At 40.6% G+C, this 122,551-nt stretch overlaps 10 protein-coding genes across 19 annotated transcripts; 4 read left to right on the top strand and 6 right to left on the bottom strand.

Moving 5' to 3' along the window:
* Window positions 1–4,082: 4,082 nt before the first annotated feature.
* LOC124052031 (apelin receptor B-like) lies at window positions 4,083–6,149 on the bottom strand. The gene has a single exon (XM_046375899.1). The coding sequence runs from the start codon at window positions 6,060–6,062 to the stop codon at window positions 4,989–4,991; it is 1,074 nt and encodes a 357-aa protein (XP_046231855.1). The 5' UTR covers window positions 6,063–6,149; the 3' UTR covers window positions 4,083–4,988.
* A 10,157-nt stretch (window positions 6,150–16,306) lies between these two features.
* Window positions 16,307–23,620, bottom strand: tbc1d10ab (TBC1 domain family, member 10Ab). Its single transcript, XM_046375594.1, has 9 exons — window positions 22,898–23,620; window positions 21,727–21,826; window positions 21,424–21,531; window positions 21,140–21,246; window positions 20,916–21,030; window positions 20,636–20,701; window positions 19,910–20,099; window positions 19,241–19,395; window positions 16,307–19,029 (listed from the first exon to the last, which is right to left on the bottom strand). The coding sequence occupies exons 1-9, from the start codon at window positions 23,077–23,079 to the stop codon at window positions 18,622–18,624; spliced, it is 1,431 nt and encodes a 476-aa protein (XP_046231550.1). The 5' UTR covers window positions 23,080–23,620; the 3' UTR covers window positions 16,307–18,621.
* A 567-nt stretch (window positions 23,621–24,187) lies between these two features.
* Window positions 24,188–33,027, bottom strand: LOC124051666 (protein phosphatase PTC7 homolog). Its single transcript, XM_046375254.1, has 6 exons — window positions 32,476–33,027; window positions 29,914–30,093; window positions 28,704–28,902; window positions 27,240–27,363; window positions 26,992–27,121; window positions 24,188–26,675 (listed from the first exon to the last, which is right to left on the bottom strand). The coding sequence occupies exons 1-6, from the start codon at window positions 32,675–32,677 to the stop codon at window positions 26,617–26,619; spliced, it is 894 nt and encodes a 297-aa protein (XP_046231210.1). The 5' UTR covers window positions 32,678–33,027; the 3' UTR covers window positions 24,188–26,616.
* Window positions 33,028–33,339: 312 nt separating this feature from the next.
* Window positions 33,340–37,904, top strand: LOC124051664 (prisilkin-39-like). Of its 2 annotated transcripts, XM_046375251.1 has the most exons (3): window positions 33,341–33,615; window positions 34,074–34,528; window positions 34,622–37,904. In XM_046375251.1, exons 1-3 carry the CDS (start codon window positions 33,608–33,610, stop codon window positions 35,515–35,517), a joined length of 1,359 nt encoding a protein of 452 aa, XP_046231207.1. In that variant the 5' UTR covers window positions 33,341–33,607; the 3' UTR covers window positions 35,518–37,904. The 2 variants fall into 2 exon arrangements, with proteins under 2 accessions (XP_046231206.1, XP_046231207.1); XM_046375250.1 differs by having other exon boundaries at window positions 33,340–33,615; window positions 34,074–37,904.
* Window positions 37,905–41,426: 3,522 nt separating this feature from the next.
* On the bottom strand, window positions 41,427–54,398 carry LOC124051667 (calsenilin-like). Of its 3 annotated transcripts, XM_046375255.1 has the most exons (10): window positions 53,762–54,398; window positions 49,995–50,169; window positions 46,253–46,255; window positions 45,155–45,279; window positions 43,790–43,859; window positions 43,487–43,557; window positions 43,247–43,354; window positions 43,040–43,144; window positions 42,879–42,941; window positions 41,427–42,795 (listed from the first exon to the last, which is right to left on the bottom strand). In XM_046375255.1, exons 1-10 carry the CDS (start codon window positions 53,765–53,767, stop codon window positions 42,748–42,750), a joined length of 774 nt encoding a protein of 257 aa, XP_046231211.1. In that variant the 5' UTR covers window positions 53,768–54,398; the 3' UTR covers window positions 41,427–42,747. The 3 variants fall into 3 exon arrangements, with proteins under 3 accessions (XP_046231211.1, XP_046231212.1, XP_046231213.1); XM_046375256.1 differs by lacking the exon at window positions 46,253–46,255; XM_046375257.1 differs by lacking the exons at window positions 46,253–46,255; window positions 49,995–50,169; window positions 53,762–54,398 and adding an exon at window positions 46,557–47,136.
* A 4,762-nt stretch (window positions 54,399–59,160) lies between these two features.
* Window positions 59,161–63,416, top strand: trim69 (tripartite motif containing 69). The gene is made up of 6 exons (XM_046375249.1): window positions 59,161–60,069; window positions 60,542–60,637; window positions 60,953–61,186; window positions 61,819–61,841; window positions 61,929–62,044; window positions 62,147–63,416. The coding sequence occupies exons 1-6, from the start codon at window positions 59,428–59,430 to the stop codon at window positions 62,689–62,691; spliced, it is 1,656 nt and encodes a 551-aa protein (XP_046231205.1). The 5' UTR covers window positions 59,161–59,427; the 3' UTR covers window positions 62,692–63,416.
* Window positions 63,417–63,558: 142 nt separating this feature from the next.
* On the bottom strand, window positions 63,559–78,416 carry LOC124051661 (bone morphogenetic protein 1-like). Of its 4 annotated transcripts, none has more exons than XM_046375242.1 (21): window positions 78,216–78,416; window positions 77,226–77,380; window positions 73,371–73,481; window positions 73,127–73,276; window positions 72,875–72,992; window positions 71,585–71,763; window positions 71,375–71,480; window positions 70,162–70,286; window positions 69,822–69,937; window positions 69,127–69,229; window positions 68,886–69,002; window positions 68,602–68,747; window positions 68,201–68,396; window positions 67,989–68,114; window positions 67,099–67,262; window positions 66,796–66,976; window positions 65,870–65,995; window positions 65,353–65,480; window positions 65,041–65,254; window positions 64,599–64,849; window positions 63,559–64,498 (listed from the first exon to the last, which is right to left on the bottom strand). In XM_046375242.1, the coding sequence occupies exons 2-21, from the start codon at window positions 77,359–77,361 to the stop codon at window positions 64,364–64,366; spliced, it is 2,928 nt and encodes a 975-aa protein (XP_046231198.1). In that variant the 5' UTR covers window positions 77,362–77,380; window positions 78,216–78,416; the 3' UTR covers window positions 63,559–64,363. The 4 variants fall into 4 exon arrangements, with proteins under 4 accessions (XP_046231198.1, XP_046231199.1, XP_046231201.1 ...); XM_046375243.1 differs by having other exon boundaries at window positions 67,099–67,259; XM_046375245.1 differs by lacking the exon at window positions 78,216–78,416 and adding an exon at window positions 76,444–76,513 and having other exon boundaries at window positions 77,226–77,362.
* LOC124051662 (anthrax toxin receptor 1-like) lies at window positions 77,518–90,263 on the top strand. 2 transcript variants are annotated; one of them, XM_046375248.1, is made up of 18 exons: window positions 77,518–77,639; window positions 81,551–81,622; window positions 81,716–81,787; window positions 81,937–82,018; window positions 82,141–82,174; window positions 82,452–82,531; window positions 82,751–82,819; window positions 82,923–83,003; window positions 83,102–83,162; window positions 83,379–83,477; window positions 84,663–84,732; window positions 84,954–85,032; window positions 85,419–85,514; window positions 85,628–85,669; window positions 85,785–85,877; window positions 87,561–87,719; window positions 88,556–88,636; window positions 89,386–90,263. In XM_046375248.1, exons 3-18 carry the CDS (start codon window positions 81,729–81,731, stop codon window positions 89,761–89,763), a joined length of 1,563 nt encoding a protein of 520 aa, XP_046231204.1. In that variant the 5' UTR covers window positions 77,518–77,639; window positions 81,551–81,622; window positions 81,716–81,728; the 3' UTR covers window positions 89,764–90,263. The 2 variants fall into 2 exon arrangements, with proteins under 2 accessions (XP_046231204.1, XP_046231203.1); XM_046375247.1 differs by lacking the exon at window positions 77,518–77,639 and adding an exon at window positions 78,945–79,758.
* A 4,033-nt stretch (window positions 90,264–94,296) lies between these two features.
* Window positions 94,297–113,553, bottom strand: LOC124051660 (AP2-associated protein kinase 1-like). Of its 3 annotated transcripts, none has more exons than XM_046375239.1 (21): window positions 113,086–113,553; window positions 112,484–112,674; window positions 111,117–111,235; window positions 109,602–109,710; window positions 109,245–109,387; window positions 108,558–108,679; window positions 108,206–108,287; window positions 107,734–107,866; window positions 107,502–107,605; window positions 107,058–107,140; window positions 106,740–106,900; window positions 106,191–106,288; window positions 105,697–106,062; window positions 105,137–105,282; window positions 104,847–105,037; window positions 104,679–104,768; window positions 103,296–103,391; window positions 103,060–103,167; window positions 102,575–102,745; window positions 101,677–101,784; window positions 94,297–96,334 (listed from the first exon to the last, which is right to left on the bottom strand). In XM_046375239.1, the coding sequence occupies exons 2-21, from the start codon at window positions 112,641–112,643 to the stop codon at window positions 95,622–95,624; spliced, it is 3,303 nt and encodes a 1,100-aa protein (XP_046231195.1). In that variant the 5' UTR covers window positions 112,644–112,674; window positions 113,086–113,553; the 3' UTR covers window positions 94,297–95,621. The 3 variants fall into 3 exon arrangements, with proteins under 3 accessions (XP_046231195.1, XP_046231196.1, XP_046231197.1); XM_046375240.1 differs by having other exon boundaries at window positions 113,421–113,550; XM_046375241.1 differs by lacking the exon at window positions 94,297–96,334 and adding an exon at window positions 98,938–101,312 and having other exon boundaries at window positions 112,484–113,553.
* A 936-nt stretch (window positions 113,554–114,489) lies between these two features.
* Window positions 114,490–122,112, top strand: anxa4 (annexin A4). Its single transcript, XM_046375252.1, has 13 exons — window positions 114,490–114,641; window positions 115,977–116,026; window positions 116,606–116,693; window positions 117,445–117,539; window positions 118,412–118,525; window positions 118,800–118,890; window positions 119,831–119,910; window positions 120,269–120,325; window positions 120,420–120,513; window positions 120,780–120,875; window positions 121,197–121,255; window positions 121,382–121,504; window positions 121,852–122,112. The coding sequence occupies exons 2-13, from the start codon at window positions 116,018–116,020 to the stop codon at window positions 121,906–121,908; spliced, it is 963 nt and encodes a 320-aa protein (XP_046231208.1). The 5' UTR covers window positions 114,490–114,641; window positions 115,977–116,017; the 3' UTR covers window positions 121,909–122,112.
* Window positions 122,113–122,551: the final 439 nt, after the last annotated feature.

Here is a 122,551-nt window from a genome sequence, read left to right as displayed (position 1 = left end):
AGTAATTCTGAAGCCCTCTGAGAAACTGCATAGGGAGTGTAGGGAACCATGTAGTTCCCTACACTTACTACTATTTCTATTTCATAACATGTAAACCTTTTATGACTACCTTTTATGAGACGATGCAATTGTTACAGCTGCTATGACTGAAAATGTCTTTTAACATGGATGAAAGCTTAAAAAAAAAGCTTTTGAAAGAATTTTGAATAGCATCACTTAAATTAATGGGATGTTATGGGTTTGACAGTGTGTATGAATGCAGACTGTTATAGAGAACTTGACTGACTGCAGTAGCTGAGGACAATGGGCAAAATGTTTGCATGATTAACACAAGTGTTCAAAGTCTGCTCAACCTTAAAATATCACTTCGGTCACTTTGATTAAGGCTACAATTTGTCACTGCAGTGATTACTTAAATTAATTAAAACCGTAGCCCACAGCCTCTCTGGGTTTTGTTCTTGCTCAGTTTCCTGCTTTCTTTACCTGCAATGTTTAAATCAGTGCAGCTGAGCCTCTGAACTGGCTTGGTGCTGCTGCAGATGACAGGGCATCCATTTAGAGCAGAGGGAGGGAAGGATGCACAATGGCGATGATAGAAGAGGGAATGAAGGGACACTTTGTGTAAAAAGGTTGATCTTCTCTGAGACTAACATAACCGAAGATCCGGAGTCACCCAGAGCTTGGGTACTTCCGCTCTTTTTTGCTATCGGAAACGACGTGTCTCTACTAACGATGAACGCCTTTGAAATGTCTGACATCTCAGGAGAGAAGGAGTGAGAGCAGAGACTGAGGAAGAAAGGGACATTTGATGTGTCACCTAAGGTGGATGAGTCACATGTTTGCCACTATCTTTGTTTAATGTCATTTTTTTCATAGCTCTTCTTTGTCACAAACTTTCATAGATGTTCCCTCACATATCCAATGTGGAAGAGTGTCTCAAGCAAGCACCTCCAAGACCTCAGGTGGAGCATGCATCTCTACAGAGGACCCTAAAAGCAGATAGATGTCTCTGAAAGACAGGATATCCCCGGTCAGGAACACCTACATTGCCCACCCTTTGCCTTTCCTGCCTGGCGTGCTGACTCCTATCCTGTCTGTGAGGTCTGTCATCCCCATGGGACGCTGCAAGGAGGACTTCTGCAGGACCAGGCTGCAGGAAGCTGAGGGTCCTCCAAGACGTTCCAGGGGTCAGCATCTCATCCTACAACGCTATGGACAGATGTGGGTCAAGGTCCGGTCTGCTGGCTGTTCTGCTCAGCCTCCATTGTTAGGACGGAGGAGAAATGTGTGCACACTTCCTCTGTCTATTTTCTGCACGACCTGGTTTATTAGGATCTGATTTACGACAGCAGGACATGAGTGCAACACACAGTAGTTCTGGCTGCAAGCCTGATTTAAAAAAACACAAAGGCGCAGGCTATTTGTTGCCCATTGATATGACAATGAATGAGTTAGGGTGGGCACCTCCATAGAAACTCAGTCTTTTTACCTTTGCCTTTAGTTTCTATTGATATACATTGCATACACTGAAGGTTTTGGGTTTGACTTTTTCAGTCTCTGTTGTGTTGTTTTTGTAGATCACCTCCAAAACCAGAATGGATTTCTGGTTTCATACCTCTCTGTCTCGAGTTAAATGTATGTTTCTAGATAATTTAACCTCAGTTACACTGGCAAAGAAAGTATTCAGATCCTTTACTCAAGTAAAAATACCACAAAATGAAAATACTCTTTTCATGAGCTCAGAGCCCTGTTTACAGCTTTGTGATTTTCCAACAGTTTGTTTATCTCAGGAGGTATTTCAATCTGAAAAGTGACTCAAGCTGCCAGGCAAATGTGGAGTAAAAGAAATTTTTATTTTGGAAAAATCTGCAAAGACCAACAAATGTCAAATATGGGTAGTCATTTGCACAATTCTGCAATACTGCTGTAAATATTGTTGCCATCTGGTCCCTGTTCACTAGTTTTATCTTTTATTCTGGTTGTTTTTATATTTATAGCATTAGTATTTAGGTTATTGGGCTTATACAGGGACCAGGGAAACTAATTTCGTTCTACCTCATGTTTCTACATATGTGAAATGACAATAAAGCTCCTTGAATCCTTAAAAAACATCAATATTTCAGAATATGAAAATACTAAAAGCAATTTTGTGTCTTCTGCAGCAACAATATCCTTATTTATTTGGCAACAGATCCTTGTATTTTCATTTGGACTATTTTTCAGGCAGAAAATACTTCTCATGACAACTGTTGACTGAGCCTTTAACTGGTTTCTGGAGAAATAATGAGGACTTTCAGTGTATTATATAAACATTTAGATCAAAGTAAAGCAGATTAATGTTGTTAGAAGTGATTAAAAATGACAAGTTGTAACAGGTGCTGAATGAGAGTCTATTAGTGGTATGAGTTAGTTATCGGCTTTTATTTTATGAAGCTTTTGGTTTTTGTTTTCAGACAACACAGATGCAAAGACACGACTACTGCTGCTCCCTTACAGATGTGGCAATTAACAACACAATATTGTTTCAGTCACACTCTTAGCACAGACAATGTTATTTTTTAAGCATTTGGATGAAGGAAAGGTTAAATGACAGCTCATGTTTGTGAATATTTTATTTAGAAAGCTTTTCTAGATGTTTGTCATTTCTCAGAGAAGGTTAAAGAAGACTGCTTATACCCTCAGGACTGCCCACGGCAAGCCTGGTCACAGCACAGACACACTTCATTTTCACACTCTGTTATTACAGAGGAATGAAAACATTTGTGTAATCATTTCTGAACACTCATCTTAGACAAACACTCAGACTACAGAGGATCAAAGGGCACGAATCCCCTTTTCTCTCACAACACTTTGTGTCTAGCTAAGTTCATGCCGTGAAATCTTCGTAACACGATCGCGTTCGCTTCATAAAATTTGAAAACCCATGAAAATAATCTATCGGGATAATCTTTCACACGTTCACGGGTTTTGACTTTGATGCTGACAGGTGGAGGATAACGTGACAAGTCATCTTGTAAAAAATAGCCGCTGCATGGAATTTAAAAATGTTCTGTATGCTGTTTCACCAATAAAACAAGCTGTCGTGCAGACTCTCCAGTGTGTGAATCGTGCCATAGTGTGCCATTAATTTCCTATTGGACCTCTGTCCTGGTTTTAGTTGTAGAATGCAACTGGTTTTCAGGAAATTCCCTTTTCGACTGTAAATTTAATAGATTAAATTCAGAGATGTATTTAACACAAAGAATTTGTTTGCATGTACGGAGTGAATGTTGCTACAGCTGTTGGATTTCTTACTTAGGTTTCAGGTCTGACATTAAAAGACACAAATGACTTTTTGCTGAGCAGTTCAGCTTGTCACATTTACCTAAAAGCCACACTTCAGGGAACTGTAATTGTAGGTGATTTAGACTAAGCCATTCTCCATCACAGGTCTTACACAGGGACAAATAGTCGACTCCCACTACAAATCGGTAACCAAGGATTAGTCCAATCCCTCCCTGTCTCCTTCTGTTGCTGCTTATAGCCTGAAAAAAGCTCATTACAGTCAAAATGGTTTATCACTGAATTTCAATTTGAAGCTCAATGACCTGTTGTGGTGTTTGTTAAAAACAGTACATTCAAATATCATATTAATATGTGTATAATTGTGTGTGTGACGAATAAAACTTATCTTATCACATAGGTAAGTGTGGCTCTTTTAGATGTATTTTGGGATATGCTTGTACTGAAAAAAAGAATCCTGAAGTCATTGTAATTAACCCTCAGAAGACTTTAACATCTCTGTAACAAAGCCAAATGTCCTGTGGTTGATCCAATTTGCAAAGTTTTGTAGTCACTGATTGTTTGTGCGAGCGAATTGTAAGAGGAGAAGAAACAAACATGCTCGAAGAAGGAAACAGAAGTCGAACGTGCATTTCCTGCAGACATATGCTTTGATTTCAGCCCTGCAAAACACAATGGGAGGGAGATCGCCTCCCCTCAGCAATGCACCAACAGGAAGAAGCACATTCACTGGATGGGAGAAAATACATTCCAGCAAGATTTAAGTTATTGCAAGTAACAGAGTGAGACCACAGAGAATATTTGTGTTTTTTTCAAAGCACCTTTTTTTTTATTACAAATCATAAAACACTCATCCAAAACAATGTGTATGCACAAAATGTTTAAATTCACTGTCATTCTGACACTCAACAAACATGCACAAACTCATTCCCTTCTCTTTCACACACACACACACCCCAACAGACTGTCAGAGCAGTCACCTTTTAATTGGGCCCTCCACTAGCCTGAAAACATTTGTCAGCTGCCATCTGTCTGTCTGTCTGCAACCCCCCCACCCCCGCACACACACACACACTATCTTCATCTCTCCTTACAACACTCTTATCAGACTCCAACACCTCTTACTGACTGGCACACCCTTGCTACACACACACACACACACACATATATGCAAACACATGTAACACTGCAGGCTGTGATCTAGATACTACAGACTGAGCTGGAGTGCAGAGTGTCTGGTAGAAATCACACCTCAAGTGCTTACAAATGAAAACAAGAACAGCAGGGGCAAATGCATGAGGAATAAACTTCACCAGGGGACTTGAGGACAGAGTTCAAAGCTCAGTATTTTGCATTAAGTTCACCAAGAGAAATGTGTGAGCACATCGTCCTATTAAAATACATTCCACTTTATTTCCCCTCAAAATAAGTCTGGTTCATGTTTGGTCCTTTGTATCGAGTAGTTCAGTTTTGCTTCCCTGCACCTGGTATTGAGGCTGGAGCTTGAGTGTGGTCAGACCCCCAAACCATGAGCCCGACTGTTGTTTTCAGTCGTCCGCAGAGTCAGAGAGGAGCAAAGGTGGCAATCTGGAACAGACTGCAGTCGATCTGTCAGAAAGCACCCAGCACTGTAAAGTTTTGATTTACCTGCCTTATTCTGCATTGTTCACCTTTTCCCCAGCATGCATCTGGGCCCTTGGCTCTCGTCACACCTTTGTGGCCAGAGACTGAGCCTCTGTCTTCTGAGAGGACAGGGAGCTGACAGGACTCGCATGCAAAGACTTCTTCAGGTTGAGTAGGCACAGACATTGGGATCTGAAGCGCAGGTCGAAGAAGGCGTAAAGAAAGGGGTTGAGGCAGCTGTTGACGTAGGCCAGGCAGGTGGCGTATGGGTGAGCCAGCAGCAGGAAGCGCAGGAAGGCACAGGTGTCAGGAAACAGATCCAGGTAGGAGAGGGCGTCAGCACTCTTCACGACATGGAAGGGCATCCAGCAGGCGGCAAACACCACCACCAGTGTGGTGATGATCTTCAGCAGCCTCCTCTTACGCTGGTCCTCTTTGCGCAGCGTGTTGAAATGGCGGGTTACGGTGCAGCCGATGAAGCCGTAGCACACCATCATCGCCAGGAAGGGTAGGAGAAAGCCCAGAGCTGAGGAGGAAATGCTGAGACCGGCAATCCACAGGTTCTCTTGCTTCTTGTTGGTCACCACCAGGCTGAAGTCCATGGCACAGGATGTGCGGTTGCTGGTCGGATCATATTTGGTGGTGCGGAAGATCAAAGTTGGGGCAGCCAGCAGACCAGACAGCAGCCATATGGCTGTCAGGGAGGCTTGTGTGTGGCCACGGGTCCGCAGCTGGGTGCTAGACATGGAATGGACAATGGCCAGGTAGCGGTCGAAGCTCATGCAGGTAAGGCAGAAGACGCTGGCATACATGTTGAGCAGGACTACATAGCTGCTGATCTTGCACAAGGCCACTCCGAAGGGCCAGTGGTAGCCCATGGCTGTGTAAACAGCCCACAGAGGCAGAGTGACCACGAAAGTGAGGTCAGCTAGCGCCAAGTTGCCAATGTAGACATCAGTAGCTCGCCGCTTACCCTGGGCTCTCCACACTGTGAAGATGACAACCCCATTTCCAGAGAGGCCGAGGATGAAAATAAGCATGTACAGCACTGGGATGACAGAGTATGACGGTGTCCACTCAGAATAGTCACACATGGAGGAGTTTTCTGTCTCTTCGTAGTCATAGTACTCATATGGACCAGTTGGTTCAATCTCCATTTTCTCTCTTTTCTTCTTACCCTTCTTTGTGAAGAAAAAGACAGCTCCGAGTTCAGTGCAGATAGTTCCACAACAGTTGTCAGCACACTGAAGTCTGTTGCTACATGTGAAACTTGCCCACCTTATATACACTCCACACCCCTCAGATTTGTACCCTCCCACGACAGCCCCTCCTCCCCTCCTCACTGCCCCTCTCCTCTCTGCTCTGGTGAACATGCTCTTTCACTGCAAGCACACCCGCCTTTCTCAGCATTCATTTGGTTTGTACTTCACTACATTATACAAAGTGGAGTCACTTTAAATACATGTAACATGGGTTGAATTTCTGGATCTTTATTTTTCAGGATATTAATTCTTCTTCGCTTTTTACACACAAACATAAGCTACAGGGGCAAAATGAAACTGTCCAAACTAGAAATTGTTCTTAACCAATCATCTTTTTTCTTATTTATCACAGATGATTGCAGCATTTTTTTCACTTACGGGAATAAAAGTTGATTAGACATGTTCGGGTGCTTGGTTTGCTCGAGTCAAGTCTGGGCATGACAAGTTTCATGAAGTACTTAATTTTAATATCAATTGAGGGTCCTTCTGGCACTGGAGCACCTTGCTGAAATGTGAATAGGCTGCACTATTTACATTTCTCTGTGTGTGTTTTCATGCCTGTACATGCTCAAACAAGTGGAACCACAAACTAAAAACAAAATAAAGATTAGTTTAGCTTTACTGAATTGCAGGCTATGCAAACAAAACTTTGACTTTAGACCTTCAGGTGAAATATACAATAACACCTTTAAAAAAAACATGTGTATTAGCCTTTAGTTACAGCACTAAATTTCCACTCCATTTTATTTTTAAAAACAAACTGATAAGATACCTAAGATATATGAGAAATAATATTAATATAATAATACTACATTCAGATTAAACAGTTATTTTTTTGCTTTAGTTTAGTTTAGTTTATTTGGGAAAAAAAGCTTTAAAGCTACATGAGGATGAAGCAAAATGGGGAAATTTTGAGAGGTTACACAAGCAACACTCTTCCTCTGTCTTCCTCTTCTTCAGTGTCTCTCGGGTGTATTTGTTGGCCCAGGTGGGACAGCTCAGTCCTCAGGCTGCTCCGTCTCTCAGCAGAGCGGCAGCCGTGGCGCCAGGGCACCGACCTTTAGACACAACTACTGTATCACTCAACAATGCTTTCCTCCACTGATCCCTTCCTCTAACCCTCCATCTCTGCCTCCTCCACTCTCCTCCTGTTTCTTCCCCACTCATCTCCGCCTTCCTCCCAATAACAAGATGAGGACTGATTCCCGTCTCCTCTGCTTTTACCGTCATTTACTCTCAGAGAGCTGTTTGTTGTTGCCAAATTTATGTGATGCAGACTTGTGGTATTTGATAATCAAACTGCTGTGACTGTGTTTGTGTCTCCCTCTGAACTCCGTCGCTCAGCTTGATTGGGCGTCCAGCTCTTTGTCCGTCCGGCAGAACAGGAAAGCAGCAGAGTGAAGTGAATCAAAGCAAGCTTCCTATCTGTGCTCAGGCGGGACTGAGGTCAGTTTATAGATGCGTTTGCCAACAGGCATGTGAGTATACAGCTAAATAAAACATCAGGCCTTGATGACTGCATCAGTCCACCCACTCACTTTTCCCAAAATCCCCTTCACGAAGCAGTTTTACAAAGACAGGATAAAAAGACAAAAAAACACAAGAACTGAAGTCTGCTGCACATAAAGCTTTTAGTGAATCTTGTATGATGCATTTCTTGAGTCTTTGCAACAACAAGCCCAATTATTCCTATTTATAACCAACAGGAGTGACAAGTTCCAAGTGGATTGACTTGCAGAGCACCCATGCCTTCACTCGGCATACCAGAGACCCTGTTTCCAGCATTCAGCTCATGTGTTCTCCCTTAATTGCCCACCTGTGTCTCAAATCGATTGTTGTTATTGTTGTTCTGTCCTCTCCTGTGTGGGCTTGTGCTGTAAACCACACACCATGAAGACACCAACACATTCCTACTGTTTTGTGCTCTTATTTAACCACACCAAGGCCTTCGTTCATCCCTCATCCTTTCCCTTCATTTGACTGTCATCCATCAGCAACGAGATGGTAACAGACAGCATATCCGGGGGGATATGGAAAAGGATGAGTACTCGCTTCTCAAAAACATACACAAAGGTAGAGAGACTCACAAACACACACACTACCGTGTCAGTCTGTCTGCAAAGTGTCTCTTTGATCTTTTATCATGACCTTGCATGTTTATGGGCCTGTTTTGGGTGATACTTGGAGCACCAAAACAGCGTGAGGTGTGTGTTCTCGTTGTTTAGGTGTGCGTGAGGAGTTGGTGGGGGTCCAACAGTTGTTTGATGTGTGTGTTAAGCTGTCACAGACCACATGCACGAGGGCCCCCCTTGTGCTGAGACAGCTGGTTCCTTCAGGCTTTACTTGTGAACACCTCTGAGAGTCAGACCCAAGTTCTTCTGAAAATTCATGATATCACACGTCCGACCCCATAGCAGCTTGACAGGCCTGATGATAAACAGGCCCTCAGGAAAATACTGAGTCATCAACGGCAGTTAGATTGCCAATCACATCAACAGTCTGATATGCACTTTTAATTATCTGAATGTTGTCAAAGCTAACACTTGCAGCACGGCTGGATAGCTTGAACATTTGGGTGTCGTTACTGTCTGCTCCACTTGGCTGGTGTCCCTTTACTCTTTTCAAGCAAAGACTGTGAGGTGATTGACACCAGCTTGTTAGACACAAAGGCTACCACGATGCAAGAGGTTTACGTCTTTTCTTATTGTTCCAGCTAAGACTAAAGCGGCTTCAGCTAGTGTCTGACAGATGGATGAAACAGTTCTGAACTAGTATGTGAGGTCTCTAACCATAACTGTTTTCTTTACTCCATTTGGCAGATGGGTGATTTCATGATGAGTTTTGGCAAAAGCTAAGCCTGCTCCAACATTTTTCAGACTTACTGGATTAAGTTGAGTTGTCTGGGTTTACAGATTCACATTATATTTGATGAATGGTGCAGCATAATGGGGACATGTAAACTAATTTGATTTCCAGTAACTGAAACTTCTCAGACAAAACTGGGCCAAACAGTCCTCACCCAAGAAACACAGCCAAGTCTAGCTGCCATATACTGCGCCGGTCAGATCTGTCTCCTATTTGGTCCCCTGATGCCAAAGCACAGAAGTGAGCTGTGGCTCAAATTATTTTCACATACAAATTCCACAGAATCAGGTTCAGACACTGTAAGTCCAGCATGATTGCAGTAAGGAGTTCTGAATCTCAAAATGTAGAATCTGTCATTAATCACTTTATCTTCTTGTTTGTCCACTAGGTTCCCCCTATTCAAGGTCCTGATATACACCATTTAGAGTTCTGGGGGAAAAAGTCCTACGTGTTACTCAGTCAACCTTCTGATGAACTTTTTCCGATGGGCCCTTCAAAGGGTCAGGGAGCAGCTAGCGTGCAATCTCATTTTATCTATGTGATAACAGTACACTGTCTTGCCCCGACCAGCACACACGCATGGAGTTCACAAGATGTTTTCGTGACCTTACAGTCCTGATGACCTCACTGCACTGCAGACATCCAGAGCAGCAGTATAGCTATTCTGAGCTTCTTCTGAACAGCTAACCCACACATGCATTTCCAATTTGTTTGTACGCCAGTCAACCGGGGGACTCTGTTGATATTAATCTTCCTGCTTCCAACATGTTGTTGACCTGTCAGCCAATAGCAGCTGAACAGAAATATTTATCAAATACAAATGTGAGGACAGGAGAGGGAAATCCCAGTTTTCTCAAAAAAATGTAGCCTTTAAATAGCAGACGCTGGTGCTCAAGGTCACCAGTGAAAACATAACTGTTGGAGAAAGGCGAGGCCCCCCCTCGTCTTTTATGCAGGAGAGATGAGAGGAATTTAAACACTGAGGTAACACTGCTGCTGCCTGTCACGTCAATGGTTTTCCCTCAGTTGCTAAATGTTAGCCTGCTAACACAATTAACAAAGTTGATGAAAGTAGAAAACAATATACGTGCTAAACATCAACATATTAGCAATGTCATTGTAAGTAAGTTGGCATGCTGATCATTTAGCTTAGACCACTGCTGTGACTAAGTACAGTTTCACACAGGTGATAGCAGGATTATAGATTCGACTGTAGATTTGGGTTTTTTTAAGTTAATATATGCACAAGGGTTTTTTGTATAGCATCATCATTGTCTTTATTCCTTTTATAATATTTGTGACATTAAAACAAAATGATAATTAGTTAGCAAACCCATAAAGTCAGTTACAAATTAATATCAAAAGTTTGGTAATGTTAGTCACGATAAGATAGACAGCTATTTATACCAGACCAAACTGGGGTGTAGCCTTGAAACTCCATAGTGTACTGAATCGAGCATTGGTGCATTTCATTGCCTATTTATCAAACAAACTTTTACTTTCAAAGGACTTTTACACTAAAACTGAAGCTGTCAGAGCTTGAGAGCAACTTTGTAGGAATTTTGCAGCCACAGTTAGCGGTAGTGTTTGCATTAAATTATAACATTTTGTCTTGTTTATGCCTCTCCTGTCTAACAACATAATCCAATAACACAACCCCACAATTACAAGAACATATTTTATGGTTAACCCACATGTTCACTGTGTCTATATAAAGCATGCCACACTCCCTGACAGAACAGCATACTTTGCTGCATACCAGGTACTGTATTTAGAGCAATATCTCATGCTCAACAAGCCACCCGGAAATGCTTGAAAATAAAAATATGTTGATGCAAACCACTTGTGAAGAACAGAGATAAGAGCCCAAAGAGCCTGTCTAAACAGCAGACAGATGCACTAAAACCTGCACCCACATTTCCCTCTTCCTGCGGGGGACATCCAGCAGACGAAACACTTTCCTCTGCTGCACTTAGACTGATATTACTCACAAAATCGTGTGAAAGCAGTGTGTCAGAGAGCAGATGGTAGTCTAAAAACTGTGTGAAATATTCTAAAAGCTCTGCAGGATTTACAAAGCTTTTAGGTCTCTTATCCTTCACATGTAACGTGAACTGTTTCATAGATGTTTCATAGATTTTTATGGCTGTCTGAACTTCACAGAGTTTTGAAACACAAGCCTCCAGTTTAGTTTCAAGGTTAAGGGATGTACACACACATATACACACACGTGCACAGAACACACTCGAAGATCCCACAAGCTCGCACACTATGTAACACCCATGACTACTCTGAATGCAATACAATAAGCTATTGTAACCTCAAACCAAAGGTCTTGACGCCCATATGCTTTTGTCATTAGTTTCAATTATAACAGGCTATGAGGTCACTTGCTGATGTGTGTTAAGACATACATCCCTTACTTTCTTTTTTTTCTCACACACACATACAATGCACACGCACATGCAAAAATAAGGTTCTGGGTATTTGTTGCAGCAACGATTCTATGAGTACTTTCCAAAACAAAAAGGCATCATCTCTTTGGGTTATTACAATTTAGATCTTTTTGTGGATTTTTCTTATTTCTGTTTCTTATGGTAACATTTTATTCAAATTTATTTGGACACTGAAAGTAAACGCAAAGTTAATGTCAGCTATAACCTCTCATTGCATGGCTGTACAGAAGATTAAAGCTGAGCCAGGGAGTTGGCTTGTGTCTGTGATGGATGTTTATCACAAATAGTGTGTAATAATTTCACCTTTTCTCTTAGATCTCAGTAATTGATGAGTACCAAGTTATTATTAACTATGGCCAAAATCATAAAAAATAAAGTCCAAGTTGTTATAATCCCATAGATAATTTATCTTTGAAACTGTTATCACAGGTTGCTTGTGCTTTTGCTTAGTATCAGTTGCCTGTCCCGGTTAAGTCTGGACCAGGTTTATCAGGGCCATAGCAGCAGTGCTCTCTCTCTCTCTCTCTCTCTCTCTCTCTCTCTCTCTTTCTCACACACACAAACACACACAAAGACACATTCACCCACCCCTCCTCCCTCCCTACGTGTATCCTCTCAAAGCCACTGGCTTCCTTAACGGGGAAAGAGGGGACTGGATGGACGGAAGAGAGGAGACAGTGGGGATGTGACACAACAATGGCAGGAAGTGACTTCAGATCAATACAGATTAGTGCAAAACACACCAACACAGAAGCGAATAAACATCCCCAGTGAAGAGATAAACATGTGATACAAACAAAGCCAAACATATGTTGCAAGATCCTAAAACCGTTTGAGAAGGCTGCTGCAAAGATAAAGTGTTACAAGACATTTTATTTCTATTTCTATTTTATTTTTTTTAATTCTTTGGGTATCTGATTTACAACTTAATTATGCTCAAATTAAACATGCACAGTGTAGATACCCTCAATTACTGTAATCATATGTTAAATCCAAACTGGTTTAACCACAAAGGATTGTTGCTGTGGTTATTTTAAAAAGTTTTGCAGCGTTGCTCTGTTTCAAGTGTGCTGATTGATAATACACCAACAATGACAACAACAACTAACAGGCCTGATGATCCACTTCAGCAACATGCTGAACAATCTGCCTGGAAGTGTACTTTTCCGTATTTCTGAATTATTTATTCCTCTCAGCTCAGACTCTTCTTTTCCTTTCGGCTGTTCCTTTCATGGGTTTCATGGGTCAATCATCTGCTTCCATCTCACCCTATCCTCTCTATCCTCTTCTCTCACACCAACTACCTTCATGTCCTGCTTCACTACATTCAGACTGATCCTCTTAGAAATGTTTAAAAACATGCCAAAACAAATCAAGGCTGTACAAGACAAATAAACACAAAAACCATGCAAACAAGAGGTCTTAAAACCCCCAAAAGAAAGCAAGTTGTTTGCAGGAAGCTAAAAGAGTCAACTGTGGGGGGAGTCATAGAGGAGAAAGGCTGCTCAGCAGTTCAGAGGTCACAACAAGGTCCCTAAAACAGAAAACCTGATAGGACTGAAGGCTGTATAATGTGTAACCAGCAGCCTGCCTGACTTCAAACATAATGAAAGCAAGTGGAAACAAGCCAGCCATAATTAGAAGATGTGATCTTTTACAACAAGAAGACCATCAATACTGGATCAGCTGCAGACAGGGAAAAATTGATTGTCCAGCACAAAGGTACAGAGACATGAAATAATAATAAAAAGTTTGAGAATATAAAAAACTAAGACCTTTGTCCAGGTCTTAAATGACCCTCTCAAAGACCTTAAACAAACACAATGCTTTGGTTGTGTATCTGAGGTTGCTATGCAGCGTGCGCTATTAATCACTCTTATGATGATTCATAAGAGATTCAGCCGGGACCCTGCTGTAAAGGAGATCAGGGGAATCCCCATCTGGAACCAAACAGATGTGCATTATCATTTCCTACTACGAATCAACCCAGTGTCAAAATACCTGATAGATAGAGCTGAGATCATTAGGGCTACGCATCCAGCTACTGTTATCCTGAGGAGATCCATAAAAATGACACACACATCCTGCCCACTGTCCACTGAATGAGCATCTGTCTGACCCCTGACACCATCCACTCCAACTCTGCTTCCTGTCCCACACGTGCAGCTCCCCTACTTGAAACTTTTCATCAAAGCTTTTCCCACAAAACATGGAAAAATCTCAGATAAGGCTCAGGCCTCTCTTCACTTCACTATACAGGGGGTGACCAAAATAAAGGGAACAAGGTGAGTTTTTCTCCTTTTTTTACCTGCGGACACATGCAGTTATTGCTTTGTATTGTATTAGACAAAAATCTGATCTCATGCATACAAACACAGACTGCAGAAACAGCTGCAATCCAATTCAGCTATTATAACGGGTGATTTTTTTTGTTTTGTGCCCCTGACCTCTACCCTTTCTAATCCCCACTGTGGGCAGAGGGCGTGATGGGGTGAAGGGGTGGGGGTGGGGTGGGGATAAGGGTCCCAGTCAGAACTTCAGTCCTTGTTACCAAAAAGCTTTGGACGAGCTTTACAGTCCCTGAAACCAGACTATAATCTCCCAGACGCTTCACGCATATGTTCTCATGAGATTATCCACCTGACTATGCTCACCCTAGCCCCCATAAACAGCTACAGTGCATAAACAGCCATCACATGAGTAGGATATCTGTTTACACACACACACACACATATAGAGAATGTACTGTACCAGTTGGATAATCAAAAATAGATGTACATAATCAACTTACTCAGAGATTCATTTTTGACTCAAATTTTTACTGATATGAGCACATGACTCACCCAGACACACACATTTTGATCCACCTTTAAAGGTGCAGAATATTTTCTAACACTGATAGTAAATTAAGTTGACCGTGTTCACTGGTGGGAAGCAAGTGAGTGTCCTTATTTAGGCACTATTAAGGCCCCAGTGTACTCCACATTGGACATGAACACTGATGTTGGATGCTACTTTGTTTACCACACAGAGTATGTACACACTGTAGGCACACTCAAAAGACAGATTAAACTTTATAAATACCACAAAGTGAATTGGCTTCACTTGTGCAGTCAGTGCATACAGTCCACAGAGAATATATATTTTTTATATATAATTCTATATTTTTATTTATTGTTTTTTTGGGAGGTTGAGGGCCTATATGTCTTAGATAAGTCTTAGATATGTGTATTAGATAGTTGTAGTGGTGAGATTGCAGGAAATGTGAAAGAGAAAGGTGTGACATAGCTCAGATTCAAATCGGGGACCTCGTGGTCCATGGTTGGCTCATGGTCGGTCAACTTTTACTGCAAAGTAACTTTACATGACTTTGTAATGTGACCCTTTGTTGAGTTGGAGGATAAAATGATTGCGAGTTGTAAAATCCTGTCTCACAGTATAATAAACTGCTGTGTAGTGTTTCTGTGACGACTTATGGATATGTACTCACACTGGACCTCCTGGATCATATTTCATCTTCTCACCAGTACTTGTAGCAACACCTCTGCAACAAACATTTTTTAAACACAGACCTATTTTCAGTGGCTTGGTAGGACCAGGAGAAATGGCCACTCCAAGTTCACCAATCATTACACCGATTACCTTAATATAATCACACCATTGTTTACAGGTTCACTGTGGTGACTAGGAGTTTTCATGATAATTCTTTTGAAGAACATAGTGTACCATAATGTTCTTGTACACAATGCTGCCCAAGCAACAAGCCATTGCTACTATAAAAGCTACAAATTCTGCTCTGCTTTTTTCTGAGAGTGTGGTTACAGGGGCATGTCTGGGTCACGTCTCCATAAAGCCAGTCTCCCATTACACCCCCCTCAAGTATACACTGAGGTTTTATCTAACGAATGTCAGTGAGCACCAGCACAAGGAGAGACTGACAGGTGGGGGGTGGGGTGGAGTGAGTTAGGATTGAGGTGGAGTTGAGGGTGCCGTTACGTAGCGAAGGGGCGGACATGCTAGCATTGTTTACAAATAGCAAAAGGCACAAAAGAGATGATGAGGGGAGCCAGAAGGATAAAAATGCTTTAATGAAAGGCATCCTCAGACAAATGACACCCGAAATCCTTCACAGAAATAGAAATAGAAAAAAAGTCACAGCGAAGGCTATGAGGCAGACTCAAGAATGTCACATGAGGAAAATGAAAAACTCTCAATCATCTCATCTGATCATTGGGTGTGAGAAATTAAAATACAGTATTTCATCTGAGTGTATTGTCAAATGACAGAAGATGAGTGGGAGTATAGAGGAAGTAAGGATTGAAAGGGAGCCATCTTGAACTTCAGTAAATTAAATTGATGTTGGGGTTTCACTGGTTTGGTAAATTAAACAGTAGATGAGAGTATTCTTGTCTGTAATGTTCTTGGACTGCAGCTGAACCTTGTCGAGGAAGAAGAAGAGGAAGAAGAAGAAGAAGGCCTGTATACATGCAGAAGACTCTATTCAGATTCCAAAGGCGAAAGGCCGCTTTGGACGGTGCTGTGGGAATTCGCCCTATTTGAGATGCAAATTCCTCAAAGAGCTGAAAGAGCCGGAGAAACAGGTGTCCAAGGAAGTGCGCTGCTGCGTGGGTGAGTGAGGGCGGGTGTGAGGGCGCTGAATGATAACACAGGGAGTATTGAAATCCTTCTTGTTCGGTCCAGTCTGTGTGGCAGCTCTCCTCTGGTCTCCTTGTCTTTGTTTAGTATTTAATGTAAGCTGAAGAAAGGGGATTTGTTGTCAGCGTAGAAAGGTAAGATGTGACAGCTCTGCAAAAGCCATGAGGTTTCAGATTTTATTGATTTAAATTTACAATTTGATATAAAACAGCTTGTAGATAAGAGAGACTGATTTCAAATCAAATCGGCACACAGATCAAAAATAAAGTATACTGACGAAAACAGCAGAATGCAGATTTACAAGCCTTAGGCTTAATAAGTTTTCTCTTTAATCCTAATAATTGCAATAGTAACTAAAAAGGAACATCTCAGTATCTATATGGAGTGTACTTCATCTTTATAAAAGGATTTAATTTCAATATTCATACAAAAAATATAGTTTTTAGATGGCTAACCACATCCTGTGTCCTTTATCCTTCATATTCATTTGAACCTCTGGATGAATCTTTGTGGCACTGTCTACATGACAATATAAAAACTCCTCATAGAAACTCAACTAATGGACTGCATTGTGGTTAAATGTGATCTGACGAATGTTCTTGCCACAGAAGAAGTTTAAAATCAAAATAGCTTCACAGGACATGACAAACAGAGTTTCGAATAAAAAATAAACCTGTAGGCAAATATTTAAAAGTAAAATCTCCACAAGGTTTGAAACACACACCCACAACCATTTCCCATTAAAAAACCTTGACCACATCTGATGGACAGTTACACACTTAACTGCTGATGGAGGAATTTCCTGAACTTGAAGTGTTAAATGTTGAATTCATTAAGAGTTTTTCAAGCAATTTCTTCACTGAAACAACACAAATAAATGAGTATCAATACATATTTTTTGGTCACTGACAAAGATTTGTGGCTCCCTCAATGTTTTAATATCTAATGTTGCTCGGATTTTCTTTCCTGACATCTACCTAAAAAGCTTTTTTCTACAAGTGCAAAAAAAAAAAAAACATATTTCATATTTCAAGTAACAAAGAGAGCTAGTGTTTTAGTTCATTTTAACTAAATAATGGAAACTAATGCCATTAGAATAGAACTGCTGACTCGAATTTTGATTTTGGATTTTTTAAGCTTATTAAAAGCAGTTTTGCTACTAAGAACATCAACAAATCATTTCCTGATTTAGGATGTTAAAAAAAGTAACTTATTGAGCATTTGGGCCTTCATTTAGATTCTATGCCACAGAGAGAAAAAAAGCTTTTTCCTGTACAGCAAAATTAGATATCTCTAAAGGACCCACAAACTTTTAAGCACAATGTAAGAAAAACAAAAGCTTTGTATTCATGTTCTTCAAAATGGCATTTACCATTTCTCACTCACAACATAAATAGAATCATAATGCTCTCCCAAATTAACAACAGTCACATACTGCATCTCAATATGATTGAACAAACTGCTTACACAACATATATCTTAAAAATACACATTAATCGCATAAATCTTTGGCTTAGTGGCACAAAAGTTCCCTGCACACTTCCTCCTTCATTTTAGACTCAAACAGCATGTGACAGTTTTTACTGCTACTGATGGTCACTGCTGAGGCTGAGAGATTATCAGAATCAGGACGCCCCCAAGTGGCCGACAACAGCACAGACAAACTCATGGATGTAGCATTAACTGTCACAAGACTGTGCAAAACAAATGCAGACACACTGATAAAATGTGAGACTGCAAATTAGTGCGAATGACTGAGTCTAGCAAAGGAGTTCAACTAAGAATATCTACGCTGGCAACATAGTGACTAATGCTGACAAAGAGGAAGACTATGAAGGCAAAGTGCTCTAGATAAGACCTCATCAATTAAAATAAAATCAGACTTCATTTACAACTAATGGAAAGAATAAAAACGCTGCCTTAAAGAGGTTACCAGCAGCATCAGCAGCTGTTAACAGCGAGTGTGAGTGTATATCCCCGAATGTCCAGTCATATGAAGCTAACAGCTCTGATCTCCCGCAGGCTAAAACTTCACAGACATGTATGCAAAGGACACATAGTCACCATCTGTTGTTGCTTCCTGGAAATTATTATTGATGTGTTCCATTAAATTTACAAGAAATTACAATATTTTTATGCACAATTTCCATGACTTTGCAACTAAGGTACAAGTGCAGTAAACCCCTGTGTAAGTGACAATCATCTAAAAGTGTTTCATAAATGTGATTAATTTTACAAATGTTCAAATTTTACAAATGTTGTTTTTAAAAATATAACTTTTTCTGCAGTGTCAAGGTTGTAAAAAGGTCAATTTTACCAAAACCTGACAGTCACACTACTACAGATGCACTATGTCATGAAAACGTCTGTCATGTCACTGACAGCTATGACATGTGAGGCTGAAATCTGACGAATGTCACTGCTAACTTAGTTGTAATTTGGAATGCTTTGTGTGTAAACCGGTGACACTTACCCCATTACAGGTAAGTGTCATGCTCTGCACTGCTCAGACTCTCTTTGGACCCTTCTTCTCTGGTCATTTGCTTGAGAAGAGGGGAGGGTTCACTGTGAGGAAGGTAAGGATTAACGATTTCCTGGGGTGGTAGGTTTGTGTTCTTCTCCTTTTCCTGTTTAGTCTTTCTATTTTTCTTTATGTACTCTGCTCTCTCCCCATCTGTCTTGAATCCCTCAGGAGAATGCACGATGATGGTGGGCCTCTGTCTAAGGTCCTGTCGGCTGGGTGGATCGGCAGCAATGATGGCCTTGGCGCCGTGCATCCTGGGAGGGGACTTGCAGTGCAAATCTCCATGAGACTCCTTCCATCGCCGCAGCTGAGAGTGGTGCTCCTTCTCAATGTCCTTCTCAGACACCTGTAACTCAACAATCTGAAATACAAGGGGAGAATGCCCATTAAATCGATGACTGGGGTGCTTGGTTGAAGTAATCCAGCATGTTACAGGTAAGTCTTCTGTCGCTGTTACCACAACCACAGGAGGACAAAATCAAAGAGGAAGCCAGCTGAGCATGCAGTAAGTGCTGGGTCAGAACAATAAACTGGATAACACACATTACAACAATGACAAAGTATAATTGCACCTGTTGTGCCAGGAAGCCTTCTTGCATATACTGTGGCTGTATAGCTCGGAGCAGCTCCATTGTTTCATAGAGACCTTGACAGGACTTCAGTTTATCTTGGGATCCCAGCATGCACTTCAGGAGTACCAGGCCCACTCGGAAGATAATCTTCACGCCTGAGAACAGCATCACAACAGACATCATGCAGCTGGAGCAGCAGTCTTCATTTTTATTTTATTTTAATTTAACATTAATTGTGATGTTGCCACATGGATTGGGTTCAACATTGTTGCAGTGTGGTGATATATTTTATATATATTTTCTTATTTCTCAATTCAAACTAAAATAGTAGTTTACTTTGGGATAAGGAAGTATTCAATATTTGCTTTGTTATTTTAAAGGTGATCACACTTTAGTGTTTTACAAGTGAAATTAAACATGATGACAAAAAGCACATGACAGGGCCTGGAGGATGATTAAATATTGCTACTGTGTATTTAAGTATTGTTTTACTGGTTAAACACTGGAGGTGTAACAGACTAAAAATTCAAACAACAAAGACAGTAGGATTCTAAAGGACCGATGTATTCACATGTAACTGTGGGACGTGCACAACAATCCTTGATTCCACTTCAAACAAAGCTGCTTTCATTCTCCAAATAATAATAGTACATCAGTGCAGCATCTCACCCTCACAAAGAAACATGTCCCAGACACGCAGCACTGAGGCCCACGGCAGAGTCCGAGAGAAGGCACACATGAACCACTCGGTCATGTACAGGATGGGTTCCAGCTTGTGCTTCTTGAGGTGAGAGTGGGCCACAGGAGACACCCGCCGCAGCAGAGCGTACAGGATCTCCCCATCCAGCTGGATGGCCTCCTGCGGAGACAATGTGGAACAGCAGTCAGTGGGAAGGGAGAGACAGAGAGAAGGAGCAGACCTTTCCCGGCGCTTAATCTGATTGTCTGATTATCTCGTCCTTGTAGCTTGGTCACCACCTCATGCCAACAAGTTGTCAGCATATCAGCGCCAAGCAAGAGACACAGTGGCCTGAAAAATCTAACACCACCACTGCAGCCACATATCACGTGTACAGATTCTGTAAACTGAAGCTGACTTACGACTTTTGCTCGGCTAGATAAATCATGAGATGCTTTCAAGAACATAAATGCTGAAGTAAAAGGTAATTAAATATGGGCCAGTTTGGTTTCTTGAAAATGTAAATACATGTAAGGATTCAGGCCCATAATATGACAGAAATGCAGTTGTCAGAAACATAGTGTCATGGCTACAACATTCTGTGTATACCGGGTTCGGATGACTGACATGATGAACCCTGTTCGTTCTCTAGCTTTCATATGATATCAAAGTCTTCTTTACAAAATGATGTGACAGGTGTCTGCCTGGACCCTTACCAGCCCTGTACTGTAGTAGCCAGGAAGGTATTTCTCACATATCTGTACAAGAACCCAGAATGCATCCTAGGGCAAAGAAAGGAAACAAAGGAAGGCATTTCAGATGAAAAAAATCATTACCATTAATATTCAAGTGAAGCACTTTGACAGAGAAATTGTACTTTACACGGCAAATCTTTCACACTCATGCATCTGAGAAGTGAGTACACAGCATAAACTATAGATTATTTAGAGACAGAAAATTCTGTGGAAAAGTTGAATTGCTATTATGTGTGTTCACCTCTGCTGGCATGTGCATCAGGAGTACAGCAGCAATGGGAGCCTGAGCCTGACAATAGCCCTCTTCAGGACGATACAGAGTATAAGCCTTCAGCACGCTGAGCAGGTCCTGCTGCCTGAACATAGGAACGCAATATAAATTATATTCAGAAACTATATTCAGCCACATTAAAACACAATAACGGACACCGTGAAGGAGGTGTGCATTTAGAAGGCATGGCTTACCCATGACCTCCTCTTGCTGCAAACATTTCATGGAAGGGAAACTGTCGATGGAGGTCCCTCTCAATAATATCTATCCATTTAGGATCTCCTGGCTGGCTGTCCAGTTCCTACAAACATAACATCATGTTGTTAGCTTTTGCAAAATTACTGCTGACATTTTTTAGCCATTTCACACCTGCCAGTTCTTTTTTTAATATTATCAGTATTATACTGCCACTACAATATAATGCAGTTAATTCTGGAACTGGAAGCTTACAAGCAGGAATCACAAATATAAGACTGACCTTGAATTTGCCCAGGTTTTGCTCCCTTTTCACTTTGCCTCCAGTGAGGTAGAGCCAGGCCCGGCCACGCAGGGATGGAGGGATCCCCTTCTGACAGCGCTCTTTCACCTGTTATTCAACAAATTTAACATTCCAATGTTGTGTAACTGATCGTCAAAGATAACATTTCAAATACCTGAACCATGCATCACAGAGAAAGGATAACATATTTTTCTGCTCAAGTTCTGAAATGAAGTCATATTGTTTGGTCTATTCCAAAACTGCTGTGGCAACAACAAGATCCTTACAATTTAAAAAGCAGACCTTCTTGTGTTTTTTGGCCATCCATTTGTCCCAGCTGTTGAGCATCTCCAGCCATTTTGCCTCACGCTGCCTCAGCACCTCAGTTGGGATTTCTTCCGCACTGTGGAGATGGGAGACAATGTTACTGATAAAATTAAACAAGTTACTTTCATGCAAATTGACAATGGCTATACTGTACTGTCATTTCCCTGTACATTTTTCCTGTACTTATGACGGGGGAATCCTGTCATCAGAGGGGGCGGGACTGTGGCTCATCTCTTCCTTGTCCACACAGGAAACCTAACCTCAGACAAAACAGTGGAACACTTGCCAACAGCAGCAAAGAACAAGGAAAACAGGAAGCTGTGGGAGAACTTTCCCCTTGTTCAGTTCCCTACAACCTCCTACAAAAAACTTGCACAAGTATCTCACTTCAGCTCAGTCCTTACGAGGAGCAGAGCTGCAATGGTATCATACACACACACACTCTCCCCTCCTGGTCTCCCAAACACACCTAGTCAACATGCCTGGTCTTCTTAGCAAAAACAATTAAAGAGCTGATTGACAATAGCCAAAGTTCTTCTTCTGTCACTTTGTGCAATTTTCAACACAAGGTTAAACATCAGCTTATGTAAAAGCAAAAGGGATATAGAACGAAAACTGGGATATTACGCAGGTTCAAATGACAAAGACTATGTCTTTAGGCCACAACAGCAAAAGCTCAATCCCCCTCACACTTAGACCAAGAAACAGTCATAGCTTTAGGTCAGAAGACCCTCAGAGACGTGGAGATGATTTGATGGTTTAAAAGGTCAAATATAAGAATGGACAAGCTCACTGAGTACCTGTGGCCTGTGACAAAGCCAAGGGGTCACAAGTAGTCCTAACTTTGCTTTTAAGGATCAGAGGCCAAGAAGGCTGGGTGCTAGTGGTCCACGTCTATCCTTAGTTTTTCTTTGTCCACATTCAATTAACAGCACGAACACTGTCCTTTCTCATGAGTGAAATGACCACGGATTTGGGCAGCTGCCTGTCTTAAATATTTATATTATTATTATTTTTTATTTAATGTGGAAGGAAAAAGTCAACAGCTCTGGGGGAGCCTGCGGAAAATCCACTGAAGAGTAAATTCAGTCGCTGTTACCATCAACAGTACTTCAGGAAAGCTTAGCGCATTAGCAGTTTCACTTACAAATTTCCGACGGACTGCTGAGCTCCTCCGGTGAATCCGTACTTGTCGACCTGTTTCTCCCCGGGGACTGTACTGCCGTTTACCTCTGGGTCGGACCCATAGGAATTGCCTTTCCCATTTTCTGTCAGCTTCTCTGTACTGCCCCGCAAATCAAGTCCATTGCCCTGCTCAGTTTTTGCCATTTAATCAACATTTACCTTAGCAAAAAAAGCGCAGCTCTGTGGTCTGTTCACATAACATAACCTTACAACCAATATTGAAAGCTTAACTTCAACACTTTAAAACTCTCCATGAAGACGCCTACTGGTTAGCTAAGCAACTGTAACAGCTAGCTACGACTGCTAAGGAGATTGCTTCCTCTCAGCTAGCTCGGAAATGCTATAAAAACCCACTTGGCGTTAAATAACGGGTTTGTTTCATGATAAACCGATTTGGTCCATTAATCGATGATGGAGTCACACACAAAAAATGCACCGGTTGATCAAAGTATTAAAGACCAGACGCAGCGAACGTTATAAACGACAAACGCCAAGTTAGTACAGTAACTGCTTGCTAACTCCGAAGCTAACATGCTAGCATCACACAACTGTCAGCTGACACACACCTATTTTAGCCCGAATCCCCTGCTGTCAGCAAGAATGTAGGTTAGCTGTCGGCTACAAGGAAGAAAGGCTGCTGCAGATTAGTAAACAAAACATCCATGGCATCCCGTGACTCTCCACTGCCATCTACTGCTGAAAGTTAAATATTAACGTACAGTATTAAACACTAGCTTTTTGTGAACTAACTTAAGTTCTTTACCTTGAGTTTTTATTGGATTTTTATGCAAAGATAACATGCAGAAGTAATCTCTCTCTAGACAGTAACTGTGACTTTACATCATGCTACTACTACTTTCAGTCACAGCTGAACTTTAAGACGTGGAGAACAGGAAAGATGAAGTTACATGAAAAGGACATTTTATCACTTTGCAGCCTCCAGTGGTAGAACTGTTCAGATCCTTGACTTAGGTTTGGTAAAAGTAATAATAGCACAGTTTAAAAATAATGTTAGCCCTGCTTTCAGAATTTTACTTTTAACTCAGGAAGAATTTCTCAACTCAAAGGTACTTTAATGCATAATATTTTGCTGATGGCATTTTTAAAATGTTAAACCGTAAGGTAAATATAGTTGTCAAATAAATGTAATAAGAGTATCTACGTTACAGCTCTGAATCACTTTATAAGCTTGAATTTTCTAAGTCTGAATGTGTCTTTTGTGAACGGTGCATGAAGAAAACACTCAACCAAATTTAGTATAAATACTAGATTCTTTATTTAAATATTGTACATATTTTAAAACATATTTACATAAATTAGACCTGCATTGTTACACTGCAGACATAGCTGTATCTTTCATACACACAAACATTGCTTGCTGAAAAGAGGACAATCATACCATACAGACTGCAGAAGCACCTTTGAGAAACGGCTTTACGGGAGAGAAAGACGGGCACACTTCATTTACATCAAACATCGGGCAACTCGACCGAGACGAGACAAGCTTGCAATGACAGGAAAGGCCTCTTGATTACAGGTCTAGCTATTTGTTAAGGCTGAAACTGTGCTCACCGTCGTACTTCAAATTCACAGCACCATAACCTTTTCACCAACCTTGCTTCTGCATCCTGTCAAAGATAGGGCCATCTCCCAAGTTCAGAACCTTTATACACCATATACAGCCAATTCTAAGGACCAGAAGAGACTACAACTTTGTGAAATTAACTTTAAATAGTGCCAGTAGCTAAGACAGAAACCATGCAGACAGTAAGACAGATAGCATTTAAATAATTGTCATTTTATGTATATGGAAGAAACACCATGTTATCGTTACAGCAGGGCCTACAGAGCAGTACCCTAATCATGTGTTTATATATGGCTTTCCTTCTTTGGTTTCATAAACCTGTCTTATACAGTCATGTATAACTTAAACCAAGAATATGGTACAGCTTTTGTTCTTTAAAAAAACAAAAAAAACAGCTGTTGGCATAGAAAAAAAAAAATATCCCTCTGATCATTTCTAAGACTTCCTCACCACCACACAAGATGCAGAGCACAAGAATTTACAGTATTGCTGTATGGTGTCACAACAAAGCATTATTACATACACAAAGAAAATGTGTCTTTGGTGCCCCTGCTTTTAAACTGTAAAGACATTGTCCAAACAACTTGGGTGAGCTGATAGATAAAGGGGACAGACTATTATGAGCAGAACAGTATCAATGTCTTCGATTAATGTCATTTTTACACACTTTCACACTTACACACACACTCTCTTTACAATCATGGTGACCATAGTCATATAAATCGTGTCAAGTTAGACATCTGAATTAAAAATGAAAGCAGCAAACAAAAGTAAAGGGAAATAAGGAACTGAGAGATTAAAAAAATAGTCACACACACCTGATTCTTGTTAAGATCACTGAATCTCTGTCATCCATCACACATAAATCATGTCAGCTGACACTTCAATCTCTTGCTTTTAAAACTAAATAATGTTAAAAAAATACATCTTTTCCTTTTAATTTCATGCCTGACCTATCATTGCAATTTTAAGCATTCCCAGATGCTAGCTTTAGCTTTGTGAGATTACAAATACAGACATTAAATACATTACACACTTTTTAATAACTTCTCCCACGTATGCCACACAAACACACACACACACTAACATCCTTTCTACCACAACAGTTATCAATCTCAGCACATATCTTCTTGCTCGTTTCAGCCAGTGGAAGTGTGGGTTTGATAAAGATTACTTCAAGATTAACATCTACACAGGAAAATATACTTATGAATGCATGTGTACACCTTCCACAAGAGTAATGAAATAGGGGTTTACTTCAACAACCAAAGCAAAGACAACCAAAAGGCCAGAACTTAGTCCTGACAACACAGAAATATTTACAACTGATCAGGATGTGCGGATCCTCAGCCAAGTGACCAAGCCTGACCAACTTTCACATGTAAACTCTAACAAATCTCATGGTTTCTTTGATCTGAGTAATTTGTGACCTCTTCCATTGTTCACACTCCTAAATCCAATGACACTGAAACCCAACTCTCACTCTCGAACAAACCAGATCTCATTCTCTACACCCATCCACATCCAGCCTCAGTCCCTCAATATACTTTGTTCAAACACGTTTACAACAAGGAACAGATTAACTACTGAAACAACAGACGGCTGGATTCAATAGTCGGCTATATAACTACGTTCTGAAGAATCCCAAACCATGGCTTACTCCTCTTATAATATAGCTTTTTTATACATGAGGGCTACTAGGTTTTAAAACCCTCAGGCAAAGCAAACTGTCCTGGACTGTCTCTTAGTCACATCACCTAAAAAGTGTTGATGCCACACAATGAGACATGGTAGACTGAAATGCATCCCTCAGCCTGTCGTACTCATCTCCTCCTGCATCATGATCAACATGACATTGTTCTAGCTGCCTGCTTCCCCTCACCCGTTCAAGTACCAAAACCAAACAGAGGAAGAAAACAAAAACACAGGTGGACGTCAGCCCCGCAGCGAGGAGTGTGCGTCATGTCGGTGGGCTTCCCCTGTCAGTCCACAGGATGCGGTGCATTATTTTTTTTGGAGGGCTGCAGGTGGAAGACTCAGGCAGACGGCAAGGAAGGACCAGCCCCAGAGAAGCACGCATGCACTCTCACACACAGTCAGTCTGTATATTCAGCCACAATGGACAGCAGCACCGTGATATCATCTGGCTTCCCTCCTGCAGGATAAGACAAAGAGTGTGACAAATTGTGCTAAGACTGATCATCAGTTTTTCATTTCCATTTATCAATAAATACAAAAATTATGTGTCCTGTAATAAATGTAAAATATCCACTTCATTTCAGTCTTTAGGGGTTGCAGCTAAAATTGGCAAGTGATAACAACGGAAGGATAAAAGAAAGGATAAAACATTTCAAAGATTTCTGCTTCAGTAAAGAAAAAGGCCATTTTGGCTTAACATCTGAATTGCATGTACTGTTTAAAGCATGGTCCTTTTAAGGGACAACACAGCATATGAAGCACAGTATACTTACCTCTCACGTTCAGTCCATTGTCACAGGCAAACTGTGCAAAAGGGGACATATAGTTGGGGTCGTAGGCAAGGTCGTGAGCTTGCTTTGCAATGCTCTGTGCAGTCTGTAGGATGCTGTCATAGTTGGTAGCCTGAAATGAGCAAAAATAAAAGGTAATAAATGTGAAAGATGCATTTTTTTCCTGTGTTTATGTTTTATAATTAGATACAGTATGTATGAAAGAATAAGCTGCAATCCAGATATGACACCTTGATTTTCTTGAGCTCCTGAAGAATCATGTAGTCTGGCATGTTGTCAAAGAGGCCGTCGCTTGCCGTCAGGATGATGTCACCGAGCTGCACGTCAAAGGAGGAGCTGTCAGCAGCTTCGGGACTAGAGGAAATGGGGGTCATGGCAAAATCAGTCACAAGTGAAACACGAGCATGCAGCGCCTGAGCGGCTGTAAACAGTTTCCAATATGGAATTAGGCAGGTCAGAAGTCACTCTGCCAAATCTTCAGGGTGGATGGAGCGTGGGTGTTTAATCTGACAGCTAACTCGGGAGTAGTCTGTCCTGTGTGTCCTTGCCAGGTCCTGTTGCTTTCTGACACCAAACTCAAGTTTATTTTATGAGGGCCTTTAACCTTATGTTCAGGCTATATTTCTATGGGTTTTATTTTAAGGTGACACACAACAGATACATAAATGTACTTAAATGTTTAGTTGTTAAATGGTTCAATCTTAAACTTTACTTCACACCAGAAAAACAGGATTAAACCAATGGAAAAAGAATTCAAAATCTGGTCCTCGAGGCTGCTCCAAGTGGATTACAGAAGGTTTATCTGTCATTATTCAGGCTTCCATTGTCAGACTCAGAATGTCACACCTATCTGAGCAGCCTGGAAAGCCTATATGCATGCTTGTGCATTCTGTGTCTTGTACTTTAAATGTTACTTCATGAGGAAACATTTTGGAATCACATTCTAGATATTTTCTAGATTTTCTAAGAGACACAAGCTTCACTGGACTGGTTGGAGCCAGAGAATCACATTGCTTTGTGCAGGGAACAACACAGAGATAATGGTGTGTATAAATTACTCTTACAAACAAGTTCATGAGAAAACAGTATCAACCCTTAACCACTTATTCAAATTCAATCTGAATACAAAATTCCCAACGTTTTTCTGATTATGTATGTACATGTGCTGATGAGGGCTGATTTATTTGGGTTTTGTGATAATAATGATGACGATGGTGGTGTGTTCATATTTAAAATAGCTGAAATGTAAACCAGAACAATTAACTATAAACAGGATATGAGATGAGTTGATTTTCCATGCGGTTGGTGATATAAGGACAGAGTATTTAAGGTAGCCGTGTCAGGAATGTGATGCCAAAGCAGGTCTTGTTTATCCTGCAAACACTGTCTAAAAGTTCTACGTTTGCTGCCCACATGAGAGGAAAAGCAATGTTTTAACAAATCCAGTCTGATTATCTCAACATTTGTTGAGAAGGGAAAATGAAAGTGAACATGTTCTGCTTTTCATCACTTATTTTGCAAAATGGCATACACACCAACTGTGGCATGTGCAGGCTGAACCAGGGAAGTAGTTCAGCAACAAAGAACATTTTAACTTTTATCTTTCTCTGACTGACTTGTGTTTTCCTGTGTAGTGTGCTGCAATGCTAAAAAGCTAAAGAATATATATTCTTTAAATCGCCTGAGCTACTGACCTGTCACTGAGTACCACCCCTTCAGCTCCTGGAGGAGCGATAGACAGCTGGAAGGGCGTGTTAAAATAGTGCTGCTGTTCGTCTGAGCGATGAACTACCTCTCCTCCACGAACCACAAGGAAGCCCGAGTCACCGAGGTTACACGTGTGTAGCCGGTGACTCCGTCGATCCAGAACCACAATACAGGCTGTGCTGCTCCCTACAAAACACAGAAGACCAAAACAATACAGTTACGATTATGTACTGTATACACAGGGTAAAATTTAACAAGAGAACAGTAGGAAAGAAACCAATGTCACTTTGAGGAGACTACCACAGTGGAAAAATCAAGCACGTCTTTTCTAATTTGTGCTTCACTTTCTGGAGAGGTGAATTTCATGCCTACATGGTGGGTGTGTAGGTAAGATTATTATGCAATTCGCAAGTGACCTTGCACCAAAAAAAAGAGGAAAAAAAAAACAAGGGTCATGTGCCATGCTTGTCCCAGTGACTGCAGCTTTAGTTACAAACAGTTCAAGTAACCTTGAGCAGTAAGGTCAAGCACAGACCTTGTCACAGCTTCCCAAAATAAAAGTAGGCCATTTGACAAACATCGTGACAAGGGGGAGGAGATTAACATTCAGTGTCAGTGGTGGCTGTGGGTGAGACATATCAAGCCTCAGAAAAAAATGTGACCTTCACATGTTTGATATGTATGCTTCTAAAAACTATTCAACTCTCTTGCAGTGTGCAGTTGCACACGAATTCTTGACCTTTTAGAACTCTGGTGCGAGGCACAACATTCACACTGAAGGTTTAGCCCCACAGGGTCACAACTTCCATGTGTCGGCATAATGAAATACAGACTGGTTAAGTTATTTAGTTACCTCACATGTATTACATCACTCAGAAGAATGCAGACGTAAGCTTTTAATCAACGATGAGAAAGAGTTAACATAAAGCAATGCATGGGGAGAAGCTGAACGTTCTGTGACCATCTGTTGTTTTTATCAAAAGGATGCACCTTTCTGAAAGGTTACTAAAAGAAATGCGACCCGATAAATTTTAGCAATACGTTATGCATCTCGCTATGGTCTGACTCATCCTGCAGCTACGTTATTTTTTCTTAGAGTATGTCTGTTCAAATATGAAGCATGACTCACTCCACCACTGACTGTCTGTGTACTGCAATATATCATCTGTATGTCGTGCTGTCTCTGTGTATACCCACCTAGCAGCGGAACTTTATTCTGCAGAAGCTCATAATAGCCAGAGGTTAGGATACCCACTGGATTACTTGGAGTGAAGCGTCCCTCCTTCACCAGTCGCTCACAGGTTCTCATTAAGGTGGCTGAGAACTGAGACGGGTCGACACCATAATCACGCCAACCACCTACACCATCGGCCACACCTGACAGACAAAAGTGGAAGACATTTTTTGTTGGTTAGCTGTTGTTATGTTACTCACTCACACATTTGATCTGCTCCAATTCAGTGTGCCACCACACCAGGTACCTTGGAGTATAATCTGTCAGCTAGCATCAGCAACCATGTAACTGTCATCTGACAAAACAAATGACAATATTAATTTCAAAGGCAAAATCCAGGGTAGCTTTCCTTTATGACAAAAAAATTTGCCCACAGAGACAGTAATCTTCACAAAAATTGTTTTACATAGGCCTGAATGCCATTCATCAATTCTGTCTTACAATGTTCCTTGACTTGTGAATTCTGTATGGGCCATGGGGCTGTGGTGATGTAAATGCCACCCTCACTGCTGAAATTTAATGATGGATTGACATACCTGCTTGCTGCAATACTGCAGCTGTCAAATACTGTGTAGATTCTACCTTCTGCCGCACCACAGGTATGTGTCAGCTTGGTGTTGGTGCAGTCACACTGACATTGATTACTAACCAAATCCTTTCAGGTTTGTATTTTAGCGCCTGATTCCATACTGCGCTTCACCATTATTGGTGGCAGTAAGAGCAGAGTGACTCTAATCCCTGTCTGAACTGTAAATGTAAACTGTAAACTGTATATAGCTGTATATTGTACTCTGTTTACTTGTAAGTTAATTTATTAACTCTACAGTTTTTGTAACTGTTTTTGCACACTTTTTTGCACTCTATTCTGTTCTTGTGCACTGCCACGACAAGTGCATTTCCCCACTGTGGGATCAATAAAGTTTATCTTATCTTAAGACTATTGTATTAACTGTGGTATTAACAAAGTGGTATTCACAATTTCACCTCAAGTACCTTATAAACGCTCACCACTGGTGGAGTGTTTCCCCAGTTGAAGATTCCCCATTGAATTATTTATCACTACTGTTTCTGGCACCTCTTGAAAGCAATGCAATTATCTGTTTCATTGTGTTAGGTTTCATTTACAGCAACCCAACTGGTCCAAGAGAACACAAATGTCAGCTGTTGTAATGAATAATACTTAAAAGCTTTTAAACTTAATGAATATCTGCTGTGATATCAAGTTATATGACCATGTAGCAGGTAACAAGAGTAAACAGTTGGCAAATTAAAATGTAATGCTGCATGATCCAACACCCAAAACTAAATCAAATACGTTTGTTGACTTTTTATATATATATTTTTGGCAAAAACCGACGCTGTAGAACAATGTGAACATTACGCTATGTTTTAACATTTCTCTAAAAAGCACTTTTAGAGAATTTCACACATTTATATCCACGTACAACACTCTGTCAATGTTTAGTAAACACTGGAGTACGTGTTTCCTCTAACTCACAGTTCACTCATTTAACACGCCCTATTTCAAAACAGAAAGAACACGATGTAACTAAAACATTAATAATGACAACAAGTATAACTTCCATGCTGCAGCTTCAATTTCAATTTCTCTTTGTACCGGCGCTGGAAGTTCCCTCAAAAACGAAATTCAAAGGACTCCTATGCTGAAATCTTCTTGCAAAATTTGAAGAAGTGTTTTGATAACCACCTCCAGTCCCATTCACTGCACGTGCACTACCGAGTTTCGTGCCACGCCACTGATGTAACACGTGAAGCCCTGAGGATATTGTGTTCAACTCAGCTGGTTATTTTTCACTTCATATCCCCACCCTAATCATTAAAACTGCACAGTACTTGAAAACTGTTAAACGCACCGTACATGTGTAGACCAAACCACGTGGTTTCTCCAGTGTTTGGCTTTATTCACCGTCCTGTTAGCAGGACAGTGAGGACAAAGCAAGTACATTCCGCTAAGCTAGCAGGCTACTGACGCTATTGACAATATGGCCGCTTCCATGCTCAACCATTCTGACCTTTGCAAGACATTGTAATATTAACTCTCAAACGTTGTCCTATGGGCTTTTTCGGTGCTGTATACCTTTAATGAAGCTAATGTATATCTTCTAATTTTGTGTGTTTAATATCTTGCATGATCGACGTGTAAATATTCAGTTGGACCTCATGTAGGTGAAAGGTTATTCGGTGTTTCACCTCAAAACTACCCACTAACAGCACATAATTGCAGTTTACGGGTAAAATTACACGTCCTGCAGCTGCACCGCATGCAGTGGTCATTTATTAGCATTTTTCCGGATTTAAGTAAACCAAAAACAGCTGACGTTAACGTAAATATTGCATGGGGAGGAAAGTTGTGGCTCTGTTTTTGAAGGGGTGGGGGCGGTTGTGTTTTCGTCCGAGGGGTCGGTGCACGTGCAGACTAGCTAACTGAAGGTCACCCGAGCACGGAGGGTGTCTAAATTGTGCCTGTAAGCCAGTTACAATCATTCCTATGCAGGAGAGCTTACCCAATACATCAGCAGTCCTGTGCCGCGCAATGAAGCAGGCATCATCTCCGTAGCACATCCCTTTCTTAAGGATCCCCTTGCGAAAATCTTTACCGAAGCCATAACTTGCGCTTATTAGACTGTAGTCCCGACTGTCCGTCTGAGAGAGTCCACCCAGGACAGCCCTGGCTACCAGTCTGCCATACGACAGTACGGATAACATCCCCTTGCAAGCAGCAACTCTGTCTTGTGTTGAGCACCCACACGCCGTCCCCCTATCTCTCTACCCGGCCCAACCGCCTGTCTGTTAGGCTTCCGCTTCGGATCAAGGTCCGGTCGTATTTTATCCGTCCATTCGATCCCGACAGGCCGGTTTCCGAGAAATATTAACGTGGCCCCAGCAGCTGCTAACTCTCATAAAACTGCACCGTCCGTCCGTACTGATTACAGTGCAGTTTATGTCTCAGGTGTGCATTTCATGACCGCAGCTCCTTCTCTGGATTCTCTTCTCGACATGTTTCCACTGTGTACCGGACAGAAAGCTGCGAGTACATACGGGTGTTTGACCGTTTACAATCTTGACGTCATGGCCAACCCATATCATCCTATGACAGAACAGCCCGCATGAGGTGCGTTTGTTCTAAGTAACTGGATGTAACTTAACGGTCGTCGTCTAAACCATCGTTAGCCCTATTTAGCTTGCCATTACTGTTATCCATTTCATTAATAATAAACTTATTTTCCAATTTTACAAGGGCCTTAGAAAGCTCAGTTCCACTGAAACTCACAGAATAAGCTATTTTCATCTCCCTGCTATATTTAAAATATAGCTCGAGCTAGGTCAAGCTAACTAGCTCTAGTTGTTATCCATAAATAAGTGGTGTAACAAGTCATAAAGTATATGCCTCTTGAAACAGTCCTGCAAATATAACATTTTAATTGCACGGGTGTTTTTTGGCTTCACGATTATCACATGGAAGTCAGCAAAGCGTTCCCGTCTCTGCCCTCCCTTCCTCTACTTGCTGTACATCAAAACGAGCGCACCCCATCTAGACGAAACCACCCTGATCTGGCGAGCCCGTAACGAAGCTGTGAGTGAGAGAGGACAACAACGCAGTATCATCAAATTACCATCGAAGACTGTTTAAGCCTCATGTCACGGTAAGGAATAATTCAGTTATTCTTAATGGACTTAATGTAGATGTTGTGGTTTCTGTTTGTTGCGTCGACGAGAGAACAAAGCCGCACATTATATAATATGAATTGGCTTTAGTCATCATGTTTAACTCAGCGAATGGGATGGATGTTGATAATGCTGCAATGATAACCACTCACTGTTTCAAGAATAAAAACACGTCTTTCATCGTTCACTCATAGTGGTTTATGGACTATCGATTTATTTATTTTTTTTTTTCAAAATTATCCTAATGATGAAAATTTTCCATTCGAAGTTTTTTTTAAAACGATCACGTAAAGGTATTATCTGCTATATAGCGTCTAGAAGAATATAAATATAAATAAATACACCACACTAAACTATACTATACTATACTATACTATACTAAGCTGTATTGTTTTATAATGATTATTTTTTAATGATTTTTACCTTTTCTCTTCAGGGCCATGATGGGGAGGTTGTGTGAGATGGCTCTTATATCCCTTCTTATTGTGTTTCTCCTGAGCACTGACTCGACATGGGCTAAAAAGGGTACTGGGAAGAAAACCTCATCCTTCAGCAACAAGGGGAGCACAAATTCCAAACCATCCAGCTCTAAGCCACAGAGTCCTAATCGCAACACCAATCCATATCCATCTGGGGGAAGTTACCCGTATCCAGGAACTGGCAACTCTAATCCAGGAGGATATCCCAGACAAAACCCAGGAGGTTATCCCAACCAGAATCCTGGTAGAGCCAGTCCTGGAGGTTATCCCAACCAGAATCCTGCAGGTGGCTATCCAGCCGCTGGGGGGTATCCTAACCAGAACCCTGCAGGTGGCTATCCAGCCGCTGGGGGGTATCCTAACCAAAACCCAGGGAGAGGGAATTATCCAAATCAGTATCCACCTGCTGGAGGCTACCCAGCAGCAGGTGGCCATCCAAACCAATATCCAGGCAGAGCTGGTACCAACCAAGGAGGATATCCTAATCAGTACCCTGGTGCAGGAGGCTACCCAGCTGGAGGAGGTCATCCACAGCAGTATCCAGCTGCTGGGGGTTACCCAGCAGGTGGCTATCCTAATCAAAGGTCCCCTTACCAGTACCCAGCAGCAGGTGGTTACCCAGTCAGAGGTGGAAGCACAGGACAAGGTTGGGGTCAGCCTGGTGCATACCCAGGGGGTTACCCTGGTGGAGCAGTTGGAGGTTACCCTAACTGGAACCCAAATAATAAGATCCTCAGTCCTGGCTATGGTGGAGGAGGCTATGGGTATGGTGGTTATGGTCATGGGATGGGAGGGTCTGCTTTTTCTCGATCTGTGCAGAGTATGGGATACAAACCCAAGTCTTCAGGTTTTGCCAAGAAAGCCATGGTCGCAGCAGGCGTTGGTGCTGTGGCTGGCATGGCCGTTGGCTATGGACTGGGGCGCTTTCCTCGACCACATTTCAGTTTTCGCAGCCCTCAAGAAGAGTACTACTACAACAACTACATGTACCATCGTTATGGCACCCAGTCCACAGATAATAAAGACTTTGGCCGTGATTATGTCTACCAGCCCCCACCACGGGCAGAGTCTTTTGAGAACTTCATGGGTCGCTGTATGAATAGCACTAACCTTCTGAAAGATCAGGGCAGCAGCTCTACCACTCCTAAAAGTCAGGATGGAGGTGATGAGGAAGATGACACTGTCAGCATTGAGGAGATTGGATACCCAGCCCTAATTGAGCAACTGAAGACCCGACGCTGTGTTGAGAAGTACATGGAATACTCTGAGCGTTTTCTGCAGGAAAGAAAAGCTGAGCAACAGTGGCAGCCTCGTAGTCGCAGCAGCCCCCTGAGTTTCGGGATGATTCAGCTTATCACCTCCTTTGTCATTCTACTGTCCAGCATGCTCCTTCTCCAGTAAGAAAAAAATAACCTAAATAGATTTCTACTTTCTTTATTATATCTGCAGTTCCACATTCTGCTAATGTATTACTATAGTACAGATGACAGCTGTATACTTGCAAGCGCTTTGGGTCATATTAAGTTTATCATTTAGCGCTGAAGAAAACTTGCAAGAGGTAACAAAATGTTATAGTAACAAATGCATCAAAATTTCAATAGGCCACACTCATTTCAAAAATTTAAAGTTAGATCAGTTTTGTGTGGTACAAGCTGCACTAAGTTGTTCTGTTAAACTTTTTTTGAGAACTATGATTTTGCACTTTTCTACTCCACATTATTAAATGCACTGAATGCATAGAAAGAGATTTGGGTTACTTATGTTTTGTTTTTGTGACAGTTTATTATGACAATAGCTCTGCTACTGTGTAAAATAGGAATGTGACTATAACAGTTTAAAATATGTACAAGAAACTAACATCACCACATAATTCATTCATCCTTATCATCTGTACTGAATTCAGCAGACTTGTTTTTCAAGTGGTTAAGTGAGCTTAATCAAAGGGAAATTTTATTTTAACCACCCCACCTTTTAACCCCAAGGAGATTTTTCAGATGCAGATGAGCTGATCACTTCTAGATACTATATGGCAGTGAAAACAAAATGAGAGATAATCCTCTCCATTCCAAAAATGATAAATGAAGTAAAGGATTAGACAATGTTGGGATAATGGAAGTACACAACTCAACATATTATATAACAAATGTCTAGTCAGTTTTAGACATTTTAATCTGAACATGCTACGTATTATATCTCTAAGTCAAACTTGTGACCTTCTAATTTGTGAACATCAATTAATCATATTGGGTAATGCTGGAGGTCCTTTGGACAGATGCTTTAATATCCCACAGTGAACAACACTTGTATGACAAAATAAGTACAGAATATTCCTACTCCTTCTCAGGTACATGATACTAACACATGTTTTGCTGTTCAACTGCCTGTACAATCCTAGGTTGCATGCAGTAGCCTTTGACAGTAAGGTTACATTAGTAAATGGTGTCATTAGTGATGCAGTCGTGTCCCTGCTTCGTCTGCAGCTGTTAAAAACAATAAGTGCATCTGTTGACAGTAGCGCCTGGTGCTTTTAGTCTGTGTACTGCTAGCTTGGTGAAGGCTGGGGTTTTCAGGGGTCCGCAATAATTCAATATTTTAATCCTAAATTCCAGTTCCAAATCTGCCTCACTTCTATTCCTCAAACGTACTGATCACACACAGTCTCTCAGTGTCATATCTGTTATTATTCACACGAGATTAACTCTCTCTCTTAAAATTGTCTGGAAGCTAAACACTGCTGTTGAGGTTAGATTTGTTCCCAAACCTTGTGCCAAACTTGTGGATTCTTGTTAATTATTTGGATTATTCAAATTTCCATTAACAGTCTAACCCCTCAGACTTTCCAGAGTGATTTGCCAGGCTTGAGCTGGTCAGTACATCTCAGCGTCTTTCCCTCATAACCTGAAGCTTCCCAGAGCACAGTGAAATAGTCACAAGTCATGTGTTGGTGGGTCTGTAAATATCTCTGTTCGGTTTTCCTGAATTCTAGCCTCTCTGGTTGTCACGGTGTATGTTTCTCCAGGAATGAAAATTTTGTTCTCCTCTACCTGTCAGCTTATGGGGTTGTTTATAGTGAAGTGTATGTGTGTATTATTTCTTTGTGTTTGTGATTCTACTTTTACTATTTCCTGCATGTTTTCTTTTATCTGGCTGTTTCAATTCCTTTGTTTTTTGTTTTGTAATTCTGCACCTTGTAACTGAGTTTTGAAATATGCTACATGAATGAAGTTTGCAGGCTTTCAGCGATGCCATTATTAAGGGTTTTTCAGTCAAGTAAATGATCAGTTTGAAGAAACACTGTTATCGCTCATTACTGTCTGTGTATTCTAACTTGTATACTCCGCAAAGTGTGTTGTTGGTAAGTTAAAAGACACGATATTTATTAAGCGATGACAAAATGTCAGGTGTAGTAGTCGCAGAGCATTTTGTACAGTGTTTCAGGATGTGACCTTAAAGTGATGAGCCTGTACTTTGTTCTTATCCAGCTGGTTTTCACATTTCTCTTTTATTCAGTTAATCTGCCATTTAATTCATTTTCATACTCCACCCAGTTTTTCCTATTCATTTCTGTCAGTTCTGGCATACACTGTAGGCTGTAGAAATATCTTTAAAGTGCACTTATGTCCCTTCAGGATTGATATTCTGTAACCGTGTCATTGAGCTCATATTGGGAATATATCTGTGAAAATCTTCTGGTTTGGACCTGCTATTGTAAACACTTTGGATTAATTTCAGATGACTAATATGGATTGTCTTGGATGTTTATGTGTTGAATAAAATAAGTAACAAAATAACAGTTTCTCTGGCTAAATGACACAATTTCACCAACATTGTCCATTGTTCTTATTCACAATGGCTTTTAAACTTATTAAATATTGAAATAATAAAAGTAAAGTATGAAATAAACCAGTATTTGTAGTTCATCTCTCAGCCACCATCTGATGGCAAGTCTTTGCTAATCTTCTGTCATGGACCACAAATTAGGATATTTTTTTTTTTCATCTTTAGATTTAGGCAAACCTAACAGCAATGGATTGTGTAGTTTGATACATTTTGCTGTCCCAGTCCACAAAGATGCAGTGATCACACAATGTATGAAAAAGGTGAATTCATTTGAAATTAATAGATTTAAGTCATTTTTTCAAGCAACATTTTGACCAGCACTTCCCTTTAATGGTTCCAGTTTCTCATGGAGAATTGGCTGCTTTTATTGTCTTACATGATATTGAAACAAATATTTTGGAGAATATTTTTTTAAAAGACAATCCAAAAAATCATCAGCAGTTTAACTGGCAATAAAATGAATCATGTAGAGCACACGTTTATATTCCCCTCATATATTCCCTCACATTGATATCAAGTTCCTAATTTATTGTGTTTTTGTAGGCCTAAAAGTAATTTAAGTGTATCGATCAGAAGTAATCCTGGAATGAGCTCATAAAATAGCCACCATGTGTCCATTTTTATTGTATAGTGTATTCACCACTTAGTTTGTTAAAGCTCCCTGATGTCCCAGAAATAAAATACCAAGGATATGACCATTTGAAAGATAAAACTTGGACAAACATATTCACCACACTTAAACAATAAAGCCCATGAGGGATAAGTTGTTCACAAACACTTTTATTTCATTTGATTTGATGACTGATATCTTTCCCACGTGATTATCAAATGTCTCTTATCCAGGCTGCTATAAGGAAAGACACCACATGTCCAAGTGTGAGAAAGGCGTTAGTCATGGGAGCAGGGGCAGCCGCGTTAACAAAGGCTCTCCAGAGAGACTGGTTGTGAAATGCTTGGCGTTCGTTGTAGTAAAGCCTCTGATCTTGCGCAGAGGAGGGTGTCTTGTGGCCATGATGACCCCCGGATCCATGCTTTGGCCTGCCGAGGAACCCTAATCCGTACCCGGTGCCCGTGCCCCCCAGCACCCCGGCTGCTGCGGCTCCAGCCCACTTCAGGCCCTGCTTGGAGAGGCCTCTGCCCTGGGAGGGAGGCGCTTTGCCATCATCACCTTTTCCTCGACCCTTGAAACCTCCACGCTTACTGTATGCATATTGCACACCTGGGCACAGAGCCGCCATAAGCAACAGCCAAATCCACAGGGAGAGAAGTTTCTGCTGGCCAGTCATTACTGCAAATCTGCACCATGTAAAAACAGGAGTTACCTATGATATGATAATGTGAAAAATGATGTTGCTCCGTCTTTTTTATTTTTGCTGGGAAGGGTTCATTTGTAAAAACTGATCTCCATTTTTATTTCCCTGAATTATATTTTTTAATCATGCACTGCACTCCAGCTTGTATCAACCAAAATGCCGTTCGTTTATAATTTTTAAGAATGGCTTTTATCTGTTTTTTTGCAAACAAACTCTATTTTCAGAGACCAAGAGAGAGGAGTCTGCAAAGTCTGTTGGCTGTCGTTCAAACTGGAATTAAAGCTTTTGATTATGCTCGCCGAACATCCAGAGTCACATGCTCACCAGCGTTAACACAACAGACATCCAGAACTATCCACATGCTCTGTCAACACTGGGATTAGCTGGATATTATGTGTGTGATGCATATTTCTCCCTTTCATGATGCATTTGTTTTTCTCACCTGTGATAAACAGCATATATCATACCATAGATTTCCAAAGTTTGTTACAAAACATTAATTATCAAAAGGTGTAGGTATGCAACTGCAGCACTACAATGCATCGTGAAAAATGTGGTGATACCATCCACTACCATCCATTACTCAATGAATGAAATAAACATGTAAAGAATATTAGTTATTATTAATATTTTTTACCTTTCTGGTCAGCCACACTTGAGAGGTCGTGATCCTGGAGCGGCAGTCCTTTGTCAAACCACAACACTTGGTACCAGTATTGTTTCCACACCGACATCCACTCAACAACAGCAGCTCCACCCCAAAACAAACCCTGCTTTGCTATTGGTTCTAGATCAATAATACAGTACAGGTTGAATGATTTTAGCTGATGGTGACATTTCACATACAGTTACTTTTCTCCCATTATTTTCCAAATGCAAAGGCTAGGCCTGTTTTCTATCACGGGTCTGCAGCAGTTCCCCCTGTTTATTCGCACTTCCTCTTAGACATTAAAAGCTTACATGTTTATGCCAATATGATTCTAATGCTCAGCAGTGGTTAGGGCATTTGTTTGTCTCCCGTATGTTAATCTGGACCTTATTTACAAACTAAACTTTAAACCCTTTAACTAGAGGGATGGTCTGTAGGAAGAGGGAGACAGTCAAAGCACAACAAGAAGAGTTAATGTCAAGATAGTGAATCATTCACGCAAGTTTAACAAAACATTATTCTTTTTTAGGATTCATTTGCACTGATTCTTTTATTTTATGCCTAATTTCATCATAATATGTAAAGTACATGTAAACTGGTTTTCAGGTCTTAAAAAATGCATGACGACCTCCTAAATCCTCAAACACCCCATAGGCCTGAGAGCAGTTACGGTCATTTTCTGAACAAAAGCATCTACTTTACAATTAAAATGCAGAAGAGAAACTATAAGAGATGTGTCAGACTTTTTAACCATGTGAAAAACACACTTTTTCTTATACATGGATGTATTCATTGAGCAGAGCAAGAGCGGAGTCAGTTACAGAACACACAGCCAGAATAAAATGTACAATCCCAGAAGTCAGAACCGGATGACTCTAACAGTTTTACCCCTTTTGTGTGACATATTAAGACTATGATGGTATGAAGTCTGGAGGTTGTATAACAAGAGAGATGATTGTTCAGAAAAGACTGGTCAAAATACAACAACATCTGGAATATTCCTTTAGGCCAAGTCAAAAGAACTGTGAAGTTTTGCTTTGTGTCATGAGAACAGAAGCTCCTCTTGAGAGCACAACTTTGGATAATTGTCAGTCTGTTCAGCATCACTCTTTCAGTGGCATAACACACTGCATTTTTCATATAACTGGATGAATATAGCAAGTTATATAGAACAATTTAACTGCTTTTATTTGAATTTTTTTTAGTTACATAACTTCAAATATAATGCAACGCATTTGGTGGAGTCATTTCCTATACAGTAAAAATTTGTATTGGTTAAGTGGACATCACATTGTATCCCAACTTTGCATGTTGTCCATTCAAACTGGTACAGGATGCAAACAAGATAAAAACTGCATGTGGACACATGACACAAAGCCACACTTGAAGGAATTTTCCACAGCCAGTTTTTCCGGAACAATCATCTCACAGAGCTCGGCCTCAGATCCTCAGGCAGGGCTCTGCTGACATTTGACTAAATGACTTCTCAGAAACTTTAAACATTTTTTTCCCCAAAAGCAGACAACAGGAGAGGATATGAATGAAAAGTTTATTGTAATTGTGGGAAGGAGAGGGCAGGGAAGTGGATATCACGGAGTGGAGGAGCGGCGCAGGTTTGCTGACAGATTGAGGCAAGACAATGACAGCAGGCACTAGCAGGTTCTAAGCACAAAGGTACACAAAGCAAATTTAGCAAATTAATGAGGAGAACACAACAAAAAGTTACTCAAGTGCAAAAAAAAAGGAAAGAGCAGTTGATAGAGCATGGCCACTAGCTGGTGCAGTCATCTGACAACAAGTGGAAGATGTACTGAATTTAAAGAAGAGTCTGATGAGCAGGTGGGAACAGGTGTGGAGAACCACCAGGTGCTGAGGATTAGGAAGCAACGCCCAACAAACACACACACACACACACACACAGTCGTGTTTCCATCATTTTCTGGTTTAACCACCGCTTAACCATAACAGTAAACTTATTTTACTTACTTATCCCAACCCTAACCTCAACCTAACCTTAAAACAAGTCTTCACATTAAAATTTAATGATTTATGTTGTGGGGACTTGGGTCCAGATGGGTCCTCACAATGTGACTGTGGACACAGACTGCTGTCCCCACAGCTCAACAGCACAACAAGTGTCATGGCCTGAGCCGTGACGCTGAATTCATCTTCAATTTGAGCATTATTTTAGGTATAAGATGATTTTTTTTTTTTCATCATTCTTGAAATGTTTTAATCTTGCTTGAACCAGTTAAGTGACTTTAATCATAGTATAAAAAATGTAAAAAAAAAAAACAAGGTACAAGGTATTCAATGGAGTTATTATGTTATGTGAAGGTATATATTTATTCCAGCAGTTTTTGGTTCGATGTTACGATGACTGGGTGTCACATTTCACTCAAAAATTAGAAACATAATTATTTTCTTTACAATATAATACAGTAACAAAGTATCCTCATTTGCCAAGTTTCAGAGTGGTCAAAGATAAAACTTTGTGTTTGTGTCCAATGTTGTTTACATCGCATGCGTTTATTGGCAATATATTGGCAAGCACTCATGCTCATCTGGTAATTTCACATTTCCTGCATGTGCAGAATTAACACTGTCATGCAACATTTCTTCTTCGAGTGATTTGGTGAACTCTGCACATTTTTCTGCATCAAACAATTTGACAGGGAAAACAAAGAGTGTTTGCCAGATTGTAGTGAAATCTAACCAATGTTTTGCTTGACCCAGTTTTTCTTCCAGGATGATTTCAGTTGTTTCAGGCCAGAAGCTTGCAATCAGAAGCACTACGCAGCATTACTGATTCACGTTCTTCTACAGAAACTAAATGACATTCTCAAAGAGCTGCATGGAAGCCATGATATTTTCATCCTGTTGAGAAAATAAAACAGATGCAAGAGAAAATTGGTCAGTCATTTGGTTAGTCACTTTAGTCAGTTTGATGATAGGTTTACCTTTTGGCAAGTTTCTATAAATTCATCAATCGTCACCACTCCATCTCTGTTCCGATCCATTTTCTGGAAAATGTCAGACACATGAAGGATCCAGTAATATACAGTATAATCAGTTTGCATTGATTAGGCTGTGTGGTTTAGTAGTTGCAGAGACAACAAACCTGGAAGAATTTCTCCACATGCTCATAGGGGGAATCATCTCGTACGCTTGGTAAGGTGTACCTGCCCATCATGTCATAAATGGAGGTCATTATTGCCATCATTTCCTGCAGGAAAACCAGAGACACACAGTACACACATCTGCAGAAAGGAGGACATTGCAACAGAGTGTATTCTCAAAAAAATGAGGATTTGTTTGTTGGATATACCTCTTTAGTAATGTAGCCATCTTTGTTGATGTCATACAGATTGAAGGCCCATCGCAGTTTCTCTGTTACAGAGCCTCTAAGCAACACAGATAATCCTATTACAAAGTCCTGTGAAAGCAACACAAAGTTTAAATTGGCTTTCTACAAACAAAAATCTTTGTACTCAAACATAAAACTAAACTCCTGCCACATGTGATGAATGACCACAGAATAAAAACATGCAGTCCCAAGTGAACTCACTTCAAACCGGATGGAGCCACTTCTGTCCATGTCAAATGCATTGAACAAGAAATGTGCATACATGGTTGCATCTGAGAACACATAAGAGCAATTGTTTAAGTGCAGTATTTATTCTACAAACTTTTCTTACATTATAATGTCTAATACATTTTTTCATGTTTTCTTCTGATCTGATGCCATTCAAATATTAATTAAAATGTTTGTTTTAATGAAGATTTACCACCTTAATTCTCATTACTCGAACATTGTGAAATTGATGTATGAAATCTAAACTAAACAATTTGCACTAGTTTCACCCTGTACCTCCTTGAGGGAAGAACTGTGAGTAAATGCTTTTGAAAGTTTCTTCATCCACAAGCCCACTGGGACATTCCTGTTGAGAGACAAAAACATTTATATCATTCAAGTCAGTGCTTATAAAGCACATTTCCTAATGTTGATCTGTCGCAGTTGAGCAGCACAATACAGTGTTGGCAAAATATCACTCATGCCTGATGAACCAATTTTCCCCTTAATAACATTTAGTTAGTTTTACTGATGTTCTGTCATTGTATCATACTGTGCAGATACATTCCCCAACTGCAGTACAGAAATGAGGCCACTAGAGGGCAAAAAGCAGGATATCCAGAAGCCTGATTATCTGCACAGGCCTTTTAAGACTTTTATTTTCTATTATATTTCACAAAGCAGCTACCACAGCGTAGTACAGTAACGAAGAGCTTGGTGGCACATATGTTCAAGCTAGTGTAACAGGTTCTTATATCTTGATTCAGTTGAAATCAAGGGACAATGTAAAGTGATACAAAGGTACTGTATGCAGACTTCATTAAAGTTTTGTTTACACTGACCATTTCTCACCACAGCTCATTATGTGCATTGTTAAGGCCTCGGAAACCGTTATACTTTAAGTTTAAAAGCCTTTAAAGCTTTGTTTACATTGTTTACATCAGCTTGCACTCTTCTTCTTCTCTTTAATGGCACTTGTTAACTTGAATTGCACATTACCATCATTAGCTGTCGATATGCATTACCTGCCTCTACAGTCCGCAAGCATACGTATCATGTCACTCATACACTTGTGCATGTGTGTCCTTCTGAAAGTTTTGGTAGCACACAAAGGTTTAACAATAGAGGTAATATATAAAACTACAGATTTTCACTTTTTCAATTGATGGGCTGACTGAGCCAAGCGTAAATCTTTAATTTCACATTGTATACTGATGCAATAAAACAAATTTTCTGCACCAAAAGCATGGATAAAATATTTACTTGAATAACAACTGCATGGCAAACATATATTTTATGACCAAAAATATGTGGACACCCCTGCTCCTGTTCTGATCTTTTTCCTTTCTTTTCTTTTTTAAAATGTAAATTACTGCATGATTTTTACCTCTTTAAGAATGTGAAATTATATAAATAAAACAATTTACTCACACACTCTCATGCACAGCTATATACATGCACAAAATATTCCATACAATGTGCTTACACCCAAACCCCACTCTGTCATCCATGACATAACTTCTATCCTGAGATAGTGGCAACATGCACAAGAGCTTTCTGCGCAGTCATGTCTAATTATGTGTCATCTCTAAAATCCAAGCTTTCAAATCAAGATGAGAATTTATTTTGATGAACAGCTAACTGTGCTGATTGTTTTCATACATTTTTGAAGCCTCTGTAAAGTGACTGAAGCTCCTTCCGGGTGAACTGTGTCTGTGCTTGGAGCTGGTCGAGGCCTTCGGGTTGGTGACGCACCATGGAGAGTTCAAGGTCACTGTCACAGCTGTCTGTCAGAGGGAAACAAAGAAAACAAGGGGGGGAGAGGGGGAGGAAGAAAGGAGGGAGAAAATAGAGGTAAGGCAAGAACTAAAGAAAAAGAAGTGAGGGGTGGGTTGGAGCTGAAAATACTAAAAAGCCAAAATAGATGGGAGGCAGAAAACTAAAAATGATTACCATCTTTACACCAACAAAACATAAATTTGAAAATAAAAATGGAGGGGTTTAAGTAGGAAAGGTAAGACAAGGAAATGGGTGGGAGATAAAAAGGGAGTACAGTATTGGATAAAAATGACGAGACAGAGGAAAAGATGTATTGCATTTGTTGATAGAGAAGCATGGGATATAATGAGTAAGAGCAACTTGAAACTTTAAGAAATAGTGACAGGAAGAAATTAGTGCAGTGAGGGGAACTAAGCAGATAATTAGCAGGCAAAAAACGAACAAATAAATAAATAAATAAGGAAAAAAGACCTTTCTAACTGAAAATTGAGATTTTATTTTTGTTCAGTCACTGGTCACATTTACAGCAAAAGTAGTACCCAAATTCCTGCTTAAAGAACTTAAAGTGCTATTTCTTTTTGCTCCATTATGAACTTTTTGGAGGTCACTATTGTCTATAGAGAGAACACAAATTTCATATTCAAGAAAATGCTTGAAAACAAATATAGGAAGCAAACAGACAGTGATTTTAGACACAGACTTTGCCTTACTATAAAATCGCAGCTGTCACTAACACTGATGCTGAAGTTTCTTTTAGGTGCACCAGTCAGCCAGTGTCCCTAGTTAATCTTCTCAGTAACATCTGTGTTTGACAAGTCTCCGTGTCCGCCATGAAGACGGGATATTACTAAAGTAGTCAAAGAGACAAAACTGACAAGTTTGGTTAAAAAAAAGATTCAAGGGGGAGAAGATTACACAAGCGGCTGGGATAAAACGAAACAAAACAACAATGTACAGAGGAACATCACCGGTGCTACTCACCATCTTTACAAGAACAAAACACAAGTGGGAAGTTGAGAAAGACCAGGAAGAGATGGAGGAGAGGTGGTGAAGAAATGAGAGGGGAAGAAGAAAGTCGCAGACTGTTAAAATATTTGACTTTTTAAGAAGAGATTTAAGATTTAATTTTACAGCTGTAGTTTGCAGCCATTTTAAGTTATTGTAACAGTCATAAAAATCAACTAACAAAAATGCTTGACAAGATTATTGTTCTAACACTATAAAGAACATTTTAACATATAAACATCACGACTGAACTTTGCCATACCTGCTCTTTATGGCTTACCTTCCAGTGACAAGGGCTCCCAAATCCCAAACTGTTTGAGCACAACAATAAACAGTCCAATGACAACAACAATGGCAATGACTTCCATGCCATCGAGTCCCATTGTTTCTTTGCATTAGATATTGCTTAAGCAGAATACTTATTGCTAATGAATCTGAATCTGAACTGCTTGTGTCATCACAAATATCATCTGCCGCCAATCATCTCCTTCATCGAGCCACTTCCTTTTTCCCAGCGTTTTTGTGCTGGGGTCAGCTATTATACTCACTTAAACGGGACCCCTGACCTAAACCACCAGTTAGAGAAAAAACAAAGCTAACAGATTGACTTCATAACATCCTCCTTTAGGTAAACAAGTTCAAAATCCATCAGGTGCGCTTGCACCAAATGATCAAATTCAGTGAGACTTAATTCCCCCAAATTATCCAGAACTATCGCCACTCGCAAACGATCCATCTCTGTTCCCACTCGCAGGCATTTTACGTCCTGTCCAGTTTGTTTGAGAATCTCTGCAACAACTCCATCAACTCAGGGGCTCCACCCCCACTCACTCTATCTCCTCTCACTCTGTCCTGAGCTCTGTGTGTGTGTAGGGGGGTTATTACTGAAGGAATTTCTTTACTAATAGTCTCTGATTGACAGTCCACGCAGCCTTTATTTGCTCAGTCATTTCAAGGATGCAAAGCTGTAAAACCAAGCATTGATCCACATTCGCTGATGGCTGGGATATGAACAGCACTTACAATAAAGGAGGCTGCCCTGCCCTGTGTGGCGCTGCTTGTGTCTACCAGGTCGTTCAGCAATATACGCAGTCAATAATTCGGGAGGATTCACTCAGAGCTGAAAAACATTGAGACCACAGTGACTGTAAAATAATTGTAGTTAAGAATAGTAAAGTTGGATTGAATTATATCTGTGCTGCAAAGGCGACCTGCACGCCTCAGAGGCCAAATCTGTAAAATGCTCCACATGGCGTACATGCAGTGCTCTGAGAGTACTCCTCGTCCACAGACAAGTCTTACTTCTTAGGGCACGAGGGAGTCTCTGTGTGATTCTGCTGTGTTGGAGGTCAAATAAGAGCAACAAAGATTATGAGTATAGTTCACAACTGATGACTCTGCACAACATAATGGACTCAGTTTGAGGGAGGAGAGGAAATCAATTGTTGAGAGCTTAAATATTGGTCTTAGAACAGGGGAAGAAAGTGAGCCAGAAATGCATTTGGATAGCCAGGGAGGGTTTATGTGAATGGACTCGTCCTTAATATCTGAGTTAATCCAGTACTGAAATAACTAATGAACTGGGGATAGTGCTGCTCCAAAAATACAAAAGAAACATATACTATGGTCGCAACACCCCTCAAGAGCTGTGTGACAAATGCCTTCATACAGTTACAAAATTTTGTGCCAAAATAGGTCAGCATATGAGACAAAATGGAAAGAAGAAGTAGTAGCATTAAGATGTTTTGTGTTTTTGAAGTGCTGCTCTCTCAGCTCACACTGTAAGTTGTTGTCCCATTCACTCATAGGAAGTGCACCTCACATTGGAAGATAATGAGGCTGCAGGGTGTAAACTGTGAGATCAGAGGTGACAGATTGTTCAATAAAATGCTGCAACTAGTTATCCTTTGAGTTTGATGTTTTTGATCTGTGGGTTATTCCTTCCTCACCAGACAGAGACACACTCAGCCATTAAAACCAACATGCAAGATGTATGAGCTCATGTGGAAACACGCCTGCCATAAAAATAATGCAGCATTATACTGTTTAATGCACTGTAAGTGCTGAGCTATCCCTGTTCTTCTATTAAATACAGACAAGAGCGAGGTGGCTTAAGCCTGCAGAGATGCAGACAGTGCATCCATCAGTCTCACCATCAGGTTTTAATGACTGCAGTGAGAGCAGCATTACAGCTCAGAGCATGAGGCCATCAATGAAAAAAATATCACGCAAGTTCTTGTCACACAATTAAACACCTTAACTTTGCTCGCACTCTCAGTATTTTTGTCTTAGTGCACTTTTTTAGGTCTTTCATTGAGTTTGGGTATTTTGTTTTTCTGGCAAGAAATGACCTCTAGAGAGGCTACAGACAATATTCTTTTTTTTATCATTACTAACACCAAGTCAGATCAATTAATTGTGCAAATTAATGTCACAGTTCTTAGATTATGAGAGGAAATTCAAATAATCCCTTTAGGGCTGAAGATGTTTAGTGAAAACAGAACAGATTTGTCTCCTGTGGGTGAGTGTCATGTTAAAACATTGGTCTACCAATGTTTAGTGTTGGGTAAACTGAAAGGCTATTATTAGCCACTGTGTTACTCTCACTTTCATAATATGTACATAATATGGTGTATTGCTTTCTTGAAGAGAAAATCCACCTTTTCTTGCATGATTTTTAAAAACAATGTTTGGAATATTTGCTTCTCTGAGAGCGTGTCTCTCTGTTAGGTTGTTCTGCATGAAGTACACCTGTACAGGAGGCAGTGCAGACAATATGTAGAGACAGTGTTATAATGTCTGCAGATCACTAGATGGCGATCAAATTGAGGAAATATGCTTGTTGAGTTGGCAGAATGCAGTTTTAATAGTTAAAGATAGGGTTCAATCCTAACGGATATATATTTAAAAGCATAATAAATAGGAGATTGAGACCATTTCTTCACTGATGTCCAAATTAGGAATGGGATATATTTAAGTTGTGTAGTGTACCTGTTTTACAGGAAAAATACTTCAGCCATCAGAGCATTTGTTTCATCAGTGTGATGTCCGAGGCACATGCCCATCTGTCTGTTGGCATAGAGAGAGAAGTCAGCGGTAACCAAGTCTGCATGATGGCAGCAGGTCATTTCCGGAAAGAGCAGAACAGAGATTTTGTCTGCTTGTCACAGCCAAATTAAGGTATCAGTAGGGAAACTGATCTAACAATTCAAAGAGATTCCACATTAATAAGGAAATCTTGTCATCTTTCTTTGACAGCTCGAACAAACATCTGCCCTGCCTGTCAAGTGACAGTTGGATGAACTTTGGCTGGCAGGCTTGCAGGGCAATGTCAATAATTTAGACAAACCAAGAAAGTGGGGGCATGTAGGTGCAGTCAGTCAGGAAGTCAATCTTAAGAGTGTGCCACTTCTTCTTTTGTGATACAACTACGATACACTGATACAACAGTGATGACATGAAGTGATTAGATTCTGAAATGAAGTGGTATTTGGTGGAAAAGTCTGTGCTATAAACACTGAATAGGGGGAAGAACATTTACAGCAAATGGGAAGATGCTTTAAAATTCATGCATTCTGGAGTGCAGGAGAACGAAGATCCGTACTCCTGCTTTGCTCTGTCCCTCTGCTTTCACACACAATCATGTATATATTTAATATACTGATGAATAGGGTGGTAGCCTGTATGTTAGCCTATGTGCCTCTTTATTTGCCTGTACCTGGCCCTTGTTGCGTGGTGCTGGCGATGATCCACTTGACAAGACAGCACTTCATCAGAGATTTACGGGAGAACCGTGGTTTCTGCCATTTGGAGCCATCTGTTTGTGCGCTCGGGTTTGGATCTTTCCCACTGGCATCAGGCAGCAGTCCGCCATCCACTGCCTTCTCGTCTGCCTGAAGAAGACAGAGAAAAACAACTGTCATCTGAAAGAGACAAGAGAAGCTCTTTGCACACACAGAAGGAGATGTCATAGTGTTATATGGTGAAATGTAGTAAGGCTCTTGTGACAGCTGGACCAGCAGCACATGTTATATTTAGACATTCAGATGGCTGGTGAGCAGATGTATGGATGAACAGATCAATACCTCAGTAATCAATATGGCAATACTCAAACGCTGCTCATTCGACATTTAAAAGTGTTGATTACAAAGATTTATCCATCTTTCTGTGGCTGCAAGGCTCTTGGCTGTGCGACTGTATAATTTAACAGAAATTGTCCTTGCCAACTAAACCACAGATGTATTTCTGTTCTGTTCGAATTGCATTATGGAACTTTGGCCTTTGCTCACATAACTTTTGGTGGCCATTTTATCCAACTGTTTGCAGTTCGTGCGGTCAGTGATTTAATGGAAAAAACTAAGAGACTGTTTTACTGGCAGCATTGGTCTGGTTCATGCAGCTGGTACTTTGGGACTTTCTTTGGATGTTAATAATATTAGCTAACATAAACTACTTCATAACACCATTGTCATAGCTAAATTATTAACCAGCAGTTGGTTTGGGAAATGAGAAAGCTTTGTATGAGATGATCTTTGTAACTGAATGCAAATGAGCACCAGCTGGCCATGGCCCACTCCCCCATCCTGTATGACAGTATTTGTGAATTCACATTTCTAATTTCGGTGTTTCTTCCTGGTTGGAGCTTTATGAACAACTCAAACAATTAATATACCCCACCACCACCACCACCTTCACTGTGTGTCCCTGTCGACCACAGGTTGTGAAAGTGGTAGCAAAAACATTCATCTCCTCCAGCCCCATTTGTGTATAAAAGCTACCTGTTTTATGGAAATTTCAAACAAGTTTTTGTTCTATTGTAATTAAGCTAAGAGGTAAGGCTGTATCTACAGATTCTAATGTCTTATCCCACGAGTCAATGCCCTGTCGTTTTCATTAAAATGACAGGATCAGGTGCCAGGTGGAGAGAGAAGAAAGACTAAAGAATGACATTAAAGAATGAAGGGGATCGATGCTCACTTGGCAAGTGTTGTCTTTGTCTAGTCTCTGTTGGCAGCAGACTTTGTTTTACTTTACTGGGACCTTGAGGACACTTTGCATTTGGCCATTTTTTTGGCAAAGTGCCTCTCCAACGTCAGTGGCCTCAAATTAGTCATTTTCTGACTCCTTTCTCCTTCTCGTTCTCCTCTGGGTTGTAACTGAGGCCTTATCTGAGATGTTGTGCTTGTTGTTGCTATCCTCCAGTGTCTGCAGAAGTTCATCTGCAATGTCAACAGCCTCGTCTGCTTTGGTCTCAGTTTTCACCCTAAGGTCCCTCTCTGTTTGCAGTTGGTGGATTTTATTGAGTGAGAGCTTCTTGATTCCTTTTTGTTGCTTGGACTGCAACTGCAAGAAACTGGTCTGAATGGTCCCAGTACCATCATCAGGTCAAAACTTTTGATTCGTAACCAAATAAAATAGTTACTTTCACATTAGCAAGATGAGCAAATCTTAACACGGTAGCATGTTGAACTAAGTACATGAACATGGTTAATATTACACCTGCTAAACATCAGCTGTAAAAACACTGTCAACGTTTCTGAATCCAGTATTTCTGAAAATTCAGATATTTCTGAATTTTAGAGGTTCCATACTTTCAGACATATTTTAACACTGCAGCATCTGTTGTTATCTTTTTATGTATTACATGGATTAAGCAGTATTAAAGAAGCTTTAAATGTGCATAGTTTTCTTGAAGAAACTTCACAGTCACTTTCACTGTTATTGTACAATATCCTGCACACTGTGACATATTCAGCTTTTCTTTAATTTATTAGATTTTTCTTCTTTGTTCCTTTTGTTGTATGAATTTTTAGAAGCTCTTCTTCTTTTATTATCTCTGCAAAGTCTTTTCCTTCCTTGTGATAACAGGTTTTATAAATAAAACAGCTTTCTTTAAGAGACTGTTGTGGATGCAACGTAAAGAGTTTGCAGAGAGAAAATAGACAGAGCTCCCATCTGGGGAGCTCCTCTGTCATCCTGGTCCCCTACTTGAATATGAAGGGACGCCAGAGCGTACAGAACATCGAGAACGTTGCTCAATAATTCACACTCCTTAAAACTGCATCAATAAAAGATCAGAGTTGGCTGCCTTGTTGAGGTGAATGATGACCATGAGTAAAACACAGACAGACTGACACTTGATGTATCATACAAAAGCCACATAAACAGCAGATACTTGTACTGTACACACAGGGATGCAGTCACACTGAATCCTGTTAAAATACTAAAAAGTGGTTCTGTACTTATATGGAGGTATACAATTTTCCGAGGTATCTTATTAAGGATAACCGAATTATATATCAGACCAATCAAACAGTATCAGTTACACTAAATATAATTTCTGTGATTAGATGATGAGAAAATGGAGAAACTAAAAGATCTGCAGAGAATGTGATTCGGGGCTTCAACATCCAAAGCGTTGCATTATTAAAAGACCTGAGGCCATGTGTGCTGAGTAGTGAGATGCTCCCTGTGATCATCACTGTGAACACTGTGGGCGACCAACCTCCACTGATCATCACATATGTTACCTTTGTGAGCACACACACACACACACACACACACACTGCAAACACAAAGACGCAAGCTTTTATCTGCCAAGTCTCTTTCCTCCAGCCCCTCTTAAAGACGTGGATATTTCATTTCTTCTGCTGGGTTTCTGCTTTGGAGCTCGCATCCTTTGGCACCTGTGATGTTCCCGACCATTTTGGCCTGAAGTTACTCAGTCAGCTCAGTCAATGAAACACAACCATTAACATATTCTGTTAGCATATTCTCTTTAAAGTTTGAAATCGCCTTTATTCAAGTACTCCCGTTTTGAAGTATCCATATTTTACACGAGTGCTTCAATTCTATGTTATTTTATGCTTCCATTCCGCAAAATTTTTACTATTTGATAGTTTTAGTTACTTCGCAGGTCCAAACATTAAAAACAAAACACCAAAAAAAAAAAAAAAAAAAATGAAATGCATTGTGATTTTTATACATGGGACCTAACTGCATGTAAAGTTATTGAAGTTGGCTCGATCAGCCAGCTACAAAAGCAAAATGATGTTACTGCGGTAACAATAATCAACGTCATAATGTAATACATCATGTACTATACTATATAACACTTTGAAAGGAGCCATTCTGTATAATCAGTCCCTTTATTTGATATATACATATATATATATATATATATATGTATGGTTTTCTAACAGCAATTCTGTTGTACTTTTACTTGTGACTGAGTATTTTTATATTAAATTACTTAATGCATATGTAAAGGATCATAGTACGTAATCATACGTGTCTCATTAAAATGTGTTTTTCTCTCTAATGTTCAGCTAAGTTGTAAGACTTGCTGCTCATCTCATAGTTACTATACACAGTCAAACAGGTAGGCAATAAGCACATATAGGAATATTATCATAATTAGTTGCTGCGTATTCTAGTATTACTCCAGTAATAACTACATTAAAGTATAATTAATGGTTATCTTACCTGCATTGCGTCTGGAGTCGAGTCGCTGTTTTCAGAAAAAATCGCTGCAATCCTCCTCCTCTTCCTCCTCTTCCTCTTCCTCCTGCGCTCCTCAGGCGACCCTTCAGTGATGTGAGGGGAGGCAAGAAAGAAAAGGACTGTTTGAAGGAGGAGCAGAGCTGCTCAGACACACTGAAATGAGGAGAAACACTGAAAACCCATAATCGTCACCCGCCACAGATGACCGAAAGGACCCGAGGAGTCCAAAGTGCGTACACTACACAAGTTCTCACTGCAACAAGTAGAGAGGACGCAAACAATTTATATAGCGAGGTGTGGACGAGGCTCCTACATCGTGACAAATATTATTACAAGTACCAGACATATTATAACCTGCAGTGATCTCAGACAGGCGCTAACAGGCTGACTCTCCGAGGAAATTAAAAAGGGTTCCCGTGTTTCATACTTTCCAAATGGATTTGCTTTCTTTTAGCTCTCGGCTGTCTGTGTGATCCTGCTCGGATATGATCAAAATAATAACAGAAGGAGTATTATATTATTAGATTTGCAGTCCTCTCCATCAGCAGGCAGGACAAGCATGCAGGCTGCTCGTGACAACTTCTCACTTCTAGTCAGCAGCAGTTTGTTTGTCACTACATCAACATGCAAAACTGTACTTTTTGTGTTCAGTACAGAGTGGAATAATACTCATAATGTACTAAGGTATTCAGATAAGATCTTTTAGTACAGTAATAGTAACGTCAGTGTTTAAAAATACCAGTATTCAAATATTTATTATGTAGTGGTCTTCCTATATGAGGGTAAATGTATGTGGCTCATGGCTTTGTCCTTGCCAAATCACAGAAAACAACAAAACACTGACCGAGCAGGCTGCCTGTAGTTTTATTATGTGCCAGCCTCAAAATGACATCATGCTGCAAATTTGACACTAGAGCTCATTTTGCACTGTGCACCTGTTTCCAGCCACGGTTTCATATCAGCTCGAAGAGTAAATGAATACGAGTGCAGGAAGCTGCTTCCTGTGCCCAGAATATGCCCTGACATTGCCTCTGCATCAGTTTAAGTGCCTCTTCTCAAAGTCATGAACAGAAGGGTTTTTTTTTGTTTTTTTTAAATCTGTTTTCAGGGGAAATCTGAGATGAAGACCAACAGGGATGAAGAGAGAGAGAGAGAGAGAGAGAGAGAGAGAGAGAAAAGCGAACAAGTAAAAAAAGCAAAACAACAACAACAACAAAAAGCAAAATGCTAAATGAGCTTGCAAGACTGAAAATGTGAAACAAAATTATAAAAATTAAATCAGTGAATTTCTTGTTCGTTTACATAAGAGAATTCAGTTGTCATTTTATTGAAAACAATGTTTTCACCATCGTCACTAACATCATAAAAACTGCAGGAATTTAATATTTTTATACTGTCTGTCCTTGTGCCTCTTATCTTCATACAGGTCTGTCTCACTCCTGCAGACGCTGCTGTTATTTTTAGCCTTCCAAGTTCCAGAGAGCCTCCAGTTTCCCTGGTGCCTTACACATCAGCTCAGGGTTTAATTGAGGGTGTGTGTTCGGTGCAGATGTGCCTTTTGTGTGTGCATGTGTTCGTGCCTGTGTGGAAGGCAGTTTCTTTTATTTCTCTCGTCTCCTCATAAATGATGCATTTTTTTTTAGAATTTGCCACAAATATTCACATGCATGGCTGCACACGTTTGAGGACATATTCACACTTTGTGTTCAGCTGTGCCACAAATATCCACAGCTTCTCATTCTTCTGTATGATGAGAGACCTGAAAATAGCTTTGAATATAAAATGTAAAACCTCTCCAGGAGTTATAAAAGATATGGACATGATCATGTAAACAGCCTCATAGCAAAGATGACATTAAAGATTTCTTGTTGTTTACACTCTGCGGTTATAACTTTTTTCCCCAAAGGTCCAAACACAAAGCAAAAGTGTAGAAGGACCAAAATTAAAATCTCCACAGCTATCCAATAAACTAGACTATATAATGAAATACTGTGTAATGTTTTCTAAAATCTGACACAAAAATAAGAGTCTGCAGATGCGAAGACAGCTCAGACTAGAGGCTTGTGTGGTAATGTTATAAGTTTCGCGCATATTCCGTTAGAAAGCGTAAAATGTTAACGTCAAACTGGAATTTTAATGCAATGATGGCATTAGATGTAAAGTCAGAGGAAAGCGATCACGGTTCATCTTCAGGAGATCACGAATGTCTGCTTCATGTCTGTTGAGACATTTCAGTTAAAACAACAAACGTTAACCTCATGGTGGCGCTAGAGAAAAAGTCAGGGGATCTCCAAAGTCAGTAGGATTCATCTTGCGTGACGATGAACATATCATGTGTAAAATTGCGTGATAACTCGTCTGATAGTTGTTGTTGTTGTGCAGGTTAAATCTTTTGAATAAGACTACAGTTCTGCTTTAACAGCTACACGCTTACAAGACAACAGTAGATGTTTTCTTGCTGTAGCTCTCTGCACAGCTGCCATGAATGTTTTTCCACAAGGGTAACATTTGAAAAGCAGAAATTTATGCTTATTTTTACATTATGAAAATTTATCAAAATTCATTTAGTGTGCAGGTTCTCGACTTTTAAAGCTTCGTCTTTGGTTTTTGCTGCTGTACTGGAAGGTAGCCACTTCATTAACCCTCTGCTGCGCCACACTCAAGTTTCCCCTGACCCATGAGGCTTGCAGGAATCATAATGCTAAAGAATTTCAACAGCTTAATTAACTCAACAATGCTAATCTGCCCCCTGTGTTAATTATGTATGTGCAGCTCTGAAGATACTATGATGGTCACTTTTATTATGGACCACTGAAGGTTACAAGTTAATTACACTGTGTGTCGGCACTTCATTTCCATTCAACCTCATTGCATGTGGAATATAGTCGATAAACGTTTTATTTTACCTTTACATTTCTTTCTCTGCTGACTGCACATCATAACTAAAGCAATACAACCACATCGGAGCTTGATTTCTTGCAGGCAGGTTGGACTGGGTAGTTTCATACGGAGCAGTAACTGACATGCGTTCACCTCATCTAATATTTGACAGCTTCACATGCTGTAGGCACATACATGTTTGTGTAACACGTAAGCAACAGAATCACTGAGATGACTTTTCTTCTTCAGAGGACCTCCAATAAAACTGTGTAACCTCACATTTGGTGTGTGTTTTTGGGCTCTTTTTCTTTACTCATAAAACGTTGATATTTTTGGAGATATTTTCTTTTTACATAACAGCAACAGGAGTCATATCCATCCATCCATTTTCCATACCACTCATCCGTCAGGGTCACGAAGGGGGCTGGAGCCTATCCCAGCTGACTACGGGCAAGAGGCGGGATACATCCTGGACTGGGTGCCTGTCAATCGCAGGAATGACTCACAAAAATGGACAACCACACACTCACGCACTCACATCAGTGAGCAATGTAGTGTAGCCGGTTAACCTCGAGTGCCTGCTTTTGGGGTTGCGGAAGGAAGCCGGAGTACCAGGACAAAACCCATGCAGGCACAGGGGGAACATGCAAACCCAACACAGAAGGGCCCAGACCGGGATTCGAACCTGGAACCCTCTTGCTCTGAGGTGACAGTGCTAATTACCGCAAAATTTTTTTTCTGTAATATTTCTGTAATAACAAGGTTATATCAGCAGAACATAATTCTATTTATTTATTTATTTGGCTGCACATTAAAAGGATACAGTTATTATAAAAGGAAAATGTAAAGACATACACAAATGCACTTTTACCACAAATACTCAGAATAGAGTACATGCACATGAATACATTAAAGGCAGGTTAAAGGGATAGAAAGTTTGCTCGTTTGATTGCCATGTCAGTCCTCACAGGGTGGAGAAGGAATCTTTGTAATCTGTACACCTCTCCTTCATACCTGTTCAGCGCCGCAGACAGCTCCAGCAGCTCTGCAGCACCATGGACAGCGACGGAGTTCAAGTGTTCACACGATTACACATATTCATGAGGCTCGTGAGGCACAGCTGCAGCCCATCTGTTATCAGCCTCGATGTCCAGCCTGAATCTCAAGGAGAGGAGGGGAGGTGAGCTACTACTGGAGTCACTACTGCTGCAGCTGTCACACCTGCCTCATCTCTCCACAGGGTTATCTGTACCTGCTCCCTCACGCCCAGCTTTATGAGTTCCTCATCACTCAGCCTGGTCATGGTCTTTGCACAATGCACACAGAGCATAACACTTTTATAACACCTTTCCTTTATTTATCCATTGTACATTCATGTGTTTTCTTGCTGCTTTGTTAGCCCCTGGGAATGTGCTACTTACATTTTTGTGAATCATTAACTTATTAAATCTTGTCAATGTCAATTATTTATCTTTTTACTTTTGCTTTTCTGCATTGCAGATCAAAATGGCTGGTTTAACTTTTCAGGCAAACGTTGCATGTTTTACTTTCAATAATTACGATATAAATACCTGGTGTGGTCAGATTTTTCTCTCACTCTCAATGGTTTTCTGCTGTCTAATATTTCACGTTTGTTTAATTTTCAGTTTGAACACCAGGTGTCACTATTGTCCATAAGATACTGCTGCTGACCTGCATGGTGGTTTCTGGCTTTACTAATTTTCCCTCTAACAACTCAAACTGTCTGAATACTCTCCACACACCAGACAAGATGTTAAATGTGCTGTGTGTGTGTGCATGTGTGTGTGCCTCTGTCTCTCTCTCTGTTTATCCCCCTTCTCTCTCTCTCTCTGTCTCTCTCTCTCTCACACACACACACACATATTCATTCTTTTAATTAACATAATCCCAGTTTTACTTGCCTGACTTGTGATGTTCCAGTGCTCATTCAGAGGGTTCCTGCACTGACTTTACTGTGCTACAGTGAGATAAGCCTGATGTCATATCCCTGTAATATTTATATTAGAGTCTACAGTCATCATACAACTTTAATTAGCAAGTCACATAAAAAATTCCCAGCTCTGGTTTATTGGAGAGATTTTCCAGCCCTCTGGGACCAAGCTGTAGAAATCTGTTATAATGCCTAGAGGGGTACACAGGATACCTGCAGAATCTGTGTTTACCCATGGTGGGACTTTCTTCCTGTGGGACATTTTCTTTCTTTCTTTGTGTAAATCTCTTAATGATCATGTTTACCCTTCAGCAACAATGATTACTTACTTGGCAGAGCAGTTGCCATAAAAAGAAACAGGAAATCTGGTACCGCTCCCAGACGTTTTGTCAAACACACACACACACGTGTCCACTCACACATACATACACACACACACACATAGTCACATAAAATGGATTTACATTTTTCTGCGGTTACTCGATAGCAGATTAAGAGTTTAGTGAAGCAGGACCTTCTTGCAGTTACTGCACAGACTTCAACAAACAAACATGCCAAGGATTGAATATCCATGGTCCGCCTCCATTTCCTGACTAAGAAGTGTCGTCAGTCTGGAGGGAAAAGGGAGGCCCATTGAGATCCCTTCTATCTGCTGAGGATGTGGGAGGCTGAGGCTGCTTCTGCACCACCCCCTTCATTTCCCCACAATCAACAGGAAGACTGGAGGCCAAAGAGAGCAGCTACACTCTGCAGGAGAGGAAGGACGTAGAGATCCAGCTGTACAGTCAGAACAAAAGAAAACAATCAAGGCAAAGGAATGAGCAAGAATCAGAAAGAAGTGAAGAAAATCCAGTCAGTTTATCTGCAGAACTTGGAAAGACTAAACCAGGGGATAAAGCCAGACAAGAAAAGTTGGAAACCAAAGGAAGGAGACTTTGCTGTGCAAACAGGGATGGAAAAGCCACGACAGCCTCCCATAACTGGAAAAGTAACCAAAAGCTCAGCACATACACACAGAATCAGCAGAGATCTTACCTGCTCCATCTGTTTGGATCTTTTCAAGCAGCCGGTGTCCTTACCCTGTGATCACACCTTCTGCCAGGGGTGCATTGAGGGTTACTGGTCTGGTCCCCGGGGCCTTGGGCAGGGAGGCACAGGTTCTTGCCCTCAGTGTAGGAAGGTGTACCCCGGACCAAGCTACAGGCCAAACCGTATCGTTGCCAACATAGTGGAGAGCTACTGCAAGGGTCTGGAGGAGAGTGGCCCTGGACCCTGCCTGCAAGATGTTGGGGTGACAGACAGGGCTCCTGCTCCGGTCCCACGCTGCAGCAGACACAGAGAGGAGCTGAAGCTTTACTGCGAGGAGGACCAGGAGCTGGTGTGTCTGGTGTGTGGTCTCTCCCAGGAGCACAGAAATCATACCATGGTGTGTGTCCAGGAGGCTGAACAGAAGTACAGGGTGAGTTAAGCTTCATGTAAACGTCTGTGTATAGTAAAAGGCTTAACAGATATCAAGATCCTATAAATTATCTGTTAATGCTTATGCATTAGTGCTAACAGTATACAGTATATGGTCACTGTCTGCTGCCTGTAATGGTGGCAACTTACTTTCACTGCATCATATCTAAATGAACACTGACTAGTATTTAAAAAGTCCCTTTTTGTGGGTGCAAGTGATTCTCCTATTGCAGTTGCAGTATTTTCTTGTCTCATCTTCATCACTGCTGTGTGTCCTTGGTTTCACTTATGTGTGCAGATGAGTTAAAGGAAAAGTCAGTGCTAATTAGCTATGGCTATTTGTCATGTGTGAGGAGTTTTTAAAACTGTATCTATTTAACGTTTTGACTGCTAAACAAACAATTGAAAAGGACGTGACTGTATTTGAAGTAAGAAACAGGTCAGTTAATGATGTTGTGTCTCTGTCCCATCAGGCATCTCTGAACAGCACCATGGATTCCCTTAAAGCTGAGCTTAACACAGCGCTACAGTGTGACAGGGAAGCCGAGGACGAGGTCAAAAAGCTCAAGGTGAGGAGGAACACTTCCAAAACAAGACTTTAAGACACATATCATTATGCACATGCTTCAGTGGGTACTGCACCACTATGTCCAGTTACACCCACTTCATGTCTTAAAATCAGAAAAAAATTAATATATCTGCAAACAAATGTGATAATGCATATTGAAATGATGGATTAATTTATCTAGGATGTTTCTCCTGTACAAAAGAAGTACAACATTGCAAGGATTTTGTGTTTCCATCCTTGTGGTCATGCAAACATTGTAATTCTTGAGTAATGTAAAGCTAAGGGACAATGACCATCAATCCTCCACCTACTACAGGAGCACACTGCTGACCTAAAGCAGCGCATTGAGGCCCAGTTCAGCGACCTGCACCAGTTCCTGTACCAGGAGGAAAAGCTGCTGCAGGTGAAGCTGAAGACAGAGGAGCGAAGAGAGCTGATCCGCCTGGACGAGCACAAGGCTCTGCTGTGTGTGGAGATCTCTCGTCTACAGAGAGCTGTGCACGAGATAGAGGAAAAGCTGAAGGAGCAGGACCCGTTCACTCTGCTCCGGGTGAGTTCAGCTCGTATGATCTTCATACACGATGAATACAGTCCATCTGGATGTTATTAAGAGCATGATGAGTCAGCTGTGGGGATGATTAAGGCAAGAAATGCTGAGCTGTCGATTTCAAAATGTATTTGTTTCCAAGGTTATTAATATCACTTTGAAACTTTGAAAGAAGTAAATAGGTAGAATGTGGGCTGAAAAATAGTTTTAAACATCTTTCTTTTATGTATCAGAACTATGTTTCTGTGCTGCGATATCAGCATTAAAGGTTTAACAGAGGCCATATACATGTTGTTAATGCTGGTTTGCATGTTTTTAAGGGGTGAACTTTGACACGCTAGTAAAAAATTGAATAGTGCTGCTACTTTTTCTTGAAACAAAAGACTTGAGCGGTAAGTGGAGACAGGATGTAGGCCAGTGATCTCACCCGTTGATCTGGAGGATAAGGAGTGTAGTTCAGGAATAGGGCCACATTCAGGCCAAGGCTGTGGGACTTTCCCCCGGCCACAGGGTGGGATAGCGTGAGCTCAGACATTGATGTAATGTGGAAAAAGCTTTCTCTTCTTTCAGATACAGCAAAACTAATCACCAGTCTGCGTCTTGTTTCCTGTGTTTATACTTGTGTCTCTTTTCAGAGCATCAAAGTCCTCCTCCAGAGGTGAGTGTGGGAAAAAATTTTACAGATTGATCCCAGTTTTGTTTTTATTTTCTCCACTTACTGTTCTGACTATGCTTCTGTTGGCAGGCCTTCGCTGAAGTTTGAGAAACCTGCATTTACACCGCCCAGTCTGTGCGAGGGTCGGTTTGCAGGGCCCCTGCAGTACAGAGTGTGGAAATCCATGAAAGGAAGCATTTATCCAGGTACTTTAAGTGGTCTCCCTACTTTGCTCTCGTGTCCTTCTGCAAATGTAAAAATATCTTTTCTGAAATAAATCCTTTATTTTACATTTCTCCTGTTTTTAGTGCCAGCAGCCATCACATTCAACTCCAGCACAGCCAACCCTTGGCTCAGCCTGACCTCCTCCCTGACCTGTGTTCGTTACCAGACCTTTAACCACACCGTGCAGGACAACCCCAACAGGTTCAATGCTGCCCTGTCACTGCTGGGAAGCCAGGGCTTCACCCACGGACGTCACTACTGGGAGATTGAAGTCTACAGCAGCACAGTGTGGACTGTGGGGGTGGCGCGAGAGTCCGTACCCAGAAAGGGAGTCATCAAAGCCCTCCCGGCCAATGGCTTCTGGACTCTGTCCCTCTCTTACGGGATACAGTACATGGCTGGCACTTCACCCCCGAAGGTCCTGTCCCTGGAGGAGCCACTGGCCAGGATAGGGGTTTACCTAGACTACAAGAGGGGCCTGGTGTCCTTTTACAATGCAGAGAGCATGACACACCTGTACACCTTCAGGGAGACGTTTAAAGAAACGCTGTACCCTTATTTCAACTTGGGCTTTCTGGATAAAGTGCATGAAAATGAACCCCTCAAAGTTTTCTTACCAAAGATTTAAAAAGCTGTGTCAAAAGTACAACAAAAGTGTAAAAGGTTACAAAAGCCATGAAAAAAACAAGTGCACTTTCTAACATAGGTAGACACAACAGTGGGCTTATAATTGTGAAAAGCACGATATGTTAGAATCAGCTGTCCGTTAGAAACAGATAAATCTAAGTAGTAGGCCCTGTGGAATTATCTTGTAAACAAACAAAGGTTATGTTCATTAGCAAAATTGTTTCTTCTTTCCTGCCTTTGCTGGCATTGCAGCATGTCATCAGTAGACTGGATCTACTGCCACACGTCATCATTTTGGAGAAGCTCAGCTTCAGTGAAGAATGATAAACTGTCTTGTTACCTGAGTGTTGAGATCAACACGGTGCACTTTAATGGTTACTTCAGTAATTCAATAATCTTTCTTGTGCATGTTACACTAATACTTTCTAAAAAGTATCTTTATCACTATATACTGTGACTGTGATATGACATCATGCGTCAGATGCTTATATGGTGTCAGATCATACTAACGTTTTATTTGGTGCCTTCAAAGACTCTGGTAGATTTTTGATTGCAGAATGATTATAAGACATACATAATACATAATGGATACTTTGTACTCATGGTGACAGATGCATTGACTGTGACTGTTTACCTCAGCTGGTCTAAGGGCTGATGCACGTTAAGTAGCACCCAGCAACACACAGAATAACATGTGCAACACTTTAATAAAAACATATCTTGAAACCTTTTCCTCCAAAGCGTGCTTATTCCAGCTTAGAAATGATTAGAACAACCTTGTCATTTGATTATATAATGTAGATGTTACAGCACTATTTGTTACTGTTTAAGATTAACTGTCAGAAGTTCCCATTTTGAACAACACCCTGTGAAGGTATCATTAATAAGACTGGACATGAGTCTTATTAATGATACCTTCTTACCTCCGATCTCTTTTTGATCCAAGCCATGTTGTGTCCATGTTGGTTTGAAATATCATGTTTCTCCTAGCAGTAACAGCTGTGTTTTCTGTTGCACCTGTAACCACACCTACCAGTGACTTTACATTGTACTGACACCATCCAGAGTACAACTACACATCACTGGAGTGAGTTAAGAGCAAAATCACTGGGGGTAAGCAAAAACAAGATATTCAGGTGGCTGTCGTTGGGCTTTTGGGACAGTGTAGAAACTTTTTACTAAGCATGTAGTCTGAGATGTAAAGGGAAAATATTGGGTGGATGTGTTGCTAGAACACATTTTTTGTCCTCCATACTCATTATGTGCATTTGTCTAGTTACATATTACAACAAAATGCATCACATTCATTGTTATCCAACTTAAGTGCAGACAGTAGAAAGTAACACAAATGACATTACGATAAAAAAAGGCAATCTATATCACAATATATACATTTTATATCTTAACACAATGTTATGATGTGACTGAATTTACAAGAAACAATCACTGCAAACTAGTCCTTGCCTTTTATCCTACATAGCTATGCAATGGAGCAGAGTAAAGATGCAGTTTCTCTGCGTGGCTTCACCCGTTCTAACAGATGTGAATTTAAAGTACGTGGGTTGTTGTTTGTGGTGTCAATACATGCATTCAGTCCTCGTCTGGAAATGGGTGTGTCCCACCCAAATGTTAGGGGTGAAGTCTCCATTTAGGTTCAGGGCAATTTTAGAGAGTCACTTGCTTGCGTGCAACGTGTCCTGGAACTTTGTGCTTGTGTAGCGTACATGAAAGCCTTTTTTATTGATGCTGTCATCCGAATGAAACTTTAAAACTAAGGCGTCTCCAGCTGAGAAGACCTCCTCTGGGGCCTGAGTAAAAGAAAAACGTGAAGACAAAAATGGAAGGTTTTGAAAGATTAATTCAGTTTCAACCATGTTTACTACACAGGGTTGATATTTTTAGCCTTACCCCAGATCCACAATATCGGTCCAGCCTTGGAGACTTGACGTCCGGGCCGTCGTACAGCTCCAGGTAATCGTACCTGCAGTCTGCCTCCTCCTCAATCTCAAACACTTGGAACGTGATCTCCACTCCGTAACCCTTTTCAGCAGAGACCACCCACAGACAGTCGGAGCCACTGGGGTAGTTGTTATCTCCAAACTGGGCATGAGAGTAGAGATCTTTTGTCTTGACCTCGGCTTTAAGGCTTCCTCCACATTCTGGGAATTCACAACCACAAAATTAGAGGGGTCAAAAAGAGGAACTCGTAAAAGTGAGGCAAGAATGCTGCTTGCTAAACACGGCAGAAAACAAACTCATGGTGGAAATGTTACATTTTTGTTTCCAAAGTACCATTTCACTAATTTTCCAAGCTTTTTGGGAGTAAAAAGTTTGTTTTTGTATTGCCCACCTGCTCCGTATGAAGCTTCAAAGCCTCTCTTCTGCACTGAGTTGTCTGAGATAAAACGCAGGAACATTTTGTTGCCACTTGAGATGACTGGGGATGGCTTTTTGGTGCCACAGAAGCGCCCGAGACTTGGGACACGCATGTCTTGACCGTCGTAAATCTCTAGATGGTCATAAGCACACTCCAGATGAGCCTCCATGTCGATCTCATTGAAAGCCTGAGAGTCATTTCAAAAAGCTGTGAATGACCTTTCATGGGTTGCTGACTGTTATGTCATGACATAATGTTAGACAAAAAAAACATCCACTGACATACAAGTTTGATACGATGGCCTGGGGTCGTGGACAGAGACCAAGTGCAGGCCTTCTTGCTGGGATATCTATCAGGCCAGTTGGGGCTACTTATCGTGCCTGATACACTGTTAATAACATGATCACAGCCCGCTGAAAAACATAACAACACAACATGTCAGAGCAAAACAATCAGAGCTGCATCACTGAGGGGTGACAGCTTTTCCTTTCCTTCAGCACAAGAAGAGTCCTCTGGGGTATTTTCCTCTGAACAGTCCATCGAAAGAGAAGGGAAATGAAAGCAAAACAAATCTTTCCACAGAGACATGCTCTCATATCAATTTCCATTAGGAGTAAATGACTATAAGTGGCGATACGTAGTTTCCCTACATTGAAGTTCTCCTCCCACCGTCACGGTGGAGTGATCAACACACAAGAAATCAAACGTTCAAATCAAAATAACAAAAATTTAGAGAGACCTTTTGGTAATTTGAGTGGACTGACCCTTTAAATCAGGTGGAGAACAGAAACACGCACTGTACCTTCCTTGCAGTCGTGTTTATTATCATGCAGCATGAAGCCGCTGCGGCACTGACAACTGTAGCTTCCAAAGGTGTTCACACACTCATGCTGGCAGCCTCCGTTTTCTTTGGAACATTCATCTATATCTGTGGAAATGTTGAAACACTTCAAAGTCCTTGTCAGAATAGGCTGAAGAAAACTTGTAGATACATGCTGAATTGACACTTTAGGCTCATCTCTCGAAAAAAAAAACAAACAAAACAAAACATCTCTTGTTGTGCCCACAGAATAAAATGCAGCCTTGTCAAGTATATTGACAATTTGCATTTCCTCATGTGGCTGCATTAATGTGGATGTGGCTCCATGCTATCACTAGTGAAATAATACAAAATACACATATGTGAGTTGGTCCTTGGCCAACTTTTAATATTAACATAAGAGGTAAATGAGATGTTCCTGAGGATTTTGAGGAGGGCTATGCACATTATTATATCAAGAAGTAAATGTATTAATTACTAATTATATTATTCTATAGCCATCAGATGGTTAAGCCCGATTAAGCCGAACAATAAAAACACAGTATTTGTTTAAGCTGGTATGGTATTAAGTGCTCTCCATATCACTTTCTTTTATTGATTAGCACTTTTAATTAAATGCTCTTCAAATAAATGTGAATAATGCAAATATGCGGACATAAATAGATTTATTTAACACAAAGATCAAGCAGGCTACTCAATCATAAAGTGTAAGACTCAATTTAAGCTTCACAGAGAGTCAAACCACTCTGGCATCACTCTTCTGTCAGAAACCAAAGACAGCTGCCTGCGTTGCTCTTGGATTGTTGTGAAGGTTTTGTCCTTATTGCACCTGATCTGGACAATACATAACACATCTGTAACATTTCCTTCCTCCACACATCCTAAATACTTTGCTCTTCATGACTTACCAGAGAAGAAGTGAGCCTTGAAGCCCCTTTTGGAGACTGTGTTGTCAGACTTGAACTCAATCCTCATGTTGTTGTGTTGGGAGGTGATTACCTCAGGTTTCTCTGCTCCACAGAACTTCCCATGAAGATTTGAATCTGAACTCAACCCGCTGCGCACCTCCACATAATCATATTTACACACCTGATGGTAAATACTAGAAAATTTTACTTACTAATACAGACAAAGAATTGGCCCTTGAAATTATCGTGAAAGGCTATGACATATTGACTATGGACAGAAAAACACAATTTTCATTAACTTACATCATTTCCTTCAATCTCGAATACGTCAAAAACCAGAGTGATGCGATACTGAATGGGCGCCACCAGCTGCCACACACAGTTCTTGTTGGGAGGGTATTCTTTGGGCCACCCGGGGGTGGTGAGGGAGCCATTCAGCTTGGTAACGAATCCGCCACAGGCAGCTGCTGATGGGAGAGAGCACTGATTTTAGATGTAGAAGTGTGAGAGTAAGTGTGAGAGTGTCAAGTTATAATGTGATAAACTAATATAATTAATGCAAATGGGAATTGTGGTTATGGAATAAATCAGTGGTATAGTGGTATCAATCGGTATAATTTTTTCTCATTCTATAAAAATAAAGAAATGTACCAATTTTTACTGAAGGTAAAGTGTAATTCCTTTCTATACTGTTTAGATTAATGAAATCAGTGCTGCAATGGATTGCAGAAGGCTCAAACAGAAGTTGCAGTGAGGGAGCACTGCCCTCTTGTGGTAGAAAAGAAACTACGTGAGTGCAGCCTATAGGGGGAGGCCGAGGAGGCAAATCTGGCAGAGGGTTAGGTGAGAAGACTGATACCAGTCTCATGTCTGTGGACTTAATTTGATACTACAGCGAGTCAGCAAATAGCTTAGCTCCACCCAAAGTTTGCAAACAAGGAGAAACAAGTGCTGATAGATGGATTTTATTATGTTTAGACAGAGACAGTCAAGCTTAGTTTCCAGTATTTAAGCTATGCTAAACTAAGCAGTCTGGGCTGTCATCTTGAATTTAACAGAAAGTTATGAAAGAGGTAACAGAATAAGTGTATATGTGTAGCAGCAGACTACAGCTGACTGGCTGAACTATCATAATTCAAAGTAGTGGCACTTTAAAGATGAGAAATGTGTTTGTGTATTGATGCTCCACTCACTCTCACAGCTTCGTCTGTCAGCTGACAGCTCATATCCAGGATCACAAGCACATCTGTAGCTGCCCAGCGTGTTCACGCAGCGCTGTTCGCAGTGACCGTTGTCAGGTCTGGAGCACTCATCCATTTCTGCCAAATGAAAAATCGGCACAATTAATTCCAACTCAAAAGTTCTTTTACTCACTGGCAGTTGGTACCTGAACGGACTTCCTGACCTTTAAAAAAGTTGGCTGCAAACCCAGCTTTGCTGACCGACCCATCAGATACAAACTTCAGCCAGAGCTGGTTGGAGCTGCTTTTGATGTCGTCCGGTTTGTCATAGCCGCAGAAGCGACCGAGCAGCGGGCTGCTCTCCGAACTGCCATCCCTCACCTCCACGTAGTCGTAGGCACAGCTGTCGTGTCTCTCAATCTGCAGTCGAAGCAAGGACAGCGACATTACAGCTGCTGCTGCTGACGTCACAGCAGATGACAGTGAGGTGTAGCAGGACTATTTTACAGTGAAATAAAGTGCAGAAGATCTAACATATTAAAACAGCTGCAGCTTGTGATAGCTTTGTGAAGCCATCTTCCCTGGTATTATTAATATGTAACCATAACTATAAAAGTGATTCTACCTCAAACGACTGAAAGGAGAGGCCGACATCGAAACCCTCCGCTACTGCAATTTTCCAAATACACACTTTGTTGGACAGGTAGTCATCGGGATAATTAGGGGACTGGATCTGGCCTCCTTCTCGCTTCACCTCTCCCCCACAGACGGCTGCACAGGAGGTGAGAAGTGAGATTCTACCTTCAGTTGTCTACATTTTAAAGTAAAAAGATACGTAAATCTTGACGCAGTCGCAAACGCAACATTTGGAAAGTCGATATTAACCTCCACATATTGTCAGTGTTGTACCTTCATAGACTGCTGAAAAGCCTTTTCCCACCCAGCAGCTGCTGCTTCTGAATTCAATCCACAGCTGACTGTCAGTTGAGATGATTGGCTCTGGAAGTGCGTCTCCACAAAAACGGCCTGCCACGGCACATTAAAAATAAAAGCACTGCTTCACAGTGTTCACTGCTGAGTGTACAACACAGGTTTCCGGATGATGCTCAGCAGAGCCAGATGAGCTCTATTATACATGAAAATTAAAGACCTTTCAGAGGAGCTTTTCTCCAGAATCCATCTCGGACCTCCACGTGGTCGTACCAACACAAGTGACTCCTGAAGAGGTCCATGGAAGTAAAATTCAGAACAATCTAAGAGAGAGAAGACACGGATGAAAAAGAAAGAAAAATTCTGTAAAATCTATCCAGATTCACAAGAGCTGACGAGGTGCTAACACAAATGAAAACAACACAGTGTTTTTCTCTTTTAGGTTTGAGATGTGAACTGTCCATGTACAGATCACTGAATGATTCAATTCTAGTGGCTGAAAAAAAATACCCTAGTTTTTTTAAACCTATTAATCCTATCAAAATAGTTTGAATCCATAAAAAAAAAATCTTAATATACCTTAATATACCTTTTGATTTATGTTGAGAGCTAAACAACATCACAAAATTGTCACACTGACTTTTAAAATTTTTAATAAACATCTGTGCATATGTGGTATATCCTTTTGTAATTCAGCTTACTATTTAATTGCAATATTTATTGTGGTTAAAGAGTCTTGGGTGGACTGACTGGCTGTATGAATTTATCATTTTATCACTGTGCATAGGATGTGGAAATTTACATTTTTGTATGACTGGCCTAGCATTGACATTCATTCCATCAGTATCTTGATCAATTTGGTTATTTACTTAGCCCTCACTGAATCAGTTCATCAACATGTTTGTCTTCATTAACCTTCTCTCCAGGAGTGACAGAGATCCTCCACACACAGTGAGCGTATGCCGAGTAGCCGTTTGGAAAACCAGGAGAAGAGAAGTTTCCAGAGCTCTCCTGCAGGTTGTCCCCACACCCTTTGACAAACACACACCGTAACAGACACACACATGATTGTGCTACAAGAGTGATAACATTAAAGTCCCAGAACAGCAGAGGAGATTTTAAACTTTCTTTTTTATTTTTAGCTTTAGTTCAGTGCACATAGCACTTGGAAAAATGTCTAAAACCAAGGAGTGATTTCATTTTATGGATATGATCACAAGGTGCTCATAGTCTCTACACACGTAACGCATCGTACTTGCACATTTGTACAGTTTGCGGGCTTGTGCGATGTCTCCTTTGCTTAGCCTGGTCCTCTGTCCAATAGGCGGCTTGACTCCACTGACATCATAACGAGGCAAGATCGTGTCAAAGAAGACGCCTCTGTGTCAGACAAATATCACAAACCGGAGCAGCTCATTTTCAGAGAAGACAGAAGCATCAAATGATTAATTATCAATTACAGCACAAGAAGTATGAAAAGTGTGGCTTTCGAAAGTTCCCACAGAGACAGATTACAAGTTTTTTTTTTAAGATCCGACTCCTGTTCAACACCTCGATACTTTATTGATTCTGACAATCTCTCACTAGGTTTGGAGCTCACTCTTGCACAGTTCCCATGGTGATGCACCCATGAATGACAGGCATGTGCAAACAGAGTGCTCTGAATGGGGCCTTTCGACTGTGCCAGCCGGCTCAGTGGAGCCCACTCCTGAATGCCAGAGAAAAAGGCCACTCCAGCCCAAATTGTTCAACAAAGCCTGAACTGCCAGGCCTTTATTTAGCTTGGCTTGTCTCCATGACCCAGACCAGCAAAGCAGTGGTAGAGGTAAAAAACCAAAGCACACAGAAAAGCAACGGGGCAACAACATGCACGGGACTGAAATGAAAAGGAGACTAGTTCTGTGACAATAAAGGATCAAATCCCCTTAGGTTCCCTATGGAGCTTGTTTAGCAGAGCTGAATAAAGGGACAAACAGCAGGTCAGTGTTGTAGCTCAGATGATAATGCAGCATGAGCGAGACTTTTTTCATATGGCTAAGGTTTCTGGCTTCTCTAAATGACCAAGAAGCCTACACAACAAGTCAGAGCTTTTACCAGTCGAATATGTGGTCATTTAAAACTCAATATTGCTGAAATTTAATTTGAGTTTTTTGGGCACTGATAAATGTCAGAGAAAGTGGTCAGCAAAGTGGTGGTGATGACGGTTAGAAACGCAGGTTGGTGCACTGTATGTTGCCAATTCAAATATGCAGGCACGGTGGAGAGAGTGAATCACCAGACGCCTGACAATTAGGCTCATAAGCACAGCATTTAAGCAGCAGCTGCCCCAGTGGAGCTGTTTAAGGGCCTGTTCACGTGAACCAGCTCAAGAAACCTTCACCTGGAGAAGAAAAATGATGAAATCCCTATGACACAAAACTAATGTTAGGAAAGAAAACATGAAGTAAAAGAAATCATGACTTGCCAACCTGGAAAATGTATTCCTCGCATAATGCATGATGCTGCCAAAGTCGTACACCTCCCCAAGTGAGTCGACCTCGCCTGGCTCCATCTTCAGGAAGTTATACTCCTGTCCTAGTCATAGACAGATCAATCAGTGGACTGAAATGCAAGCAGGAACACTGGAGCACACGTGTTTTCACACTCATTCGTGTTAGCGCACCTGAATCTAACAGTACCTGGTTGGATGTTGTCTCTGATGATGCTTACGTGCTCGTCACGGTCCGGGCGTGTGTGTTCGTGCCAGAAGCCAATCACATGGCCAAGTTCATGCACCACAATGCCAAACTTATCGCAGTTCTTTCCTATAGAGATAGCCTGAGGTCCACCACCTCTCCTCCCCACGTAGGAGCAGCACCTGCAGGGGGCGACACTGTTTAGGTCCGCATCCAGGAGCACCTACAGGACAAAATACCAAGTCCTGGTACCACAGTGGTTGGAAGTTTTAACTACTTAACTATAAAATTATCTATACTTTTCATTTTTGCAGACTTTGATTAGAATGCAGATTTCACAGTTTTAGGTTCTTGTCAATAACATTCCTACAGTCCCAGGCAGCGACTGTCTATGGTGGCCCTGAGAGCTGAACTGCAACTTAAGAAAATACATGCAAATGGACAAAATGCAAAACATCCTGATCAATTTGGTAACAGCATTTACAAAACATGATGCACATACACATAAAACACTGCAGGTAGCACAGAAAACAACAGAAACAGTTTCCAGAGGACACTAAAAAGTGACGAACGTGGCTGGGACACACTTGTTGTCGCCATGGCTTGTGACTCATGAGGTTGATTAAGTCAGGTCAAGTCTCTGTTTTTCTGTTGGGATTTCCACCAACTCCTGTAAAAACAAAAATCTGGCCCTTTAGCTCCTAAGTCTAAGTTCACCAGCTATTTGCTAACTTTGCCTGTCTACAGTCTGGTGCAGGGCAGGGAGCGAATACTGGGTTTTTGGAGCTTTTTTTTCCAACATAGCCATGACTGAAAATGACCTGATGAGAACAGCGAAAGGGAACTAAAACTGAGAAGCTGAAAAACGATGAGCTGAAAGGAGATTAAAAAGCTCTGTAGAGCTGCGAGGAACTGTAGAGTTGAATGATAATTCTGCGTGGATTCATCACTATGAACAACCCATTGACATAATCACTGTTTAATCACTGACTGATATGAAAAGTCTGTTCTGCATTACATCTTGATGATATTGCAACAAAAACGAAGGCCGACTTCATGTTCACTCTGATGAAAGCTTACAAAGAGCTGACTGACTTCTGTATGATACAAAAATGACTGGAAATCAATAGATCCCTTGAACATTAGAAACAAATTAGTTTATATTTCTAAAACACAACAGTGTGGTTGGCTGTAATGTGACTGATGACAATCTGTCCTCAAGGGCTGAGACATTATATCTGTGAAAATCTGTTTATCAGATAATTAAAAATGGACAGTGAGCACACAACTCACCCACAAGGTCGGTAGGTGAAAACAATGTAGCTTTCTTCAGTCGTCCTCTCAATGAATGTTACACAAGTGTGCTTCTCCCAGTGACGCATCGCCTGACGGAAAATCGCTCGCTGGCTGCCTGAAAGGAATTAAAGTTTGAAAGCTTCAGCATGTTAAAAGCGCACATGGCAACAAGTTCATTCTGACTTTGTAACGCGCTTCTCTCCCCTGTAAGAACAACTGAAAGACTTACTGTTTTCATTCAGAACTCACCACTGAAATTCCCACTGATCACATATGGGATGATGCCATCTGGCCACACTCGCTCAGGCCTGGAGGTGGCTGCTCTCCTCCGACGATGGAGACTCTGTACGTCTGCAGCTCTCTTACTCCTGACACTCTCAGAGGAAGCGGAGCTGTTAACTGTAACAAGGGCACTGATTCTCATCCCTTCATCTAAACTCGCTAGTCAGTCAGAACTATTCAAGGGTCAGTGAATTTATTCCGGCTTTGATACCTGAGTCCGTGAGGTTGGTCTGAACGGTGTGCTGTGCACCATCACTGCTGTGGGCGGCTCTGAACATGCGGAGGTCATCTTCATCAAGGGCAATGTCTCCCCAAAAGGCAGCTGGGGCAAACAGACAGACACAGATGGACAATGCATACATAAAGCTGAAAATATGTTAAAAAACAAATCAATAAACTCAACATGTGTACCAATAATTAGAGTTCATGCTGCTATAGTCTGCTTGTGACACACTTAAACATACTTTGTACACACATCATACATACAGCACGAGTATGAGGTTTTTTTTTCATAAATACATGTACTGTACGGTCTTACAGTACATGTATTTATGAAAAAAAAACACTTAAAAGGATATTTATTTCCTTAAGCAAAGTGTTCTGTAAGTGTGAGAAGACTTACAAAACACAGAATTTTTGAATGGAAAAACATGAATGTCATTAAACGTTGTATTCCAATGTCCTGTACAAGAACACAAAATGAACACACACTACTACCGCACATACTCACTAGCTCACAGTCATAAACTACTCAAACAGTACTATGCTGTTTGAGCAGTAATTAATTAGACGTTCAGTACAAACAGAACCAGTTTTAACTGATGATTGAAACTTTGAATTTCAGTAAACATTTCCCCTTTAACCAGGAGCCAAAACCAATTGCATGCTTCACTGTCGCATATGCATATCGCATCGCTGTGATGAAATGAGGCCCGGACAGGAAACACACCTCCCGAATACAATCTGCACAGCACACAAAGTGAACCAAACTGCAGGGCTGTCGAACCACGGCGTTATTTTAAAGAACTGAGGTGTGGACTGAATACTTCACAGGATTGTGATTTCGCTGTGTTGGACTTTGCAGTGTTACTGAACGGTTAATCAAACAGCAACCTTACAGTACAAATCGGCATCTTGTACTTCATACAGGAGCTTCATATGAAACATCTGGATGGAGGATGTTTGCATAGCTGTGCTTTCCCTAAATTTACACACCTTCTTAGTCAATAAGCAGGGATATATTCTTTTCAAAGTTTTCTAGAGCACAAAGTGTTGTTTGCATATTTGCTGCTCTTAAACGTCGAGCAACTGATTAACCCGGAGTGAAGTCCTCTACATCAGACCAAAGACCTCTGCAGGCCTGATAAGGTGGGGTAATGCATCTTTACTATAACTTTGCAAATGAACTAATCAAACATTATTTTGCTACCTGTGACATTATGAAGCAAGGGAGCTTATTGTGGTCTAAAATAAATTACACGTGATTAACCACTGAGAACTCCAGGAATACTGTATGTTTGCTTTGTTAGCAGCACAGAGCTCCTATTCTCTTATCTTTTGTACAAGGCCTCCTAAGATGATGTTTAACAACACAATAATGTGTTTCTACAGCAGCATAAAACACATGTATAGAGAAAGATCTCATCTGAGTCATGAACTGATTTTGCCCTTTGACACACTAACTCACTGAACACAAACAATCCCAGTCACTGGTATCATTAACCTCCGTTTTGCTGTGTTGCTCTCCCAAATAAAAAGATGCATTATTACCAGTGGCAGAAAATCTGTACTTACATACAGCTTTGAAGTACTGGCACAGTACTCTTTTTGAATATTTTCATTTTCTCCTACTTAATAATTCTCCTTCAGTACATTTCAGAGAGAAATATTGTGTTTTTTTCACTCCACTTATCAGATATTCATAGATACTTTACAGACTTCATATATTTATTGATATATTGAAGATTTTACAAACTTTTATAACATGACTTGTTAGATTAACAAACATCAATATAAAATAATTAGCTTCAGTTCAACCTAAAATGCTGCTCACAGTAATGACGGTAAAGAAAGAAGTAGTGATGATGATGACTTTCTGGAACTTACAGGCAGCATCACACATATGTTGATCCATGTTTCCCCTCTATATGGAACTAACACATTGTTTCCGTTATTGGGACTGTACCAACTTTATCAGCTAGTCAAGCAGAACAGCTCACTCGAGTCTTTCCCATTAAATTGCTCATTTAGCTGGGTGATGTAACAACCTTTGAAAGGGCAAATGAAAAGACATAGCAGGCCCTGTGTCAGCCTTTGAAGTGAATTCACTCATGCAAAGGGTGACTGTAAATGACTGTCACCCCTGCAGTGTGCACCCCATGCCCTGAAGCCGGAGGGATTTCACCGGCGTCCAGCCGAGGACTGCGCTGGCACGGCCTCAATGACCTCTAGTCTCCAGGCAACTGACTCAGAAAAGAGGAGTGGTGTGCTTTGGAAGTTTGAGAAGTAATAAGGAAAAAAACAAAAAACAAAAAACAAAAACAAAAAAGGGACCCCAAACAGTTGGATCCCCTCTAACAGTCAAAATATTTGTTTGGTATGCTAGAGATGAGGTTAAAAAAACTGATTCTGATTGTTCTTTAACACAGGGGCCTTCTGGCTGTTTCAAACCAATTAATTTACATTTGACATTTTAATTCATAATACATGGCTGAAATATTGTCAGCATCCTGTTTATCTGCATCTCTTTTATCAGTGCAGTGGTACAGTACTTACCAAGAAGATCAATATTTTACATACAAAACATACAGTATTCATAAATCTGATGCATCACTGCAGACAAAGCCAGCTAAGAGTACAAAATTATTTCCACTTCAGCTAAACTGTTAAAAAAACAGCAGAATTCACCTTTAACCCATTAGTAATAATAATAATGTAAATATTTAATATAATAAAAGGGGGCAGTCAGTCTCCCAACAGGTACTTTTAAAAATACTTCTATGCAAGTAAAATTATAAATACAAGACTTTTAGTTGTAGTGCAGTATGTTCATAAGTGGTATTACTACTTCTGCGTAAAATCTGAACACTGTTTCAGAGTCGGTGCATGTTACTTCCCTGTATGGAAAGAAAAGAGAAGGAGGTAACATCTTCACAGACAGAGACCTCTTAAGAAAACATAAGTTTGACTGTAAAAGTATTACTGATTCCGCCTGCAGTAAATCTTGGCAGCTTCATGTCATCAGTCTGCTACAACTTGAGCTGCTCTGCACTGATCTGATCTACCTTCATCAGTGATAACTGGCCAGGAAACCTTATCATTGTCCTCAGGTTAGTGCTGCTCTTCATGGCTTTGCTGAAAGATGAAATTAGAAAGATTCAAAAGCAAAATAAAGCAGCTCATAAACATTTTACATCAAACTTACTGGTTGCCTGTTGTCAGTTGAGGAAAGGAACAAAGTACGACACTCACTTGAAACACTAATGCCATAACTGTACTTAAGCACAATTTTGGATTACTTGCACTTTGCTTATTATTTCCATTTTATGCTACTCAGTACTTCAAGATCCTACACTCATCTGACAGCTTTAGTTAATTAAACTTAAAGATTTTACATGCAAAGCATAATGAATTTGATGAAGATGATGTATTGCTCACTTTTGTTGCTTTAAGCACTTTTTGTTGTTATAATTTTGTAACTAAACCTCTGAATACAAACTTTGTACCTGTGGTATTACTTCTTTTACTGATGTAACACATCTTAATACTTCTTCCATCTTAAATTGCTCTGTACATTAGCACATTAGCACAGTTGTTCCCTCAACTGACAGGCAGATGAAAATATGGAGATTGTCTTTTGAATTTAAATATTTTTCATTAGTCTACATTCAATCTGAAATTGCCCACTGTCTTCACATCTGCATCATTAAGAGCTGGGCCTACATTAATCTTATCAGCCTAGCTCACAGTGATTAGGGCCTGTGGGTATTGGCCAGAAACACAACATAAACAAACCAACCTGAAATGCAAAAGATCAGTAAATTAGAAGAGGTAAAATTCACTGTACCAGCTTTACAGGGATCCTTGTAGTCGATTGCATCATCGAGGTAGGTAAAATTAGTGTCCTCAAACTCCCAATCAGCCCCCAGAGAAACGCGCAGACAGACGGACAGCAGGAACAAAAATGTAGGAGCGACTTCCATGACTTAACTGATCAAATGTCTGGAAGAGGTCAAGTGAATGAGCGTCGGTTAGTGCAGGAAGAGAAAAGAGATCCAGAAAAGTTCCTCGACAGCGGCGGTGTGATTTTACAAAACACACAGTGCTGTTTTCTCACGTCTCCATTGTGCTGCAGTGATTCGCTGACATACAGGAGCGAGAGCCGCGCTCACACAGTTCACAGCGAAACACACATCCATGCATCTGAAGGCAGAGAGGTGCCTCACCTGCACGCAGATGGCGTATAGGCTGGCGTGTGCGTGTGAGTGTTCAACCTCATGTCACTGTTTATTTATGCTGGAATATGAGTTTAGTTTTGGTTAAGCACAGGGGTGCGTTTTGATTGTTTTGTCAGGATCGTCTTGCTCACTTTGCTTTTATCACCTTTGCTTTCTATGGCGGCTGCTGCATTGACTGAAAGGCCCAGCAACTGTCACTTCAGTTTAACTGTCAAAGGATGCCTCTAACGCAGCAGCCCCTGTAGACTTCAGATTATCATCATATTTACAAACAGAGTCTTTTAAAATCCGGTGTAACCTTCAAGGTCCCCAAATGGTGTGTAAATTTCAGTCAGGCATTAAGGCTGTGCATCCTAAAACAGGTGACTGTTTTTTTTTACCACTAATATTTGAACATTATCTTCATTTGTTTTCTTGCTGTGAATTATATCAGAAAAGTGATACCACTGCCATATATGTGATTAAACTGTGAAACTACCACCAGTAGCTGACTAGCTTAGCATAAAGACTGGAAGCAACTATCCTGGCTACCAGCACCTCTGATGCTCACTAATTAACATGTGGCAGTTTCATTTGTTCAAAAACACGTGACAGCTCACCTTATTTCCAGTCTTTAAGCTAAGCTAACAGTAACAGTGGCTGTGGCTTCATACTTAAAGGACAAATATGAGACACATGGACTTTAACCCTGTCTGTTCTGTAAACGACAAATCGTGAACGGATAGAGGAATATAGCAGCTTGGCAACATGTAACTACAGTCTGGTACAACAAAACCCGAAAGCTGTCCCCCTGCACACAGATGCTCATTAGAGCTGAGGAGCAGCTGGCAGGGCAGTCAGCTGATAAGAACTGATTAGTGATGTCCCACAGGTGTGAAGAACAGGGGAGCAGACTGAGGTCACCTGCTGGACCAGTGAGGAATAAAACACACACACAGGCAGGAAAACTGGAGAGGAGGGAGAGGAGGACAGCTGTGAATACAAGAGCACAAAGTTTAAAGGAAGAGTTTGCCATTTTGGCAAGTTCTTGTGAAGACTGATGCCACTCTCTATTTGTACGTGAAGTACAGAGCTGGAGCCAGTATTGCGACCAGTGTAGCTTAGCATAAACACTAGAAGCCTGGCTCCATCCAAAGTTAACAAAATGTGCTCACCAGCACCTCTAAATTTTACTAATAAACTTGTTATATCTTCTCTGTTGACTCTGTACAAAAATGCAAAAACGGACTCATTGCTTCTGCCATAGAGCTCCCAATAATATAGGATGGAGATGGAAATTCTGAATATATGTACCTTGTTCACCTCACAAGCCTACACAATGAGCAGTATTCATCCTTAATATTTTTCTTTAATCCTTTCTGATATTTTGACTGAAAATTGCATAGAAATTCTCAATAAATCATATCCTCACTATCCCTGTAAATCACAGCCTGAGGTTCAGTTCATACTTTTAAATGCAGAGAAACTGAATTTAATGTTTAAGTGCAGTGAAGTGCATGCTGCATGTGTTTACCACTAAGTGGCACCGATGGACTGGGCTGTGAGGAAACCTGCAAGAAAAGTGAAAGGAAAAAAAAGAAAACAAAAGTATTTGCAAGAGTGAATGTCTGATGAAATCTGAGCAGGGTCATTCAGACTACAAAGTAAAAAGTCTTGATTTACCCACAGTAAATCAAGTGAATCTTTTTAATTATTTCATTGATCGTGATCTCATGGCACTGTGTGTTAAAATGGTTTGGTGAGGATTGAGAGTGAGAGGAAGACTCCAAGTCCCACCAGCTTCACTCCTCCTCTGCCAGCACACATCTGCTGCTGCGGAGATGGGACACTGATCCAGAGAGGAGTGTTTAAAGCCTTGGAGATCGCTCTGCACAGCATGGCTGACTGCATCAGTGTGCTGTGAAGTGGACAAAAACCTCCCAGTCGGAGAGGATTTATGTTTACCTTCTGTTTGGCTGAGCTGGTGCGTTCTCTTAAACTTGGGGTGATGTCCCAGTGCTGGTGCAGGCAGGTCCTGCTTGGTGTGGAACTGGGCATGCTGGTGGCAGTCCTGGTGGCCGGCAGTGCAGGACAGATCCATGACAGGAGGGAGGCAGGGTCATCCTGCTATGGAGGATTTGACCTATACTTTGTTTTGGACAAGTGAGTGCTACTACTATTACTTAACAGAGGAAGTCTTGTCATTTTCGATGCATGACTCATGTGAGTTTGTTCTGAAGATGCAGGTGGAAAAATGTAAGATCAGAGTGGAATTAATGGGTTACTTGCACAAAAAGTACATGCTAATGTAGAAAAAATGGGCAGCTTTTAAGCTGTTGGTTGTAAGCATTGGTTTTTCTGGTGTTTATCTGGTGTAAAATCAAAATAAGGCAGATTTTGGTACAGACAAAATAAATCTGTGAGTGACTTCAAATCATAACTTCCAGAGAAAAGCATGTGTGGATATCATGTATGTTTATTTTTGAAATGTCATCTCTCCAGCTCTTTCTGCTTAAGGTCACATGCTTGACTGGTTTGTCAAAGGTAAACTCAAAAACATTCAGTCCACAGATCTTGCGGTACAGTGTGTGGTGTGTATCCACTGCAACATTTTCATTACTCCATCATTTTCCATTTGCTGAAGCTGAGGAGTAGACCAATCAATAACACTGAAATTCAGTGTCATTCTGCCAGGACTGCAACAAATTATTTTTGTTACTGATTAATCTGATGATTATTTTCTCAAATAATCTGTTAGTAGTTGAATCCATAAAATGAAAAAATGCCCACTGAGTCACAGCTGACATCAGCACTTGTCTTGTCTCATCACACTGGAGAAGCTGGAGTCAAACATCTGCTGGCACGTTCTTCTTGCAAATGACTTAAACAATGAATTAATTATCAAAATGGAGAGGCTTCAGTGCAATCATAAAGGTTAAATTAAGCTGTCCATTAAACTGTCATGAAGCAGTTCCTAAACAGGTCGTGTCGAGTCATGTGCTGTTGTTTTGTAGGCCAGGACATAGCCAACATTCAGCACAAGCAACTAAAAAGAATGGACAGAAAGCAGGTTTACACAGTGATGAATCATTTGCGAAGTGCTTATGCATGCACCTTTATGATAAAGTGCACCGCAGGGATTCAAGCTGTTGTCAGACTGCGGCCACGTTTCACCAACAGGAGCCCACATCTAGTCCCAGCCTCAGCTCTCTCCGCTTCAGAGCCCTTTCTCCATTAGAGCCAGATGTTCCAAAGATCCAGAGTGTTTGGCTGTCTGTGCACTGGGACTCACAACACAGGATAAATGAAAACATAAGGGAGGGAGTACAAGAAGAGAGGCAGTGCAGCATGACAAGAGGGTGCAGAGATTTTGCATATTTTGCCTCACAGTTCTATTAAGTTACTGACTTCTGCACTTTTGTTGGTTTTTTTCAAGATCAGGACCTGACACGAAGCTCATCTGAGAAAATGATGTGGCACTGTAGCTATTGTTTCGTATTTCAAAATGAGCTGTGAAGCCACATGAGAAAAAGTGGAAATTTTAAGCATTGGCACTGAAAGGAAACACAAAGACTCAGTGGCCTCTCTGTGGGAAACTTCACTGTGAATACATTAATGGGTTTATTCATTATATGTACAATACATAAAATGATAGTTCATGGCACATAGACAACAGCAAACAAGCAAAGCAAAGCAAATCAGAATTGCATATCAGCAACTTGAAACCACAAGGGAAACTAGTTTGGTCTTTTGTGTAGGACGTTCGATTGAAGTATTTCACTTTGTGCTGTTTACATGAGAATTGAAGGGACTAGCAGATTACTTTATCATCAGTAAATTACTATCAGTAAAAATACATCATAGTGAATTCAACGTGTTTGGGTTTTGAGCTGTTGCACAACATTATTTTCATGAAACAACAAACCGATTGGTCTGTCTTGAATCTTCTTCTCAGGTCTGGCAGTGTGCAACATCACTGGAATGAGATCTTTTACTTTGTTGACCACCTGGCTCACAAGTTTATTAGGTAGGTCCACAAAGAAACATCAGAAGAAGAAGAAGAGAAAAAGAGTAAAACACGTCACAGCTGCCTGACTGCCGCCTCTTTTCTTTTTTCCAGTCCTCAGCTGCGTATGTCCTTCATTGTATTTTCAACAGAAGGAAGGACTCTCATGGCACTAACAGAAGACAGGTTCAAATATACACAGCTTCACTCACGTGTCTTATGACTTTATTTGCTTGTCTGTTGTATTTTCTTATATTTAGCTGAATTTAATCTGTGTTGTCTCATTTCATCTCAATTAATGTACATCTTTGTTCTCTGGAACACCCACTGATCAGAGATCAGATTCGAGCTGGACTGGAGGAGCTGAGAATGGTGCAGCCAGGTGGAGACACCTTCATGCACAGAGGTTTTCAAAGAGTAAGTCATCTGTTAAGTCTGTGGGAAACTGATCCTGAATACCCAACGGCATGGCATCTAACCTTTAAAGGTGAAGCTCATTTCAATTTATGGCCACTGATGCCTCCAAATTTCTCCCTCAGGCCAGTGAGCAAATATACTACGGGACTGGAGATGGTGAGAAGAACTTTTTCCCTTTTAACACTTAATCATTTCTCCTACTCGTGAAGTCTTTATCCATTCATCAGTTCAAACTGGTGGAGGAATCATCATACGAAGAAAGAAATACCAACAAAGAAACACAGCTGCTTTCTCCATCACATGAAAATTATATTGAGAATATTTTTTTCTAAATGGCTCAAGTTGAATATTATTTTGATTAAAAAAAAAAAAAGATTTTAATTTAGAAAATAAGTTCCACTGGAGCATTGTATTTTCTCGTTCTGCCTTTCAGGCTACCGGACAGCCAGTGTCATCATCGCCCTGACGGACGGTGAACTGAGAGAGAATCAGTTTGACTTGGCCCAAAGAGAGGTGATATGAGAAACAGTTAGGCTTAATGGTGCATAACTTAAACATCATATTAATGTACTATTAATGAGTCAATACTCAATAGAGAGTTAATATCTTCTTGATGAAGGCACAACCACAAATGGAAAAAGCATTGAAGTTTCGGCCCATAGAGAGCAGTCTCCCTGCCGAGGTTTAGTGGGCGCTGTAGCTTATTTGTTGTTTGTTTAATGTCTTGTTCAGGCCAGCAGAGCACGCCAGTTAGGTGCCACTGTGTACTGTGTTGGAGTGAAAGACTTCAATGAAACTCAGGTAAATAAGTCTGTCAACCAAGGAAAAAGTTAATCAGCAGAGGAATTTGCTAATAATTCAAACAATAAGCCATTCGAGATAACTGAGTCATATTTCTTGACAGCTTTCAACAATAGCTGACAGTAAGGACCATGTCTTCCCTGTGAATGATGGATTTGAGGCGTTACAGGGGGTCATTGACTCGGTAGGAAAGACATGAGCTCGAAACCAGATTATCACAAAAAAAAACAGGTTCCTGATTAAATGCCTAATGTGCCTTCATTTTTATTTTTATTTTTTCAGATCCTGAAGAGATCCTGCATTGAGATCCTGGCTGTAGAGCCCTCCAGCATCTGTGAAGGCGGTAAAGAGGCACAACCATAGAAGAAAAAACATAAATAACAAAAGCATTGCACACACCATACAAATACCTGTAATTTATATTATACGTAGTTTGGATATAGAACTGCAAGCTCATATTCTGATTTATATATTGTGACTCTACCCAAACTTATCCAAAATTACTCATGGTCAGCTCTGATTAAAAATTATATAAATGGTCAATTTAATCCCATTTCAGAATCTTTCCAGGTGGTAGTCAAAGGAAATGGTTTCCTTCATGCCCGAGATGTGCAGAAAGTTCTCTGCAGCTTTCGCATCAATGACACAGTGACTTTGAGTAAGTATGCACCCGAAGGTTTTCATTGGCTAACTTTAGTTCTGGGAATCAGAATTCCTTTATTAATCCCTGGAGGGAAATTCTTGAAACTTTTCTGGGAAGACACATATCTTAGCGTCATTTCATTGCTTTGGTTTTATGGCTCACAGTGCTGCCTGTCCAGCACTGAACATCAGACAAAGTTAGCAACTAGCTGATGAACAAAGTGGTGCTTTAGGCGGCTTAAGAGTCAGATTCTTTTATCATGAACTGGTGGAGACCAAAACAGGAGAATGAATATAGGACAGGTTGAGAGGACACGCTCTCTCATGTCTTTAAGGTAAATATGAAGCTAGTTATCTAAGCTAGCCTGGTTCTGCCCAGACATGTTGCTGTTTTCATGGTGAATATTACACAAAAGCATGGGGTGAGGAACACCTGTATTCAGCCTGCTATGTCATTCTTAAGACATTTTGCATACAAAGTGGTACAGTACTTGAACCACACCCTTTAGTCTTTACAGAGGACTCTAAAAATGTGTGTAAATGAGTAGAGCATTATATTGTGAAGTGATCGACAAAAGACAACAGTGTTGTAGGTGTGTGAATCCAAACATCACATAAAATTCATCCAACTATTAATAGACAGAACAGAAAAGCAGCAGTTTTGTGATTCCATGCAGGAGCCATTTATGTCATCGTGCCAAGTTTGTTTTAGCCAACACAACTGGGGATGGGTGGGGGAGAGCAGCTCTTTGTGGCTCACAATGATTTAAATCCCTGTCCTCCCCCCGAAAACCATCAGAAGCAGCTTTCCCTGCTTTGAATCAGCTGGTTTAACACTCAGTGCCTCTCAGATGTCTTAAGGGGAATGTGGATCTCATCAGCCAAGAGCACTGTCTTTGCACACACTAGACACTCACTCAGCCAGGGTAAATACACCACAACCCTCCCTCATTTGCTTCATTTTCCATAAGGAGAGGAAGTCCAGGAATTTAATAACAAAAAGAATATTTTGAGGCTTGAATCTACTGAGGTTTCAAGACTGGCAGACAAAAGTCAAGTAAACTTTTCCTATTTGCATCACTTTCACGACTTTCTTTCACCAATGATCCTGACCTAGCTTGTTATTTATCTTATGATGTACAGTATACACTCATACCAGCATATCTTAATGCAAATTCTCATGTTAATTCTATTTCCACAGTGAAAAGACCTTTGGTGGTAAGAGATATCTACCTTCTGTGCCCAGCTCCTGTTCTGGAAAAAGTGGGAACGTAAGTTCTTACTGCTGGGACTGAGCAGATTGAAAAAGAAACTTTTTATAAAACTGCAAACTAACAACATTGCGCTTCTCATAACTTAACTTCTCATTACTATGCACAGCAAATTTTGTAAGACTTTCCCCCAAAATAGAAACAACAGATATTCTTTTTCATTTTTAACAACATGAAACAAATTATCATCACTCTCATTCACTCTCCTACCATTTCAACAGGTCTGCCACGCTCCACGTCAGCATGAATAATGGCCTGAGCTTCATATCAAGCTCTGTCACAATCACTGCAGTCACCTGTGTAAGTGCAATGAGGAACAACATAACACTAAAAAGATGAACCCGTACATCAGCCATATGGAGTCATAACATCATCAACAACTCCTGGGTCCTGTAGCCTTTTCTTTCAGTTTATCTTTGAATAAAAGTCCAAAGCTGCTATCACACATCTGCAGCTGCAACAGCTTGACCTTCTGCATCAGTTTGCAGCCTTTAATTTGTGGCCTCAATCCTGGCAAAATGTTAGAATTCTTTATTTTTTACAGAAAGTTTTGGTGGTGGTGGTTGGTTATAAAGGTTTGGTGAGGTAGGGTATATATTATAATTACCTGTAGGTCTTCTTTTATGTGGTGTGTTTGTCATTTTACCCAGATAGAAATCAGTCCTTGTGTCTCTTTTCACTTCCAGTCTGATGGGACCTTTGTGGCCATAGCTCTGCTCATCCTGATGCTCCTGCTCACCATCGCTCTGCTGTGGTGGTTCTGGCCTCTCTGCTGCACCGTGGTATGGCAGCCAATCCTCTCAGAACATTCAATGGCAAATGTGTTTATGTTACAACACACCAGCCATCCTTTGGTGCTTACCATACATACTTCTTTTTTTTTTTTTTTCTGCAGGTCATTCATGAGCCACCTCCACCTGTAATAGAGGAGAACTCTGTAAGTGGTATTTTTTCTTTAGTTCGTCATGATAAAATGTCAAAATTCTTGACACCAATACTATCTCCTTTTCAACACATCTGCTGTAGTGTTGTCTATGTGCCTTCCTCTTTAGGATGACGAGGATGGCTTTCCCAAGAAGAGGTGGCCCACAGTGGATGCTTCGTATTACGGAGGGCGTGGAGTCGGAGGCATCAAGAGAATGGAGGTAGAAAGAGTGATAGGCAACAAGATAGCAAGTAAATTAATATGCAATACTTATCATGCAGATGTACTGAAACTTGTTAAGTATACCAAGACTTATTATATTTATGTGAAAATGGATATGTTGTGAAAATTATTCATCACATTCAGGGTCATTAAGTTTAAATTAATCTAAAAGAGCTGGAGAATAATTAAGGAATTACCACAAGTGTGATTCATTTCAGTTTCCTTTCTTTGATTTGAAAGAGCAGTACATGTTAGAACAGTTAATACTAGTAACATAAACAGGCCAAGATAACTGTCACTTAGTAAAAGAGTGTCAACAGTATCAAGATAAGATGCATACCAAAATTGAAACCACTGTGGCACTGCTTGTAGACGAAACACGTGGCAATCTTCAATCTTGCACTCAGCCAATTTGGAGCACTTAAAAGTTGAGATCAAACACAATACAGCAGGAATACAAAAGGAAACAGGAAGCAACTCATTCCTTTAAAGTGATGAGTGTGCAAATCCATACTGGAAGAGACTGAGTCACTTTATTGTTGTGACTAGTTTTTAGCGCCGAGCTGGGATTAGGCCATTTGGCCAGTAAACTGCAGAGACGACAAATCTACCAAGTGTTTTGCTAAAAAGCTAGAAGCTAAAATTCAGACTGCTTTAAGAACTGTGGATGAGGATGTGTACGAATGCAATCCTGCATGATTCCTTTGTGGTTTTCAGCAAACCCCTCTGTGCCTGCCATCTGAATTTCTATGAGGAAAAGAATGAAAAGGCAAGCAGTGGAAAGAAAAGTTCAGAGTCATGACGTCAGGAGATTTCAGAGGCAGTCCAAGCTCTGTGCTGCATGATATCCGAGAAGTGCTGTCAGTTGAGTATGAGGTGAACAACAGAAATTATACTGAGATGTCCACAGGTCAAGAGGGACTAGTTGTGTCTGTGGCTCTAAGAGGAAGAAGATCAACAGAAGAGAAGTCACCCTCTCAGCATAAAGGGTTTACAGACTGGCAACACAGTCTGATAAGACTGTGCCGTGAACTTAAAGCAGCATACAGCTTCCAAACAAAGCAATGAAAAACATGCACAACTTCATTAAACTGCTTTCTCTGCCAAGTGAAAGCCTTCATGGCTTGTATGAGGCAGCTGCATGGGAATCTGAGCAATGAACTGGCTTTGACAATACTTGTTTCATTCTTAATGTGGTGAGTCATTCTTGACCCTTGAATTAACTTAGTCACTTTCGGAGCATGAACACAATCATGTGGCCAAAAAAACATGAAGAAAAGTTTTTAGTGAAACATTCCTCACCTTTGAGAGGGCAGACCACCTGTGGCAGAAGGTCTTTCGCTAAATTTTGGTGTTTAATTCAATAAAATAAATTTAAAGGTAACTGCTATGTGTTATCTGAGAAGATTAGGGAAAATCCCAAAACTGAAAGCCTACTTTGGAAAATAAGATGACACAATAAAACTCTGCGTCCAGCTTCTGTTTTCTTGTGGATTTTAGGGGACTGGTTTTAATTAAATTCCATGTAAACATGCTATAAACATTAATGCTGCTCTTGGCTTCTGTCACCAAACATTATGGTTGATAATCAGCAGTATTTGTATTTTGAAACATAAGAATGAATGCCTCATATTGTGTAGCTGATGGCAGCACAGTGCTGAAAGCTTCCTCTTTTGTTCAGGTCAGATGGGGCGATAAAGGCTCAACCGAAGAAGGTGCCAAACTGGAAAAAGCTAAGAACGCCCGAGTTGTGATGCCCGGGGAGGAGTTCGATCCGCCACGGCCTTACTACACCATGCACAAAACCACCCGCCCTCAGAAGTGGTACTCTCCTATCAAGGTACTCACTCAGTTACTCACTTTTTTCCTTTCATTTTAATTGTGCCATTAATTAATTCAGTTCATGATTCACACAGGACTGTTGGGGAGTCTGTGCATGTTAACTCTTATTTCTGATTCTGACATTTGAGACCCGATGTCTGTTCATGTCATGGTTTTGGCATTCAAATTCCTATTAACTATGATATTTTGATGAACAAAAGCTTAGTTCAGAGCAGCTTTTCACAGACTCTAAACCACATCTCATGGTCCTCCTCAGTTTACACAGATTTCATATAACAGTCATCAGCTTGACTAAATGTTTTACGTCATGGACTACATAATGTAAACATATAGCATGTAATAATGTTATAGGTGTTTTAAAATTTTACTTCTGACTTGTGTCTATACACCATAACCCCCCCCCAAAAAATGTGTTTCTGGGAGTGATATGTTACCAGGCAATAGTTAATAAAAGTAGTTTCCAAGCATATTAATAAGCTGGATGGATGGTAATAAGAACCAGACATGAACTGAGCTAACCCCCTGAATATGGAATCTGTTGAGCTGGTGTTATTCCTGACAAAGTACATTCTTTGTTTATCTGGATCTCTACCATATAAAGCTTCCGATGTAAGAATCAAAGAGTGACATCTGAAGCTTAAAGTGGAGCACATACAGTCTGGCAGGGTCACAAATAAGCACGCAAACTTTGCTTGTTGGTTAACTCAACCTTTTAAAAGATTGTTTTTGCTACACTGCTGGCCAGTACTCACAAATTGCGTCATATCCTGGTCGATATCAGAGATCATACGGCTTTTCTTATTTATACTGTGATCTGTGATCATCTTTCTACAGGGAAAACTGGATGCTTTGTGTGTTTTCCTGAGAAAAGGCTACGACAGAGTGTCTGTGATGCGACCTCATCCTGGAGACAAGGTGAGACAAGCCAGAGATGACGGATTAACAGAAAGTCGAGGCGTGATGCTATGACTTCCTCCATGGAGAAATGAAAAACAGCATCAACTCTTTACAGCTGAAAGACAAACACACATTCTTTCAAAACAAAGCAATTAATGAGATTCTGAACCAACTGTGTCAACTTTTGGCAGACAGACCCTTAAGAATTTGCCAGCTTAAATTCACGACCTTTGGAAATGAAGGATGAGGGACGTTTGAATCAAAAAGCACAGCGGAGACCAACTTCAAATATCTGTATGATATTTATAAAGGAATACAAATTTTTAAAAAGTCAAAACACCAGGTCTTGAGAATGTCGACTTCAAGGAAACCCTCAAGTGGCAGAGTGAGTGGACGAAAGTGAAACTTGAATCGTGGAGAAATGCTTCTCTCTGCAGAAGTCATCAGGAGTAGATGCTGCCTGCCTCCTCCAGCTCCCAGCATCAGTATGGCTGGGCTGGCAGAAATGTTGTTTCCTTCCATGACACTCACTAAAAGAGGAATTTCCTCTTTCCATCTGTCGAAAGTTGTACCTATCCAAACCCGACAATTCCTGTGCCACAGCAGATTCAGGATTTTTTAAATATATACTGCATTTTCTTGTCTTAACTTTTCTTTACATCTCTCATTGCACAAGTTTTAGAAAGTTTCGAAACAAAAACAAGGCTCTACAGCAGCTTGTGAGGACTTTATCGTGCACTGAACCAACTTGTTTTTCTGTATTACAGGGCAAGTGCATAAACTTCACCCGAAGCAAATCCTACCCTGCTCCTCGCTATCCCATCTACAACCATTCCTCCACTCCCGTCTACACCTTGCCCCACACATACCAGCGTCGTCCATCAGATGACGGTCACCTCTTCCATTTGCCACCTTCGCCAACTTCGACACTCCCCCCTCTTCCATCTACTCCTCCCCCTTCCTCTCCTACCCCTCCCATGTATACACCACCTCCAAACAGGGCCCTCCCTCCAGCCAGTGTGAGCCCAGTCTCTGCACCCCCGTCTCCAACTGGACCCCTACCACCTCCACCCCAGGGTCCACCCCCATGTAGAGCTCCCCCTCCATCACGCCCTCCTCCACGACCCAATCATGAGAATCACTGATGACAATGAAGAACCAAAAAGCTGAGGAGGAGGAGGAGGAAGATTCCAAGCTCAGGATGGAAACCTGACAAGACCTTCTCACTGTGCCTCTGTTTAATTAAGTTCAAACAGAGTGAAAATTAAAGTGACTGTAACGCTGGTGATTCAAAACTTTAAGCAATTACACCTGTGTTCCTCAACAAGCGGCTCACATATGATGTGCCATCAACTCAGACTTTTTTTTAAAGTCTAAAAAGTGAATATTTAGTGTAGCAAGCAAAGCTTTGGCTATTAAATGCTATTTGAGCTATGCTTTTTTTTTCCAGAAGATTTCTTCCTAATATCAAGTCAGACAAATTGGCCAAGCACTGCAATGTGCTTTGTGCAATGAAAAACAATAATCATAAGTTTAAAGGGCAGAAGATCCAGTGGCTCAGCAACTGTGTCATGTGTTTTATACATGCAAGTTTGTATATTTTGCGAATTAATATTCATTAAATCACAGAAACATATGGTCTACATCATGTTGCATTAGATGATTGATTTCTACTGAAGGACAATTAACTGCCTCTGACTTTTTAGGAAATACACATATTTGCTTTGGTGCAATTTTCACTGTCACTATTTATATAGTACTTTTATATAGCCATTCAAACAACACTCATTGCAGCGATGGGATTGAACCACCAACCTTCTGATTGGTGGACAACCTGCCAATATTAATAACATATCTTTGAAAAATCTATAATGAAATACAAGTTACATCTTCCTGATCTTGAATATTTTGGTTAAAAATGATCAACGTGGGATTAAATCCCAAATTTAGACAACCTGAGACCTCCTTAATCCGTAAAGCTGCTTATGAGAAGCTCTTTTAACAAAAGAGACATCTTTGGCAGCGTGTGAGACTGACTGTCAGGAACTATTTAGGTTATATAACACTGACAAACCTGACCTCTGGAAGATCACCCTGAGACTAATTTCACCGCCAGAATGGCAAACTGCAGTCTACCGATACGATATTGGATGTTTTTTTCCGTTTTATCCTCGTTTCCTCATTGCCAGAGGCTTTATCAGGAATGATGAATGATTGACCATGGCACAAAGGAGGTTTTTGAATGCTGAGCTCAGTCACAGATTGATGTGCTTTAGGACATAGAGTAATTCTTATTTACAACCAATAATTCAAAGGTTGTGCAGCTACCTGGCTAGCACACTTTTGATAAAGGTTAAAGATTTCCCTGAGGGTTTTAAAATTATTTGTGAGACTGTGAAAACAGTCTTGGGAGGCAATGAGTTTCCATAAACAAAAGTTAAACCAAATGTATTTTGAAAATGAGTTAGCACAAGAAGGAAACTGGATTCACTTAAGTACTGACGAAACGGTACGCAGGGTCTGAGTCTTGGGAACATTTAACATTATTGGAAACATTTCAGATAATGTAAGTACACTGCTAAATAAAATATGTTGAGTCCTTTTTAGAGATCAAAGCAAAAATGTCACAAACCTTAAAGACCCTGACAACATTAGCTCTTTTTTACAGATGCTGCAATGCTGCTTCAATGAACGCTTGCCACTATGTCAGCTTTTTTTAGTATCCCAAACCACGTCGGTATATTGCCTTCCAATGCAGTGTGTGAATTGAGATAGCGTGCCAGAGTTCCAGAAGGAAAAGAGTGGCAACGTACAAAAGAAAAGATGTGTAACCAAGCAGAACTTGTAGCAGCGTGTATCATGGTCCTCCCATCCCACTCTTTGTGCACAGATGTTGATTTGGCTCTGTTTGCATATCCACTGCTGGCTTAAAGGCTGAACAACAATGCAGAGCGGCCCAGCGTTACCATCTTAAACAGATGTGTGCAACAGATCACCCAACTGACACCACTGTTGGTGTTTTCACTTACTTTGGCTCATCAGATTTGACTTCCTTTCCGGGCTCTGCGGTTGTGTACAAACTGTGACATCTCCCTGACATTCCTGTTAGTTTTGTCAATGGCAATCTTTGAAAGATTCATGAATGTGACCAAAACCACTCATTTGTTCACTAATTGTGTAAATGATGGCAGTTTCAGGGTCCTGTTATTGTTCATACTGGCTCACTCTCACACTTTCAGGACTTTCAGGGACACTTAAATAAAACAGTGATTGTTATTAGTAACACCTGTGCTTTTGCTATGGCAGTTTGAAATGTCTGTTAAAGGAATTTGTGAGGGAATGATACAGTGCATTTAAATTTAAATCAGATTCTCACATAAAATGCAGGGTAGTAAATGAAGCTCACTGTGTCGTGAATAGGGAGGGATGTCTGACACAGCCCAGGACTTTTATTACAGCATAAAGTGTAGTGAGATCATATAATTCTGAGCATGACTCCACCCATCTTCAACCTGAATAGAGGTCCAATCAGCAAGAGAAATTGGAAACACCTGTGTGTGTGTTTATGTGGGGCCTTTCACTTGAAAAACAACTTTGTCCTAACAATGAAACTAAAGATGACCCTGATCATAACCAAACATGTTGCATGTCATTAAAATACATGTATGGATCTATGAATTCACTTTTATTCATGTATATGTGTTATAAGTCTAATGGTACTCTGCTTTTATATCTGCAGTGCTTTCAATACTTTCCATCATAAGCACTGACGCTGTTTGCCGAGTGGATGATTGAACATCTTTGACAAAAGGACAAGTTGAGCTGCAGTTGAGGCAGTTGTTACACCTGGTAAAGATGCCCCACTTCTCTCCATATGAACATATTATTAGAATCTTATGGAAAAACTTGAGAAGGTTGCAGGGAAAAGCACATCTGGACTGCCCTGGCTGACACTGCAGGAAATGAGCATACAGATATAATGTGGATGGATTAATAAAGCGATCAACTGGGAGAAATTATTAACTTATGACAGTACTCCAAAATGTTTGGAGTTAATAGTTTCCATTTTGGTTAAGGTGTGTATAGACTCTCTTTGAATAAAAAATGTCACTTGATTATGCAACAAGCCAAGGAACAGCCAGTCAGCTGACTGTTATTCCACTCAGATCTACGAAAATAAATCCTGTTATATCTTTTCCATGTGTATTCCTCAGTTTCAGTGTTTTTCTTCACTTGGAAATGCTTTCAGAGGCACACGCAGACAGAATTGCAGTCCTGTGGGCTGTGAGCTAATGGAGGCGTGTCTGAAAACACTGCCAGAAGCAGAGGCAGTCGGACAAAAGGCAGACAATAAAATAAAAATCCAACTATGATGCCATGGAGATCTGGAAGAGGTATTTATGCAGCTTAACACTTCAACAAGTTCATCAGCAAGAATGCAATGAAAAGACAGACCACTGAAAAGTGTACAACAAGAGCTTAAAGATGGGGAAAGTTAGGATCTCTTAAAAGTATTTTTGTCTGTTTTAGTTTTCTGTCTGTCATGAAGAACACACAATACAACGTTAAATTCTCTCATTTTCCTAAGGAAAGCAAAGCAGAACACGTCTCAGCACGGTTGCAGTATTGTTTGTGTGGTGTGTTGGCATGTGACAACCAGTTTTCTTTTCTTTTTTTTGACATCTTTCAAAATTTCTGAATTTATGACTGATCAAATCAACTTTAATTCTTCCTCAATAAATTTTGAACTCCACTATGGCCTTTTGTGTTTAATTCTGCACCAGTGTCATCTGTAGCATCACAAAATATCCCCGTAATGCATTATTATGTTTAACTTTAAGGTAAGTGTAAAAAAATGCTTAGCAGTGGCCTCACCTTGGCCAGTGGCAATGACTGACAACATAGAGCCACTGGTGTGTAAGTTTATGAACCATAGCACAACTTCCACACAACCTTGAACTAATCTATAGGCATGCCTCAGACCTGTCTATTTCCATTTACATGTCCAAATGATGACATGTTTACAGTGATGAAATCAGCCCACAAACTGGCTCCCCCTTCACAGTTTCCATGTGCTCATCTGGTCCCAAGTTCGGGAAAATGAATCTCTGTTTGAATCTAAGATCAGGTGACATTGCATATATGAATAAACAATTAAAGTGGTTCATTTTTCACATGAACTCTACTTACTCTATTTTTCTTCCTGAAGTGGAGGATTCAACTCACGTGTTTTTGTGCTGGTTTATTGGGGTCTCAGCCTGACATGAAGTAGCAGGCACTTGTATTTTTAGCTTTTATCTTTTCTTTTCCATTTTACCTCAGCAATTTGTTTCATCTGCTATGAATAAAGAAGAATGAGGATAAAATCAAGAACTTTCTTGGAAAGATAATACCTTTAGACTCCTCGTCTCCAGATTTCTGAGTAGCATTTTATAAGGACAAGATTGCGACAGCCCCTGAGAGCAACAACATCAAAGCCTCTTGATGGCCTTGTTGTCTTCTGTACAAATAAGTGGTTAAAAAACGGGTATTTGCCTTTATGTCCCATCTCAGGTGCAGCCATGAAAGTTGATTAAGTGTGTCAACTCTTCTACCACACAATATCTGCCTTCATTAGACAACTCAAAGAATGTGACAAAAAAAGATAATGTGTGATCAGAAAACAAGCAGGATGCCACTATGGTTACAAACCTTTAATAAAATACAGTTTAAAGTTTAATTTTCACTGACAACTTTTCTTATGTTCAGTATTACTAGTCAGATAATATAGAAATATACAAATACTGTTCGCAAAGGCAGCAAGAGTTTACAAAAACCTTGTTATCCGAAGTATAAAGCAAAATTAGAAGCACAATTTGAAATCTTATCGATTTCAGACTAAACTTACTAAAAATTAGGGTGGGTGGAGATGATGTTGGTTTTTCCACATCCATGATATGTGTCATTAAAATACCAAAAGACCAAAGACAAACAACATTAACAGGTTAAAAAAAATCCTTTCAGGAGAACTACATAAAAAAGAAATATAAAGGTCCATTTTAACACTGGTGCACTTTGAGAGAAAATGACAGCAGCAACCTGCAAGCAATTATTAAGCAGTAAGGAATGTAAATTGAGCTTGAAATCACTGAAATCCCTTGAAATCTCAACATTTTACTGGTTCCACTATAATACTCCCTAGTGACACGCCACCTGGGATTTTATATAACCTGCCTGTTGGAAAATATCTGTAAAACGTACACAGTGCTTTTAATCCGTTAATATGGACTTAATAACTGCATGAACATTTTTTTTGTCTTCCAACTGTGTAAAACATGCTGCATACTATAACATTTAACTTCCAATGACTTCTTTGGCTTGCTGCAAGATGTTTGGTATTTTTTCCAGCATTAATGCTGAATACTGCTGATATTAAAGGCATAATGCATAATTTGAATGTAAACAAAAGGTAAAACAGCTAGAAAGATATAAAACAGAATAGGAATCTGCGATCACTGCCAAGCATATTAACATGTTTTTAACACAAAGAGGAAAAATGAAAATCTTTAGATTTCAATATTTTCTGATGCTGTTAAATATTTGTCTACAACAGTAATGTTTGTAAAGGTCAGCGTCAAACAAACCCATATTTTCAATTATGATAGCCAAGAAACACACTAATTGAATAAAACTGGCTATTTACAGTCAGAGAAAGAAAAATCAGATTTAACAAAAACCCTTTATAGTATTTTAATTCCTTTAATTCCGATCCTTCAAGTTTAACTTAAGAACTTCTAAGTTCAAGTTCAGACTGTTTGTAAAGTGCTGAAATGATGCACTCATGTAAATAATGCACTCACAGACTGAGGTAGAACTTTAAGTTTAAACAAGTACATAACTGGTAAGAGGATAATTTAGTTAATACTAATAATGAGAGTATAACTACATGAGAAATTGGAAGTAATACTGCAACTGAATTGTACTTCTTCTGTTATAGAAAAAAGCTCTGACTTGGCTTATTTTATCAAGGCTTCCCCTGAGAGCACCTTGGCTGAAAAGGTGCTGCATTAAATGGGTCTTCAAGGGCTCTTCCCCCGATGGTCCAGGCATGCAGAGGCCCCACAGCGACCGAACCAACGGCGGCCTGCTGGCCGATTCTGGAGACAACCCGGTGCACGGCCACCGGCTGCTGGAGCAGAGCCGTCTCTATGTGCACAGGGGCCCGAACACCAGGTGACGGAGGAGCAGGACGAGATGACACCGGGACCAGGTGACACTGTTTGAGGGGCTGAATCTGCTGTGCGCCAGACTTTATGTGAGTGTTATGAGCAACAGCTTTGGCGGTTTCCTGCCTCTTTCCAAACGGCGCTTGGAGGAAAACATCTGATGCCTCAGCAGGTTTATGAGACGCAGAAAATGAGGGGCTGCTGAAGGTCATCTTGCTTTCTTTTCCCAGCGTTTTAAAAGGGGCCAGCTGGAAGACATCAGGGGTGATGGGGCTGTTTGGGTTCCTGAACTGGGATACTTGGTTGATGGGTGTAAAATGCAGGCCCGTGGAAGCAGCTGGTGTTGCATTGTGTTGTATGCTCCTCTGATCTGATGGGAACTTGACTTTATTATAGAGACATGAAGCAGTCATCTGTCGGATTCTCTGCCTTTGATTCTCCTCAGTGAACTGCACAGAAGCCGCAGTGGTGGCGGCTCGCAGTGCATTACTGTTGAGCTCCCTCTGCAGATCTGTATGTGCAACAGAAGGGAGCAAGGTCAGACATGGAGACATGGGCTTTAAAAGCTTTGCTGACATGTGAATCTCTTACATACGCCATCAAATACAATCTATTGCTATACATGATCTTAACAACCACAGACGGAAATGTTAAGAAATGTTTAATTGTACTATTTACACATGTAGTTTGGTTTTAGACTTAATGGAGGTTTTGTTATCACATCTGATCTATATTCAAACCAATTTCCCACTTTAGTGGACAAAATAGTTATCCTGCTCTTTACCTGGACAACCTTACTTGAGCAGATCAACTCAAACTATAAATGAAAAAAGGGGGTAAAAAAACAGTCCTACCTATATAAGATTTTTTAGATTATTTTGTAATTAAAAAAAAAAAAATCCTAAAATCCTACAACAATGTGTGTATGTAACACGTGACAAGCTTCTTTGATAAAGACCGTCTGAGTTTAGTTAGAGTTCTAGAAATGATCCTAACCCATTTGACAGCAGGTGTTATCCTGACTCTTGACTCATTTTAGGCAACTCAAAAATGATGGAGCCTCAGTCACATAAGCATAAAAAACAAAAATGGATCGACAATTTAATGTGGCATGAAGTTGATGTTTGGTCTTACCTGAGAAGAATTAACCTGCTTTTTGAGCAGAATAAGAATTAAATTAGTGCATTGGACAACTGCCGTGGTATAACAGGCTACGAATGATTTCTCAGATCATTTAAGTCCTTACTCTTCCACCCAAGTACAAGAGCAAGTCTGCTGACAAGCAACTGCAAGAGAAGGCTACTATGTCGATTTAGTGCTGCAGTCCTATAAAAAAAAAAGATGAAAAACAGGAGAAGATACAGCAGAAACAGAGATTTCTGCTGTATCTTCCTCTGTGTAAAACCATGGCACCCACATTAATGACAATGAAACTCGACAATCAAAACTTAGGTCGGATATTCAGGTGTGTTATACAAACAGCAGCTAATGTAGTCTCAAGCTGCTAACCTCAAGCAGAAATGAAAAGTGGGCTACAGAGGTCTGGTAAGCTCACTTTCTAGCTCCACACCAACATTTTTTTTTATTTGCCCGACCTTATCAGAATCGATCACACCTCTTCTTCATTAGTACAACATATACAGTAGTACTCCCCAAGACCCATAAACAGGCTACAGCAAAGCAAAATGTGGAACGCACTTATAAATGCTCACATTTTCCTTTCATAGACAAAATATTGTGCGTAAATTTCATTTGGTGACCTGTATTAACAAATATTCTGAAAAAGAATAACATACGAAAACATTACAATCAATACTCAACACGTTGACATTCACATTTGTATTTTATTTGCCATCCCTTTATAATTCTTTAATTATCTCACAAAAATAGAAGGAGCACACGATACCACAGCTCTGACGCAGGATTGGGCCATAAAGACAAGAGGCATCTCAAAAAACACTCAATAGTATCAGATAATCGACAGCTTTCATTTTTTGGCAAAACAACAGAGAAAATGAGGGGCATCTGTTTCACATCGAGGACTAATCTCACTACCTGCTTGGCTTTCACTGATTACAAACAGCACACTGGCAGCTACAGGGAGAAGAAGCTCAGGAGTTGCATAGGTTCAAACAGTAACTGCAAATGAGTGAATTGTTCTGTGGAAGAATCATAAACAGGATGATTAATAAATAATAATAATAATAATAATAATAATAATAATGATCAAAAGCCCTCAGTTGTATGTGCAATACTTTCAGTGAATCCATCTGCGTTGAAACCAGCCTGTAAGTTTTAATTTATTCTAAAGATAAAATGATGTAATTTAAATCTTAATTAGGAACTTTATTAAAAATGCTCTCAGCTTTGAGGCTTAATGAATACAGCTGAAACACAGCAGAAACAAAGATGTTTGAACCCATTAGCACGTGAACAGTTTGGTAACTGAGCACCAGGCTTTTGGCACTCAGATTCTGAATTTGAGCACATCTATCTAGCAAATGGAAACCCATTAACACGTGCACTTTGTCAGCATTAAACTACAGGATGATTGATTTGTTTATCTTTTTTAAAAAAAAAAAAAAAAAAAAAAAAAAAAATCTTGTTTAGATTAAATTTTTTAAAAATCCTGATTTTTTTTAAAAACTCATTACTCTTTCCAGAAGTAGATCTCACCAAAGAACACACAGCACAATTATTTGAACTAATTTTATAGTATGACAAAATGAACTAAAAGAAATGGAGGTAGTCTTCCCACTGAGATCACGCATGGTTTGTTTGATCCTACAAAAACATTTATATTGCTGATCGGAGCTGATTTTTTCAAACCCTGGGCAGCTGACTTAATGCTGTCTGATAACCAAAGCACGACTACAGCAGCTTCACGTAATTTGACCTTTTCACACTTCACAGAGCCCCTCGCACATTACCGCACACACATTATCAGACAAATTCTCTCTCAACTCTCAACTGTAATATGGAGCGCAGACTTCCGGCAGACAGTCAGAGCGGGCAGCAGTAAGCCAATACGTATCCAACTCTCAGGGAGAGTGACGATGCTCTGACTTCCTGAGAGAGTTTAGGACAGGGGACAGGAGGTGGAGGAGGGGCTGTGCTTTCAGAAGAGATTTTAATGACAACGTAAACTGTCGCCATATTTGCAGCAAACAGCAACACAGTTAGGCTACTGGAAACACACGTCCAACAATTCTGACTCAACACGCACGCACACACACACACACACGCATACACATACTTATCATAACACTGTATACCAACACACATGAACATAACATTCAACAACACTGCCATGCTTTTTGATATGAATTCTGTGATCACTAAAACCGGTAAAGCAAAACAAAGCTTTACGAAGCACAAATTCAGAAAAAATTTTAGCTATGAAATGAAACAGATTCAGGAGGGTTAAGCTTTTCCAGAAAACTGTCAACTGTTTCGAATAAAAATCCTTCGTCAGTCCACGTAAACAAACAAAAACACGGGCTCGCGTTCTTTTCACGGAGGAAGAGGAGGTGGAATAAGACATGGAATTCAGCCTAAACTCCAGGTTGAACCAAGACCAGGATTATTATCTATACATTTGAATGTACTGACAATAACTGAATAGATATATTCAAGAAAAAAAAAACTTTCTCAACACATAATTCCACAAAGAGGAATGAAATATTTATATAGAGTATTCTTCAATATTATTCAGTGATTATGGTGTTAAGAATCATAGATATTTTTTTTTTAATATAGACTAATATTTATTTCTTACATTCATTCTCTAACACTCTATTCATATTAACATTTATTAACAGGAAACCAATGTCATTTTTCATTCATATATATATCTATATATACACACACAGTATATAGTTATATATATGATGATATTTCACACGTAAAGCAATATGTTTTCCACAAGTAAAGCTTTATGACGATGACTTAATATATACATGGGAAGAATAAACAACTCTATGGTCCGGATAAGAGCCCACAGGGGTTGCAGATATCTATTTACATAAGTAAGGAGTAAACAAATGACAGGAATGTAGGGAGGACTGCACAATGTGGAATGGATGTTTGTGTTGATAGTAAATTAAAAAGTGAGATTAAATGAAAATAATTTTTTAAAAAGCCATATTAGACCATTTCTGGGCCAAAACTGACCTGAAAAGTCATGAATGGTCTCCCTCTCTCTCTCCAATATCTTTGTATGTATATAATATCTATTGTATTTCTACCATTTCCTATTATTGTTGATAATTCAAATTATTTTCATGTTTCCATGCATTTTCTATTGATATGGCACACTGCTATAAACACTGTTAAATGACCCCGATTTGTCATTTAATTCCAAAACAACCTATTGCTTTACTCAAGGATAAAATCAATAAAATAAGCTAAAAAAATAATAGGTCCTTGTTTCGAGGTAGACCTCGAATGGTCATTTGTTTTGTAGCTGTATTTTGAGTTTATGTGATCCAGCTTCAGCGGTCAGCAGTTTGCTTCACTTATTATTGTATGGCACTTCACTTTAATCTAATCGAGAGAAAACCTTTAGTGTCCTGCTCTTCTCTTCGTCACAATAACATAAGAGTGGTGTTTGTAACACGAGTGGTTCTGGCTGTTCTGTTCCAAATCGTTTGATGTAATTTTTCAGTCTGATCTTTAGCAGCTTTAAATTGTTATTGACAACAGCGCTCATAAATGTAACATTAATGCTACTGTGCAAATCAGGCTACATGACTATGTTTCCCTTTTATAGAAGAAATAAACTGACCTCAATTGAACAAAATGCTCATTGAACTTTTCCATGGTTTTACTTTAAAATGTGCAAATAAATCTGGGGAGGAGAATTTAAAAAGGCAAACGACGACAAATTCACTTGTGCACCATAAGAACTACAACCACTTACAACTATGCTTATTGTACATTACAACAATGATCTTCTATTGTTTGCTATTAGACATAATGCAATATTGTTCAAACAAACGGGATAGCAATATTATATCCTGACTGACAGAAAGGTGGTAATGGTTTGTCTTTAGAAAGGATAATGTTAGTGTACTGGCCACTCGTTAACCAATGAATGACAACGTGACATGTGAAGACTACAACAAAGAGAAAATGTGAGTGAGAGGGGGAGAGATGAGAGGTGAGGAGAAGCCAGATAATGCAGTATATATGGCAGAGAGGGATGGAATGAAGAAGCACAGAAAGGCGAAGGCTGATTCTACTGTAGGAATTAGAACGGAGATGACAGCCGGGGAGGAGCAGGAAGCTAGCTATGACAACAGTGTTGATTGCTGTTATGCTATGCCAGTCTATAATCCAGTGTTACAGCTTCTACTGGGGACGGAGGGAGGGGGGGATGTGGGGCGCCTACAAGTCGATGAGCTGGTCCACCAGCAGCAGGGAGCGCGCCAAGCTGGGCAGGCTGGATTCAGAGCCGCCACTGTTACTACGCGAGTGGCCTCCTGAAACTGGCCAGAGAGACAAGGGGAGGACGAGACGAATACAGGCAAACAGGAGGGAGGGAGCGGGGGAGGGGGAGGGAGGCAGAAGAGCGGGAGTCAGAACAAGCAAACACAGCAGTGAAGGAGAGGGAGAGAGAGAGAGAGAGAGAGAGAGAGAGAGAGAAGAGAGAGAGAAAGAAAGGGCAGAATTTACCCATTTATTTCAACTGGTTTTAAAACATTCTCATCTCTGGGGATGTAAAACTATTCAACTATTTCATTAATTATTTCGCAAATCAGCATGCACACTGAAGGGAACCCAATAAATAGCCAATCCCTGAGGACCAACGTGACCCACCTGTGCTCCTTTGTGGAGAAGGTAAAGACTCACCTTGGGAGTTCTTTCGGCCCGTGACGGGAATGGGATCGAACTCGTCCTCTGTGCCGGCCTCTGCGCTAGCTTGCTGGGGCTCAAAATCTGAGATTAGGAGGGACGAGTCTGCAGGGGTTGATATTAAGCATGACAAGAAAAGTATGTCAAACGAATAGTGCCAGAAAAAAAGTTTTAGGTGCTGGGGTGAAAAGACACAAAAGAAAGAAATGGTACTTCCTCAATATGTTCTTGAACATTATGAAATGTTTTATTAAATCAGCAGTTACTGCTGGAAAAAAACACTGGAAGCTCTCCACAGGTACGAAGCCTGATAGATATGGTAATATGAGAGGAGATGAGTAGTAATTAGGATCATGCAGCTGCTAGTCAGGTTGTGATTCAGAGTTGGCACCATCAGCACCAGTCAAATGCCTTCACTCACCAGCCAAGAGACAACAACTAAACCTCAGCTGTGGAGCTCTCCATTTAGACTTTAAAACTTTAGTTTTTAAAACCTGACTCAACTTTATTCATTTAAAGTAGATAACACATTAAGCAGGACCATCAATACATTGTACACAAGAAAACTATCACAATGAAAAGTAAAAGTATAGAATTTTATTTTTCTTTTCTAAAAATTCACTTTAACATCGAAACTTTAGGAAGTAATGTGGATAAACACATCACAGTCTGTCAAGAAGATTAAATTAATTTGTTAAAGAGATTATGCAAGTGTTTCTGCTGCCACCCAGTGGATATGACACTGTGATGACCTTAAGGATCAGTGAAAGACTTCATTTAATCAAAGCGTAAACAGGAGAAATAATCGATCAAGCTTTTGGTGGCAAAATCTGGTTTAAATAGTGTGCCTCTATTACATCATATAATAATTCTGTCACTGATCAAAAAAGGTTACCTGCTATAGGCTGCACGGAGTCTCCAGACAGCAGACTGAAATCATCCAGAGCAGAGGCAGCCGAGGTGGGAGCTGAAGAGACGGAGGAGGTGGCACTGCCTGCAGCTGGAGGGGCAGACGGACCGGAGAGCAGAGAGCAGCCCAGAAGAGAGTCGTCTGCAGTGAGAGGCTCTGGGACGGGTCGGGAGGAGCCAAAGGCAGACAGACAAAAGGGTAAAGTTTAGATAGTGTTCAAGTACAAAGACGAACAAGGACACATGACTCTAAGATCTACAGTGATTCTAAGATAAATCCAAAAACAAAAACAACAGCAGAGGATTTCAACAGGCACAATTTGTGATATCTTAAGTAACTGTTTGCAGGTAGGAAGTGTTTACACTGCAGTCAAACATTAAGCTGCACACCACAACATGAAAAGCTTTCAGGGCTTTGGTTTTTACATCAAGCAAATAAGAAATAAATAGCATAAGTTTTAAAAAGCACACCTTTTGCAGACTCTTCCACAGAGCCACCGAAGGGATCAGACAATGACAAGAGGTCGGGAAGCATGAGCGAAGACGTGTCCGGAGATTTGAGTCCTTCAATCAGCTTCTCTGAAGGCCGGTGAAGATTTAGATACGATGCAAGAGACATACTCGAGCAAAGTGCAATGACAACATCATCTGCAGAAAGCAACTACAACGACAAAAAAGACCCTGTGTGTACAGAAAAATATATTTACCTGGAGCATCTGACAGTTCAAGAGTACCGAAAGGATCAGGGACAACCAACAGTGAGGCTCCTGAATCTACATCGGGAATGGCTGATGGTCTTTCAACTAGGAAACAGAAGCGGTGTTTTATAGCAGATTTATAATCCATTAAAAAGCCTGAAAAATAAGTCTAAAAATGCACTATGACAATAAGCCCTTTTTATTTAGTTATCTCAGTACAAATGCTTGTTTACGTCAATTCCAAAGAGCAGTACCTGGCATTAAAATCCAGTTTTGCAAAAACAGAATTAAATCAGCCAGAGTGAGGACATTTTAGGAGCTCTTTCTTGCATGTTTTTAGACCATGTGAGACTCTACCCTTTGCTTTTTCTTATTATCAAAGGAAACGATTACCATCATTAAACATCCTCATTTTCCCTCAGACTAAACCCTATTTTTGCTTATGTGATGCACAGAGGCAGCTCTTGATTTCAAAAGCCTCTTAAAGCTAGCAGATCAATGGATCAGGTGCATTAAGATGTTTATCTCTTGGTTTGACATCACATTACAGACTCATACAGCGCAATACATTATTTGGAAGCAGTACAGTAACATCGGGAACAAGTTATCAAGATATTTTCCCCGTAAATCTCAGTCTGAGCTACCTTGCCACAGAACTGAATCAATCTGCCTCGTTTGCTGTCCATGAACTGGCATGTTAAGTTATGATGATCATTGCTGACATTTGCTGACCACATGAACCAAGCAAACAGTCGCTGTGGGTGTTGGATGGGTCATGTCCCCCTAAAATATATGAAATATGGAAATTTGTATGGACTCGATATTTGTAACGATCAGTTATCAAATGCCTTTAAAGGCTGAAAGAAAGCTGATGTTCTTTCCTTAATATTCAGTGTGAAGCTGACCCCAAAACAAAATGGATGCTCACTACATCCTCTTTCATGTTGGTCAAGATGGCCTGCATGCCATACACGGATGTGATGTGATGCACAAGTTGATCACACACAGGTCAACTACACAGGTAATCACAGCAGAGCATTACTACTGCTACTACTACTGTGTGTTGGTTTAAATATCTGACATATTTTTCCACATTTGTTTCCAGCCCCTTGTTAACTGCTTTCATGAATGGTTTCAAGCTTTAACTCACTTATTGTATGAGTTAAATGATGATATCCATAGACACCAGAGCCATGACTTTATATGGGAAGCTTAGCTGTCTGTGTTTCAATACACCTGACATTCACAATCAGCTTTTAATGACAAAATCTTAAAAGGCAAGAATCAGCCAATGTCACTAAAGTGTCTATGGAGTTTTATGGGTCCAGGTCCATTCAACAGATAAAAAAAAAGAAAAAAAACACTGATTTTTAATGGGAAAGTGATACATACCAGTTTCTTGAGGTGTGTTATCCACAGTTGCGGCCTGCAGGCCTGGTATTAACTCCTCAGTGGACGCTGGCTCCTGTTCTGAAGGTGGCTCTGGAAAAAAAAAGGACTTGCCAGTTAAAAACAGTTTATCACCTATCAGAAACCACTGCTAGTGGACACAAACTTTACCAGAAGGCTTCTTATCCTCAGTTTTGAATTCCTCTGCGGTAAGGTTGGAAAAGTTGTCATCATCAAATGGGTTCCATGCTGGCTGCGTGGGTGTGTTGGTGCCACCGCCAGACGCTTTGCTTTGGTCCTGTCCTCCATCACCAGCAGCGAGCTGAACAGGCTGGGCAGTGCCAGGTTGAGATGTAAGCGGCCTATAGTTTTAAAAAAAATGCACAAAACATCATAAATAAAACAGATAGGAGACTTAAATTTTTGTTCAGTAGGTTTACTCCAGCAGATGTGGCACTTACTGGTTGAGGGCAGCGTCTCCATTAGCTCCTTGTGGCTGCTGTGAGGAGTCACCCGCTGGGCCTCCAGCAACGGCACCCGCTGTGGCGTCACTCGGTGTGCGTTGGTCGCCTCGTTCTTCGGTTGTCTTTGGAGAGGCAGGTGGGGTCTGATCAAAGGGGGTGATGAGTGAAAATAAGACAGCACAGAAGATCGAGAAATATCTCATGGAAGATCTCACGAGCCACAGAACGTCTCACAGTCGAATGTGTTTAAATGTTAGACAGGACAGGTCATGTGCAGAAAAGTCATGGTGTTAAGTCTGCATTTCACTTATAGTCATAGTTTTCGGTGGCAAAATGAATCTCTGAAAAGGAGCAAAATGACTGAAAAACATAACAAACAGGAGAGTAAATATTTTTTCTTTTTTTCTCAGTGTCATTCATGAAGAAATGGAAACAATTGAAGGAGAGATGGATGATGATAACACCAGGTGAACCTACTTTCTAAGTCTGACAGCTCTGCAGTGATAATGAGGTTCAAATGCTGTTTGAAACTGGATGGTAAGCAGACGGCCACTTACTGTCTCAGATGCTTTTTGGCTGATCTCAGTGGAGGCGGGCTGAGCCTGGGCAGCCGATGGCTGAGTTATTTGCTGCTGAAGAGGTCCAGGTGGCTGACTGGCTGTCGGTATGCTGGGTGAAGGCTGAGCCGCCGGTTGCTGAGCCTGGCCTGTCTGCTTGCGCCGAGCTGGGCGCTGAGGGGGAGCTGGGCTCGACGGAGTCTGGGCTGCTTGCTGGGAGGTGGCGCCGACCACAGAGGGAGGTGTGATTTGTTGCTGGACTATCGGCTGCCCTTGTGGTACGACGTCAGCCTTGGTCACTGGTGACACGACTGCTGCTGCTGCTGTTGCAGTCTCTGCTCCTGCAGCTGCAGCTGGCTGCACTGGCTATGACACAAAGAATGCATATGGATCTTAAGTAACTTCATGCTCCAGATTCCAAAAGAAACTGTTAATGTTGTTTGAGATGTATGCAACACTGGTATAAACGGTTTCAGTGCATGTTGTCAGAATACCTGCTTCTGTGGAGCCGCAGCCTGACTTGAATTGTTTTGTGACTGTGCCTTCTGTGACTGCAGAGCTGCAGCTGGCTGAGAGAGGTCTAAGCTGATTCCTGCAGGATGTTAAAAAGAACACAGACTACACATTACTTATTAGCATGGAATCATTTTTAATGTTAATATTCATACTGATGTACAATAATGAAAATAAGTCCATCAGAGCATTTAAGATAATGTTCATCTTAATCATTATCTACAAAAGAGGATTACATAATCTATTAAATGCTGTAGACATAAAAGACAACAAAATGATTCCTAACAGATGCCAAAAAAAATGAGAGTGTGGAGATAACCATTACATAATAACTTAAATAATAGCTTGCTTTAATTTGCATGAGTCTTAACCTGCATACTTGATCCGTTCCTGTTGAGAACTGCAGCCTACATGTGCACGTGTACTCAAAGGATTAGAGGGATTTCCATCTTTATGCACATCTTTATTCAAAAGCTCAGTTTCTTTTCATTGCGGGGAACAGGACAATAAGGACGGAGTGCTGTACATACCCACAGGCTGAGCAGCACCACAAGGGAGATTAGCTCGCTTGCGAGGGGTGAGAGCAGCAGGCTGGATGGGTAGGATGCCAGCTGTGGGCTGGGTATGGGCTGCTTTGGGCCTCTGGCGAGGGGTGATGGAGGTTTCAGTGGTGGGAATTGGATCTGTCAGTCTGGCAACAAAGGGAGCACGTTGGCCTTCTTGTTAATCATAACAAAATTAAAATAATTATTTCAGAGTATGAGAATACTATCTAGACCTAATTACTTCTACAAAATGAAATGATACTATAGCTTTAACAGTAATGCACTGTAGCAGGTCATGCTTGCCTGGGCTTAGTCTGGCTCTTCTTTGCTGCAGCAGCCTCACTTGCTTTGATTGGCTCAGGAAGTTTAGAAGGAATTGGAGAATTCTGGATTATGGAAAAAAAAAGAGCAAAAATCACTGAACTTCAACAAACAGCAGTGAAGATGACAGTGGCATTGAGCCAGAACCTTGTGATTCTTGTAGATAGATAGATAGATATATAGATAGATAGATAGATGAGAAAATAGAAATGAAAAACATCATCAATACTAGTATAAGTGCAAGCATTTTCAACCGTATGCAACTGATAAATTAGTGCAGTCCTTCCTCCCACAGCCTGACACCTGGTTGGTCAGAGAACCAACAGCAGATTCCACTGAATACGACATAAAAATCAATTCCTGATGAGAGAAAGCCAAGCAAATCCAAATAGTTTAGCTGACTCAGGTGCTGAGAGAGAGACTGACCTTCACATTCTGAACGGGGCAGGTCCGCTGAGCTAGTTTAAAAGCAAAGTAGGACACCTGGTAGATATCTGGTCTTTTGTCTGGGTCTGGCTCCAGCATGTACCCTGAAAACACACCACGACAAATGAGTGAGACTCAAAAAATGGGTTACAAAACGTAGATATTCATACTTTGACCACAAGCACAGACTAAATTTGTTGAAAACATTGATTAACGTTTAGGAAGGACTAACGAATGAGGCAGTGAAGATCATAAGAGTAGCGGGAGTTATCTGGAATGGTGAAACTGCCATCACAGATGGCCACCTGGCTTTCACCAAAGGGCAGAGTGAAGAAGCACAACTTGTACAGCAAACAGCCCAGTGCCTGGAGAAGACAATCACATGCACACCCCATCACACCAAAGAAAGACAAGAGAGGTGAGGAGAGAAGATTAACCAAGAATACCAATAATACACAATAAGTCACACAACAAATACCTTTTCCCCTCAAGATATCAGCTTGTTTAGGGTTAGAAACGTATTGTAAATGTATTTGGTCATGTTACCAAGGCTCTACAAACACAACAACTTTAACTATTCTTTTTTAACAATCACTTAAAGCCATTTCTGCTACTTAACAAACCCGGGGGTTCAATATTTTTTTGTCTTGGAAACTCAATTTATTAGTCATAAGCCATTATATCAAACCATCTTTTTCACTCACCCAGATATCCGCTTTTGTGGTGATGATCTTGTTGTTGTAGAGGTTCACCATCTCAGGGGCGCGATATGATAATGTGGTGTACCTGAAACAAAACAGGAAGAAATCAGTAAGAACTGAACTGGGCAAAATCAATAGGAAAATTACCTGTTATTAATGTGACAGTGAAGTAAAACAGTCTGCACAGCATTATGAGCTCATAATTGTGGATGAAATGAGTGACTTTATCCTTTATGGTCACATTAAAATTCAATTAGTGAAAAACAACACAGTTATTCATGAATAAAGAACTGCCGACACGTTTCTGTGTAGCCATATATAAAGGAAAAGCTAATGAACGAAAAGAGGCACAAACTTTTTGATCTCTTCCTCCACGGCAGCCACTCCTTCAGTCTGTGGGCTCTGGAACTTGTTAGTGGCACTGCCAAAGTCACACAGCACATAATGACCCTTGTCATGCAGGAGGATGTTCTCCACCTGTAGATATGCAAGAGATCAGACAGCACAACATCGGGTTATACATGAAAAGACCCAATTTGAACTTGAAGTGTTCTGCAGGTGATGTAGCATTAGATCCAGACTGTCACTTCAAACAGTTTCTTTCCTCCTGCAACATGTGCACTTGAGATAATAATGAACACGGCGAGGCCAGACTTGCATTTTGACAAATGTTTTCAGCATTTTCTTATGCAAATGAAGAACTCTGCACTGCATTAAAAAGTCATGTTTCCATATGGACAAAATTGAAGTTAGTAACTCGAAATTAATGCAACAACAATACTGCAGTCAACTGGGGAAAAAGAGCAGAAACGGAAGCATAAGAAATATTTTGACAGCAACGTCCTCTAACCTCCCATTAGAGTTTTCCATAATTAATCACCGCTTCCACTCACACAAACATATCAATCATGATTCTTGAAAGAACACCACACATTGTGGTGATCTACTGCAGGTATTTCCAACACAGAATAAGCTGCCTGTCCCATCCTACACACAGAGCAGAGCATCACGCAGGACACACACAAGTGGCAAAATGTGTCACCTTAAGGTCTCTGTGGATGATGGGCGTCTTGCGCTGGTGCAGGCGAGAAACAGCATCACAGGTGTCACAGAAGATCTGCAGAACCTCAGTCTCGGTGAAGCCAGTCTGCAGCCTCTGATTCATCAAGTTGACCACCTGCCCCCCTGCAAAACAATATCATGTTATACAGCAGCACATGACTGAATCTTAATTTTTATTTTATAACGCTGATAGTGTCCAGACTCATGTAATCACTGTTTGTTTGTTTTAATCATTCAACAGCACAACCGCACTGGAAAACAGATTAATTTTGAAAGCGTGAGAGCTACCTAAACTCAAATTCTACCAATCACAGCCAATTTCCCTCTCATCACTCACCCTTGCAGTAGTCCATAAGGATGAGAACCTCCCATACATCCCTCGATCCCATGGCCGTAATGCTTGAGTCCAGATAACCAACAATATTCTTGTGACCGACAAGGTCTTTCTGCAAGAACACAAACACACATTAAAGAGCATTAACAAACCACTGCATGCGAAAAGCTCGTAACAAAAAGCACAAGTACTAACACAAGTAAGTGTGCAATTACCATGTGACCCCTGAGGTGGATGGGTGAATGAATCAGGCAAGAAGTGACTACATGATTTGCAAAGCATTTGTAAGAAATGATGGAACAGCAAGGAAATATTTCTGAACGCAATGAATTTCAATGCCACAATCCTTTCTATCGATCTGGTCAGTGTTTTGTGATGCAGTGTTTGGCCGTCGCCAGCAGAGGGAGCTACAACGGTGAGCCTGAATCAGGAGCCTATTAGGTAATGAAAAATGTCAAGCACTGCAGCTGAGGTGAAGCATTGTCTGTCAATGAGTGGGTGAGAGAGAGAGAGAGAGAGAGAATGAATGAGACAGATTGTGAGGTAAAGGTAAACACCTCATATGATGAAAAAGAATGACAGCAGACATCTTTGAATCAAATTTTAGGGTCTGTTAGTGTTAGTTTCAAAAGTCGGCCCTAAACAGTTAGAATGCACAATGTCCTTTATACTTTAGAATGTTTATACAATCAGCCATTTTTTTGTAATTTGACCACACGCTGCTTCCTTCCTTCTTTTCGGAATGCTCCTTCAGACATAAAAGAACAAATTCTGCGTATGAATGGAAGAGTCCAGCTACAAAAAATACGCCTCAAATATGAAAAAAAAATATATAAAACATTCTTAAGACTGCTGAAGGAATATTTATACATTTTGTGGTTAATGTCTGTCCCAGTAAAACCCAGTTCTGCTCTGATTTCAGATCAAGAGGTCTGTGGGTAGCAGGACAGTCCTCCTTTTTACCAGCATGTGATCCTTTTGTTCACAAAATTTATAGCAGGGAGACATTCAGCTTCATGTAATGATATACAAACAAACTAAATTTAATAAAGATCCCTTTATTAGAACAACTCAAACTTATTTTTTTTAACCAATCTGAACAATGGAATCCCATTAATAACTAGATGGACCTTTAAAAACTGATGTTCACACAAACGAACCTCCAACTCATTCTCATTCTACAAGAGATCTCAGGAGGAGAGCAGGACCTGTAAGGCAATACTATGAAAACAAAAGCACACCAAGAACCAGATGAATAAATACAGTACAACCATCCAGTTGACTCTGCTGCAGGCTGTGTGTGTGTGTGTGTGTGTGTGTGTGTGTACGTCGCATTCAGCATTTGTTCTTAGTTATTCTGAACAGAACAGAGAACTTGCATCTGTGAATTTCTATGATATCTGCAGGCACAATTACAGTGTTTGTAGATGCCTTCGCATGTGTTTTTAAACCCATCAGAAAATCCCATGAGCTCAGAGTGAGAACAAGCAAGAGAAATATGTAAAGTCAGCCACTCACCATTATTTGAATCTCGCATTTGCACACCTGGAGATCATGCTCATTATTGACATACATCCTCTTCAGGGCACAGCGCACCCCTTGATTTGTTCGCACAAGGAACACGATTGCAAAACCACCTGCAGAACATAAACAGAGACCAAATTAAAGTTTAAGTCCTCAGAGAGATGATCTTGACAGCAAGCACTTGGGCAAAAATCCATATGCACATTACAAGATCATAATCAGATTTATTACTAACAGATTTAACTACAATCGGTATAATAAAAAATGTAAAAGACTTTTTCTGAAACTAACACTACCCCATTTTCTCAGGTTGTCATAGAGCATTTTGATTTTAGACATTTAGCAGACATGCTCATTTTTTTTTTTTTTACAACCAATTACTTCAACAACTGCTGTATTGTAGTCTTACATCAATATGGACGATCCGGAACAAATGGTGCAGCCTTATAGTGTTATGTATTAGTCATGCCATTGCTGCAGGGTTTACGTCGAGGCCTACATTGAGGCCTAACCATCTGGTACAGCTCAGACCACAAATTCACTTTGCCAAGTTTAGTTGTGACATAGTCATCAATTTCAGGCAGACATTGCAGCATATACCGCATCCTCAGATTGCCATGCGTGAAATGTTATTGCTTAGCACTCCTGCACTATAAGTCCACCTACAGATATGGGTGCAGGCTGAGGGTTTCCATCCATTTCAGATGCAAATAGTGATGTACAGTAAATGCAGACATCCTGATCAGTTGTAAAACTGTCTTTATAGTTCTCACTCATCACATTCAGTTATTATATTGTACTTGCATTAGCATTTACACAGTCAGAACAAAAACTACCAGGTACTGTGGCTCACGAGACTGTGCTCCCAGGTTGAAAATGAAGAATCAAATGACTTTGTTTTGGTAGTAACTAAAAACCTTCAGTATCAATAATCTGATGCTGATGCCCGAAAGTCTTAAAGAGTGCTCATCCATGTGTCTGTAAAGATATCCATGAATTGTGTGCAATCTAAAGCTTGCACTCTACACTAACCAGGTAGGTTTCCATTTCTTTGAAACACACTTCTGAATCATAAAACTGCAAACAGCAAATTGTTGTGTATGTTTGAGTGCAGCTGAGAGAAAGCAGTGGGCCTCCCGTTTGCATCTGCGTATCCAAGATACACAGATGCAAAGCTCCATCATTCCTTTGGGGATGGTGGCATAAGGTTACATCCCTGGTCTGTCACATGACTCTTGCATTTGGCCGGAGCATGCAGGACAAACACATGAATATATTCCAGAGTCAACAACATGCATGGAAAAGAAAGGAAGAAACACAAAAACAAATGGCATCATCTGGCCTGCGCAACCCCTCCTCACCTTCAGCAATGATCTCCTCAACAGTGACTTGGTGTCGCCCGACAGTAAAGGCTCTGCCAATGAAATTTCCGCCTGCATGAGATCCAGAGCTGCCACCTCCTCCTCCAGAACCAGGCCCGGAGCTCACCAACTCCCGACGGGAATCAAAGAACTTCCTCATGTTGTCGAAAGGACAGGGGGAGTATCTGCGGCTTCAATCACAGACAGACGAACAGCTTGTTTCCTGTGCACTGAATTATTGCACTGACAGACACGTCAGATTGTAAACCTAATAAACCCGACCCCTTATAGGAAGTCTATTTGCAGCCTCAGAACATGCAGTGATGCCTTTGCCACTTATGATGATGTTGAGACAACCCAGATTTTTGGTGGCAAATTTCCCACTTGCTTGCCAACGCAAGCCAGTTGGTAATAGCTAGAGCGGTTGAGACTAGCCGTTATGTAAGTGAATTACACCACCCAGGAGGCTAAAGCATCTCCGGAGAAAGTGTTTCTTTAGCTATCCATCCAGCTGTTCATGGTCGGCTGCTGATGATGATAACATTAGGTCCTTCTCCATCTCGACCAGCCATTACCAAGCTAGCTAAGTGCTAGCTACTTACGCGCTATGACATTTCGTGTAAGGTTATCCAGGTTATCCTCTGAAGATAATGTCCCCGGGTGCGATGTATCCGACGTGTAACTTGTGTGATAGCGTGGCCCGAAAAAATCTTTCCATCCTCAGTCAAGGGAAGCAAACCGTTTGATGGCACATAGCTGCCCGTCTAGCTATTTAATTGCTTTCATTTACGTTAAAACTGTGATTTTCAGTAAGCTAACGCATTAGCGCGATGCAGCCTTCCACCAACAAAAACAAGCGCAGAGTTGACAAGAAATTAAAGCATCCGTCTGTTGCAACCGCAGCTGCAAACGACAAACCACAGAATTTGACATATACCAAAACAATATACGGAGGATTCAACCCAGCAGCCTAATCTCTGCATGCAACCACAGCAATCTTCGGCTGCCAGCGATATCGCAACATCCTAGCTGTTGCTGTTGACGCGCGTGCGGAATTGTGGGTAGTGTAGTTCAGAGAGCAGCTGCAGCCTCCCCTCCCCCTTATCTATGTAATCATCTACCGCGTTTAACTCCTGTCGTTCAGCCCGTGTAGTATAGAAGCAGTGGGAATCCCGTTCACACCAGCCTAGTTTGAATTCTGATATATCACCGCTGGTTATCCTCCCCACTGTGACAGGACTATTATTTTAACTGGAGTTAATAAACCAGTAGCAAAATGACCTCACAATCATTATAGCCGGCGGTTACATCGAAATAAAACTCAATATTAGCCTAACTGCTTGGATAAATTGAAACTAATTATACACATTTACTCAATTTTGAAGTACTTGTAGACCTACTGTACTGGAGTATTTACATTTTTTGCGACTTATACCCCTACTTCACTACATTTGAATAGTAAAAAATATACTTTTTACCATACTATATCAATACAACAGCTGCAAATACTAGTTATCTGGCAGATTCATATGATTTACAGAATTAAAATTCAACAGTTCATATAAAAAATTAAATCTTATCATGGACTAAGCTACTTAGAAGTACATAAATTAAACTGACCTCACCTTTACCAGCCACAACAAGTGATGCTTGACACGAGCACATTAATAATTAGTTAACCAGGCAAATTTACTCAAAGTATTAAAATGTGCATAATGTGGGAAATGGCAGGTGACTTCTATTATATCATTAGGCTATCCAATTATGATATTATCACTCAGCAAAAGATTACACTGTTTTATAAAACTATTGAAAGGAAAAGCAACAAATCCTCACGTGTGTGAGAATGGAACTATGCTTTAATAGGAAACGTCACTTTAACGATTATAAAAATGGTTGCCATTTAATTTTCTGCCAGTCGATTAACAAATCCATAAATCGAACTTCCCATTTTACCGACATTCCCTAAACGCAGCAGCAGCTCGCACGCCCTCTCTAACGTGCACACGAAGGGAGGACCCTGGTAAAAAAAAAAAAAAATTTGCATTGCGGTGGGTGGGTCGTTAAAGCAGCTGGTAGTTATAAGGCTTAGCTTCCTGGTACGCGCTGCGCCATCCTGTCACCGGGCTTCAAGCAGAGTAAATTGTCTTCAGGACAGGTAAGTGAAGTTCAGAGACCGATTAGCCGTGTTGTCGAGCTGTTTTGCGGTATTTTTTGTTTTGGAGTAGAGCTCAGACTGAGGCGGCTGCTCCTGTGTCTGCAGGGTGTGCCCACTCACTTCACGCCAAGTTGAACTGTTAACCCAGCGCTGCTTCGCCAATCACTTCTACGAGTTTCCCTTACGTTTTGTTACCTGAAAGCTGTCCTAAACATTAAATTGTTAATTTGTACGACTGTATGGAATAAATGTCTATTGCAGTGATAGCTTTGGAAGAAAAATTCAAGTGTAAAGTTTTTTTTCCATTCTTGCTTTTAATGCTTTTAATGTGCAGAGGATTTTCCTTCCCCACTATTGCTCAATTTCTCTTGCACTTGCTGACGTTGTAAGTTTATTAACCAATCACTTGCTTTCAAAGACAAAAAAAATATGCTAAATAATGAATTTGAGAATGAAAGTCCAGTAACAAGAAGTAATTGCATCGGGGACAGTAGATATTCCTGTGACAGTTTAATGACCTTTAATAAGCCCTGAAATTTGCAATACACACACATTTAGATACGCTGTACTGATGCTTCTACAGTTAATACCTGAGGAATAACAAGCTGTTATTTGTTCAGAGGAGAATTTCATAGTGTTTACACCAATTGGCGCTTTAGCAATAGGATCCACTTTGTCTTTACTTGTGGTCTGTGGTCCTCACACGTGGTGTGCGAAGTGTGTGTGGGACCAACCTGCCCTGTATTTACATCACAAGCCACTCAGGTGTGGCTGTTGAACCACACACAGAAGTCAGGTCACTATGTTTGATTAGTAAATGTCTCCACCGTCAAACACCTGGTTCTTGTCTGATCAGTTATGCACACTTTCATTGAACTTGAGTGTAAACGGAGGGCAAAATTGTCAATTTCTTAACATCTGCACTTTGGAAAGACTTTCTGCGGTACTGTGGCTTTAAACTATATCATTCATTTCAAAAGTTTTTAACTAAATGGATTGAGACAGATATATGACAACTATATCAGTGGGTAAATTGATCCCCACTGGTAGGAAAAGCTCCCCACCTTTGTTCTCAGTGGAGTAATTACAGGTGTGTCCAAACAAACACTAACTTAATGAGATGAGCTCCTGAGACGCCAGCACAGACGTGGGACACAAGAGCCCGTGACCAAATGTGTGTGATGGAAACCCTCTCTGTGATGATGAGCTGCATACAATATTGATCAGAAGTTAATCAGGGGCACACTCAAAACTAAGACCTTTTAGTGCCCCTAAACGTGATGCTGCACTTGACTGCACTTGACAAACTGTTATTATTTATTTGTTATCTTGCAGCTTTCTTTTGTTCCAGTTTGGAAATCCGCACTCTTCCTACAATGGCAGCGGTAAGTCCACCCTGTAGCTGCTGGTTCACTTGTGGACACTGAAAGGATTCAACACTGCAACATTTCCATTTATTTGCATCTGCAGTAGAGCTTGGGCTGTTTTGTTGTGCTTCACTGTCAATAAGGCTTTTATCAGAATTTGACTGTGATCATGATATGTTACTGCCAGGATTCACAAATATATTATAGTATCTTTACTGTTTAAAACATCCTTTTGCTCACTGTGATTTTCATTTCAGTAATGTCCAGTTTCATAGCCATAGTCCAGATCTATCACCAATTTCTTCATCAGGCTATTTTTAATGGATGAATTAATTGTGATGTCGCAAAATCCTGCTTATGCATGAACGCCTTGAACTCGATTTTCAATATGAGCACAGGTAAACTTGTGTGTAAAATGAAAAATGTGTAAACATGGCATCAAATTCTGCATGTACATCATAGTGAAGTGAAGGTCAAACATCCAAGTGAAATGAACAAAAAGCCAGGGACATTTTGCAGTAGACTTCAAACTTTGCGTGCGCTTTCTGTTTTCCTGTTTAATATTTACATGGTTGTAATTGTATTATTTCTGACCAGATTGGAAACCGTGGCACGGTGACTGAGGCGGCTGGGTTTGATCCGGAGGCAGATGTCAAGAAGCTTAGAGAAGCCATGAAAGGAGCTGGTGAGTGATCCAGCCACTGTCCTGCACAAACCATCATTAGCCAAAGAAAGGTGGAACCTTGCCTTTAATCCTAGGCCTCCATGGAGGAAAAAGAAAAGTGATTATTATTTTCCTCTGCCTCCCTACTCCTCTCCAGGAAAGTTTGAAAGTCAGTGTTGCTTAGTGCCTGTGTTGTCACGGCAACTTTAAGTCGTCTGTTGTCATTGTCCGTTCACTCCGCCGAATGTGTCCTTGCACTTTGCCTGACCTCTTTTGAGTAATTGTGTTGTAAAGCTTCTCCTACAATCCTGATATGGAGGGAGAAATTAATCTTGACTTTGCTGATCATGCCGGAAGTAGTGATAAACTAATCTCATTATGGGAACCACTGTCCTGAAAGCATGTTGGCAGTTATGTACCACACAAAGAGCTACACCCTAGCAAACATTTAGGAGTATCTCTAGCAGTCACATTTCGTTCACTCTGAGCACATTCGTTGCAGGGAATGTTGATTCTGTTAAGGTTTAATAGCATAATCATCCTCCCCTGACTTTAGTTTGAGTCGTTTTGCAAACAGATGGTTTCTGTGTCGAGGCCGAAGGAACAGCTATGTGTCAGGATCATCACTGCTGCAGTGCTGGTCCCTGGTTCAGTGTCCGACACTTCAGGGCTGAACCCATGTTGAACTTGTGCAATATGATTCTTGCAATTTTAGATATTTAAGATTAATATTAGCTACGGTTCTAACACTATATTGTGTTATTTCTTGCAGGCACCAATGAGGCAACTATAATCGATATTATAGCGCACCGCACTATTGCCCAGAGACAGCGCGTCAAAGAGGCCTTCAAACAAGCTGTGGGAAAGGTGAGAGTTTTGACTGAGCTGTATTCACAGGCAGCAAACAAAGTGAACGAAATTGAGGTTTTTCTTCGTAAATGAACACATGAAACCACGGAAGCCCTGGTGGCGACTATTGCCAGCCGAAGTAGATGTGCAATCTTTTATCCTCTTTCTTTGGTGTACTCGCTCATGTTTTGAGTGGTTTTGCTGTGCTAACGTAGTGCAGATTGTGCAGAGTTAACCATTAACTGTAAAGCGGAAATGAATACCACTTGTGAACAAACATCAGGACAGAGAGGGCCTTGTAGTCTGTAGGAAAGGGTCATGTTCCCCTCTATAAAAAAATAAAAAATGCAAGCCCAGAGGTACCCTTCCCACTGACTGTATCTTTGTTTCATGATTGTTCGGATCAATATATTAACTATTAACTATTAACTAAGTACGGGATGCAAATTGTATTGACACGGTGAGATAATATCTGGCCCACTTCGCTCTGCCCTGTAACACGTCGATAAACTTGTCTGAAAGTTCCTTTGAGGGAGCTGCAGAGCTTGTGAGTGGAATCCTCCCAGGCAGAAAGAGTGAGTCATTTTGCACATGGCGTCGCCCACGTGCGGTCACACAGGCAAGTTGTGTGGAGCAGCCTCCCAACACGGTGTCCAGAAACCACGCCCTCTAGTGGAGACAACAGTGAGGAAGAGTGACTTGTGAAGTCATGTCTCGTGTCCAGGCCTGCAGCACAAAACCTGAACATAAAGCCAGTATTTACCTATTTTAACTCCAAAGATAAGCAGTTTTCACAACAGATTTCCCCTTATTGATGAAATGATTGAAGTCCTGGGAATGACTGGTGTGCTGTTCTTCCTGTTTATCCATCTGCTCCTGTTCTCCTGCAGGACCTGGCCGATGATCTGTCGTCAGAGCTGAGTGGGAACTTCAGGAGTGTCGTGTTAGGCTTGCTGATGCTGCCACCTGTGTATGATGCCTACGAGCTGAGGAATGCAATGAAGGTCACAGTTTGTTACTGGCTTGTTCTGTCTTTGAGTCTAGTGATGGTCTGTACTTTTCTCACTGTACAGAGTCAACAAAACCATCCATGCCTGATTTATTCGCCCCGTCGCACTGTGTAACCTGTTCCTTCATTACAATGAACTTGGGCACTGCGGTTTATTTTAAGTCGATACCACATACACCTGTCTGATGCCCTAAATTATATATCTATAGTATATCTGGTGTATTCATTGTTTTTATATCCTGTTTTTAATACCTTTCCACTCATCACAGGGGGCTGGAACAGAGGAGGCTTGCCTCATCGATATTCTCGCTTCAAGGTCAAATGCTGAAATAACAGCCATCACTGCTTTCTACAAGAAAGGTGAGTGTGTGTCCCTTCTATGAATAGAAGATCTGACCTCAGGTCATTGTGTGTCTCAGTGTCTGATGGCGCCAGTAGGTTGTGTATGATATCCAATATTGTCTATCAGCTTCTGTTCTGCGTTTGGAAATGCAATGACCTCCATTGCTAGAAAACAATGGCTGGCATCTGGCATGAATTATTCATAAAAGACACTGCTGTTGTCCATGTAGCGGTTTAGTGTTGGCTACTTATGTTTGCAGTGACCGCAGTCTGAAAGTATTTTTGCAAATGTTTTCTTAAATAGTTTTGTCCCCCAACAGATAAATGCAAATAGTTTTGGTGCAGTGCTGTGTTGTATCGCTTACATTTTCGTGCTTTGTAGCCATTATGCCAGAACAGGAGATGAATGTAGATGACATCACAATGAGGATTAATGAAACTGTTCAGTTTTTGGTGTTTTGTTGTTCCAAATCTCATTGAAATTTGACTCGAAAGTCCTTTTTGTTCCTTCCATCTCCGTGAATTTAACATTGAATCACAGACAGTTTAATCTGAGAGTAGGAGGTCGTAGTGCAGAAATAACAAAGAATCAACAAATCTGCTTTTTTTTCAGTTTAAGCACTTTTATTTTTATTTTTTTTTGGTTTTAAAGCACATTTCTGTTTACGGAGTGGTGAACGTAGTATAACTTCAGCAAGCTAAAGATGTTCTTCTCATGAGTTTTAAAGAACCAGAACAAGCTTAAAGACAAGTAAATAATTCTTTTGTGAAATATACTCTTCAGGCAGGTAAGCAGTTAACTTCACAGGACATTAAAACTCTATCTGCCAGTCCATTTAGCTTTACGTAGCCTGTATGTGGTGACGGTGTATCTGTCAGTTTAAAATAATCTTTTGCCCCACAGCGGCCAAAACTCTGCATGTATTCTATTTTAATTTTTTGTTTTTCTTGTTGGCAGAATATGAAAAATCCTTGGAAGATGCTGTGTGTGGGGACACATCTGGAATGTTTCAGAGGGTCTTGGTCTCTTTACTCACGGTCAGCAAACATAAGCCCATGACCTCTCCTGGTTTGGACCAATGTCAATATTTTAATGCCACATGATTATAGGTTATATAAAGTTTCAATTAGCAGTAGTTGATTGAAAAAATGCAGTGCAAGTAAAAGATATTCACTGCCTTATACTGCTCTGGAAAACTGTATTTGTCTTAAGTTAAGTATTTTGAAACTCTTTTTGACACACAAGATGATGTCTGAACTGTCAGTAGGAACTTGTAGTGAAAACCATTTTTTTGGGGAAGCAGAATCAATGGTCACTTCACATTTTGAAAGCATATTTTTTTCTTTTTTTTCCTGTTTGCATTGTTGTGAATCTGCTTTTTCTTCTTCATTGCAGGCTGGTCGGGATGAAAGTGACAAAGTGGATGAGGCCCAGGCTGCTCAAGATGCCAAGGCAAGAGTTCAGGTTCTCAAAAACACTGTGAAAGTATGTGTTTCATTTCATGACCCTCAGTTGTTATTTTTTTCCTTTATGTTTGTGATCACAGGAAATCTATGAGGCTGGGGAGGCTCGATGGGGCACAGACGAGGTTAAATTCCTCACAGTGCTTTGTGTGAGGAACCGAAACCATCTGCTGCGAGGTATTTTTACTCCACATTCACAAATATCAGGTTACATCAGACTTAATACCCTTCTGTTCATTAGTGCCCTATGTATATACTTCCTTTTACCTAAATTAGCTGCAGTAGAATTGGGAGTTTTTACTGACCCTTTGAGGCAGTTTCAGAAGCCAACACTCGCTTTCATCTTCATTCATGTAGTGACAATACTTTTTTAATGAAAAACCTGCGTGTGACACTCAAATTCATTTGTTCTTGAATTAGTGCCATTAATGTTCTTCCTTCAGTGTTCGAAGAGTATCAGAAGATCTCTGGAAGAGACATCGAGGAGAGCATTAAGAGGGAGATGTCTGGCTCTCTGGAGGACGTCTTTCTGGCCATAGGTCTGTCTGCTACAACATGTTGTTTCAAACTGATATGTATTGCCAGTTTATAAAGCATCATGCCAAAGATGTCATTATAATCTAAAAAAAAAAGAGGAACTTTCAGCTGTCCAAGTGCAGAAATAATAGGAACATCTATTACCTGCAATAAATACTAAATTTTGTGAAGCATCACCAAGATCCAGTTCGCCTTTCTTGAAAACTGTCTGTTTTATGTTGTCAAATTAGAAGTGAACTTTAAATCACTTCCACCACTGAGTTTATTATGATCATTTTGTCAAAACATTTCACCTCATGTTGCCGTTTGTTTTTGCTCTGCAGTGAAATGCATGCGGAACAAGCCAGCGTTCTTTGCAGAGCGATTATACAAATCAATGAAGGTAAATGTTTCATGTCTACAGTGAAATGAGTAGAGCAGACTGATGTTATCGTACGATGAAACAAGCAGGGGCAAAGCCTGGCGCAGTGTAAGCACAGTGTATCTCTCTCTCTCCATCTCCTGTCAGGGGCTCGGTACCACGGATAGTGTCCTCATCAGAATAATGGTTGCCAGGGCGGAGATTGACATGTTGGACATTAAAGCTCAGTTCCAGAAGATGTATGGCAAGACTCTCTACTCCTTCATAAAGGTGAGGCACTAAAAACAAGGGGCGGGGAATTACTGCAGTCAGCAGAAACTTTGCAATACGTCAGTTGTGATGTTTTGTAACAATAGCAATAAAGTAATAGCAATTCTAACTCTATGTAATGCCTTAATGTATCATTGAACTGTGGAGAGGCTTGAGTTTATCATTGCTTTCACTTCATTTCATAAGTTAAGTCATATCATAAGAAGTATTGTATGGTTTTTCAAAGGTCTTAGAATCTAGATAGGAACATCACAGGGTTTGTTATCAGTTTGACTTCATGAGACTGATATGAGTCTTTCCCTACTCTGCTTCTTTGAAGTCTTGCTAACGTTTCTTTCGCTGTGCAGGGAGACACGTCTGGTGACTACCGCAAAATCCTGCTGGAGCTGTGTGGAGGCGAGTAAAGCAAAAGCCAGGACGACATCTAGCTCCGACTTTATTCTGAAAAACATGTTATAAGTTTTTTTTTTTTTGTTTTTCTTCTGTTGTCGACTTATCGTATCTTACCTTATACTTACAATGCCTTCACATTTCACTGATTGACCAGAGTGCCTTGTTTTACTGTTTGTACTGTAATACCAATTAAACCAAAGACCAATGACCTTTTACACACGCCTGTGTTTTTCTTATTGATCCCGTGTTCAGGATTAATTAATGGTATTAGTTAGAGATATATATGCTTCTCACATCTTTTAGGACATAAAAGATGAATGTTATTGGCTTCCTGCTTCAGGTCTTGTTACAGTGCAACATTTTCATTATTGTTTATTCAGTGAAGTCCATTTGTTTAATTGGTAGTAATTTCCCATTTGTCAAGTCAGCCCTTCATCATTTGACTCAATTACATTAACGGCTGCTGGCTTGATTTGGGAGGCAGTAAAGTGTGCTCTAATCAAGTAAAGGAGGATGTTCCATAGCTCATACAAACTTACAGCACCATGTTGAAGCCATAAGTTTAGTAAGGGGTTGTACTCAAGGTGACCACCAGGTGGAACCAAAACAACTTCATAAAGTTTGTTTTCAAGCAGCTGGGAGCACAACAGCGTA

The sequence above is a fragment of the Scatophagus argus genome, chromosome 20 (genome assembly GCF_020382885.2).
Source record: "Scatophagus argus isolate fScaArg1 chromosome 20, fScaArg1.pri, whole genome shotgun sequence".
NCBI lineage: Eukaryota > Metazoa > Chordata > Actinopteri > Scatophagidae > Scatophagus > Scatophagus argus.
The sequence above is the reverse complement of the archived record's forward strand: the minus strand, read 5'-3'. Positions and strand labels throughout refer to the sequence as shown.

Coding starts and splice junctions, on each gene's coding strand:
- LOC124051661 (XM_046375242.1), bottom strand. CDS start 77,361: ATGGAAGTCGCTCCTACATTTTTGTTCCTGCTGTCCGTCTGTCTGCGC. Junction 66,977..67,098: donor TCGAGATTGAAGGAAATGAT/GTAAGTTAATGA, acceptor ATTTACCATCAG/GTGTGTAAATATGATTATGT. Junction 64,499..64,598: donor ACCGATATTGTGGATCTGGG/GTAAGGCTAAAA, acceptor TCTTTTACTCAG/GCCCCAGAGGAGGTCTTCTC.
- tbc1d10ab (XM_046375594.1), bottom strand. CDS start 23,079: ATGGCAAAAACTGAGCAGGGCAATGGACTTGATTTGCGGGGCAGTACA. Junction 21,031..21,139: donor GCAGCAAGAGGAGGTCATGG/GTAAGCCATGCC, acceptor TCCTATGTTCAG/GCAGCAGGACCTGCTCAGCG. Junction 19,030..19,240: donor AAGGCTTCCTGGCACAACAG/GTGCAATTATAC, acceptor CTTGTATTTCAG/ATTGTTGAGTTACAGGTGTC.
- LOC124051666 (XM_046375254.1), bottom strand. CDS start 32,677: ATGTTATCCGTACTGTCGTATGGCAGACTGGTAGCCAGGGCTGTCCTG. Junction 28,903..29,913: donor GAATAAAGTTCCGCTGCTAG/GTGGGTATACAC, acceptor TGTGTTTTGTAG/GGAGCAGCACAGCCTGTATT. Junction 27,122..27,239: donor AGGAGCTCAAGAAAATCAAG/GTGTCATATCTG, acceptor TGCTCATTTCAG/GCTACCAACTATGACAGCAT.
- anxa4 (XM_046375252.1), top strand. Junction 121,256..121,381: donor GATTATACAAATCAATGAAG/GTAAATGTTTCA, acceptor ATCTCCTGTCAG/GGGCTCGGTACCACGGATAG. Junction 121,505..121,851: donor CTCTCTACTCCTTCATAAAG/GTGAGGCACTAA, acceptor TTCGCTGTGCAG/GGAGACACGTCTGGTGACTA.
- trim69 (XM_046375249.1), top strand. CDS start 59,428: ATGAGCAAGAATCAGAAAGAAGTGAAGAAAATCCAGTCAGTTTATCTG. Junction 61,187..61,818: donor ACCCGTTCACTCTGCTCCGG/GTGAGTTCAGCT, acceptor GTCTCTTTTCAG/AGCATCAAAGTCCTCCTCCA. Junction 62,045..62,146: donor GAAAGGAAGCATTTATCCAG/GTACTTTAAGTG, acceptor TCCTGTTTTTAG/TGCCAGCAGCCATCACATTC.
- LOC124051660 (XM_046375239.1), bottom strand. CDS start 112,643: ATGAGGAAGTTCTTTGATTCCCGTCGGGAGTTGGTGAGCTCCGGGCCT. Junction 108,680..109,244: donor TCATCCACAGAGACCTTAAG/GTGACACATTTT, acceptor GCATATCTACAG/GTGGAGAACATCCTCCTGCA. Junction 102,746..103,059: donor TGTGGAAGAGTCTGCAAAAG/GTGTGCTTTTTA, acceptor GACCCGTCCCAG/AGCCTCTCACTGCAGACGAC.
- LOC124052031 (XM_046375899.1), bottom strand. CDS start 6,062: ATGGAGATTGAACCAACTGGTCCATATGAGTACTATGACTACGAAGAG.
- LOC124051662 (XM_046375247.1), top strand. CDS start 79,553: ATGTTTACCTTCTGTTTGGCTGAGCTGGTGCGTTCTCTTAAACTTGGG. Junction 82,820..82,922: donor AAGACTTCAATGAAACTCAG/GTAAATAAGTCT, acceptor ATTTCTTGACAG/CTTTCAACAATAGCTGACAG. Junction 83,478..84,662: donor CAATGACACAGTGACTTTGA/GTAAGTATGCAC, acceptor CTATTTCCACAG/TGAAAAGACCTTTGGTGGTA.
- LOC124051667 (XM_046375255.1), bottom strand. Junction 43,558..43,789: donor ACAGTTCTTCCCTCAAGGAG/GTACAGGGTGAA, acceptor ATGTGTTCTCAG/ATGCAACCATGTATGCACAT. Junction 43,355..43,486: donor GTGGCTCCATCCGGTTTGAA/GTGAGTTCACTT, acceptor TTGCTTTCACAG/GACTTTGTAATAGGATTATC.